The 144,179-nt window shown below is 38.0% G+C and overlaps 1 protein-coding gene across 3 annotated transcripts; it reads left to right on the top strand.

Annotated features, from left to right (window-relative positions):
- Nucleotides 1-77,536: 77,536 nt before the first annotated feature.
- runx2b (RUNX family transcription factor 2b) lies at nt 77,537-138,097 on the top strand. Of its 3 annotated transcripts, none has more exons than XM_065256330.1 (8): nt 77,537-77,839; nt 78,033-78,158; nt 100,520-100,770; nt 101,777-101,933; nt 103,986-104,090; nt 124,408-124,581; nt 128,315-128,504; nt 132,971-133,154. In XM_065256330.1, exons 1-8 carry the CDS (start codon nt 77,791-77,793, stop codon nt 133,005-133,007), a joined length of 1,089 nt encoding a protein of 362 aa, XP_065112402.1. In that variant the 5' UTR covers nt 77,537-77,790; the 3' UTR covers nt 133,008-133,154. The 3 variants fall into 3 exon arrangements, with proteins under 3 accessions (XP_065112402.1, XP_065112400.1, XP_065112401.1); XM_065256328.1 differs by having other exon boundaries at nt 77,538-77,839; nt 128,315-128,476; nt 132,971-138,097; XM_065256329.1 differs by lacking the exons at nt 77,537-77,839; nt 78,033-78,158 and adding an exon at nt 96,335-96,692 and having other exon boundaries at nt 128,315-128,476; nt 132,971-138,097.
- Nucleotides 138,098-144,179: the final 6,082 nt, after the last annotated feature.

The following is a 144,179-nucleotide window of genomic DNA, read 5'->3' as shown; positions in this document are numbered from 1 at the left end:
TTTGCATTCTGCAGAAAAGGAGGACTGGCGTTTGTCGCAGTTAGGAAAAAAAGGGAGAAAAGATGACAAAATAACACAGTGGATATTGGATTTTGCATAAAATTAAGAATTTACTTTTTTAATTCTGATCTGATACAATAATGATTTTGGTGGTAACTCTTTTATTTAAAATGGGATTGATCACGTTTTGGAACCAAACTCTTCATTTGAAATGTATATACCCAATGAAGTCATTCAAATTAAGTGATAGATGGATGTGCTTTTTTAAAGCTTTACACTTTTGAAGTTTAAACAACTTAAATTATCCAAGTCAATTCAACCTACTGTAAGTTTTGATAAGTTGACATAACTTAGAAAAACAAGTTGAACTTAACATGATGCATTGATTTGTTTGTGTTCAAGTAAAGAAAGTCATATAAATGGCATCAAGTTTAGTAAATTATGACAGAAGTTTCATATTTGGGTGAACTATTCCTTTAAATGACTGTAATGTACACCTTATATTTTCTTTATGTGATATATTTCACAGACAGTTAAATATAGTAATGTTCTTTTGCCGGTTCTCCTTTTACTACCTTTTACTAATAAAGATAATTATGACAATTTAACTTTGATTATGTTCATTTTTACTTGTATGTTTTCATAATTGCGCGTTGGATTCAGTTGATGAGTGGAAACTTCAGTAGTGCAGCAGATATCTTTTTCATTTTCCATCCTCAAAAAAAAAAGAAAAGAAAAGGAATGATTAACTTATTTTGTCATACTAATACCCCAGCATTTCCATTTCAAAACCAAATGAATGACTCTTCTTTATCCTAAATTAGCATGAAATGGTTATAAGATATAAAATGTCTTCTGTATTTCCAAAGGCACTTAAAAAATGGGCAAAACTCTGAACTCTGCCAGGACGTGGCTCTTTTACAAGAAAATGCAGTGACCGCAAATTGTTCTCAACAATTCCATTGCTCCTGGAGTTGACCACTTTAAATACGTCGTGCTTCAAGATTATAAATACCGTTTGATGGCTTCGTCATTATGCCCCAGGCAGAGGGGGCGTAGTTGGCAGGCGGGCGTTCGCCATCTTGTGGGGTCATGAAGGGTTGGGGATGTTTTTGATGTGGGGTGGAACTTTAAGCCCCCTCCACCACAAGGTTTTGGGGTCTACAGCAGGAAGTACACAAGGAAGCAGGTCTAATAAAAAGACAAGCAGCGTGTAGTCATACAAGCAGAATCGAAAACATACCTCATAAACCAGGGTTGAGCTGAATTCACCCTACAGCATTACTAAATATTGCCCTATTAAATAAATTAGAGCATTGTGGGAAATGAAGTTGCACCGCCAAAGACCAAAAAAAAAGGAAACATGGTAACACTTTTCAGTAAGGTTGGATTTGTTAACACGGTAAATGCATTAGCTAACATGAACAAACAATAAGCAATAGAAATTAGTTTTTTCAGCACTTTTTAATCTTTGTTAATGTTAGTAAACACAAATAGAGTTGTTCATGTTATGGCAACGTGATCTCATGAGAATATGTGTGTATTTTTACGTTTCAGTGTGGTTGTACAATACGTACATTTACTTACGGTTAAAACACACTGAAACGTACAATATCGATGTTTTGACAGGACTAATACGTAAATTATTTTCGTATTTACAGCTTTACAAACTTACAAATTTGTACGTAAGTTATTCCTATTCATAATTATTAAAATCGCGGGCATTGGCGTTTCTTACTCATAACAATGACATGTTTTCAGTCATATTTTTGACTTATTTATTTAAGACAGTTTACCCATTTACCTAATGAAATGATTATGAAATTCAGAGAATTTCTCAATATTTAACATTTTAAAACTTTAAAATGAATAGCATTTCTGTATTTATATTTAGTTTGTTTGCCATGACACACAAAAACGTGTTCTCATCAGCAACCGTAAAGTCAGATCACGCGTTCGTTAATGTGAATTCAAATATCCCGCCTCAAAAAGCTTTACGACACATTGCTTTACGGCAGTGATATCACAAGCTCATTGGCTCTTTGAGTGCCACGTGACACATTTGCGTAATTTCTATTTCTGTTGGTGTACGTTTGAAATTAAAAAAGTGTGTTGTAACAGAGGGAAGCCGGATTAACGCTGATCAAACTCTTGGATTGATAACTTTAATACTTCTCTTTATTTTACTTCATATACTCCAGAGAGGTCCGCGGCTGCAGCACATTGTCATTTTAACTACTTTTGGTACTGATTTTTATATTCGCAATAAATAAGTCGTTGTGATTACACTTGTCTGTTTGTTATGATTTTTTAAACAGTAACGTTAAATGATTTTAGTAAACTGTTTTGTGTAGGACTGTAGCACCTTAAAATATCTTTTGAATGCTATATTGTTACTAATATGTTCCTAAACACATCTGTGCGTTACGTTGCATAATATAAAAATAATACAATACGTATTTAAACATTTTGTATAAAAAGAGTTTGGGTTAGGGTAAGGTTTAGGTTTAGGGTAGGGTTATGGTGGTAACATATCGCTAAAATGGTTAAAAGGAAATTATACAGCAATCTTTATGGAATGAAAGATACGTAAATGTTTTAAGTTTTTTAGCTGTCAAAATGTAATAATGCTACGTTTACATTTTGTAAATACGTCTACATTGTACGTTTTAGCATCTATTTAAACGTACAAAAAAATAAGTTTTTTGTTTTTTAAAGTTACGTGTAAATACTACGTATTAAAGACCAGGCTGGTTATGATGCATTAACTAATGTTAAAAGTTACAACTTTTTTTTAAATGTATTAGTAAATGCTGAAATTAACATAAGATGAATAAATACTGAATAAACAATGTATTATTCATTGCAGACTGATCTCACAAAAAGTAGTGTTAAAATCACGCAAAATTTTATTAATTTTTCGTGTCCAATTCAGTTTTTCATGCTTTTTCATGTCACTCGCACAAATTTCTATAAATAGTTTTTCGTGTCCATTGCATGACTTTCATTTTCATTTGTATTGTTTTCTCATTGTTTTTTCTATTTTCTTACCATTGTCGCTTGGGGTTGGGGTTACAATCACTTTCTATTACATTTTTAGACATCCTAACCCAAACCCCAAATCTAACTCCAACTCCAGACGAGAATAGTTTTAAAAGCGGAGGAAAAACATGTAGAAACAAAAACATAAAAGTACATCCTAACCCAAACCCCAAATCTAACCCCAAACAACAATGATTTAAAAAAAGGGAAAAAAGAGAAAACAATACATAAAATGACACAAAAAAGAAAGTCGTGCCACGAAATTTGTGCGAGTGACATTCGTGCTCAAGGCACGAAATAAAACAGATTTTCGTGCCATGGACACAAATAAATTAATAAACATTTTTGTGACTATAACACGACTTTTGGTGAGATCATGTTTGTTCATTTTTAATGCATGTTAGCTAATGCAATAACTAACGTAAGAGTTACAACCTTATTGTAAAGTGTTACTGAATCATCTATTTAAAGACAAACATATGAAACTGCCCCATAATTTTGTGAGATGTTATGAACACATAATTCATGCGGACAAACTATTTAATAACTTTATAATTAAATTCCATTAAATATTTTGAAATTGGCACACTGTTTGCAACCTCAAATCAAATTCAAAATTCATTGATATCTGGTGTAAACACACACTTGCTCAAAGCACACGTGACTGGACCAAAACTACAGCGGTCATTTGTTATGCATTGCTCACTGAACATGTTAAACAAAGCGGTCATTGTCTGTACCCCTCATATGAATGTAAACACTCTAAACATAGTGATGTGATGTAGTTAATCTTAGATCTGCTGTCTCGAGCACATGATATAGTATGCATCAGCGTCCGACACGTCACTCTTTTTGTCACACTCGCATACAGTCCGATTTGAAGCTCTGACCTCTGGACCTTTGTCAAGCGAGTGGGACCAGCAGGTCAGAGAAGGTCGTGTGGAAATAACAGTCGCTTCTTAGATTTTTATTGTCTGATGTGAGACATGCTTCCAGTAAACAGGGCTTTTAGTTTGGTAAGTGGGTTATGAGGTCAGCATTGGCCAGCTCAGAACTGAAACCATACAGTTTTCTCTCTCTCTCTCTCCCTTGATTTTAGTTGACTAAGCATTTTTCCATCACTCTCATGTCTAAAATGTAGTTCTGTTGCTTTTCAAACAAAGATTACAGTCATATGCAATTACGTTTAGTCATTTTCCTTTGATGCTGCATGTGTACTTGCTTTAATTGTGCAACTTGCCCGCACTGTAAAAAAGTCTTTGCTGCCTTCATATTTTTTTTTTGATATACAAGTCATTTCAACTTACTATTATTAATCTTGACAAGAAATGAGTTGCTACAACTTATCCACATTATTTATAATGTAAATGTGGGAGGTGCCATATTTGAGCTCCTTTGTATAAGACTTTCGGTGAGCCACTAAAGCTAATGGAAGTTGTATTTGCGAGGCACACGAGTGTGCTGTTTTGACTTGCTTTTTAATGTTTATTAGGAAGAATGGCATAATTTGTGCAGTTAGTGGTTGCCATAATAGCTGGTACAAACGCAGTAAATATCTACAAAACATTTGTTTTAACCCTACGCACAAGAGCTGAATGTGTATGTGGCGCACACGCATCCATTAACTGTATCCAAACATCCATCCGGTTAAACCTTTTATAGACACTGCCAGTGAACAATAAATACAATAATAAAAACAACTAATAATATAGCTGCAAGCAGCAATACCGGGGTCAAGCCGAATGAAGTAAATTTGAGTTTGGATGAGCAGTTTAAAGAACCTAAGGAAACCTTATGATATCGGATGAAATAATAAAAAAGTTATCAGCAAAAAGCTGTTCTCATTCAGTGAAATCTCTACATTTACAGTGTGTCAAAACACAGGTCACAAAGTGTTACAGTGGTGTTTATGAGTCAAAAGAGCCCACCATCATGTCTGTACAGTTTTCTGATGCATAGAAAAGCCTTTGCAAAAAACGGTTGAATCAAAAGAGCCCATCCTCATGCTTCTACGATGTTCTGACGCAGAGAAAAAGTTCTTGCAAAACGGTTGTTAGGATATTCTCATTGGTTGCTAGGGAATAAATTAGTATCCACCAAAGATTATACTTCAAGCTATGAAAAGAACAATCGATGATGTCTCATAATTGTGAATGAAACTTTGCAGTGATTTTTAGCAAAAAAAAGTGGCGCTATGACAAAATCGTTCATGCATCGGTCAGGACTGAGTTACATCTCGCTAATTTCATGACTATACACTTTAGTTTAGTGAAGAAACAGGTTGTATGAACAAAGAGATTGCTTGATATCAAAGGTTTTGTTCAATGATGAGGCCAACTAGTGGTGCAAGTATACAATTTTTTTAAGTGTTTTCGAGTCGATCAGAATAACGCTCGCGGAGATATTCGCGCATGTTTTTAAGTGCTATTTTGCTGTGCAGGCCTAACCGTAAGGCGAATTCTGGCATGTTTGGTATCGTTGGACTTGGCGACTACTCAGGACTCCAAGGAAACAAGTCCAGTCAAAATATGTCAATCACAGCCAAAGTAATAAGTGTGTAAAACATTCGTCTTTCCACTAGGTGGCGCTGTGACAAAACTGGGCATGCCCTCTCAGTTCCTAACTGGCATCACAAGTACCAAGTGTTGTGTTAATAGGCTTAAGTTTGGAGAAGATACAGCCTCAAATCTATTTATAGCACTCTACGTAAAATTTGTTGACGCGGTTTACGGAAACGGATAGACAAATCGACATGAATTCCACAACTTTTTGCCTTGAGGGTCTGAAGATGCTACATACCGATTTTCGTGGCAATCGGGCAAAAGGTCTAGGATGAGTTTGCAAAAGTAGGTATTACGAATAATTAAAAATGGCGGAAAAATTTTCATCACGGAAAAAGACGTCATAGAGTCCAATCGGATCGGCTTGAGTCAAGGAATCAGAGGAAACAGAGAGAATTTTGTTTCTAGGACTTACGGATCAGAAGTTATTAGCGTAAACGTAAGTGCAAATTTGGACTGTTGGTGGCGCTAGAGGGTTTGAGATAGAGACTCCAAGTTTGCTGTGGATATTATTTGGATTGTCCTCTATCACTGTGCCAAATTTCATAACTTTTCTATGTACGGTTCTATGGGCTGTCATAGGCCGCAATGGCGGAAGAAGAAGAAGAAGAAGCCGGAAGAATAATAAGAAAACAAACGGCTAGAGTTGGGTCCGAGTCCACCTTTGTCGAGTACGAGTCAAGACCAAGTCCTTAAACATCAAGTCAAGATTCAAGATTCAAGAACTTTATTTGCCATTTGTGCTTGCACACATAGGAACTCTTGTACGGTTTTTGCTCAGAGAGTCAAATCAAGTTTAAAAAGACACACAAGGAAAACCTAAATCTACAGTATCTATAACACATTATAAATTGCAAAAACCCGTAAAAAAATGTAGATTTTCTTCTGAATTGCACTCGTATATTGCCTATTGCACAGGCCCCAGAGATAACAATAATATTATAATGCAAAAGTTACGTTATAAATAAATAAATCAAATAAATCAAATACACAGGCATATTACACAAGGCCCTATAGACAGTAGTTCATTTTGTTTTGGTCCGAGTCCAAGTCCGAGTCCAAGTCCGAGTCCAAAAGGGTCCGAGTTGGACTCAAGTCCGAGTTCTTAAAGGCCGAGTCGAGTCCATAAAGTAATTAAATTGAAAAAAGATACAAAATTTGTATTGTAAATGGTTACTTTCTATTAATACTTTAACCTTTCAACCCATTTAACCAATGGCAATATAAAAATGTAAATACCTCTTTTGCATCATGTCATTGCCAATTAACATTTTTATTCTATGTCAACTAGTTTCCTATCAAAACTGATTTCAAAGAAAAGAAAGGGATATAGAGGTATCTTCTTTTTACCAGATGTCATGCAAATAAATTATCTATGATTTTCGTAAGCAAAACAAATTATTGCTGACTTTGAGGACATCGTGCTAGCCACGCATTGATGTGTGTGATGTGTTTGTCTGCAAGTATGACGCGAGACTGGCTGCTGCCTGCCAGTGTGTTGCAGTAAAATAACAAGACGGTCCCGTACACACTGCATAGTAATTCTGTTGTCACTTCACCTTTTAATGCTTAATCCTGTTCTGTACACACACACTTCAGTAATTTACGGTATTTACGTACAAAAAAGCCGAGGACCTGGCAACACTGCAAGACCGCGCGCTGTGGAGCAGCCTCACAAAAGAAGCGTACAATACACAACGCCCGACTGAGGTTCATTGTAAAACATCAATGCTGTTATATTATTTTGGTCAAAGCTGTGAGTAGAAAGCACGCGAGATGGCAGAACGTTGCTATGGTTTTTTCTGTGTCAATCATCACATTATCTTGTCTTGTTCTGTACAGACATAAAACGAACATTTAGGGGATTCACTCCCGCATTTAAATGCGGTTGTCACTCTCGAAAGTTTGCAGTGTGTACGAGACGAGACATTAATTAATTTCTCATCTCAAGTTCATGCTGTTTTTAATGTTGCACATGACGTGGACTCGACTGTACTCGGGATATTTTCCGAGTCCAAAATGTCCAAGTCCGTGTCAAGTCCGAGTACAAATTCACCCAAGTGCGTGACAAGTCCGAGTTCATTCAAAATTGGACTCGAGTCCGAGTCCAAGTTCGAGTACCCCAACTCTACAAACGGCTACAATAGGGGTCTATATTAAATAAGCAAATAATTTCATAAGCTCATGTCGTATCTACTAGGGCTGTGCTGATTAATCGTGCAAATGAGCGTTTTCTTAATGAATGAATTTGAATGAATTACGGTGAAATGCAGCCACATCCAAAAGCCAGAGGGCGCTCTCGTGTAGAAACGCCATTTGTGCCACAGAAGAAGTAGCATTACACACGCTATTCCAGGAAATGTCTAATTAATAAATGCACGTTATAAACGACTGAAACGCATAGTGATTTTAGATTGATAAGGACTTCCTACTGATCACAGAGCCGTAGTACATGCACAAGCTGTACATGAAACACAGAATCGGAGCCTTGCGATTAAGAATCGATTTCAGGCAGGTCTTTTTAATGGGGAAGTTGTACCCTAGTATCTACTGCATAATATTTTCATAAAACAAAAACAATACTGAATACATGTAGTAGTTTAATATGTTTATATTATTGTTTGTTCAAATAACTTACAATGTGTTAAATGAGAAAGATGCTGCTGACTGTCGGATCGCTTGAAGCTTGATGTGTCGCCATAAAAACTCAAACAATTTAAAAATTGCCATTTAAAAAACCTCAAACCAAAGGTAAATTTGTGACATTTTAAACCATCGCCTGAAAAGATTAAAAACACGAAGTCTGGGTATATTCCATGTACAAATACTCGATTGACTTTTCCATTGTAAAGGTATGTCTCTGTGCCATTACAGTTTTAGTTTTACATTGAAGACCCGTCAAATCACTTACTTCCACATTCAAAATTAAGGTGGATAAAATGAAGTTGACGTATTTCAGTTCATATATCAACTTCTCCAAGATAAATATTAATAAGTTGAAATGACTTGTAAATCTGAGTTGATTAAACAAAATTGTTTTAAAGCAGCAAAGAATTTTTTACATAAAAAACTTTTAACATCCAAAGAAACTTTGTTGGAAATATTCTTTAAAAATAGACATTTTTAACTGAAGGGTTCTTTAAGGAACAAAAAAAAATGTTTTTATCATCGGGGTCAAAACCTTTGTAGCACTTTTATTTATAAGAAGGTACATATTTACAAAAAGTTTTAGATCAGGTGTAATCCAGCCACATAGTGTTCCTGATAACATTTATTAAAGTTTGCTATATAGTATACAGTATATTGAAAATATATAAGTACATCAAAAATAATTTTTAAAAGATAGGAGCATTAGGAACTCATTGCTAAATTGCACTTATAAATCATAAGATTGATCGAAAGTCCTAAAATTGTTTTGGAAGAAGAGGAAAAGAAGGGGTGGTACCTCATTGCATAACCCTTATGATTTACGGCGAAGGCCAAGAAAAGTCGCTCTGCTATAAATCTGTTAAAATATCTGTGGGTTGGGTCCTTAAATATAGATGATTATCCACTATCCATTGCAAGTGAAAATCCATCCCCCCTCCCTTAAACTTGAGGGACAAAGGGACTTCTTTCCTTTTTTTCCCTGCCTAAATGTTCCCATGTGAACAGGCACACAGAGCCAGTGAGTAAATGAAGGGTTTGCATGAAGATCTGAGAGAACCGAAAGCAGTGATTGATGGGACATAGGAGGGTGGGGAGGTTTTGCTTCTGACAGTGAGAGCTCATCCAGGCTTTGCCTGAGATCACAAGGGCCAGAGCAGCACTCTTAGCCTCGCACGGCCGCAGAGACGGATATCTGCCTCCTATCCATTCATTTATCCAACCCAGAAAAACTAAAAAAAATGACTTCTGGAGAGAGTGCACAGACTGCTGAGCGTTAAATGCAGGAAACACCATGTGGGGATTTAAGGTGCACTACCAGCAAATACCTTTTAGGTACAAAAGTGTACTTTTGGAAAAGGTACCGCCCCGGTGACAACCTTTGTACCTTCATGTACCATTTATTTTTGAGAGTGTGCAATATGAGAGGTGAATTCTGGATAAGAGATAAATCCAGAATTAAACCAATTATTGTGAATACACAGAGATGGTGCCGTGGGGCCCCAGTTTTATGACATTTTATAAAATACATTAATTTATCATACATTCTATGTGAGAACCACTGCAGTACAGTAGGGGCCAAAAGTGATGTCCAACTTTGAACAATTGACATCTTTGCTTTTTATTTAAATATTGCATAACAAATTGTATGCACACATTTTTTGCACTTATGTACCCCTAAGTTGATAAAGACTAAGCTCAGGACAATGACTACAAAATATAACCACAAAAGAGCATCAAGATTGCTAACAGATAAAAATGCTAACAGATAAAATTGTAGTCAATGTGTGCTTTATTACCTGTATGGTTTTTGTTTTACTATGCTTTTATTGCATAATTTGAATAAAACACTGATTCGCCAATACAACGTGGTTTGCCTAATTATTTTGCTCAATAAATACCTTAAAGGTGCAGTGTGTAAATTTTAGCGGCATCTAGTGATGAGGTTGCGAAGTGCAACCAATGGCTCAGTCCACTGCTCACCCCTTGCTTTTGAAACGCATAGAAAAGTAACGGTAACCGCCACCGAAAAAACTTGTCATCGTCGGAGACAACTTCCTGAAAAAGGTTTGTCCGTTTAGGGCTTCTGTAAAAAACATGGCGGCACAAAATGGGACTTCCACGTAAGGGGACCCGGCGTCCTTAATGCTGCATTTACACCAACCGCGGTAAGGGCGTGAAGCGCGAGTGATTTCAATGTTAAGTCAATGTGAAGACGCGTTGACGCGCGTCAGGAGGTCCCGCGGCGCGGAAGAGGCGTTCGGCGTGGCGCGGAAGACACGTTTCCGCCTCATTCGCGCGTGAATTGAGCGTTGTGCGCGGTACGCGCGAATTGTGCTTTTGTGCATTTTGCGGTTCACAAGAATTTGCGGCTGACGCCCGAGTTGAAAATTTTGAACTTTGGCGCAATTTCGCGCCGCGTTAACCAATCAGGAGCCTGCCTGCTGCTGTGGTGGCGGCCCCGCCCGGAGTCACTCACTCAACCAAGGCTTGATATTGTCCGTGCGCAGTCACCCAGAGCTATACGACACAAGTTCTTATTTCTATAGAGGAGACAGGAATAAAAAGGACCTCGCTTGGAAGAGTGTCAGTAAGGACTTTGGGCAACCTGTTAAGTTGTAATACACAGTTCACTTTTGAGTCACGTGACGTTTATCGACCCGCGCCGTTTATTTTCCCCCTATAGTAAGGTTACCAAATACAAACTGGTAACTTTCTCAATAAATGCACAGTCAACATAAGTCATCCTACAAACAGACAACGGCATAGCACTTGCCCCTCCCACAAGAAGCGGAGTTTGCCTCTGACGCGCGTCAAATTCTTGCTTTTTCCGCGCGTCTACTCCGCTCTACACAAATTGTTCAAGCGGCAAACCACGCGAGTTAGACGCGATTTTGACGCCCAAAACGCGTTTGGTGTAAACTCAGCATTAGTCTCGCAAAGTCTCAGATATCGGACGCGTCCTGGCCAGGATTTGGGTGCGTATTCCGGAAGTCATATTTTCGACCGCATACGTCATAGAGGATTATTATTATTATTACAGAAAAGTTACAGTTACATTTGAAGGTAAGAATGAAACTACGATTGCATGTCTTATGTTTTTACCTGAATGGCGTATGCAGTCAACAAATGCGACTTCCGGAAGATGCACCAAAATCCTGGCCAGGACGCGTCCGGGAAGAATGCCACGTATGGTCACCCTATAGATAGATAGATAGATAGATAGATAGATAGATAGATAGATAGATAGATAGATAGATAGATAGATAGATAGATAGATAGATAGATAGATAGATAGATAGATAGATAGATTGATAGATTGATAGATGGATGTAGAAGGATAATATTTGTCTAAAGTTATATTAGGTCTATAAGTCCATCTGGACGAATGATATTTTCCCTTTGCTTGTCTATATTTATTTATTTATTTATTTATAATTATATTAATCTCATGCCCACTCTCCCAAAAAACCAAAACACGAAAGCAGTAGTTTGTCTCGTTCATATCGGTCGTTCACGGTAAAAATACTATTATGCATGACAACAAAATAAAAAATCAGTTGAAAAGGAAATATTACTTACCTAACTTAGATAGACATAACTGGATTGGACATAAGCTGATAAACTGGGTTGTGAGGGTGGAGGGACAACCGTTTGTTTTTACGACAGTGTGTTTGAAAGCATTTACTTCCAGATACTAGGGGGAGCTCTTAGAGAAATAATACTCAGACCTGCCTGGTGTCCCTTTAATGGACTTTAATGGACCCCAACACTTAAAAGTTTTAATGCAGTTTAAAATTGCAGTTTCAAAGGACTCTAAATGATCCCAAACGAGGCCTATAGGTATTTTCTAGCAAAACAATTGTCATTTTTGAAAATAAAAATATGCACTTTTAAACCACAACTTCTCGTCTATCTCCGGTCCTGTGAAGCGCCAGCGCGACCTCTCGTAATTGCGTAATGATGTAGATAGGTCACGTGTTACATATATGAAACGCACATTTGCGGACCATTTTAAACAATAAACTGACACAAAGACATTAATTAGTATCATTCGACATACAACAATGTCAGAACGGTCCTCTTTCTCCACACTTGTAAACACTGGGGCGTAGTTTTGCATACGTCATCCGTGACCTCTTGACATCATGACGTATTGCGCGAGGTCGCGATGGCACATCACAGGACCGGAGATAGACGAGAAGTTGTGGTTTAAAAGTGCAATTTTTTTATTTTTCTTGTCAAAAATGACAATCGTTTCGCTGATCAAATCTTTCAAACATGGAAAGAAGCGTCACATTTCCACCTGATGTCATAGGTATTCAGGCCAATCACAACGTACAGATTAGCTGGCCAATTAGGGACACAGAGTTTTTTAAATCCGTGCGTTTCAAAAAGAGAGTGAAATCTGGAGCTACAAAAATGTACGGTATGTGAGAAATAATGTGTTTTTTAACCATAAACCAGGCGAACACATTGTATTATACCAAATACACAAAATACATTTTTTTAGCAATGAAATAGGTGCTCTTTAAAATAGTAGGGTAAATTGACTTGTTTTAAAGGAGTAGTCCACCATGAAAATGGGGCCCATTGACTTTTCAAAGTTGGAAAAAAATATGGTCAAGTCAATGGGGACCATTTTTGGGTGTACTACACCTTTAACTTCATGACGCTTTTTACAGTGTATATCTCATATCTTGATGGTCTAATCTAACCTGAGAGGGCATTATAAGCAGCTGAAGCAAATATTGTACCAATCTATACAGTATATACAGATTCAATGTATATAGATGGTTTCATCGGACGCACGTGATACACGTCTTGATCCGAGCCTTACTTCCGGTTTTGTTTTTTTAATGGTCTGACTAGTTGCTAAACTGATCTCTTGAACAAATGCCTCGTCGAAAATAACAAATGTTTTGGTTTCCTAGGTAATCTATGTGTTGTTTTGTTTGCTTGTTATATAAATAAACTATGTTTAAAGAATTTGTTGTTATTTATTATTAGCGGAGTTTACCGGAAGTTACGTGCGGACCTCGACAGCGGCTTGTTTATGTTGTTACCGCTGAAACGGTCTATATAGCTTTAACTCTATAAATGGCCTTTATTACCAGTTTTATTACATAAGACAAATGACTGCTTTGATGTGGGTTAAAGGAACTCCCCTGTCTGGTGTGGTCAGGTCACAGAAGGTCAGCTGTTCCTCAGGGTCTCTCTGACCCTCATGGCTGTCGTGATCACACAGGTAGGATCGAGAGAAATCTGTCTCACACAATCACTGGAACTCATCCATAATCATGTGAGGACCAGCTGTGTGTGTGTTCACCTGGACAAAGCCTGCACATGCTGTTAAAACTCCCACACTTCCAGTTCCTGCTTCTGAGGAAATTCCTGGTCTGGTATTACTTACTGCTCTGACAACTTATTTCATTTTCAAAAAGCAAACCCAACATTCCCTGAAAGCGCTGGCATAACACTAAGGTAAGAATTTTAAAATGCTGAATAGTAATGATACATCTAATAATATCATTGTTTGCTTTTTGCTGGGATTCAAAATCCATTAACTTGTTTTGGCATGTTTCTTGTAGGCTATACACATGAATGATCTTCAGATTGTGTGGCTTGTTGAAGAGAAGGCCCCTAAAAGGTACTCCATCTGTAACGTTTGTATGCTGAAGCACACTATAAATGCCTTATACCACTAAAACCATTATAAACACATTAAATATTTTCATTATTTTAAAAAAATCTCAGAATGTGATGCGACTTTAACATACAGTATGGAGACCGACATTACCTTTTACGCATAGTGCATTCTGGGTCGGGGACGTCATGTGGCCACATTACAAAGCCACATTGTGCTATCTTTGGCTATTACTTCCAATCAAAGTGTGCGTTTTCAGTGTTTTCTCATAATATATTAATATACGATAGTGGGGAGCTATAAAACAAAATGCTAGCATTAACTGTAGAAGGTTTAAAAACATAAGTATGTAAAAAAGTTACCACAGTTTACTATAAAAACTTTTTCATGTGGGATATGTAATGGGGAGTACACACCAAACGCAAATTCAAAGATTTGAACGGGTAGACGTATTATCGCACATTGTGATGCCAATGCAGCAAATAGGACAAAACATGCGTTATTCGCCTCAAATGGGCCTTTGCGCAAGTTGAAAATAATGCACTTAAGTGAACAATTTGCATAACACAAAGTTAAATCCTGCAACTAATTTAAAATGAGGAAAACGATGCTTTCGTGTTTGGTGTGTACGCAGCATAATGGGGCACAGGGCAATGTGAATGACACAAATTGGGCGGGGCCATTGCCACCAAAACATGCGTTATTTGCCTTAAAGGGAGAGTTCGGCCAAAAATGATATTAAACCCATGATTTACTCACCCCCAAGCTGTCTGAGTTGCATATGTCCATAGTTTTTCAGACAAACACATTTTCTGATATTTTAGAAAATGTTTTAGATCTTTCAGTTGATTAAATGTGAAGTTACGGGGTCCACGACCTTCAAGTCCAAAAAAGTGTGTTCATCCTTCACAAATTAAATCCAAACGGGTCCAGGATGATAAACAAAGGTCTTCTGAGGGTAATCTGCGCGGTGTTGTTGTAGAAATATCCATATTTAAAACTTTATAAACTAAAATAACTACCTTCCGGTAGCGCCGCCATCTTAGTCGCGTCTGCATTCAGGATGAGAGCTTACGCAGCCTACGGAGGCTACTCTGCTGCTGCTCTGTGCCCCGCCCTCCGAATTTGTCATACGTCACTAAGAAAAGTGCGTACACTACGCTAATACTCTCTCCTGAATACAGAGAAGTCTTAGATGGCGGCGCTACCGAAAGATAGTTATTTACGCTAATAAAGTTTTAAATATGGATAATATGGATTAACAACACCGCGCGGATTACCCTCAGAAGACCTTTGTTTATCATCCTGGAGCCGTTTGGATTTATTTTGTGAAGGATGGACGCACTTTTTTTGGACTTGAAGGTCGTGGACCCCGCAACATTACATTTAATCAACTGAAAGATCTAAAACATTTTCTAAAATATCCGAAAATGTGTTTGTCTGAAAAACGATGGACATATGCAACTCGGACAGCTTGGGGGTGAGTAAATCATGGGTTTAATATAATTTTTGGCCGAACTATCCCTTTAAATGCGTCTTTTGCACAAGTTGAAAATATTAAACTCAACTGGAAAATTTGCACAACACAAAGTTAAATCCTGTGATTAACACAATGCTTAGTGTTTGGTGTGTACGCAGCATAATGGAGCGTACACACCAAACACGAATTCAACGATTTGTGTAAGTAGATTACGCCCCATTATGCTGCAGTAGTTGCAGGGTTTAACTTCCTGTCATGCACATTTTTCACTTAAATTATATATTTTAACTTGTGCAAAGGCACGTTTGAGGCGAATAATGTGTGAATTCAACGATTTGTGTGAGTAGATTACAAACAAAGTTAATGCAAAGATGCTAAATGCAAACTCGCACAGGCCAATGCGAATGACACGAATTGGGGGCGGCACAACTGACACAAAGCACGCATTATTCGCCTCAAATGCACCTTTGCGCAAGTTAAAAATATTCTACTCAAGTTGAAAATTTCGCATAACACGAAGTTTAATCCTGCAACTATTTTAAAGTGAGGAACACGATGCAAAGATGCTAATAAATGCAAAACTGCATTGGGCAATGTGAATGAAGCGAATTGGGTGGTGCAATTGCCACAAAAGCATTTGTTATTCGCCTCAAATGCGTCTTTGCACAAGTTAAAAATATTAAAAAATATTCAACATGAAGTTAAATCCATCCTCCTCCGACGCATCACTCGCGAATATCCGAACATGGGTAAAAAGGCGGGACGTGGGTGAGACTGAGGTGACTGGTTGCTGAAACCACGCCCGCCTAGCTCGACTCTAGTGACAGCAGTGGCTGTTCAACTATCACAAGTAGCCACGCCCCTTAATTATGCAGAACTTTAAGGCTTAATATAATTTAAACTGATGAGTTACAAAAAAATTCCACCACCTCACAATTGTTATGAAGGGAAAAATTAGCTATTCAGACCAAAAACATTTTTTGTACCAGGCTGTAAACATATTATTTTTTACTGTAAAGTAGGGTTGCCGCGGTGACGTAATTTTCCCACCGGTTAATCGGCGCGTCACAAACTCGGTGATCCCGGTGTCACCGAGTGGGAGGGGCTTATAAATGCGCATGCAGACGTGCACATTTTACTTTCACTTTTGAATTACGCAACTGTTTAAATGCAGCGCTTGCATAAGCTGCGTTAAATCGCGTATGAATTTGCGTGCAATTCGAGTGCAACAGCTGGTGTACTTAAGTGCTTAAGTCAATGTGCGCAGGTAATTCTCAAAGAACCCGCCAGTCCCAAGCAGAGCAACCGGCTACTTCTCCATAAAAGCGCTGCTTGAATGATGGGTTTAATATTTTTCTTGATGAAAAACACAACAACAAAACGATCTCGCTTATATTAAACATCATATATGTATATTATAATAAAAACGAGTAAGCACGCAGCTTCTGTCATCATCTGGTCAGTCAGCTCACCTTGCAAACTCTGACAGAAATAAATGAAATCTGACACCTGCTGCTCTGTGACGCGACGCGCGTTCAGCTCCGCTGAATTCAGACAACAAACACATTCAGTTGTAAGTGTTTGCTCTCTCTAACAAAACTAAATGATTTAATTACACGAAAATATCAAAACGACGGTGAAAGACGGTGTCGCGGTGGGCAAGTGATATAACCGGTGAGAGGCTAAAGCACCGGTTATCACCGTTTCACCGAATATCGCGGCAAGCCTACTGTAAAGTTGGCCATTTAAACGTGGAGGTCTGGGAATTGATTCCCTTTTGGAGCCAGCCTCTAGTGGCCCGTTGATGAATTGCAGTTTAAATCACTTCCGTATTGGCTTCATCAGAGAGATCGGAAGGTTGCCCCTCGGTACACACCAAACACAAATTCAATGATTTTTGTGAGTAGATTACAAACAAAGTCAATGCAAAGATGCTAATAGATGCAAACTCGCACAGGGCAATTTGAATGCCGCAAATTGGGTGGTGCGATTGCCGCAAAAACACGCGTTGCTCGCCTTAAACACGCCTTTGCGCAAGTTAAAAATTTGCAAACTGCCACCTGCTGTGCATGTGTATTATTATCGTTCATCTTTTGTTTGACAGCTTATTTAATTGACATATTAACATCTGAAAGAAAACGGGTGTTAAGAGAATGGGTTTGGACTGTTACCATTTGATGTCTAACAGTTTTTGTCTCACATTTATATAGCCAATCTCAGTGTAAATCCATTAAACCATACAGTTGATACAGACAGGGTCCCTTTAAAACCCAGGGTTTCCCGCAGCACTTTTCAGTTCGGGCGGCCCACCTAAACTGGGATACCCTATCACCTTAACAAGGTCGTCCAAAAAAAAATTCGCTGCACAAAAGGCCGTCAAGTGCATCTCGGAGAATAGCGTGGACGCGTTCACACTGCGAGCGGGCACGCGCCACATGGCCGAAATGAGAGAAAGACATGGTCCGTCAATGTCTGGAGGATAACTAGCCTGTTGATAAAACATTTAATTCATTAATAATCTAGTATTTGTTAACTTTCTGTCATAGTTTCTTCAAAATTGAGTTTTATTTGAGTGTTTTAAATAAAAATATTTTCATCATGATGCGTACGCCCCGCCCCTTTGATTGCCACGCCCCCGGCCCGCCCACCTGCACAACCCTACCACCTTAACTAACAAATTTTCTGCTGGAAACCCTGAAACCTCTTCTATGGACACTTAAGCAACCACTCGCTACCACATAGCAACACCCTGGAAACCATCTTGAAGACCAGAGCAATATACATATTGACCAAAATGGAAGGCTGAAGAAAAATCAATTTAAGAAATGTAGCAACTTTGTAAAACTATAAAACTGGCAATGGCATTCAACCACAAACCAAAATATATTATCAGATACTGAGTTCCCAAGCTAAACTGATTCAAAGCCCAAAGGTTACAGGTTCGACTCCAGGAAACACACATGCTGATAAACGTATAGCTTGAATGCACTTTAAATCACTTGGAATAAAAGCATCTGCCAAAAATGCATAAATGTAAATACAGGAGATGATCGATTTTCCACAGAATGTTCATTTGAAGTTCCAACAAGGGTCAGTACTAAATCAAATCATTCAAGAAACGGGCCTGTACCGACACAAACCAATCCGATTGATGCCAAATGTGTCACATTCAGATTTAGATGGTTTGATTGGGCCATAGGCTCAGGGCTTGCTTTGTTTTCACCAGGTCGAAACACAACGCCCTATGTGCGCGCCAGACACAAGCCAATTAACGTGTTAGGTTACCCGTTCCCTTCTTTTCCTTCCCCCAGTGTATTTGGAAGGCCTTGATATAATAAAGTCAAGAGAAGTTTATTCTCTTTGGAATCCCGTCTGGTTCCAGGGAGTTAATTTTAGCGGCGTATTGCACAAGTTCGTCGTGAGGCTGCATGCAGTTTCTTACTTATTATCAAGCGGGCAAACCAAGCGCAGACACACAGGCTCCTGGGCATTAGACGGGTGACGTGCAATTCTCCGAGCTCCACCCTAATCCAGCCGCCATCCTTTAGATGAAACGACCTAGTTGAGTTAACAGCTCATGGAGGTTCTGTTTTGTTTGTATTCCCACCTGCTCCCATTTTTCCAAAGCTCTGTATCAATAATCATTTTTCAACAAAGAATGTCATTTCCAAAAGCATCGCTCTGCATCACTGTAAGTTTTTGTGGTTACCGCGCTAACTGAAAGTGACACACAGAATTACCTGAGGTCATTACGTGTGCCGCCATCATTTAGGGGCACGACTGCGCGGCGAAATCTAACTCGCATGGAAAGTAGTTTTTGTTTCGCCGTGGGATAATTTGTGTAGTCTCGCAACAAAACCCCGTTCTGCAATTTGAGCATCGACAGAGACGTCAGTACATTGTTAGGAGTCAGTCTGACCGTGTAAGAAGGGTTTAGTGTTGTACAGGTATAAAGTGACAGCATGGAAGAACTATTAAAACTGTGCAGGAAGTCAGTGAATGGATCATTTCATGCTAGTGTAGTGCAAATATGTCAAACCGTAACTTTTATGAAGATTTAAAGATTAATGCTTGAGGTGAAAAGAGACATTAGCTCGGGTAGCCAAACTTTTCAAACAAGTTATCGACATTTATTTTTATCTCTACAGCCATAACTTTGTCATAAATCTAAACTTGTGAACCATACTGTATGTGAGCATTTCACATGGAAAACATTACGACCGGTTCACACTTTATGTACTTTATTGTTCGGATAGTTTTCTGACTTTACTTTTGGTGTTCACCCAAAAAAGAAAATTTGGTCGTTATTTATACATTTCTTCGATAGAAAGGAGCACCACTGACAAACAAAATCAATCAAAGTCAATGGTGCCCAAAACTCTTTGGTTACAAACATTGCCCAAAATATCTTTGTGTTTAGCAGAACATAGAAATGTATACAGGTTTGGAACAACTTGATGAGTAAATGGTTAACCGAATTTGCATTTTTGGGTAAAGATCTTTAAGATCTGCCTATTTGAACCATTTTAGTTGTTGCAAACAAGGCTCGCCTGATTTTGCCAAGTGGTTGATGTTCTCAGAGCAACAGTATGTTCAGTACAGTACATTTCAATCAACTAGATTTCAGAAATAAGTTTACAGTTTAGACCACTGTTTTTTACTTACAATTTCCCTCTGATTTTAGGTTTCAGTTATGGTTAGGGTTGGGGTGGGTTTAGGTTTAATTTACAAAAATGTGGTCTTTGGGTCGACACAACATGTTGCCCTGAGGACATATCTCACTTGGCAAAATCAGGTTGAGCTTTCTAAACAATACAATGCATTTTGACTTAAAAATAACAATATAAATGGTCATTAATAGCAGTTTTGTAGTCAAGTCCATCTTAAGTCTGAGTCAAGACCAACACTAGTGATCAAGTTCAGGGTCAAGACTGAGTCCAGACAAAGGGCCAGATTTACTAACAGCGCAAACCATCATTTTGGCGTTAAATAACAACTGTCGGGATTTACTAAAGACGCGCAGTGGATCATTTGCGCTGAAAGAGGAGGAGTTTCTCTTTCAGACGCAAGATGTTTGGGAGGAGATTATTTAAATGATACGTGCAACGTGATTTAGATTTCATATAAAATATATTAGATTAATCCTCATAATTTCTACATAGTAATATTAACATTCATTGAGAACTAGATTTTCCTAAGTAAAATGATAATAAATTCATGTTAATTCATGTAAAAAATTAACTGTGTGGGAATAGTAAGTCATATTATATATTTTCTTGTATTATTTAACTGTTTTATAGTCACTGCACATAATCCTAAAATAATTATAAGTAGGGATGTCCCGATCCGATCACGTGATCGGAAATCGGCCCCGATCACGTGGTTTCAGACTCGATCGGGATCGGACGTTACCTCCCGATCAGGACTCGGATACATATGCAGGGTTTAAAATCCATTAAGTTCTCGCTCTGCTCCGCGCCAGTGTACGCGCTGCGCTGGGGCGTGTGAACTGAAGAGAATAGGCTTGTTCGACTTCATCCGGCTGCCGGTTCTTGTGGTGCTGCATGACGTCAAAGTTCCGCGAGAACGATGTAAAAGCAAACTCCTCCGTATGATTTCGCGGATCACTCTCGCGGTAGTTTGACGTCACCAGGGTGTCGAGTATTGCGGCGCCGCATGAAGTCGAACAAGCCTATTGACGTGCTTTCATTCATAGGCTTCACACTCGTGCGTGCAAGGAACCCACGACAAAACCGCGTTTTTACCGCTCATTTAAACGACGCGTTGATCGTTATTGTCAACATGTGCTCAGACCAGTGGCGGCGTTTCACGAAAACCTAGGGTATGGCAAAAATTCTTCGTACAAGAAGGCCATTCAAATAACGAATCTATGAAACCACATTATATCCATATGTGTACATACTCCACCAACCTGTATAAAATCATACTATGATTGCACGGATGTACACTCACTGACAACAATACGGAAGCAATACAAATGAAAAACAAAAATAGAAATCATGGTTGTTTAAAATGCTTTTCAAATGTTGTCATTCTTAACTAAGTGCAACTCCAGCAACAGATAAACTAAAACAATATAATATCAAAACATACTGTAACATCCCTTCACAAATCTTGTCATGACAGCCGCCAAAAACACTTATAAAATCACAATAAAGACTTAATGTGATATAGAGCAGTGGTTCTTAACGTTATTCCTCGAGGCCCACAGCCCTGCACATTTTGTATGTCTCCCTTATTTAACACACCTGATTCAAATCATCAGCTCATTAGAAGAGATCTCAATGAACTGAACCGAGTCTGTCAGATAAAAGAGACATACAAAATGTGCAGAGCAATGGGCCTCGAGGAATAACGTTAAGAACCACTGATATAGAGCACACATAGTTAACCCAGCCAGCTAACCAACTAAGACTAAAACACTAAATAAAACTCTTAGTAAAACAGGGCTAAATACAAAATCAAGCCTTACCTTTTGTCGTCGTGCAGTTTTTATTCCACAAGTCGCCATATTCAAAAACGCGCGCAAATAATTAATACAATTCACTTCGACTGCGCTACAATTTCCCAGTGTAAGAGAATGTTTATTTATCCACAGATAACAAATCATTTTACTTCTTGAATAATGTATGCAATATGCATTGCGCGAGTGTGGGGGAGAACCGTGAGTCTGTTTGAATGTTAAAACAAAAAAAGGAGTTTACTTGCGAAAATAAAGATTAACAACAGCGGTCATCATGAAACTTCCTGCACAATTCAAGCTGCGCTGCAAGAACGACAAGTTGATGACATCAAAGTACCGCGAGGGTGAGGCGAGAAATCATCGGAAGAGTTTGCTTTTAAACCGCTCTCGCGGCACGTTGATGTCATCCACATGTCGGTTTCTGTATTATAGCATGAAGTCGAGCATACGCGTAAATTAGTGATATACCAATGTTCAGATATGTTCTACTGAAAATATTTAACATTATTTTTAATGAGCTTCATTATAGCCTGTTGATTTCTGGTGTTTTGTCTGAATGCTTGGGTATGGCAACTGCCATACCCTGCCACAGGGCCGGAGTGGGGCCACTTTTCAGCCCGGGAGTTTCAGGCCCAAGACCGGCCCACTTTCCATAGTGTTATTCCAAATTAGCACTTTTTTTAAATTGGATAAATAAAGCAACAGTTCAGCTCTTACTATAGTTTTTATTAATATCATGGTTCAACAAATAAGGTAAAAGTTAAATAATATTTCACTTAAGATAAGAAGTTAACAAAAATATTCCTCTACACTCTAAAAAAGGCTGGGTTACTTTTGACCCATAATGGGTAAATATTGGACAGAACACATACTGGGTTAAAAATAACCCAATGTTGGGTTGTTGTTATGCAACCATGGATTATAATAACCCAACAGTTGGGTTAAAACAACCCAGCACTGGGTCAATTTTAACCCAGCAGCGTGTTCTGTCTAATATATAAAATATATAAATAACCCAGAGTGTATTCCATAAGGAAAGGTTGATAAATTATTAGCATTGCTAATGCTATGAGGCCGATGATTAATGCAAATAGAAATTTTAAAGTCCTTATTAAAAAAGAAAACAATTTGATAAAAATATTGAATACAATATTGGGTAAATGGCATAACAAGTGATTTATAAGCTTTTTTAGGCTGGTCATTTTTTACTGGGAAAACAAAAGGTGTTATAGGGTTGTGAACACAACCTGAGGGTTAAATAACTTTAATTCATGTTGTTTACTCATGGCCTCCTCATTTTCAGCGGGGGACTGCTCAGAAGCTGCTTGCTTAATATTTTTAAAGTCTATGAATCGCCATGTATACACAAAAGGGTAATATTTTAACAAAAAAATTTTTTGGCTTGTAAATAGTTTGACAACGGTATTAGCCAAATAAGTACGTTGCTAATGCTAATCATTACTAGGCTTATTTCTCTTTAAGTTACCTGTTGTCACTTTTGTTTGTCCTCTTGAAAATAAATCTGTAAGTTTGGCACATTTGGCAGCATCCTCCTCCAATGGATTTTTTCTTCAACCTGTGTTTTACGCCCTCCTCCTCTCAGACGCGTATTGTTATGGTAGGGCCGGCCCAGCCTACCGGAGAAAAGTTTTCTTGGACGTGCTATGGACCGAACCAACTCTATCGGAGGGGAGGGGAAAACTCCCTCACATGGTACAACCCATGCAGAGGCTGAGCGCTGCAGTGTCAATGCGAAACGTGTGAAGTGTCATTTAAGAGAAGATAGACTCACTAACGTGACAAATGTAAAAAAAAAAAAAAAAAAAACTCTCGACCGGCCCAAAAGTGAAGCGGCCCACCGGGAATTCTCCCGGTTCTCCCGATTACCCACCCCGGGCCTGCCCTGCCATACGCAAACGCCGCCCCTGGCTCAGACGCAGTTCCGCGTCTCACTCAGAACCTCAAGAACGCGCATTCGCGCAGGATCATTTGACATTACTGTAGAGATGAGAGAAAGAGAGGTAAGAATGGTGCCCATGTCGAAAAAACTTAATAGAAGTCTAGAAACAAAGTATTAAAGTATGTATAGCCATGTCACTCATCTCATTACAAAATGTTAACTAGATAACTGGATACAACTGATTGTATAGTTTAATAAAATAATGTATTTTGATTATACAAATCAATTACGACCTAACTATAGTGATTGTTTAACTAACAGCTGACCAGCTTAGGGAATCTCTATGGCTAATTTATAAGATATATTGCTGAATCAGTATGTTGTTTTTCTTGTTAATTGAGTCTTTTTGGGTAGCCTATCTTATGCCTAGAATGAGTCAAGGAGGTTAAGTCTTATAACTTCATTCAAAGATTGATCAATTGTGCATAATGACATGTGCACCAAATGCATATAGGGTGTCAGACTCATAGATTTGCATAATTTAAAGTTCAGGTTTTAAAGTTTGGGTCAACATGTGGCACAGCTTTAAAACTGAATCTTATAAAATCCTATCAGAGATACAAAATGTCATTGAAACACACCCAGTTGCTTTGCTGTCATCAGGATTAAACATGTTACCCCTCGAACCCTCCCTCCTAACAGAGCATCCCCACAAAACAAACCCCAATTTAACCCCTGAACATATATAGTATATATTCATTATTTTTTAACACATCTGTAGTTATGCGCTGGCACAGAGTTAGACTCTTTTGACTCCACACAGAAACAGCAATGCGTGCGGCATGACATAAGGAACATCCTGGACTGGTTCTGTTTTTTTGCTCTTCTTTATTCTTTTTTTTTAATGTATTATAGAAGTATCGGATCGGGACTCGGTATCGGCAGATACTCAAAATCAAATGACTCGGACTCGGACTCGAGGGCAAAAAAACCTGATCGGGACATCCCTAATTATAAGTACATTTTAATCAAAAACTTTAGCGCGTTCAAGTCAAAAATCTGAGTTCGTTTAACTTAAGAGTATAAAATCCATTAAACTTAAACATTAAAAATTATTTTGCACGTGTTGTAAGGAATACCCACAATCCTTTGCACCTAAATATATGTATTTTTTAAGCTTTTTCAAAGAACTGATAAGAACTTAAACTACTTAAATATTTGTTAATTAAATGTCATAAAGGTTTAAGCTCTTATATTATTGATGTTGTTTTGTTGTAAATTATAATTTTGTGATGTTACACAAAACTGTTCTGCACAGTTTTGTGTGCGTTTCTGATGAGAATCAAGTTAAAGTCAGTCAGTCATGAATTTTTTGTTATGACATTTATAGCACTAAGGTAACTAAGTCCATAGAACTATATGTAAAAGAAAATAACAAGCGCTTTGATAATTAACTTTGAAAGGCACAATATAAAATAAAGATTATTATTATTATATTATTATTATTATTATAAAAAACTGTAAATACAATCTACCATACAACAATAAATACAATTTATTTAATATTTAATAGACTTTAAAACCTAAACAATTTAAAAAAATCTAACTTCTAAAATAAAAAACAATTAAGTAACATTTACTTAATTATTTAACAAATGTTTTTCATGCATTATTAAGTCAATTGTAATTTGATTTTACTAGGTAAGTTGTACTTTAAAAAAGCAGTACATTTTACTTTAAAAAGTTTGTGCAAATTGTTATGAGTATTTTTACAAGTTGGTTTTTCAGTGCTTTTTGCGCTTGAAATAGCTGCAATTATTGCAAAAAAAAGGCATCACAGAGATCAGAAAGCGCATGATACAAGGCAGATGATTGTTTTACCATGTAACAGTTTTTTTGGAATGCCAAAGGAAAATATTATTCAAAAATATTGTTTGCCAAACCATGTTATTTTTTATTTGCTGAAATAAATGAAAGAGGAGTCACCAGGAGAAATCACACAATACCAGGCGTTTTAAAACTTCTTCTAAACCTTAGATTTTTGTCCTCCAGTTATTTTCAGTGTCTTATGGCTTCGTTAGCTGGGATTACACACCCCGAATTTTCCGCTGCAATGTTTGTGGTCCTGAATTGAAATGCACCTCATCAGACCCTGATCTGATTTAGTAGATTCTGTTGGTCATTATGGAAATCAGCTGTTGTGCCATTGCTTTTTTAGTAGATAACCTGCAGATATTACCACTCCCATCTGCACTTTTTTGAAATTGCGCTTTCACGCCAATTTGCCCCGTTTAGTAAATCTTGGCCAAAGTTGGTTGTGGACTCGGTCTTGACTCAGACTTGGCACTTGATCTCTGGTCTTGACTCTACTGACATTCCCTATGAACTATTTTAGTATAGAAAGTTTAACACAAATATTTTTTAAACAAATATTTTGTCACAATCTAAAAAGACCACAAACTCAAGGTATGAACTCACATGCTTTAAAAAAAAAAATCACATCACACCTACTTTAATGCGTGCAAGCTATCCTAATTATTTTAGATGAACAGTTTCTCACAGTTTGTGCACATGCAGGTGGCTTCAGGTCCTATCCCGATCTCTGAAAATCACTAATGTAAAAATGTGTCATTTCCATCTTTACCGCCCTCAAGCAGAGAAGAGCGGTGTGCTTGTTCTCTGCTAGTGTTGCGTTAAACCAGTGGAGAAAACTTTTCATGCACTGCTTCTGTTGCTTGAGAGAACTTATAAGCTCTCAGGGACTCGTGGAGACCAAAGGTGATTCAAACTAGTTAAAATAACATCACCACCCTTAATAAGGACTTTTTGTGCTAATATTTTTTCGCTCGGAGAAAAAAAAGGCCCAGTCAGAGCGCTGATATGTTTTGGTCTCTGTTCAATAATTTATCATTTTTCATTGCACATCTAAATTTTCCACAGCACGATTCCCTGCTGGCAATCAGACGGTCATTTATGGCTGCGCTAATTTGATTTAAAAATATTTTAACATACTCTGAAAATATAAAACGGGTGCAAATTGACACAAATTTATGGGGAATATTTCATGGTAACACAGACAGTCTGATATGAAAATATTTTGCTCCGTCACACTGTAACGGCAGCGATAAAATCACAAACCTATCGCTTAAGTATTAAACAATATTTTGACGCCTCAATGGAATTTTCCATGTTTTGGTTGTTTCAGATTACAAGATGTTTTTTCCACCTAGTAATAACCAAAGTCCCACGAAAGTTTGGGTTTTAAATCACGAGTCCAATTCTGTTTGAATTAATGCAGCAATCATATGGAAGCAATCTTTAGGAGACAAAAAGCAGGAGTTAAATGAGGACCATCTTCCCTCTCAAGACCTCTCATTTGTTTGTATTGCTTATTAACTGAAACACCTCATTTATCAATGTCAGTTTTCGCACAAAATGATAGCTGTCCTCATGCAAATGACTGAATCTGACGAATGGTTCAGAATTAAGTGGCTGTGTTTTCATGAAACGCGCACTCTGTAGATGAACTGACCCCAAGCGAACCACCCACGACCGGCTTTTTTTTCTGTCAGCATTTGGGGTGGAAAACTGCCTGAGATGGGTGTGAAACAGGACTGATCTGGCACAGAACGAACCGGAGAGAATAAAGGTGGTTACCACAGGCTTTCAGTGAAATCTATCGGTTTGTGTTGTTATGTAGTCTAATTATCATCTGCATGGACCGTCCGCTTGCTAAACATATTACCAGAACAACGCTGATGGAGCCAAACCACAACGCTCCACATAATATCTGATGTAATGACTGTGAAGATAAAAACCATCAAAGCATGTTTGGTTGCTATTTAATTAAAAAATAGCAATGCTACTAACTCAGCTGCATTTTCAGTCATGTACGACCAGCTCTTTCCAGTAAAGCGCTTTAAAAAGAGGCGACTTTTTATTATGAATCACAAAATGTTACAATGCCTAGTATACAACTTTTTAAACAATCAATTTTATTTCGATAGTCCACACAGACATAAATATAAGTTTATTTTTCAAGTAACAACAGTCATTTGAGTATTAGTTGTCTGCTTAATATCTAACAATTTATGGCGATGATCACTTAACAGATATTCAACTGAATATAGATGGTTTCAGCAATAACAACATAAACAAACGGCTTTGTAGAACAAACTTAACTTCCGGTAAACTTTGAAAATAATCAATAACAACAGAGTCGTTTATTTCTGATAACAAGCTAAATAAACAACAAGTAGATAACCTTAGTTCAAATCATAGCTAAAGCATATCAAAAACTACACTGAGCTAACGTTACTGTGTAAAATGCAGACTGATCTCACAGAAAGTCATGTTATAGTCACAAAAAATGTGATTAATTTATTCGTGTTCATGGCACAATTCAGTCACTTGCACAAATTTCTATAGATAGTTTTTCGTGTCCGTTGCACGACTTTCTTTTCGTGTCATTTTATGTTTTTTTTCTCTTACCCCAACTCTAACCCCAACTCCAGGCGAGAATAGTTTTAAAAGTGAAAGAAAAACATGTAGAAACCAAACCATAAAAGTACATCCCAACCCAACCCAAACCCCAAATCTAACCCCAACCCCAAGTGATTTAAAAGTAGGGGGGGGGATTAGAAAACAATACATAAAAAGAAACGAAAAACTATTTATAGAAATGTGTGCGGCTGACACGAAAAAGAGATTCATGCTCAAGGCACGAAAAAAGCTGAATTTCGTGCCATGGACACGAATAAATGTATCAAATTTTTCGTGACTATAACACAACTTTCTGTGAGATCGTGTTGGTAAAATGTGTACTATATAATGTATACGATCTTAACTACAGATCGGCTGCCAAACCTTTCTTCATATAGCGGTGATCCATGATCTCCCCTCGTCTTTAGGAAACCAAACATTTATTATTTTCGATTATGTTTTTTGTCCCAGAGTTCAGTTTACCTACTAGTCAGACCATTAAACAAACAGAGACCGGAAGTTAAAGGATTCGTCAATTTTCTTTAAAAAAATCCAGATAATTTACTCACCATCATGTCATCCAAAATGTTGATGTCTTTCTTTGTTCAGTCGAGAAGAAATTATGTTTTTTGAAGAAAACATTCCAGGATTTTATCTCATTTTAATAGACTTTAATGGACCCCAACACTTAACAGTTTTAATGCAGTTTAAATTAGCAGTTTCAAAGGACTTTAAACGTTCTGAAACGAGGCATAAGGGTCTTAATTAGCGAAACAATTGTCATTTTTGGCAAGAAAAATAAAAATATGGACTTTTAAACCACAACTTCTCGTCTTCATCTGGATGTGTGATGCACCAGTGCGACCTCATGTAATTGCGTAATGCCGTGGAAAGGTCACGTGTTACATATATGAAACGCACATTTGCGGACCATTTTAAACAATAAAGTGACACAAAGAAATTAATTCGTATCATTCCTCATACAACAACGTCGGAACGGTCCTCTTTCTCCACACTTGTAAACATTGGGGCGTAGTTTTGCATACGTCATCCATGACCTCTTGACGTGATGACATATTACGTGAGGTCGCGTTGGCGCGTCACAGGACCGGAGGAAGATGAGAAGTTGTGGTTTAAAAGTGCATATTTTTTATTTTTCTTGCCAAAAATGACAATTGTTTCGCTAGATAAGACCCTTATGCCTCAGGATCGTTTGGGATCATTTAGAGTCCTTTAAAACTGCAATTTTAAACTATATTAAAACTGTTATGTGTTGGGGTCCATTAAAGTCCATTAAAATGAGAAAAATCCTGGAATGTTTTCCTCAAAAAACATAATTTCTTCTCCACTGAACAAAGAAAGTCATTAACACTTTGGATGACATGGTAATAAGTAAATTATCTGGATTTTTTAAAGAAAATGTAGTAATCCTTTAAGTTCCGCCCAGACGCGTAACTGCAACAATGCAAATGCATCCGATGAGACCATCTATATATAAATTTCCAACTAAATGTCAACTTATTTAACTAACCCAAACTGCTTCCCTATCCCTATTGGGGTGTACACACCAAACACGAATTCAACGATTTGCGAGAGTATATTACATACAAACAGACACAAACTCGCGCAGGGTGATAAAAAAAGATGGACGGAGTGTCCGTGATGTCACCCATTGGTTTCTGAAGATCGTTTTTGAAGCTTAAAGTAGGGGTTGCCTGTCGTCGCCCATCTTGGCGGAACGTCATCACGCATCACTCGCGGATATTCGAAAATGAGTAAAAAGGCGGGACGTGGGTAAAGCTGAGGTATCTGGTTGCAATTTTCGTGCAATTTAAAAATTTTCAACTCAAGCGGAAAATTTCCACGACACAAAATCTCTGCAAGTAATCTAAAGCAAGGACTGCGATGCTTTGCATTTGGTCTGAACGCACCATAACAATCTACTTATACTCTAATAAGAGTATTAGCTTATAGTATATAACTTATAGTTATGTAGCGTGTTCAAGTGGACATATCAAAATGTGTGTAACCCAATTTCACATAATAATATTTTGTTGAAAAAGCGTCAACATGTTCTCACTCCCAACTCGTCAGATATTGACTTACTTGATAACATGGCCTGTTTAATATGAGAAACGACTGTCCATCTAATTTCTCTACAAAAATGACATTGAATGAATTATTTTAGTAGCATGCACACTCGAGTCATTTTAAACCTTGCAACAATTGTATCATATTATAGCATGATTAACATTTTCTATTAACTAATAAGATTACTGGTAATGAAATACAAGCCACAGGAACAGCAACACACAAAATTTGTTTAGTCCAACAACCTAACAAACAGACCACAAAAACAACACAATAAAGCTGCAAAAGTTGACCCCCTCACATTTTCTGACCTGACATTGTGAACAATAGCGTGATTGTGCCTCTTTCTCTACTGCTACAGGAGGTTTAGATGATTCTCTGCCCGTATTTGTTATTCCCACTAAAGCTTGCAAACTGCATAAGTGGCCTCAGGATCTCAAAACGGGGCCTACAGGGCCAGGAAAAACCCGAAGGAGCCAGACAAATAAAAAGCGCAGAGCTCAGACGCCGGCGCTCGGGTCTGAATCTGGTTCCTGTCAGGGTACATCAAGGGAACACCCGCAACGCAATCTCCAAACTGCTGCCTCCCCGTAACCATACGTGTCTCGCTGACAACATGACTGAACCATTGCCAACCCTCCAAAGATGATGCCTTTTTTCCCCTCCTTCCTCCCCTTTTATTTATTCCTTTTCACCCACCCACTTTTCAATTTTGGATGATCTGATAATTATGCTGTCAGTTCCAATTGCCATGTGATGAAGTGAGAAATCAGGCAAAGGGGAAATACAAAAAGGATCTCAAGTTTTCTCGCTCGACTCGGACAAGATGTGTCTGCACGTGCGCGCGGTCCTGCGTTCAGATGTGAGATCAGAGCTGGATGTTACTTGTTTAAGACCCATTTCATCGGCTGATAAATCACCATATAAGAGATCACATATGCGTGAACATCAGATTTCTCCTGGCCATTTTTGCTTTTGTAAATGGCACATCATTAAAAATGGTTTTGTAAAGGACTAAAACTAAATTAAAAGATCCACCGAGGTAAAAGTCCCAAGAGACGGACATCACTTTGTACTCCAACAGGACACTTGAATTGCATTGAATCGCAATTTGATTATTTATATTTAAATAATTACTCTATAGTTTTGATTTATGCAAATCAAGGAAAGGCAAGAAAAAGTGGAAAACCTTGCATAAAATTAAGAATGTCAATAACTTTATTTAAAACCTAAAAAAGCAATTTCACTGCATTTAATAACTTAAAGTTTATGCATTAAAATAACAAACCCAAAAGTGAGGCAACTGTTTATTGATTTCAACCCGTAACCTCAGGGCACCTCGGCTGAAGCGCTCCTGTTGGGTAGCCTGTAAACATCATACTGTACTTTATGTTCCTTGGAAGAATATGCTGGTAGGAAATGAAACTAACTAAACGAAATCTGTTTCAAGAGAAGCTATTCGGTCCATTGCAGTCATAGCAAAACAGGCAGAGAGGATGTATACAGTAGCCAGTGTGAGCGCACTGGTGTCGGGCTGATCTATGGTCTGTACGCTGGCTGGATTTGTTTAACCCTGAATGTCAACCGGTGCTGTCTAGAGCATGTGTGCAAGGTAATATGTACCAGATGACTGCTGTTGTAGCCAAGGCAGACTGAACACAAAGCGTGTGTGGAGAGATTTTTTGAGAACTGACAGCAGGTCAAATCTCTATTCAGCGAGCATGCAGTAGCAGGTAATAAAACAAAAACAGGTCAAACGATTTAGAAACGGATAACGACTCTTATCGGTAAATACACAATTACAGTAGATGAGTTTTAGGATAGATAGTTTAAGAAGTTTTTACAAAAATGACTTCCACACACTGCGAATAGACAACTATCATACTTTACACAAAACATATAATGTATATAATATATACGTAGCATGCATATAATACACAAGTATAACATGCATTGTAAAATTAGATCTGTGCAATACATTCATAAATAAAGCAGTAAGAACAGACCAAACAGGGTGTACATTTCCTGAATGCTATTACTATAGTAATACCCCGGTATTCTTTGCGTACCAGGGAAATAATTAAAAACATTAATTGAATTGCATTGGTTTATAAACACAAAACCAAATTGCATCTGCAACCAATGATGCTGGACCTTCCAACACAATCTCGTATGTTTTTTATGAGGTGGCTAATTCAAAATAATTCGTACAACCACATTTGCACGTTTTAGTACGATTTGCTCTCACTCCTGTGACTCTGAGAATATGGACGGAGTTTCATTATTGTTTTTCAATAATCGTGCATTTAATAATAATAAGTCTAATAATTTGTAAGATTCACTTTGTACGAATTTGCTATAACTCGCGAAACCACATTCAAACTTTTCATTACGATTCGTTAGGGGTGGAGTTTCATTATTGGTTTTTGATGATCGTGCATTTAAGAATAATACGTCTAATCATTTGTATGATTTACTTTGTACGCATTCGCAATAATTTGCACAAACACATTCAAACATTGTAGAATTATTTGCTTTCGCCCCTGTGACTTTAAGATTAGGGGCGGGGTTTCAGAAAAAGATGTGCGTTTAAGAAAAATATGTCTAATAATTTGTACGATTCACTTGTACGAATTCACAATAATTCATACAACACATCCGCATGTTTTAGTACGATTTGCTTTCACCCTGGTGACTTTGTGATTAGAGGCGGGGTTTCATTATGTTTTTTTTTATAATCATGCATTTAAGAATAAAACGTCTTATAATTTGTACAGTTCACTTGTACGAATTCACAATAATTCGTACAACCACATTCGCATGTTTTAGTACGATTTGCTTTCACCCCTGTGACTTGAAGATTAGAGGCGAAGTTTTATAATAATCTTGCATTAAGAATAATAATTCTAATCATTGGTACGATTAACTTTGTACGAAATTCACAATAATTCGTACAACCACATTCAAATGTTTTAGTACACTTTGCTTTCGCCCCTGTGACTTTGTGAGAAGAGTCGGGGTTTTTTATAATCATGCATTTAAGAATAAAACGTCTAATAATTTGTACAGTTCACTTGTACGAATTCACAAAAATTCGTACAACACATTCGCATGTTTTAGTACAATTTGCTTTCAACCCTGTGACTTTAAGATTAGAGGCGAAGTTTTATCTTACTTTAATAATCTTGCATTAAGAATAATAAGTCTAATCATTGGTACGGTTACCTTTGTACGAATTCACAATAATTCGTACAACCACATTCAAACGTTTTAGTACGATTTGCTTTTGCCCCTGTGACTTTGAGATTGGGACGGGGTTTCATTATTGGTTTTAATAATCGTGCATTAAAAAATAATAAGTCTAATAATTTGCACGATTCACTTTGTACAAATTCGCAATAATTTGTACAGCCACATTGGCACATTTTAGTACGATTTGCTTTTGCACCTGTGACTTTAAGATTAAGGGCGGGGTTTTATTACTGTTTTTAATATTTGTGCGTTTAAGAATAATCTTCTGTGCAACAACACGCTCACACTTACTGATAATGGGGACAATCAAACTGGGTGCTGAATCCCTCAATGTGAATAATGTCATAAAATGTAAGAAAGGGACAGCACTCACAGTTCAAGCTTCAAAAATAGCGTTTAATCGCCCACAACGAACGTTTCGGGCTGAACGCCCTTCTTCAGCGTACTGGCGATTTCACAAATTAATCACAGGTGTTTCCTTAAATAAGGTGTTCACCTCTGACCTGTTTACAATTCCTCTCCAAAAGAGGGAGCTCAAGGTACAAGCAACCATCAAAAGTTTAAGAATAAAACATGTAATAATTTAAACAATTCACTTTGTACAAATTCACAATAATTCGTTCAACCACATTCGTACACTTTAGTATGATTTGCTTTCCCACCTGTGACTTTGGGGTTAGGGGCGGGGTTTCATTGTTGTTCTTTTTTTTGTTTTTAATAATAATACTTCTAATAATTTGTACGATTCACTCGGTACAAATTTATATTAGCCAACTCATGAAATACATACAAATTCCTGTGAGATCAGGTCTAGTCTTTTACACCATTTTTCGTTCTTTGAACATTTCTAAGGGATGTTTTTTATTACGTTTAACCAGCCTGATCTCACGAGAATTTATACATATTTTACGAGTTGGCTAATTCATATGAATAAGTATGAAGTTAATCGTGCAAAAATGTACGATTATCATGAAAAAACAATAACGAAACCCCGCCCCTAACATCACAGGGGTCAAGGCAAATCGTTAAAAAAAGTACAAATGTGGTCGAACAAATTAAGAGGAATCACCCACCTCGTAAAAAATGTTCAAATTGCCATGACATAGTGTTCACTGTAAAACATTTCTGTAGAAATTACAGTATTACTGGGTATTACTGGCAACTAGCTGCCAGTAACTTACTGTAGATTTTACATTTATGTTATTTACTAGCAACAGTTTGTTCAAAGTTAAATAAACATGAAATATTTTTAATCTTTATCTTCTTCAGTAAGTTACTGGCAACCAGCTGCATAATTACAGCAATTTTTTTACAGTGTTGGTTTAACCAACAGTTAATTTACAGTAAGAAGTCAGCACTCAAGTTCACGCAGGTGTCCTAACTTAACCTAACGTTTATCAAATTTGCATATTCTTCCAAAAAGTGTCCAAACATGTATTTATTTTGTATAATATTATTATAATATCATATTATAATATTAATTATTTGGTTATTTAAATTTTCACAAAACTTATTGTCCAAATTATTTTAGGGCTACTGTAGGCCATCTGACATCAGCATATTGCTAGTACTTTTTTATGTTAAGGTAATACGCATATTTATTAGGCCTACACTATTGATATCTTCAACATATTTTTGTGCTGCACTCCAAAAAGACTGATTATACAGTTGGAAAGTCGAATAAATGTTTGCCCACTAAACTGAAAGTGGGTGGGGTGTGTCAACGTAACTCGGTCACTGTGTATGCCAGTGTCTGCGCAGACCAACCACAGTCTGAAGGGATAAATGACCTGCTGTAAGCAGGATGTTCTGAAGAGGATCGCACTTTCCATGTTGCATATTCATCCTGAATACAAATAAATAAATCTCCCAATCCAAATATTCAGGGGCATCTTTGGCAGTCTAGACGACCACCCTGACTGCCACAGGGTTCGGTTTAAAAACTCTCACAAACAAATAACAAACGTGCCCGGTGTAGATGCTTGTGACATTTTGAGCTAATCAAAATGAAAATGCTAATGAAGTACGGGCATGTGTATTAAGCTAATATTTCTAAAGCAATGCATTAAAAGTACAAAAAGTCACGGGTTCAATCGTGTACACACACACACACTGATAAAATATTTAGCTTAAATGCAAGTCGCTTTGGATAAAAGTGTCTGCCAAATGCATCCTTGATTTCAGTGGCATGCTCCTACGATTTCTTTCGTTCTTTGATTGCTTAAAGTTTCCCCGAGTGACCATCGCTGCAGTATCACCCAAAAAATCTGTGCCCGACAAATAAGGGGATTAAGCTCTCCAATTTGCCAAGTATTATTAATTTGAAGAGATACAGTAAAATACAGCTCCTCCAAGCAGTCCTCCTGGAGCACAATCTCTAGCAAGTCAAATAAATACCTACGCCATCCTTTCCACTCAGTAAAACGATTTAACTTTACAGGCAAATGTACCATGCGAAAGAAAAAAACAAGTGGAAAATTCAACTTGCGAGACGAAAAAGCACAGTCTGCAAAGACATTTTACAACCCGACTACTTGTAATCAAAAGGTTCCTTAGCAGCGCATGTTTTACGTGAGAATTCAAATACATTAATCATGTGCAAAGACACGAGGGAGCTCATACCATCACCTGCTGTAGTTTTCAGTGCCGGACCCCCAAGACAGAGGAGAATAAGAAAACACAAACTAGACCCATGGGTTTGATAAAGATGTTAGGTGATGAAAAGTGACTTAAGACGCTTGCCTACGAGAGAGAGAAAGCGAGTCTGGCCAACTTTTGCACCTGGCTCCAAAGGACCAGCTAAGCAAACTTCCTTTTCCCGTTGTGACGTCTTTTGACATCTACGTTTTGGCCTCTAAACGGACAGGACAGCTACAACTGTTCCCAAACACGCTTGGTCAAACCACCAAGACTCGATCAACACGAGCGCAAATTCTGCTGATCTCGAAACTTGGAATAATTGGACGCGCGCTCCTCACCCAAGACATATTGTCCACCATCTGCAAAAGTGCAACGAGTTTGCTTCATTTCATTTGGACTGTAATTTTCTTTTCCTCATAATGCAATCTAATGGAGACAGTGTCTTCGCTGGTCCTAAAAGCGTATCAAGGGAATGCATTTTCCTGTAAAAACTATTTTCTTGCGTTATTCTAATGACTAAAAGACTTATTAGAAAGCACTTCCACAAAGAAAATCTAACTCGAACATAATGAGTTGAATTAGTGCCTCCAACAAGTTCTGCTAAAGCAAAAAAGTATCATAATTAGTTTTTCTTATTATTTCTCCAAGTGTGTTGGTAAAACTACTTGATAACTGCAGGAAGCTTATAAAATAGGCGCATTGGGGCATTAAAGTTCTCTAAACATGGTAATTCATTATTATTTAATTCAGCTTGTATGCATATTAATCAAATTAATCACAAATAATAAGAACATATAATGCATGAATGAAAATAATGACAAAAGCATCGATTTTAAGTTGCTTTAGAAAACAATGCATATAAATCATACTAATACGACTGCATGTGTCCATTGCAAACCCATGCATGCAGGTAGCAACAGTATAGCAGGAAAACGACTTCCCATGAAATTAACGTATAGGTCACAGGTTACGATTAATTGCCTCATTAATTAATTGCACCAAATAAACACGCCGTATTGACGGTGCTTGTTTCTCGCAACCGCTGTGTATTTTGCAAAGTTGATTGCATATCTGCAGAGAACAGCTCTGATCTTCAATAACAGCGCTGGTAATTGCACTGTTGGTTCACATTAATCAAAGTGTCAGCCGCAACGAGCCAAAAGCTTTGTTTTGAAAAGGGCCTCCACCTAACTTCTACCACGGTGCATCTATTAAGGGGTTAAATAAACACTATTTGCTAATACGCCCTTTATTTCAGCTTAGTGCAAGGAAATAGAGTCACAGAGTGTTTGCAATGCAGGTATGGAAGCAATCTCTTAAAGAAACGCAAACATTCAGGACTATCCACAGAGCCACCGTGTGTGTGTGTGTGTGTGTGTGTGTGTGTGTGTGTGTGTGTGTGTGTGTGTGTGTGTGTGTGTGAGAGAGAGAAAGACAGACAGTGAGTTTCAAAAGCTACTGCAGATGCTGCTGTGCACACTGTCAGATTGAGGGCTGAGGATGATTGCCACATCTGGAGTGAATTTATCGTATAATTCAGCGTATTACTGGCGCGGTCGCCATTTAAGTAGCATGACCACGTTTACAGTCCGGTACGCAAGACAGCAATCGGCCCCTGCCCTATGCTAATTTTTACTTGTACAGGGTGGAGCGCACAGAATTCATTATAAAATCTACAATAGCTGGAAAAATTTACTGAAACATGTACAGGTCACATAAAAATACATTATTCTTATACAGATATTGTAAGAAAATTTAATCTACAGAAACACCTTTTGTGTACTGAAATATAATACAGAACGTAAGCAAAATAAAAAATTGGTACTAAAACAAATAATTCTAGTACTCATTATTTGTCTGGTTTGCATTATATACCTCTAGACAATAAACACTTCAACTTCTCATTCTGTGGCCGTAAAGACCGATTATATTTCTGCGTCGAACCTACGCCGTAGCCTCTACGTTGCGTTGTTGTTCGCATCTACTTGCAATTACACATGTAGACCACTAATAGGCAATGTCCACAGGCATGGTAGGCTACTGTGTAAACTAAAGCATTAAGATTTAAGCCAAAGAAGGTAGACAACTTTTGTGGAGTTTCACAGTAATTTCACAGTAGCTGGGTTTCCATCACAGCATTTTGTATTATTGCATACAAAATGAGTGATGGAAACGCCAAATTTAAAATAAAAATGCTGCGCAATGCAGTGCAATGCGTGACACAAGTGTCTTTTGGTAGTTTCAACCTGGAGCAATTATAATTTTCACGTTTAGTGCCACGTTGTTTAAATAACAAATGCATTTGTGCCCAATTTTGCGCCCATGGGCATTCTGGTCTGAAAACAAGGTGTGTGTGTTCAGGCGCATTGTTGGCGCTTTGCTATCTTGAGGCAACTAAAATAGACTAGACCAGCTTTTTGTTGTTTAATGGCATAAAGTCAATGGCGCAGTATTGTTTTTGTTATTTAATGAGCGCGTTAGTAATATGCGCCTATAAACGGGACGACAATGCGCGTTTGCTTATCACATAGATTCGCAGAAACACAACAACTTTAAAATATAAAAAAATCAAAGGATTAATAATGTAAAAGATTGGGTCTCTTGGACATAAATGAGGTCGATTATTAGACGTTAGAAAGCAAAAGAGCAGCTTCACCTGTAGCCTGGTAAGTAATTAGATGTTTTGCTTTAAACAAAAGCAAATATTGCATATATATATATATATATATATATATATATATATATATATTTTTTTTTTTTTTTTTTAAATGATACCCCACAGATTTATTGTATTTGATGACTTTGTACCGGTGAATATGATGAGAACCGTTTTTAAGTAATGCTTTTCAAAACACTCTCTGCGCAGTCCTAGTGCTAAAATGTTTCGACTCTCTACACGTTTGTAAATTCTTTATCTCCTGTTGGCTACAAATAAAGTATTTTTAGAGTACATTTTAACATTTTCTTGCAAATTTATTAATTATTTTTTTAGAGATAACACAGATCATGTAGGCTATCAATTCATTTACAGCAATTAAAAGCCTGCTAATTTGACTTAAAGAAAACGACTTTTTAAAAGGTCTTAAAGGACAAGTTCGGTATTTTACACTTTAAGCCCTGTTTTCAGATTGTTTATGATGAAATAGAACAGTTTTGACTGAAATTTGGATATATCATGCCGGCCTGAGAATTTTCGGTTTCTGTTGTATCAGCCCCCACTTCTACAATGGCTGTATAGTGCACTGGAACAATCCTTCGTAAAATGCATTAAACTTTCGTTTACAAAGACGTGAAACTCACCGAGTGGTCAGGGGTGTTCACTGATATGCTCACACAAAAATCGCTGCAAAAGATGCTTTCCAACAGGTGTTTTACCATTCGTTGTAAACTTGTGGACCTATTTTTCCAAACGCCTCACACCCGTATATTCTTCCGTTGAGAGCTTGAATAATAGACACTCCAGGCCAGTTGGTTGCGATAATCCCCCTTTGCCAATTGCAAGAATAGAAACAAAGTTCCCGGCGGCGGAGTAATACGATACCTCACAGCACATCTAATACAAGTCAATGGAGTTGGACAAAAACTACGATAAAACAGCTGTTGGAAAGCATCTTTTGCAGCAATTTTTGTGTGAGCATATCAGTGAACACCCCTGACCACTCGGTGAGTTTCACGTCTTTGTAAACGAAAGTTTAATGCATTTTAAGAAGGATTGTTCCAGTGCACCTAGTCAGCCATTATAGAGGTGGGAGGTGATACAAGAAACACCCGCAAATTCTCGGGCCAGCATCATATTTCCACATTTCAGTCAAAACCATTCTATTTCATCATAAACAATCTAAAAACAGGGCTTTAAGTGTAAAATACCGAACTTGTCCTTTAATACAAAAAAACAACAAAAATTTAAATACAAATGAAAACAACGCAATTTATTAATATCAATCTTAAACTGGTGGTCTTCTTCCTCGGAATGGTGCCAGCGCAACTGGATTTTAAAGGGGATGAGAGCTGAGACTCTTATTGGTTTATTGCACTTTATGCCCAAAACACACACATTACTCATTACGAGAATAGGAACAACCATTTTAGGCCGTGCGCTTGGCGCACAAACCATTTTTCCCGTCATTGAATTAGCAAAAGTGGAATCGGACACGCCAATTTAGACTGTGCAGCGTGCACTTTAAACAATGCGGTTAGATCGTTAAAATAGGGCCCTAAATACGAACAATGGGAGATGGAAACGCATTTGCCGAATAAATTCTGACGTAGCGAACATTAAACGCACATAACGAATCATCTAGCTGTATCAGCTGACATTGTCTTTCCCATATATGGGGCTCGACATCATCATAATGCACCTGCTGCTAGTGTCTGCATCAAATATTCTGCCTTTCTTTTTCTGTGCACAGCATTCAAGTTTGGCAATTACAAGCTGCACTGCTAGTAATTGAAGTTTGTTTTTCTGTTTTTGCAAACTTCGAGAGTTGCTTAACGTTTGGATGAAAACCCCACTAGTGTGATCGCAAATCATGCTGGAGTGCAAAAGAGTGAGACGTCAGTTGCGCGACACTCATTTAACTTCATCTGCTTTCCTTAAAACCTTCTGATGCGTGCAGCACAGTAACGTTAATGTCCGAGCGACACAAGCGATAGATCAACTAAGCAATAATTCTATTATGCAAATTTTCCTTTAAAAGCAGCACAAAACTGATTTTGTCTGGGCCTGCTGCTTTCTAACCGAGGTTATAGTACTAGACAAAGATTGCTGTATCATCTAATCTATTTCATCCTTACAACAAACAAAAAATGGTGCCTCGGCTTTGCCTGGAGAACTTTAATGAGACACTGTTGTGTCTGGCTGATGAGGTAATAATCACGGTCTTATATCTGTTGATATAATGTATCACAAGTTCATTCCTGCATGAGACGGCTTGTTTCTGCCAACATTTAAATCAAAAAGTAAAGTTATGAGGAGCTTATGAGTCTCTGTGGAACATGGGCGGTACAGATCTGCTTTGTAGATAAGGTGTTATGTTAAAAATATTTTATTTTTTCTTTCCATCTTAATGATTGGATGCTTCTATGTCTTGTTACATATTGGATGTACACTGTAATGCCACACAAGAACGCGATTAATATCATCCTCTCATTTCAGTTAGACATGTTGAAGATGGATTTTCCAGATTATTATTATTATTATGAAATTAATTATTATTAATTATGTCAATTGTACATGCTGCTAATAATCCCATTTGGCATCTTTCATCTTGTCATTTAAAACAAAACTTAATATCAGGTGATTCTGTGATGTTCTGACGAGTCAGACGACAGGAATGTTAACAAAGCCCATGGGCTAATTTGACAGACTAATTTGCCACAGCATAAACACATACTCAGACATAAAAGATTGGAACTGCTTCATAGAATAAAAAAGGCAAAGTCTCGGCTTGCCCAGATGTGTATCTATTGAAGGAAAGATGAAAACAGTTACCTTGCAAGAAACACTCTAAGGATTGACATGAAAACATTCATCTGAGATGATTTTTTACTTGAGAGACCACGGACTTGGGCTCTCATGAAAGCCCAGAGGAAAGATTTTATTGCTCAGATGTTGCGCTTTCATAGCTCAGAATACTTATGGGAGTTTTCAGATATGCTTCATTTGAATGTCAACTTGATCTCAGATGTTTCTCCTAAAAAAACACAAATAAAATACACACTGACACAATATTGACACAAAAGTATCCAGATCATTAATCTTGGATAAATTTTATTTAAACCATTCATGTTAAAATCTCTTTGGGACTTTTAATTAAGTCATACTTTGGTATGCTGGCAAATCTTGGCACAGTTTAAGACTTTGTTGAGATCTGTTGAGGTCTTAGGAGAAAAATCTGAGTAAAGCGGGAAATTAGTTAACATCTCCATTTGGTCTCCACTTATTTGGTCTCGTTTTTCACTGCCATAAGACAACTGAAAGTCAAAGAGATCTCATTTGAGACAGTATTTTAGGTAACACTTTAGGGGAACACATTGTGACCACAAAACCATCCTTTGTGTATTAGTTAAGCATTTACAGATCACCTAAAGAAAACATACAAATAAAGATCATTTTAGATGTTCAATGACCATTATGAGCATTGGATTCGCTAGACATGAGATTAAATGTTCTCATTTTTATGAAAACCTCTGACTCATTTAGACAGCAGGGGTCACATTAACTTTCTTAGTGACACTCAACTTTTTTGGAAAATAGGTTCATTTTCCAGCTCCCCTATGTTGGAGCTGGAAAAATAATACAAATAATATTATTACATTTGATTTTTACAGTTTTGGAATCCGTCCAGCCGATTTCGGGGTCTGGCGGTACCACTTTTAGCATAGCTTAGCATTATTCATTGAATCTTATTAGACCATTAGCATCGCGCTCAAAAATGACCAAAGAGTTTTTTTTTGTACTAATACACACTTACACACCAAAGGAAATTTAAAACCGTGAATCAGATAATTGGTGCTCTTTAAAGGTGCAGTGTGTAATTTTTAGAAGGATCTCTTGAGAGAAATGCTAAATATTATACAAAACTATATGATCAGGGATATACAAAGACCTTTCATTATGAACTGTTATGTTTTTATTACCTTAGAATGAGACGCTGTTATTTACATACACCAAGGGTCCCATTACATGGAAGTCGCCATTTTGTGCCGCCATGTTTCTACAGAAGCCCTTAACGGACACACTTTTTTACCAAGTTTTCTCTGACGATGACATATTTGTCTGGTGCGGCTACCGTATAAGTTTTAAAAGCGAGGGGTGAGCTGTAAACTGAGCTGTTGGTTGCAATTCACAACCTCACCACTAGATGCCGCTAAAATTTACACACTGCACCTTTAAGTGTAAGCTAATAGCCCAGCAAGCAATTTGGGCTAAAACAAGGCTAAATTTGGGCTGTCATTGAAAGTCTAATAGACGTCTACCATAGCCCAAGAATAGACGATACGTATACGTTTAAAACAAATGAAAGCAAACACCTTGAACACCTGTTGACTTTGCCTACATGTTGGAATATCATACATCTTCAAGTTAATTTGGCAAAAATGGCATGTAACCAAATTCAAGGTTATTTAGGGTAGAAGTGGGTTACTCATAGCCGGTCTATATTGGGTCTATAGTTAGAAGTCATTTCAACGTATTGGTTTTTGCTTGCTGGGAGACAACTTGTTTAAAGTAAGAATAGGTCCCAATACTAAAGTGTTACCGTAGAGCTTACCCGGACTTTATAGTCTAGTTTAATTGATGTAACTGTACATTTATCTGTATCTAAAAGTGTTTCCAAACACATGGTTTTGATTGCATAAGGGAAAAATGGTTTTCCAGTATTCCTTAAATAGGAAAATAGTCATTTAACACAATGGCTTACCCACCAGCTAGCAGGTGATGAATTGTTTCCTGACAAACCGAAGATGTAGAAAACCACATGTAAAGATGCTCATATAGAGTTTAATTAGAGACCTTCAAAAACAAGGATGAAAAAAAACAAAAACAAGATGTCATTAAATGGCGGTTTCCAAGTGTGTGACATTTAACAACCATTCCGAAAGACATTTAATGTGAATATATGCACAAATCAGTCAGGATGTGAACCCGCCACCAAAGCACAACTTGAAAGTCTCTTTCTTGCTTTGCATGTTTTGTCGCCTTCGTCTGACTTTGACTTCACAACATGTACTGTAAAAGCACATTGTTCTGATTCTTTTCTTCTCTATTGTAAAAGCAACATGACACATCCAACAAACATGTAAGTGGTTTTAACTTTCCATAAACAAGAGAAACAACAAGAGTTAATTGGGAAAGCTTTGTGACATTAAACTCGAGTTCAGATCTCAGACATTCTTCACGTGCGTCATAAAACAATCTATGTAAAATAATTTCTGCCACTACTTACGGTACTTCCATGTTGTTGTTCCCCCTTTTTCTGTGGGAAAAATACATTTTAAACTAGAACACTTTGCCTTCAATCTTTTACAATCCATACAATAACAACTTAGTGACAGCAGCTGTTACTGTGCGTTCACACCAGAGGCGGAAGAGGCGGCAAGCGCGAGTGATTTACATGTTAAGTCAATGCAAAGACGCAAATAGGCATCCTGTGGTGCAGAGCGGTGCAGTGGGAAAAGCGAGAGTTGAAAAATCTGAACTTTGGCGGATATTCGCAGTGCGTTGACCAATGAGGTGCTTGCTTTAGTAGTGATGTGATTACAGGAAGCGAACAGAGTTGCAGAAGCCCCACCCTTGACACGCATTTCCGCGTGAATGTCTCGGATGACTAGAATTTCACGCGCGGCTTTCTCGCACGAGTGAAGCGAGTAACTGTGGGTTCACACCAGACGTGAGTTTAACGGTTTACAGGAGTAGTTTAGATACAAAGTCAATGCAAAGATGTGATCAGATGCGTTTAAGCGTGGGGCGATGCGAATGACGCCATATGAGCGGCCTGTTTGCCGCGAAAACATGTACTATTCGCCTCAAACGCATCTTTGCCCAAGTTGAAAATATTCAACTCGCATGACACAAAGTTAAATCCCGCAAGTAATCTAGAGCGAGTAACGCGATGCCCCACGCTTGGTGTGTACGTAGCATAAACTCAAGGGGCCCTATTTTAACGATCTGAAACACGAGTGCGAAGCGCAAAGCGCAAGTGACTTTGTGGACGGATCTTGGACGCTGTTGCTATTTTCCCGGCGGGAGCAATAACTCTTGCGGCAGGCGCAAATCAATAAGGGGTTGGTCTGAAGTAGGTTCATTATTCATAGGTGTGGTTTGGGCATAACGTCAAATAAACCGTCATAACGACAAATAAACGTCAGAACGTCATCCAACATTCCCTTTAAACGCAAGTGCGCAAGTTCCATGGCGGGTTGCTATTATTATGACCGGTTTACCAGGCACACGCCAGGAGCGGTTCACAGCTGAGGAGACCGACATTCTTGTAAGAGCAGTCAAAGACAGAGAAGTTGCTTTGTATGGGGATAGGAGAAACCCGCCCAAATCAGCGTCGGTTAAACAGGCGTGGGAGGAAATAGCCACAATTGTCTCATCAGCTGGCATCCCCAGGACGTTCCGCCGCAAGCGCTACAATGATGTCAGGAGACGGGGGAATCCCAAGCTTGCCAACATAAATCGGGCACGCCGTGTAACGGGAGGTGGATCTGCCTCTACACAGGACCTGACGCCAGCAGAGGACATCGCTGCGTCCACCCTCACCGCTGAAAGGCAAGAAACGCAAGCAGTCCAACCCCAAAGTACACTTACAAAACATCTGGTGTGAACGCACAGTTATGCTCTAAAATTAACAAAAGCACCATAGAAACACCAAATACAGTAGGGGAAATAAGAATCAGGAACATATCAAAAAAAATTTCAGTACATATACTTCCAATGAGGTTGTTCACATTAAATTTTCACAAGACATTAGTATTAACTCAAGAAATCCACAAATATTGAGAATTCACAACATTAAAGTCCATAAATAAAGTTATGTGCAACAAAGTTGAATGACACAGGAAAGTATTGAACCTGTTAAGAAGAAGCTAGTCACCAAGGCAAGGAACCAGCTGAAATCCATAAGTATTTAGAAAGTAATAATATTTCCTATCTGTGCAAATTATTATCAGCTGGGTTAGTAAATTGATGAGCTATAAAAAGGCTTTTCATTACAAATGTGTCACACAAGAACCATCTCATGATGGGTAAAAGCAAATAGCACTCCCAAGACATTTGCAATCTTCTTGTTGCAAAAAACATATTAATGGAATCGGATACAGATGTATTTCAAAACTTCTGAATCTTCCTGTAAGCACCATTGGGGCCATCATCCGGAGGTGGAAGCAACATCACTCCATTATCAACCGGCCATGCACAGGAGCACCTCGCAAGATTTCTGACAAGGGATTCTCAAGAATTGTCAGAAGAGTAGCCCAAGGGCCACTCGGAAAGAGCTCCAGAAAGACTTGGAGGTCTTGGACCGTCATGGCCTCTATGCACGCTAACACCACAAGACTCCATTACTGAAGTAGAGGCGTGTTAAAGCTTGTTTAAAGTTTGTTGCAACTCATTTGGACGAGCCTATGAAATACTGGGAGAATGTAGTCTGGTCAGATGAGAGCAAAATTGAACTTTTTGGCTGTCATGTTTGGAGAAGAAATGGTTCCGCACATCACACTAAAATCACTATAGCAACAGTGATGTTTGAAAGTGGAAGCATCATGGTGTGGGGCTGTTTTTCATCGCATGGTACTGGCAGACTTAATGTAATTAAAGGAACGATGAATGGAGCCCTTTACCAGGAGATTCTTGACTGAGAAGAATCTGCTGCCATCCACCAGGATGATGAAGATGAGACGTGGTTGGACCATCCAGCAGGACAATGATCCAAAGCATACAGCAAAGGAAACTCTCAATTGGTTTCAGAGAAAGAAAACCAAGCTGTTAGAATGGCTCTGACAAAATATTACATACACCATGATAGTCACTAATAATGACATTTTGTCATTGTTTTAACCCATGGTTTGGTCAAATATGAACAAACCCAGCTGTTGGGTTATAAATAACCCTATTCTGGGTTGTTGATACCCACATATGGCTTGACATTATAATCCAACTGTTGGGTTTGTCAATATTTGACCCAACTTTGGGATAAAACAACCCAACATTTTATGGTGGCAAGAGCAAAAGTGATATATATCTAGTAAATATATTCTGAGCTGAAATTAATTCGTAAAATCAAAACGCAAGTTATCCTTGTGCTTAACTTTAGAGCTGGTTTTATTCAATGTGTCTGGTAAAGGGCATATACCCACACACACAGGTGTGGAAATTAACCATGCATGCCACCCACATGCCACCCTCGCATGCGGCCCACACTGGTGTCGGATACACGGTTTGGTGTGTTATGGAAGTGGCACAGATGTGTTTATCCTCTGTATCCAGTGTTTTTCAGTTATATACACATGACTCTTTCCTCCCCACTCAAAACGCTCTTAATATTACAGCCCTTCAGACAATTTTACACAGTGAAACATCACAAGATTTGTCTTTCAAGACCCAGGAGAGACTCGATACGAGCCAATGCAGATAAACACAGAAACGGTGACTACGCAGAAACGCTGGAAAACCGTAGAAATGGTCTGAGTCACTTCTCTTGAAGGTGAACTGTTTCAGGAAAAAGAGAATCAAAATATACATGGCTGCTTTAAAATGAACACTAAGCCCTTCTAGGGCTATAACTCTTCTACCAGCTTAGCTGGTGGTCATGTTAAAGCTCAACAAGGTGTGTCTGGAACATCTGAACATGCCATAAATCTGAGTATGTGTTCCGAGACTCCAAACACAGTTAAATAAAACGGGATTGAGTCGACGTCTATTTTTATAACAAAGAAACTTATTCTTATCAAGCACCATTTTTTTTAAGTTGGATATATGGTTCCTATGGGTTACATTATAGGTTCTTCATAACTTCATAAGTCTTTGTGGGACTTAAAGGGATAGTTTGCAAAAAAACAAAAATTACGCCATGATTTACTTACTCTCAAGCCGTCCTCAATGTGTATGATTATCTTTTTCAAAGAATCACAATCAGAGTTATATTAGAAAATTTCCTGGCTGATAAAAGCTTTATAATGGTAGTAAATGGTGCTTATGATTTGAAGGTCGAAAAGTCTTTGTTTAAGTGCTTAATTGGGTTCCCAGTGCTTCTATCAACCTAGAAAGTGTGACAAAAAACAACCCAGTAACTTAGTTTTGGTAAACCATTCTCTGCAAGCATGTGAAAAAATAAGTAATTGAAATTTGGCTCCCCTTGTGATGTCAGAGAGGGAAAATACCGCCAATTAATCTGCAACCACCGCACTGCAATTTAGTGCTGGGATCAACTCATTTGCATTTAACAGGACACACCCAAAAACGGCACATTTCGCACACCTACAAAGTGGCAATTTTAACATGTTATAATAAATTATCTGTGGGGTATTTTGAGCTAAAACGTCACATACGTACTCTGGTGCAACCCAGTATCACGAAATTGCGTGACTATTTCACGCATGGACCAGCGTGAAAATGTCACGCTTTGCCGCGTTTGAGCAGGAGCATGTCACGCTTTCTGTTTGTGTCACTGTCACGTATTGGTTACTCAACTTTTTTGTCATAATTTCTTACCATTGTCGCTTCGGTTTAGGGTTAGATTTACATAAGATGACATTCTTACCTAAACAAACTCTAACCCCAACGTCAGGTGACATCTGGTTAAAGTTTAGAAAATATAAAAGAATAAGTCTTGTATCTTTTTTTTAATAAACCAATACTTAAAGTGACAAATACTTAAAGTGACATATAACACAAGCACCAAATCTAACCCTAAACCGAAGCGACAATGGTTTGAAAATAGGACAAAAAAGTTGAGTAACCAATACGTGACAGTGACACAAACAGAAAAGCGTGACATGCTCACGCTCAAACGCGGCAAAGCGTGACATTTTCACGCTGGTCCATGCGTGAAATAGTCACGCAATTTCGTGATATAGGGTTGTCTGGGGACACCAAAGATTTATTTGACATCTTGAAATGTCCCATTTAAAGTACCGAGCCCCTAAGGTAACATTGGAGTAAAAAAAACAAAAGTTTAGTTTCGTGTGCTCAGAATTTTTTTTAAAGTTTAGTCCCCTTATGGGCTCCGTATTAAACTGATAGTTCGGCCAAAAGTGAAAATAAACCCATGATTTACCATGCACCTTCAAGCCATCCGAGATTAATATGTCCATGATTTTTCAGAAAATCACATTTTTTTATTTTTTAGAAATTGTCCTAGCTCTTCCAATTTTTATAATGTATAAATATGGTGTCCATCTTCTTCAAGCCCCAAGATTGTGTATCTTTTACAAAAGTAATCCAAACGGCTCAAGGGGAGGGTATCAGTGTAGTTTACGTAGTATACGTGGCGGCGTTACCGGAAGCTAGTTATTTTCGTTTATTAAGTTTTAAATATGGATATTTTGACAACAAAACCGCATGGATTACCATCAGACGGCCTTTGTTTACCCCCCTGGAGTTTGGATTACTTTTGTGAAAGATGGATGCACAATCTTTGGGCTTGAAGGAGGTGGACCCCATATTCATACATTATAAAAATTGGAAGAGCTTGGACATTTTCACTTTAATATAACTCGGATTGTTTTCTACTACTAAATAACGACAATCATATACATCGAGGATGGCTTGAGGGTGAGGGTAATTTTCATTTTTAGATGAGCTATCCCTTTAAGAAGGATGGACTCAAACCTGTATTTTTCGAATTAGCAACCAAACTAATTCACATTGTAGAATGAACTTATTTGAAATGCATAATTGAAATGCAACAATTTAAACTAAAATACAATACAATTTAAAATATTTTTCCTGAAGAAATTCCACATATTGCAGTCTCTGACTGTTCACACATGACATTGGGCGTTTTACACTGTGTACATATGGTGTTCAAAGACCAAGTTTCTTTTGATGTTGCATATAAACAAACCCTCCCACTCTGGTTTATAGATTTGGATCAAATTGTTAACATTGGATGAGTTACATTGCTGAGCAACAGAGATGTTTTTATCAATAGAATGTATCAATAGAAATGACCAGATCGATTCTTGTTGATGGTAAATGTCTAGAGTGCCAAGAACCCAGTGAAAAACACATGTATGCAATGAGCTGTGTTCATAAACCATACAGTATTAATCATTGGCCAAGTACACTGTTATTTTTGTGCCTGCAATGCAATACTACAGAAAGGCTTTGTATCAATAAATGGTTTTGTTTAGCAGATTTCTGTAGTAGCCACCGAGTGGTAAAAACCCCACAGAGCTTTGTAGACCCTGCCAGTGTTTTGTCTATGGAGGAAACCCCCGTAATTTATAACAGTTTTTGTGAATTTCTCCGTTTGTTAGTCTGTGTGGCTTTTGATCTGGCACAGCTATGCACAAACAGGCTTTGACTACAATCATTCGTTTGTCTTGTAGTGAAACACAAGAAGCAGAGAACAGAACAGAAAATGCATTGGCCTGTTTACAGTCTGTACTGTATTTATGAGAGCACACTTACTACATGATAATTCACATTTGATTTACAAGGTGGACCACCTAAGGAATTATGGGAATTAAAAATTACATTTAACATACATGGTAACATGATGTATTATTTTATTTTATTTTATTATACAGTGGCGGCCGGTGACTTCTTTATTAGAGGGCGCTCGATGTGAAGTTCGTCACAAGATGCATGTAGCCCATCGTGTGTGTGGTTCGTAATTTCAAAATATGTGTTTGGCGCGTCGAGTTAACCTAAGTGCATCACGTGTCTTGTCAAAATAAGTGCCTGCTGCAGACGCGTCTAAAGGGTTTATGATAAAAGAAACCCTTGTGTTTGCCAGATAATCGCATAATCTCATGCGTAATCAGAGTATACTAGGGAGTGTCTTGCGTGTATTTTGTGAATGAGAGTGTCTCTTTTATCATAAATGATTTTGACGCGTGTGCAGCAGGCACTTATTTTGACAAAACACATAAAGCACATGGTTCACATGATGCAACAAACACATATTTTGAAAACACTCCCAACACATATTTTGAAATAGCTCCCCTCGGAAGAGCAGTCACGAGCCACCACTGATTTTTTTTTATTTTATTTTTTTTTTCAATTTAATTTAATTTTATTTTATTTTAAATTCATTTTAACAAAAAATACTATATCATGCCCAAATACATAAGTTTACAACCCTCTTGCAAAATCTGCAACATGTTAGGACAGAAGATCTGTGATCAGTGTTAGTTGTTATTATTTTGTAATTTTTTTAAATGTAGTAATGTGGTTTAGAAGCTATAAAGGTTTATAAGTTATAAAGGTACAGAAGCTATATATATTTACATGTTTCCCTGAAAACAAAATAATGGTATTTATACTGATCATTATGTTTATGGCTTTTTTTTTGGTTTTTGATAAATGCATGAAAAACTATTAAACTATATAAAACTATTTCAACAATATGTATTTATTGATTAGAATGTTAATTTAGATATTAGTAAAATGTATAATTAAATATTAAAAATGCAAATTCATATAGACATATATTTTAAAATTAATTATAAAATATATATATACCAGTGGTACCAATGCATTCCTTCGCAAAACCCCCCTCCCAAAGACAATTTATGACAAAAAACTGTTCTAAAATGTAACATTGGTGCTGTTGGTTAGTAGCTTTTTTTATTACACAGAATTCCTGATAAATTAATGTATTTTATAAAATGTCATAAAACTGGGGCCCCTGGCACAATCTCACGGCCCCCAGTTTGAGAACCACTGATATATACTATTTGCTTTAGTCTATTTGTCTTTATCTTTAAAATTACATGATTAACATCCATATAAGTAACCAGCTAAAATGTAATTTAGTAATTTTAAGTTATGAAATAATAGCAATTAAATCTGTGATAATAAATGCACTGTATTTTTTTAGTAGGATATTCACTCATTCCTTCTCTATGGTTATTGTAAAGTATTTCTCCACTAACATAATCAGACAAAAGCACGTGGTCTCCTGGGATTAACTTCCAATGCTTTTCGTAATTATTCTCCAGATTGCATGCAGTCATCATGATGGGCTGAAAAATCTAAACTGTAACCAATAGGAAAAATTGCACGAGTATCATCTGAAACAGAGTATTGTATGCCTGCCCAATATTACTTACAAATCACTGGCTGCCTTCTGCGTTGCTGTTTTACATCTTCTGGTGATTTATCGGTTCAAACGTCAGCTATCTATTGAAAACATATGTCTCATATTAAAGTCTTCCCCTCCACTTCAAATAAATCAACCATACTTGACACTCAACTTTATTGAAGCCACATTACTCAGAGCCAAGCAGAGACTGCTGCCTCCTAAACATTTACATATTTGAGATGACAGATATTTCAAAAATACAAAATTATACACATTTAGCCAGATAGATTTGGTGGTAAATAAAGTGACAGCGATCTCGTCAAATATGACGATGCACAAACGAACAAAACATTTCTGCAGAAAATCGACAACGAATTGAATAATGGCCTTTTTGATCTGGCACACTCTTACTTTGCGCCGTACCACTTACGGGACTAATGCAATTATGGGGCTTTCAACGTTTGAACGGCACACCTCATTAAACAGCTTCCTGTGCAAATATCTACGGTCCGAATCAAAGTCTGTCAACACCGAACGATCGTTTGTTATACTCGCCCCATTTTAAAGATCAGATGGATGAAAGGGCGTGGATTTCAAAAGGTTACGTTCACTGAAAGCTTGCAATAAACAATTACAGACAGACGAATTTTACAACTTTCCCTTCTTTAAGTTGAAATGATTGATATAAGCTAACAGCTTGACAATTGTAATATAGGTTAGCATTAGCGATGATGGAGGTCTTTTCAACTTTCTTCTGTTTGGTGCCATTCCAATAAATATTTTGAAGGCTGTCAGTTAATGCTGAAATAGCATCGATACGTTCTGTCCAGATAAATAAACAGCAAAAGCTCGTAGCGGTCGAAGAGAACGGGTTATTTTGTTCGTTTCATTGGCAGGCTTCGGTTATATAAAAATACTGCTTATTTTGGTATGTTTCAAAATATCAAACTCATGTCTGTTAATATTAAAAACAGACTGTCAAGTGTTGCACGGCAGGGCAGGCTGTTTTTTCTTTGGCACCGCATGTGAACGTGGTGGGGGAAAACACAGCAAAAAATGTATTTAAAATTCCGGCTTGATTTATATTTTACACCGGACTTGAAACAATATTGAAGTCCAAAAGGCTTTGGATTGGGATCGACTTTATGCTGAAGAACTAGGCCTAGATACATACTTCAAAACCCAACTGTGAGTAGGCCCACACAAAAATAGACCGGTACATTCCAAACCAATATAACAGTGGCAATACACCATCACAAGACCACAGTAAATGGTAAAATTATTACGCGCCCATTCTAAAAAAGACCGCTGTGTCCACACGCTGTACCGCAAGCATCAGACAGCACTTAAGCATCCCTTTTTTAATGTATGACTAAACATTCTGCCTGGTTTCCAACAGGACATGGCGAGAACTGTTTCCGTTTACCCCGTCACAATGCAATAAAGCTGCCATCTCTTCAACAACAGGATATGGTCACATTTTGCAATGCCTAAAATGCACATAAGCAGCGTTTTATTGTTTTTGCCGCCCACTTCCAATTGCATTTGGAAATCCAAACGTGTTTTTACTCTTTAGCCAAGTACCCTATGCCAGTCCATTCAGCAAGGCCAAAATGCGATTAAGAAAGGACGAGATTACAAGCTGCCATTTGATTACTTTCAAGCAACAGGAAAAGGACAGACCTCAGCAGGTCATGGTGTAATGCTGTTCATCATCCACTCTATAGCTTGGCCTTGATCTGCATAGTTCTGGTGAGGATCTTGGGAGTGTCTTACCCACAGCTAAACCAGAAATATAGCTACACCACAGTTGGTCTTCAAACCACCCACTTAAAACTTCCTCTAAAGGACAAACTGAACCCGAATGACATTCGCACACATTGTCTGCCTGTGTTTTTAGATATTTAGGTTTTGTTTGGTTCTGTTCTGTTTCATTTATCATTACCTAATTTTAGTGTTGGGGAAAGTTACTTTTAAAAGTAATGCATTACAATATTAAGTTACTCCCCAAAAAAGTAACTAATTGCGTTACTTAGTTACTTTTCATGGAAAGTAATGCTTACGTTACTTTTGCGTGACTTTTTCTTACTTGGCTGAGGCTTGATCTCTTTCAGGCCTTGCAAGTGGCTTTTACGACTGAGAAGTTCTGCATTCAGAAATTGCATATTTCAATTGCAAAAATGGTCTGCCATCTCCGTTTCTGACTGAAACTGTTCCCGCTCAGGCGCTCATGCATAGATTGTGTAAATCTATGGCTGCGTTCACATGACAAAATTTCGGGAGTGACAACCGTATTTGCTTTGAAGTGTGCTGTTCAGACAGAACATTACGACACAAATAGAACCCTGCCTGTATGAACAAGTAACCGACCTCAAACCAGTATGCTATTCGCACGCGGTGCCTGTAACCATAGTGACGGACGTAAATATACGAAAAGTATTATACAATGGACAAAACTTTAATTATGTCATTAACAAAAACAGCTGGCGTGTGTAACGCTTACAATTGTGCAGAGAAAAATAAACAAGGGTGGTTCCATATTTAAAGTTTTAATCTGCAAAATGAATGAAGCAACTGCACGTTTGACCAAAGCAGATATATCCAGTACAAAAGTAATCCCAATGACTGGTGATATATTGACGTCTTGTGAAGCAAATCGATCCGTTTTTGTAAGAAAGTGAACTTTATTTAAAGCATTAATAACGCAGTCACATAGGAAGTGCGCTTACGCTCCCGCTCTGTAGGTGGCACTGAGAATATGGTTTACCACGTTCATAAACCACGCCTCAAATGCGAGAAAATGAGCATATGATTCCCAGACCAAGTCTCATTCTCTATGAGACTGGTCTGGTGTTAGCCATGATAAGCGTTACCCCCAACTCTGCCTTATTTTCATCTTTAAACTGTCGATATCTTCTAAATGTCAAAACAAAAAAACTCACAGCTAGGGTTGCCAACAGTCCCATATTTTAAGCCAAATTGATTTTTGAGAATGAACACCTGTCATCCAATCACAAACGAATCAGTATACGTAAGGGGTCATATGATAGGATTTTATATTTTCTTTGTTATATATTGGTTTAGTTAGCTATTTGTGCCTGTATAAGGGGCGGGTCACATATTGTGCGAAAACACGACCGTCTGTTGGTTCCTGTCACATGAGCTGTGGTGCGCTTGCAGTATTCTAGAAAGTTGCAATGTTTTTAACTCGATGCGGTGCGGCTGGAAAAAACTGGCGCGTCGCATCGCGTGCGCGTCACTTTTATTACGAGCGTGCATACCGTGCCCCTATTTGAAATAACGCACTTGAGCGCGCCAAAGATGCGAAATGAGAATCGCCCCTAAAATTGGTATAAAGCTGGGTTTCCCAAATTTCTTATCACATACGAAACGAGTGATGGAAACACCAAATTTAGAATAAAAATCCCTTAACTCGCAAAAACGTTTTTATGCTTCTTGAGGTGGTTTTTGACTTATGCGATAAAGAGTAAACAAAAATAATGGGAGATGGAAACACATTTGCCGAATAAATTCTGACGTAGCGAACATTAAACCCACGTGACTGATCGTCTAGCTGTAGCAGCTGATGTTGTCTTTCCAATTAACTAATTCCCCGCCAGCCTTTTTTTTTTGAGAAGTTGCCCGCCAGCATTTTTTGTGATTTTCACAAAAATTTTACAAAATGCCTTCCAGGAAAAATTTATTCTCAAAATATATAAACATACAAATATATCGAATGAAAGAACAGACCCTCTGCTTTCAAACAAGCAATAAACAAACAAAATGGGAAAAAACGTCTCATCTTATCTATATTTTTTTTAATTCTTAAATATGGGTATTTTCTTTACATTTTTTGCCAAAAAGCTGAAATAATTGCATTTTTGTTAAGAAATTTTGTTAGAAATCAGATTCAGAACGATTATCAAAACATACACGAAATGTAAAAAAATAAATACATTTTGGCTTCAGTTTTTTTTATAAATTGCCATTTAGTGGATAATCACGGTATAGCAGATAACCATAAAAACTCATCAGGAACACGTTTTTTTTTCATGCAAAGGTCTTTGAATTGCCAAGGTAACTCGTCAACGAATGAATTAATGGGGTTCGACGTCGTCGTAATTCTCCTATGCACATCATTCAGTTTGGCAATTACAAGCTGCACTGCTAGTAAATTTATAACTAGAAAAAAAATACTACAGACGTTGGTGGGTGCCTTCAACTGTGTGGTTACCATCATTTATTAAAGCTCCACTGTGTAAGATCTACTCCCATCTAGCGGTGAAAGTCTATATGACAAGCAACTGAATAATACTTTCTAGCCCCCCCCATTCGGAACGCGTTTTAACTCGTACGGTGGCCCGGCCGTGTCATGCCAAGGTTAACATGGCTTCCAGTAGCTACAAAGCAAAAGCAATGAGAAAAAAATGAACAATTTGCAATGTCCTTTGCCTGTGATCCATCAAAGCACACCGATTTATGTTTAACATGAAAAAAGTCTGATTGTCATGATATGTCCGCTTAAAATCACATACAAAAAGCAACCATGACGGGTTTAAATGGACGCGAATTAATATTATGTCAGAGTACAATGCTTATGTTTTAAGTAAACGTTACATGTCCGTGTATATGTAAGAGCTTTCTCTCATATTGGTGAAAAAAGATCGCGCAACTTTCACACGCTTGTAAAATGAAACGAAAGACGCGCAGATCAGACGCTTTTATCAATGAAAGGCTAAAAATAGCGCTGTCACCGTGTGTTTGTGCTAGAGGTCAGAAAAGATGAAAAACATTTATCTCAGTACCTCAGATTACATAAATGGGCGGAGAGACGGCGTGTGTCTGTTCGGACACATTAAACCACATGCATGTTTACACTAACAAGTGTTATGCATAATCATGCTAAAGTTAGCCAAGGAACTATAAAACTTCAAGTTTACAACATGGACTGTATAGATGTAAACGAATATGCTGAATTACCTGTGGAGAATATAGAAAGTGCAACTTCAGTGTCCCTTGAGCCCCCTCTTGGAAAACTAACTCCAATAGTGACTTTGGTCTTGATGTTTTTCCTGTCGCGTTGTCGTTTAAAATCCCCGTTTCGCTTCCTTGGCGATTTGTTTTAATGTCCTCGAGAATATGTCTTCAACAGGCTTTCAAATCAAAGCATTAGATCGCAGGTTCATCACGGTGTGCGGTTGTTGTAAAATCCGAAGGATTCAGCTACGCAGGTCACAGGCTGGATACGATACGTCATCAAGCCTGGTTTATTTAAATCAACTGAGCATTACATTCGCAAGTCATACGCATATTACATCAATTTACAATTAACTAAAAATAATTGTCAGCTTTATAATTGTTAATATTCTGAAATAAGACTGTCTTGATGACGTATACCGCCTACACATGCAACCTCCGGAGGCTTCAGCTATCGGCCAGCATGAGTGTAGAGTGAAAGCGCGAAAGGCGGAGCTTGAATTTCAAGAATGTCCCTCGTCGGCGAATGTATTTCAAAGATGGAGGCACAACATGGATTCAGCCAGAGAGCGCTTCGACGGTATGCATTTTAAATAGCAGATTCTACACTTACGAGAATACTTTCATTAGTGGGTGGGAAGTAATTACACATGAATGAGCACATACTTTTGAAAGAAAACATGGGTTTTTGTTAAGAATTAACTCAATAAAGTACACAGTAGAGCTTTAAAATATCTTATTTTGTTCAACAGAAGAATGAAGCCTCAGGAATGAGGTTAAGTAAATGATGACATAATTTAAATTTTCGGGTGAACTATCCCTTTAATAAACATCTCTGTATAAAACTGAATCAAAATAACTAATGTAACCAAACAAAAGAGTTAAAAAATAACGTTTATTCCTCCTCCTGAGGCATAACAATCACATCTTTCCTCTGGCAGAAAAAGTGCACGTGTAAAGTCTGTGACATCAGTCTAGCTTATTTCTGATTGGAGTAATTGGGTGCGTTACAACTGCCCTGTGTATAACTGCCTCTAGTCTCCTTTACACACATTACAGTGTCAAAACGTGCGGTGAGCCAACAGCCCGTGTCCTTAAACAACAGAGCTGACGCTGGATTTATTTCACAGTAGTGATTAACTGCACAGGAAAACTTGGATAGTCAAAAACACATTCAGTGACTAAATCTCGAAATGGGCATTTTCAACGCTCAACAGTGAAGAATTGGGCCACAGAGTATTATCCTCGCTGTATTTCATAGTAATACATGTTCCATTCAGCAATTCTTCATTAGACTCATGCCAACATTAATTACACTGTCTGCTTTTAACTTGAGTAATATACTTTTAGTCTGTGCCATTAAACACACATCTATAAATCACATCCATGTCGAGTGAGGACCTTGGACCTTGGCTTGTGAGATACGGTCCAGAGCCACGTGGATGATGGACCAGGATTTGCTCCCCTCATCGTCTGGACTTGATTACTCAGATTTGCCAATGACTGTGTGGGTTTACTGAGACTCTTAGATACCGCTCGGTCTCATCAGCTCTGGCTACAGCATTCAAACCATATGTGAGCTCGGAGACATAGGTGGGGTGTCAATTACTGACGAATCATCTACCATCGCAGCAGTGGTAAGTCTTGAGCATTAGGACAAAGTCTAACGGCCCACCTCGAAGCTTACCATCATGTCTTCAAACTAAGAGCTATGTGATAAAGCGATAAAAGAGAGTAGAGGAATAAGCTTCCTCCACGTTTCCGTTCAATCGCTCCATCTCTCTTTATTCCACAGCCACAGCATTAACCAAAGTGTTTACTGATCAATTTGAGATTTGATTCACCGCAAAACCAACGCATCAGAGTCACGTAAATGTCATTAGTGAGTGTCATTTGTTTTCATTCATCCTCGATTAGATTTGAGAGTAGCTGGGTTACTCCATTAACACTGCATAAACAAAACAAGGACTTTGAAGTGCAAGCATGCCTTTCCCAGAAACAAATCCAGCCTTAAAGTTTTATTATCAATGGCCTCGGTCTGTAAAGAGCTGCAATTACTGTTGAAGAGCATAAATGCTGTCAATGTGAAATCGAAAAATGCTGTGTTAAACAGATTAAGGTAACGACAAAAAAAGTGCGAGACATTGCCAAGTACAAATCCAATGAAGCGCATGATTTTACGGCTGTACATTACAAGTGTAACTGCCCTCTTAACTTTACTACAAACTTGAGTTCAGAATGACCCAATGCCTGAGACCTGCAGTAAAACCATAGGGGGAAATTACTAATCTTCATCTAACAGAAATTAAAACAGGAAAACCATATGTAATAAGTTGTCATGCATACAGATATTAAAAGTCGAGCGGCTCTCATTATGACCACCCAAGACCTAGGTGTCACTTCATCTTACCTCGGTCCAAACTGAAGAGTTCTGCCTTATTGACCACACACGTAAGTGTAATAGTAAAACAGGGAAGATATTAAAAGGAATAAAATAACACATTTCCTTTAAAGGATTGCAATAATGGAAGGTTCTTTTGAAATGAACACTGTTTCCGGAGTCTGCAGCCCTCCAAGGTTCGCCGTCATGGTTCCAAAGCAAGCAATCCAAGAATATCGGATCACAACTCAAATCTTTCCCAACAAAAAGAACAATTTCGGCAAAATTAAATATGACACAAACGCAAAGTGAAATGAGTGAATAAAGGCGCTTTGGTTCGGTGTCTGTATTGTTATTGTTGTATGTATTGTTGTTTGACCAGACCACTGAGTTTTACGCAGACGTTCGACCCCCACGTAAGCCTAATAGTTACAAAGTTTTAATTCGACATATTGTATTAGGACTAAAAAATTATAGTTCTACAAAAATTATATATAATAGTTTTCTTATTATAACTTTCTTATTGTATTTATTGCATCATATTGTGTTTTTTTCTGAATATTTATTGTATTGTGATGTAATAATTATTGAAGACAGTTAGAGCCAGATTTACTATACGGGGCAAATAACGTGAAGGCAATTTAATAAAAAAGCACGAATGTAAGTGAAATTCGCGTGTAAAAATGTCTAAGCACGTTAAAGAACACAGGCGCAAAAATTCTTATTTCCACAGCGACCAAGAGCAGCACAAATTAGCATTTGTTTTATATTAATAATTGGCGCACATTCCAGTAAAATGACGACTGCAAACCTTAAATTTTGTTGCGTGATTCATTTAAATACTCTTCAGCCATAGATTTTGCATCTGAAAGGGAAACACTTAAAAATGCATTATAAGGTCAGTCGCAAAAACAACTGTTTTCACGCCATTTTAGCGCTAATGTTTTACTGCGTTTCTTTAGTAAATCCTGACAGTAGTTTATTATCGGCAAAAGAGACAAAGGTTTGTGCTAGCGCAAGGTGTTAGTAAATCTAATAAATCTCTGCACTCAGAAAAAACTTATTTATTTAGCAATGTAAATAAAATAAAAAAACAATTCTTCAGGAAAAAATTATGATTACATGTTTCGGGTAATAATTGTATTAGTTAAATTGAATTTAATAAAAAATATCCCATGCCTCCACTCTCACCTATACCTGCCTTTCTGCACTTCACTTTCACATTAAAAGCAAAAAATAAAATACATAAATACCATAATATTAAAACCTGTTAACTGACACTGTCCCGTGAGCGGGACACCCAAATTTACTTCAATATTTTTCATGTAAATGTTAATTTATCACGACAAACTATATATTGTTGGAAAGGTCTAAGAATGTAGTTTTCATATTTCAAAACCTTTTAGCAGTAATAATAATGCAGTTACTATAATTTATTAATTTGTGACGAGAGTATGCAGAAAATCTCACAGCAAACCAAACCAACATTTTTTTGATAATTTTATGTTAAAATAATACTATACTTCATTATTTTTATTTATTACAATACATTTAGACTGCTATAACAATTTTTTTATATTAATATTATTCAGAATAAGGCTTCTACACCAAAAAATGACATCACCTTTTCACCCCCCACTCAAAAAGGGCTGTGCCAGGTAAAGGGTTAAAAAAGCTGACCCCTCAAAGTCACTGTACACGTCATACACTGGTCATATGTACAGTAAATATTTCTATATTTATAGAAGGCAAGTTGTATCTTCGCCAGTTGTTTTCCTACCAACATATATTCTAGTAATACCAACAAAAATGATGAAATTATACTTGAAATGGTGAACTGTGTCTCATTACAGGATTTTTTTTTTTTTTTTTGAGACATGAACGCATAAGATTCAGCAGCTAGCTTGAGGTCAAGAAGAATTAACCAAACCAAGAACTTCCCCTAAGCTTATTTTTAGAATATCTTGGTTCGTTTTGCATGCCTAAACAAAAACACAATTTTTCCACTTGGCATGCTTTTTTAAATGTCAAAATGAGGAAAATACATACGGTCTGTAGTTAAAATTGAGTTTGGAAATGTCCTGCGTATGGTCATCAGGGTCAGTCATTTGAAGTATGGTCAGCAAATATATGTGTTGGATTCAGTCTTAGCTTTCGGCTTCAGATGAAATGAATACGCAGCTAAATCCCTGTTGTCATTGATTTAACAAAACACCAAAACCATCAATTACATTTTTTAAAAGTCGTATATTCATAAAACATAGTGAGTTTTATGAATATACGACTTTTGAAAAAAATGGCATCCAAACCAATTAAAGTTTCAATGAATTTCAGTACTAAAATCCCAAATCCAGTCATCTGTGATCCTCATCAAGTTTAAGTACGACGGTAAACATCACTCTCCACAGGCTGACTTCCTTACCCAACTATCCAACACTAGCTGAAGGGGTGTCAAGGATACTATTGAATCATGATCTCTCTGGGCGATAAAACCGACCGTAAGTGTCTGAAGTCTGACGACTGAACAGACCACCAAAATGGAGAATTGTTGGCACCGAGGCAGACGCTTTGGTGAGCCCATTAAATCATCTTTGCCTGGTTCCATCTCAATATAGCAGCAGAGTAAATATTTGAGTAATACTTACTGAAGGTAAGGTTCTGGGCTTAGGCCAAAATCACCACTACAGGCTAAATGAGTGAATAGAGAGTATTCACTAGCCACAGATCATCAGAAGAATTCTACATCTCTCTATCCCTGGAGCAAATGGGAATAAAAAGTCGCTGGTCCGAAAGGATAGACCTGACTTTGGACAAACAAACAAACTAATCAGGAAAAGGCCGTAAGCTCTTCTTTAATGAAGGGGAGTGGGATTTTCCAGTAACAATTCTCAGTCTGTACTGGTTCACAGGTGTGTAATAAAGATGGGTGGTGTTTGCCTCAACCTAGACAAATTGTGCAAAAGCTTTTAAAGCGTTACTATGCTTTTATTAGGCTACTGTATTATACAAAAACCCTAGATGAAAATTGTTTATTTACTTATGCTAAGCAGTTGGTTTAGACTAATCGTTCATTCAGACCTTTTCATTGAACTGGTTTAGCTATTATTCAACACATGCAGGTATGTGACCCTGTCTGTGAAAACCAGGCTAAAGTCTCAAAGTTAAAAAAAACTTTTTTGAGATAATGAACATCAAAGTTTGATTTCAAGCATTCATTTTACATTGTTTTCCATTTTTGACATGACCTTACTCAGTCAACATTAAAGATATCAAGGTTATATTTTCACCTATTAGACGGTTTCATTGGACGCACGGGTGTTGTTGTGGTTACACGCCTGAACCAAAGTGAACTTTCGGTATGTATTTATTTATCGGTCTGGCTAGTGGCTGAAACTGATCTCTGAAACAAATAACTTGTTGAAAACAAAATGTTTTGGTTTGCTAAAGACGAGGGGAGATGATAGGATCACAACTGTGTGAAGAGGTTTTGCAGCCAAGCAAGAATTCAAGGACCTGTAGCTAACATTGTATACATTAATTTTACACAGGAATGTTAGTTCAGTTTAATAGTTGACGTGACATCTCCGTTCCTTTCCCTTTCAAGTGTGTCACTATGACATCACATCGAGAACGACAAATTGGTCCTGCGAAGCGCGTTTCCAATTCATTGGTTACGACGTGACATCTCCGTTCCTTTCCCTTTCAGTTGGTCACTACGATGTCACATCGAGAACAACAAATAGGTCCCGCGAAGTGCGTTTCCAATTCGTCGGTCACGATGTGACGTCTCTATTCCTTTCCCTTTCAGTCGGTCACTACAATGTCACATCGTGAACGCGAATTGGTCCCGCGGAGCACGTTTCCTATTCGTTGATCACGACGTGACATTTCCGTTCTTTTCAGTCGGTCACTACGACGTCACATCGAGAACGACAAATTGGTCCTGCGAAGCGCGTTTCCAATTCGTCTTCACGACGTGACATCTCCGTTTCTTTCCCTTTCAGTCGGTCCCTACCACGTCACATCGAGAATGACAAATTGGTCACGCGAAGCGCGTTTTCCAGTTTGTCGATCACGACGTGACATCTCCGTTCCTTTTCCTATTAGTCGGTCACTAGGATGTCACGTTGTGAACAACGAATTGGTCCCGCAAATCACATTTCCAATTCATTGTTCACAACATGACATCTCTGTTCCCTTCCCGTTCCTTTCACGTTCACGACGTGACATCTCCGTTCCCTTTCATTCGGTCACTACGATATCACGTCGTGAATGACAAATTGGTCCCGCAAATCGCGTTTCCAATTCATTTGTCACGACATGACGTCTCCGTTCCCGTCCTTCCTTCCGAGGGTTACATACTGTAAGTAACTGAGACGTTTTCAGAAATAAACAACTGTAAAGGTTGTTATTGCTTCTATGTGGAAGTCTAACGGAAGTTGTGTTTAGTCCACAAAAGCCATTTGTTTATGTTGTTGCTGCTGAAATTGTCTATACATTCTTTACATGGACAATGATTTTATGTAGAAAAGAGTCAACCACAAAAATAACTTTAGCTGGGTTTTCACAGGCAGGGTAACATTAGCCTGGTCCAACCAGACTCTCATACATTCATTTCATTTGTACAGAGAGTCTGGCCACGCTCCATTGCAAAGCGTTACTTCCGTTAAGGAGAGTCCTCTGTTGAAGTTGAACACTATTGGATCTGCCCAGAGTCACTCTGAATCTATGACTCATATGTCATGCGCCGAAATCGGCCGGAAACAACAAGTCTGAATGATCAGGCCAACAAAACTTAGCAAACTTTGTTCTTGCTTTTGCTTTAACTTCTGTATATTCGGCAGTTTTGCAACAACGGACCGAATAGCTTTTCTCACGTCTTTCTCCGCTGCCATTACTGAACTACAATTGAAACTGACGCACAACCTCAACTTCATCATTCTTAGCCACCCCCCTCTGTTCGCTAATTGGATCTGCAGATTTTTGCAGGAGAAAACGAAACTCTACACAGCAGTCCCAGACGTAGTACTGAAGCAAAATAAAAAAAGTAAGCGGAAGCACTTAGGAGGGTGAAGCCAGGCTAGGGTAACATATAAAATGGTGAATATTTTTTTTTATTGCTTTAATCATTTTAAAATATTATCCAACAAAGGTTTAGTTTGCTTACTGTACAGGTGGTTGAAAAAATCTCCCAAAATAACATTGGTGTTAAAAGTTGTATTGAGTTACCCCACAAGGATACTTATTGGTCATTTAGTTGATGCCTTTATTGAAAGTAATTTTACATGCTCCTATTACAGGGAAATTCCCCCTGGAGTAACCCAAAGTACCTTTAAAGCAAGTCAGTTCATCAGAGGAGATTTGTACCACCTCCAGGCAGCTATTTCAAGTTGGTACACCTCCTATTGTATCTACTTTTACTGTATGGGCAAAGACCGAAATCTCAAATACTGCTGCAAAAACACATTTCAAATCAACAATAAATGTGAAAACAATAGTACCACAATTTATGATCCACTCTGTGAAAATCCAGCTAAAGTAATTTTTGATGATTTACTGTTTTCTACACAAAATCATCCTACATAATGTAAAGGACTGTCTGTGAAAATATAACATTGATCTGTAGTATTGAGCAAGGCCATGATTTAAAATCAATGTGAAACTTTCATGCTCTAAATCTTAAAATTAGATTATGAGACTTTAGGTTGGATTTCAAGGACAGTGTCAAGTTTGTTGAATTATAAAATAGATTAGAAACTTGTTTTCTACACAAAATCTCTATAGGTCTGTTCCAAATCGCATTATTTAAAGCTAATTTTTTGAATTAGAATAGTGTGGTAACATTAAAGTTTCCAACAAAAATATATACAATTCAAGTATGTGGATGATGTACGCTGGACACTTTATCCACTCAACGGTCAGTTTTGCTTATGTAGCATAATATAGAATTAAAAGTACAATGTACAGATTGTGTATCATTGACTCGTATTGTGTTATGCGTTTGACGTCATTTGCCCTCATCTCGGAAACCGCTTATTTGCGGTTAGTAAAAAGCAGTTAAGTGTTCCATCTAAGACTATACTACCCTTTTAAAACTTATGAACTAGATGTTAGAGTACATAGTGCATAATGTTAAGTGCTTGGTGTACAGTACATCATTTGAAAGTTTAAAGTGAAAGTGATATAATGACCAATGTATGGTAACCGATACTTAGAATGTGACCTCTGCATTTAACTCATCCAATGAGTCGTGAACACACACACAGCAAGTGGTGAACACACACATACTGTATGGAGCAATGGTCAGCTAACCCTGCAGCGCCTGGGGAGCAACGTGGGACAAGTGTCTTGCTTAAGTCCCAACCTGCCAGCCGTGAGACTCAAACCGGCAACTCTCGGGGTTACAAGCCTCTCTAACCATTACTTAAAAATGTTACAAATCTTGATCATTTTCTGGCGTTAATCAACAACAGGCAGAACCAATATGTACAATACGCTCATGACTCCTCAGAAAGCCTCCAGTTAGAATGATGCTTCCTCTTTTCTCGCTGCTTTTAATTGTACTGCAATGTACGAGGAAATTAGGAATCATAATTTTGAGTATTGAGAGGCACCCATGCCTTTTCTCAACATGCGTTCTTGTCTGTACTTGTATTCTTGCGGACTTGTGAAACGCCATCAGTTGCGGCCCAAGTACTGTTCCAAGTTCACATCAAGCCAAGTTCCCATAAAATCCCCCAATGTGTTTTTGCTTCTTTCTTTCTATTGAAGATGCATTGGGAGGTGACTTGTGTGGACTTATGACAGCAAGTTTCCCAGAATCCATTTTGGGCAAATGGCTATGAAGCAGAAATCGGAGTGATACGTCCGCAATATTGCCCAGCTTGTCAGTGAACTACGGCTTTGTGTAGTAAATGGCACTCCAACTGAAAGCAGGTGATGGCGATTTATTACTCAAGTAAATCAAGGAACCTCCTTTACGGCGCATTCACACGGGGCGTAAGCGTTGACGCTTCCCATTCACTTTTAATGGGTGACGTCAAGCGTTGGCGAACTGAATTGTGGATCCGTCTGTGCCGCATCACTGTCGTTGCTCGCGGCAGAAGTTGAACGTTTCTCAACTTTCCAAGCAGCAACGCGAGCGTCCGCCAATCAGATTGCCTTATGCAAATAACCTAGGCAGAGCCAGCCAATTACGTTTATGGAAGACCGGAGCATGTGCTGCGGCCACTGTGACTGGCTGTTGGCCACGCTTCAGACAAGCCTTCCGTCAAGCATTAACGCTTTCGCCCCGTGTGAATGCAGCTTTACTGATGGGATTCAAATGACAATCGCATATCATTTATCGTGCTAAGACAAGACTGTATAGGGAGTTCGCACTCTATTGGAAGTCATCATGAAATTTCTGTTTAATCGCAAATCCATGCCAACATGGCAAAGAAGCTCATTCCAGCGCAAGAGCCTTCAATTTATGAATATTCATTATAGTGGAATAAAATAAATGAATTCAAATTAATGAAACAATAAACAGCTATGCATTATGACAAAGACCACAAATATTTTTGGAGAGAACATATTGAGACAAGATTAAAAATAATAACGTGTAAATATTAAATTAATAATGTATTACTTATCAGTAATAAATCTTTTTGAAGTGTTAGTGATAAAGTTAAAAAATAATTAATCATTTTCACCTCACACACAGTTTTTGATTGGAATACACTGAAATACATCACTTCCGGTCGGCATATCCCATGCTGTGTAGTCGCACAAGTTTTTATGGACCTTAGGCAGCCCCTTTGCGACTCTCCATAGGGAATGATGACTTCTGGCTTATTGGCCGTCATTTGTCGGGTAGAGTGGAAAGGCGGCTTAATTCTTTGCATTCTTGGAATTGAGAAATGACCAGAGTGAGCATCAATGTTTCCTGATTTTGGGTTGCATTGGCCCTGTCCCAAATGGCACACTCCAGATTTGTGGTCCTCCTCAGAGTCCACACTTTGATGACATCATGTAATGCAGACTTTACGGACCCTTGATGCGAGTCCACGTAGTTGCACTGGAGTCGGAGGGCTGACTGTGACGCCTCTTTAGCCATTTTCCGTTATTTAGTAATGGATGCCGGTGACGCGCGGGGGGCCAAGATGGCGACGACAGGGTCCACCAACTATTGGCTTCACAAAAAGCTCTTCACAAACATATGGGTGATGTCACGACACTACGTCCATATTTTTAACAGTCTATGGACGCATACGCCTGGTTGTTTTATGGTGTAATTATAATACCCCTGTATTTTTATTTATTTATTTATTTATATTTGTCTGTGTGTTCATTTTATTTATTTTTGTTTCTTGTTTTTTGTCTTGTGATTTTGTTGTTAATATACGGTTGTATACTTTTGTATACTTGTTGATATTCTCAATAAAAATTAATAAATAAATAAATATTTAGGCATCAAGCTAGTAAGTGCAAATAATTGTCAAGGCCAGCTAAAAGTGTCACAACACAAAAACAATTTTTTGTACACAAAAAGGTAAACAAAATAAAATCAATGATAAAGTGAAATAAATATTAATAAATACATAATAAATAACTAAAATAAAGGCTTTTTAAAAATATGTTAACAAATGAACTAATTAATGAGCGAAAGAAGCAACAGAAATGTTGCATTGTCTCACCAAAACGCTGGATCACAGTTGGGATGCTGGTTAACGTCACCTTCAACACAATCACGGTGGGAACGCTCTTCAGAGGAAGATCCAGAAGCTACATTTGCAAGGTTTGTGATTTTTTTTCATCCGATATGCGTGCATTTGACCATGTATACTGTATGGCAGAGATTTCGTTGATATTTGCCTCATTATCATTAGTCAATATAGTTTTAGAAGTTAAAGAAATACTGAGGAGAAATCGTTATGAAACGCGACCTCGCGCGTGTCCGAGGCGCGTTTAATACGAGACTTTTGTTGCCCCTCGGTCTGATAATGTGGTTACACAATGATACCTTACACCTAAAGGAGCTAAAAACTTCCGCAGCGTTGGAGAAAGCACAACGTTAAATTCGTCACATATGTCAATACATCTCTTTTACATACATGGGCGCTGCATTGAACGATTTTTGGGCTTGGGCGTTGCTACGATACGTCAATGAAGGGATGGAAGAGTCAGTCACCCACTGAAGTGAGTTTGAAACTCCGTTTTAAAAACTTTTGTCAAAACATTTTATTATAATGTTATGCTTTGTTTGTTAGGATTTAACATTATAATATATATTATAAAATTATATTATATATATATTTTATTATATTATATATATATTATAATATATATTATTTAAATATTTATTAAAAGATTTTTAATCAACAAATAGTAATGATAAATTCTACTTTTACATATATAATGAGTAAATTTCCAGGATGTCCTCTTCACCCTACAAAGCAATTCTGCCAAACTGTCACTCAAAGCCAAATTAGCATCCAAGTATATTTATATTTTAGTAGGTTTACTACATGTACTACTACTACAAAGCCATAAGACGGATGGACTGAAATGTCCCTACAATGTAGCCCTCCAATCTTGTTCCCCTTAAGACTCCGTATATATATAATTAAAATCAAACAACTAGGGTCTAAATATTAACTCCATATATGCCTCATTAAATGACAGAATGAAAGTGTATGGTCTTTCATAATCAAGTCAAGGAGAAGTTTGTGTTTTCAGTCTTTCCTGGGACTAATCCAAACAAACTATATGCCCCCATCTATCTTGGTACACCCAGTTCTTTTAAACAGTGTCAGAGGTCTGTCTTGACGCCTGTCACGTTAGGGGAATCATTGTTTAACTATACATCTGGAAATGGAGTCACTCTACACCCAATGCTTTGTCATTCAGTCTCTGCCAAAAGACTTTTTGAGCAGACAGACATTTTTTTGTCCACGTTATTGTTTACTGCACTTTGTGGACTGCCGTGTCATAAGTCTTGTTTCTCTTTTGATGTGATCTCTGTCAATGGAAATATTGTGTAACACGCTACTCGCATAACAACTAACTGTCCCCAGCTATGTGACCAACTGACTCATGATCTATTTTCCTGTCCATCTATCGTCCCTCTCTCTCTCTGCCTTCACCATTGTTTAATGCAGTTAATTAAAGAGTTTAAAAAAATATTAAATGTTAATGTTATCACTATTAGTTGAACAGCCCTTACCTGTTGCTTTATTAGTCGTATTAGTAGTGTTTCTCAACCTTTGTAAACGAAGCCCGGGCGCACCAGATAACACGTCAGCCACGTCATACATCATCCACGTCACTGCAGTCACGTGACTTAGTCTCGCGTATTCACTTCACAACAGAAGAGTAGACAATGTCTTAATTTTTGTTATTTTTGGGCCAAAATGTATTTTCGATGCTTCAACACATTCGGCTTTCGGACTAAATGTAAAACATCTTAAACTGTGTTCTGAAGATGACCGAAGGTCTTACGAGTTTGGAACGACATGAGGGTGAGTCATTAATGACATTACTTTCATTTTTTGGTAAACTATCCTTTTAATCTCTGTATGGCTCAAATTGTGTGTAAAATATAGAATAAAATGTATGCTGAGCATTTCCATAGGTAGCCCCTTACACCCTCGAATATGTAATTAAACTTGTAAAGGAAACCTTGGAAATCATCACTTCGGTTCCCCTGAGACGCTGGCGTTTTGAACTGCTGTGTAGATAGATTTGTGTTTGTACTGGACGGCATTCTTGATTAAAATGGCAGAGCGGAAGAAATTGCCTGAGCTTGCAGTGGTTTAGGCCACCGAACTAAAATATCTTCTTTAGCAATAATGTTGTTGCGCTGTCTCTAGACTTTATTCTCAAAAAAGTCATTTAATTTTAACTCCAGGAGTTATTTTTAATGCATGTTGTAATTGTAAGAGAGCCATTCGATATTAAACATCCCCTCTGCCCCCCTCCTTCCAATTCTTATTTTCCTTCCAAGCTGCAACTCCAAAAACAGTCGACCAGACGCCACAAGAAAGGCCCTTTAGGTCACTGGAAGATGTAGACTCACCATTGGACGGCAAAAGAAAAATATCTACTTTCATTTAAATTATACCTTACAAACCATACTGAACAATTCACATCAAATATAAACATCCTTTTGGAAATATTACTTTGAATATTACATTTCTCTTTCCTTGAGTATGCCATGGACCTAAAAGATGAATAGTATTTCAGACTCCATCTCCTTTTTAATACGGTGGAGTTTTTAAAACTATTTCTTAATATAGTTATATCTCCACCTTCAGCGATGCTGAATATTTGTATTTGTAGCCAGCAGGAACCGTTTGCAAGTGGTGTTTGTTTCCTATAAAAGCATGTTAATTCAGAGGCGGCCACAGTGTAAACTAGCCTGGCATTTTACAGATGTAGCCTGTTAAACTAAATCACTGTACCTGCCTGTTCGTTTCGTAATGCGATGGGCAGGATATCAAACCAAATCTGAACATGTATATATATATATGCATGAGCTCTGTTATTTCAACTATATTTTTAACATTTAGAAAACATTCTGCCAGCCAAATTGGTCCATCATTATGTGTGGTGCACATACTTTAAATATTACCTCTAAAATTAACTGCTTTAAATGATGTGGGGAAAATAAACTTGACAAAAAAAAATCATATTCATACAAATATACCACAAAATGAAGCAAACTTTACTGATATTTTTATTGTATTTCACCTGCAATGTAAATAAAATTAGGAATGAATAAACAATGTTTTAAAATAAAATATAGGACATCTTGATAGAAATTGCCTACGTTATATTCATATTGCTTTATTAATGGATCATTGACATCGGGTGAAAATTATGGGGCTAGTCACCACAAAACCACAGACCATCATCTCTGGTCAAGTTTAAGTATTTTTTATCTTAGATGTTAAAAAGAATAACATAGCTAGCGCAGTAGTGCATGTGTTTCTGAGCGTGTAGCTGAGATGTTAATGTGGAGGATACGGCTTGAATTTAGCCAGCAGCCCTTCTTAATTCCCTTTTTTTACTCTTTCCACCATAATTTCCCAACAGCTTTTAAAAGTAGCTAGAGCTTGAAAATTAAATAATATGGGGCAGTTTCCTGGACAGGGTTTAGATTAAACCAGGGCATTAGTTTTTTCAGGGCATTTAGGTGCAAACCTTTTTAGAAGCAAACCTTACAAAAAACATGGTGTGCATCTGAGACAAAATAATGGCATTGATATATTTTAACCCTTGTGCCTTGTTCCAATTCACTACCCTTTCGTGTTGTTAGCGGCCAAAAAAGGCCACTAAATAAAACGGCTGTAAAAATGTATCAGATTAATATTTTTATCAATTTTTTTTGCATAAATCTGTTAATCAACCTCAGAACTGATCAAAACTACCAAATGTTTCCAAAAATTTCATGATTTTAACTCTTTAATTGCCAAGCTCATAAGTGATGCCACTGATTTGAGAAAAAAAACACACAAAATCACTGATTTTCAATATAAAAAGTGATTGTGGACTGAATTTTTTTTCACCCTTTTCACAGTCTTGGGCATGCCAAAAATTGGTAAAAACATTGGCTTTGATGCATTTTTAGTTTTTGTGCAGCATCAGATTTAATTTTTTTCTCCCTCATTTATTGTTTGTGGCCATTTTTTCCCCATTGACTTCCATTATAACAACATTTTTTGATTGCAGAGCCATGACACCTTATTACCATGAATTTTTGATTCTTTGTGGTTTTACCTTTTGCAAAGAGGTAAAATTTGTCATTTTTACTGTTGATCACCATGTGGCACCATTAACCCTTTAGTGGCCTGTGCAAAAAAAGAGAGCTTGAATTCTGGATTGTACATTGAGTTATATGGACTATAACAGCATATTAGAGAGAGAGAGAGAGAGAGAGAGAGAGAGAGAGAGAGAGAGAGTGTGTGTGTGTGTGTCTGCGTGCGTGCTTGCTTGCATGTGTGTGCGTCTGTGTGGAAAATCTGTAAAAAATCTTCTCTGCATCAGATTTATGAACAACATTTATTATGAACCAAAATGCAAAAACAACTTCAAATAAACTGAACAATGAAGCAAGAGTAGAGGATGGATGGAGAACTAAACAATCAAACTAATTTTTTGGTGTGTATATGTGTTCGTGTGTGTGTTCAGTCTTTTCAGCAGGACTTGCAGCATATTACTTGGTGCTCTCTGCAAGTGTGTCTACCACAATGGATACAAGTGCTGACTGTTCTTTTTTTGGTTCTGTACACCACTTGCATGTTCCCCTCTTCACTCCTGAGCTGCTGGTGCCTGCTGGTGTCTGTGGATTTGTGTCTAGAGGGACAGCTACAGGAGACTAAATCCCTCTCACCATTGCAGCACTAACTGGTGCGCAAGGGAGGTGCTCTCTCCTCAATACTAACACTAACCCTACACACACACACACACACACACACACTCGTACACACACACACTCGTACACACACAATGGTTTTATATTCCATATAACTCAATGTACAAACCAGAATTTATGCTCTGTTTTTTTGCACAGGCTACTAAAGGGTTAATGGTGCCACATGGTGATCAACAGTAAAAATGACAAATCTTACCTCTTTGCAAAAGGAAAAGGCACAAAGAATCAAGAATGCATGGTAATAAGGTGTCATGGCTCAGCAATCAAAAAATGTTGTTATAATGGAAGTCAATGGGGAAAAAATGGCCACAAACAATAAATGAGGGAGAAAAAAATTTAATCTGATGCTGCACAAAAACTAAAAATGCATCAAAGCCAATGTTTTTACCAATCTTTGGCATGCCCAAGACTGTAAAAAAGGTAAAAGAAAATCCAGTCCACAGTCACGTTTTATATTGAAAATCTGTCATTTTGTGTGTTTTTTTCCCCCAAATCAGTGACACTACTTATAAACTTGGCAATGAAAGAGTTAAAATCATGGAATTTTTGCAAACATTTGGTAGTTTTGATCAGTACTGAGGTTGATTAACAGATTTATGCAAAAAAAATGTGAAAAAAATTTCATCCGATAAATTTTTATAGCAGTTTAATTTAGTGGCCTTTTTTGGCCGCTAACAACACGTAAGGGTAGTAAATTTGCCCACGGTATATTGTTAAGTTTTTGAAAAATTTCAAAGCATTTTCTTAAAATATGTGTAAATATAAGATTTGTCACCAAAAATCATTCCATTTGCTGAAACACAGAGAAAGTTGTGGCCAAATTAAGACAAAAAAATTGCAAAAATGGCCAAAAATGGCCCCAACAACACATAAGGGTTAAGATATGTCAGTGGTTATTTAGGACAGCTCAAATAATGATTTTTTAGTCTTATACTAGCATTAAGTCCTGTCTGGGAGACTGACTCTTTAACATTACAGTTTAAGTCATACTAAGTTTATCTGTAATTCCGAAAAGGGCATATAGACCTTCATTTAATGGTTTTATTTATGCATTCATATATAATGAGTATACATGATGTATATACAATGCATATTGTATACGAAAGTTTATATTGAAATTCGTCTGGTATATTTGTAAATTTTGGTGTGAAACAAAATTAGACAGACTTTTAAAACTACCTATCTAGCCCAAAGACAAATGATTGCATCAACTATTTTGCCAAAAATGTGTTGCTGCATTAAATACTTAAAAGAGACATTTCTTGTAAAGATGTAAAATAAATCCTTGGTCTCCCCAATATGCACATATGTGAAGTTTTAGCTCAAAATACCATATAGATAATTTATTATAACATGTTAAAATTGCCACTTTGTACAGTAGGTGTGGCAAAAATGTGTCGTTTTTGAGTGTGTCCTTTTAAATGCAAATGAGCTGATCTCTGCACTAAATGGCAGTGCCGTGGTTGGATAGTGCAGATTAAGGGGCGGTATTATCACCTTGTGACATCACAAGGGCAGCCAAATTTCAATTACCTATTTTTTCACATGCTTGCAGAGAATGGTTTACAAAAAATAAGTTACTAGGTTGATCTTTTTCACATTTTCTAGGTTGATCGAAGCACTGGAGACTCAATTGTAGCACTTAAACATGGAAAAGTCAGATGTTCATGCTATGATTATGCTTTAAGTTTAATTATGTTCAATTTTGACTATTGATAAGTTAATAAGCTATAACTTATTTCAATTTACAAGTTTAATTCATGTACAAAAGGTCATGGGTTCGAACCGGGTGTGCCTCATACATCTTGAAAAGTGAAGCTGCTGGCTCTTTGATCGCCCCCTGGTGGCTGGCTGCAGTACAAGTCATAAACCCCACCCTCTCCATGCAAACGAACGAGACTCGGCTCAAAAATCACGGTTATATGTGTTCGATTTGTTAATTTATGTGATGAGTTACATTTTAGCTTGTAATTTAAAGCTACAGAAACGGGGCATGTTGTTAGGATTGGCATGGTTGAATTGGGCGTGCGAGTGTTTGGGCGGAAGTTTGAAACCCTGGCTTTGCCTCTGCCATTGATGATTTCTTTCTGCGGATGTCCTGGCTCCAAACTGGCGTTTTTACGTAACATGGCAGCGCTCATGTTCGGACATTTTAGCTTCAATTCATTACAATGGAAGGAAGCGACGTCGCGTCGTCCATCTTTTTTTACAGTCTATGGTTCGAACACAGGGAACACACATACTGATATAAGATGTATAACTTACAATGCACTGTAAGTCGCTTTGGATCTACATCTGCAAAAAGAGTGAATGTAATTTAATTTTAAAAGTTTAAGTGTCAAAAAGTAATATAGTAAGTTGAAATGACTTGTAAAGCCATTTGGTTACATCAAAAATGTAAGGCAGCAAAATCATTTTTACTGCATAGGAACTCAAAGTTGGTAGCAAATATAGTCACCCCCCAACACTAATGTCTGTGCTCTAAGAGTCAGAAAAGAGAAAATACCTGAGGCATTCCATACATTCCAGACCTTCAATACGTTCCTACTTTATCTGTTTAAACAAATAGCTAAAAGTGTAATCACAAAGCAGCCCTGATCCGCTTCCAGTCAAAAGGCTGCGCGTCGTATAAAACCTGTGAGTCAGCGAGCATGATAGCAGTTTGTCACATGTTTGGGAGGCCTCTTTTATTCTCACAGCCAGCTGACAGGTATGGCATAATATATTGCCACTTACAGGAATCAGTCACTTCGGTTCCAACCAATTACAGAACAGAAAAACCGACTCAATCACACATGCATACTGGAATTAAAACTCTTTGAATGCTTTGTGTGCTGTGTACTTACTCTACGGGATGGTTTCCAGACAGGGATTAGCTTAAGCCAGGACTAGGCCTTAGTTTAATTAGGAAATATAACTAGTTTTAACAAACATGCCTTACTAAAAACATTACTTGTGTGCAAAACAAATGGCACTGGTATATTTTAAGATATGTCAGTGCAAGTTGTTTTCAGTTTGGACAGCTCATACATTTTTTTTGTCTAATCCCTGTCTGGGAAATCACCCCAAAGTGTTTATATTCACTTAAAGGGGACATTTTTTTCATGTTTAAGTGCTTTAATTGGGTCGCCAGTGCTTCTATCAACCTAGAAAATGTGAATAAGATCAACCCAGTAAGTTAGTTTTGGTAAACCATTCTCTGCAAGCATGTGAAAAAATTGCTCATTGAAATTTGTCTCCCCTTGTGATGTCGGAAGGGGATAAAACCGCCCCTTAATCTGCACTATCCAACCACGGCAGTCTAATTTAGTGCAGAGATCAGCTCATTTGCATTTAAAAGTACACACCCAAAAACAGCACCTTTTTGCTCACATCTACAAAGTGGCAATTTTAACATGTTATAATAAATGATCCATATGTTTTTTTAAGCTAAAACTTCACATACGTACTCTGAGGACACCAAAGATTTATTTTACATTCACTGAAAAAAATGATTAATTAAATTTACCCACATTTTTAAGGTAAGTGGTCGCAATCAATTTTTTTAAGCTACAAATAAACAAAAAAAATTTGAAAAACAAAACAAAAAACTTTTGTTTAAAGTAGCTTGAATAAATTCTGTGCAACCACTTAGGCTACCTTAAAAAAATTTAGTAAATTGAATGAATATTTTTTCAGTGTTGTTTAAAAGTCTTGTGAAATGTCCCTTTTAAAGCTTCTCACCACTTATTTTGAAGAAGTATTGCAATTGTGTGATTGTGTGCTTTGAAAATACAACTGTAATCTGAATGAGTAAACTAAAGAGTATACAGTAGCCTACAATTCCCCACACGTCTTATAGGTTAGTTGGCCAAACATGCATACGATTGATATTTGATCAGTAAATGTTTCCCCCATGAATATCTTTTATGTTAAAAAAAACCAACATAAACTCATCCGATAACATGCAATGCATGCTAGGAGCTATAAAATCCCCTGGCCAATCTCAGTTATGCTAAAATAATAATAATTATTATTAAGAATTTTTTGCCAAATTCAAGTTGAATTGAATGTGAAAACCCAGCTAAAGTATTTTTTGTAATTTACTGCTTCCTACATAAATTCATCCTATACATAATTTTAAGAAAAATAAAATCTTGATATCTTTAATATTGACTGAGTAAGGTCATGTCAAAGATTGAAATCAATGGAAAATCGATGATTGAAATCAAACTTGACAGGGTCACACATAGTGAACATGATAGTGATTAAATTGCCATTCTGAATTCAGTTTACTTGCACTTTCAGTTAACTCTATTGAAATTTTACAGTTCACCTTTCACAAACAGCTTAATTTCCCATTGTAAACACATTAGTTATTTGCTTTGAGGCAATGAGCTTACCCGCACTCGCAAGTTTATTCAGTAAAAGGTTTGCTGACAGACTCATGAATATGTTGTCTCTTTACAGTATGAAGAAAACAGACGCACACCTCCACATCATAACCAGCTATCCTCACATCACCTCAGGGTCAGTCTTTGACATGACAGCCAAGACAGGCTCCAGCACGCCAACCCGGCAAGCTCTGAGAGCAGTGCGGTGCGGTGCGAGAGGGAGACGTACAGTGAAGATGGAGATGTAGACGAAGTCCACCCCTACTTTGAGGAAGACGGAGGCTGCTTAGCATTCACACCCCCCCTCATGACTCACGAGCGGTGTGAGTAGCATCACACCCACCCATTCCCTCCCCGTGGCCCCTCCTGAATGCCAGGAAGAGCCGAACCACGCGTCCCCAGCAGAAGGAAAACAGAGGAAGGCGGCGGAGGATGAAAAAAGGAGCCAAAAGCCACAGCAGCAAGTTGGCCCACACATCTCTGTTACTCCCGTGATGTCACAAGCATGTGACCCCGCTTCTCCAGTGACAGTTTTCTGAGGGAATGAGAAAAGAGATTTTTAAAGGCTCTTGCCTCTTTTGGGTTTGTGTGAAGCCTTCGCTCACCTCACGAGCAACCACAGAACCGCAGAAGTTCGGCTCAGGATTTTTGCATGGGGTGTAAATGGTTAATTGTCGCCGGTCAACTTCAGGTTTAAGGACGGCACCAACCAGTAAGTACGCTTCAACCGCACTATACTCAGCAGCGAGCTTGGCTCCGTCCAGTTCAATAAGGTGGCGTTTTTGTAAACCAGACCTGGTCATTACTTGTGGTCATGAAAATAGTTGATACAAAAGCGCATTTCTAGCGGATGTTTTTTCCTTTTTTGCATCTTCCTCTGGCATGCCGCATCTTCCTAACCTAAGAAGCATCAAGGGTCGGCGAAACCGCAGAGAAACGAAAATTTGTATGCCAAGTGACCGACTGTGGCGACATGGCATCCAATAGCCTCTTCAGTTCGGTGACCCCGTGTCAGCAGAGCTTCTTTTGGGGTAAGTGCCCTCTCTGCATTTTGAGAAACAGTCATGTGTTGATGTTTACAAACATTCACTGAGAGGTCAACCAGCTGAAGTTTTAAGGAGATTTCCAATAAACGTATTCTGAATTTTGTTGGATATGCTTGGAAAGGCAGGCTATGAAATACTGATGATATAATGTAAAAGCAAATAAGTAAACGTTTGACATGGACTATTAGATTAGTGGGTGTGTACATGCTTAAAGTCAGTTCGTTGGATATAACTGCCCTCACAAATTAAAAGGAGATTTTAGTTGAGTTGTATTTTTTTATGAATCTATTTTTATTGTCAGCTTCAGATTTGGATCAAGAACAAATTCAAAAAGAGCTAAAAAAAATTGTTTTTGTTTTTTTACAAGGGAATGTCTTTAAACGGCTTTTTAAACTTCAAATTGATATAAGAAAAAAATATTTATTCAATGCACAAACGTAACAGGCAGCCACAAGCACAAATCCATATTGTGCATAAAGAAATATGACTTTCCCATGTCACACAGAGGAATAGTGAGAGAGCCCATTCATTCGGGTGATCTATGGGTTTCGACGATTCCTCCAAGAGAAATGTTGTAAAGCAGTTTTCAGGTCTGAATGTCTGCTTTCCAAACACAGCTGTGCGAGGCCTGTTCCCCGAGCACGCGTGCTTAGCTCTGTCATATGCATGCGGAGAACCAGAGAGCCACTCGCAGCAATCAGCGGCCTCTTTTAGCATGTTAACCTCTGACCCTCGGCAGGCTCTCTGGGGTGCGACTAGACTGGGATGAGAGGAGAACAGGATGAAGCTTAGCGCTTGCTACTGAAGAATATATTTTTATTGTGGCTAACACAGATATGTGCAGATGTTGTACCACTGGGTGAGATAATCATAAGCCCACCTTAGACAACCAGATTTATTTATTTGTAATGGTAGGTGTACAGGAGTTTTGTAAAATGTATTTACCAGATGATGTACATTTTGCATTAAATTTATTAGTTTTATTTTTTAGAATAGTGTAGTATTTTAGGTATGATTCAAGAATCTTCACATATTATCTTACCTTTTCCATGAAAAAGTTCATTAACTTTTAGCTTTACCAGATAATAAACAAGTGCACGTGTAACTACTCGGTATGTTTAAATTGTAAATGATGTCAGGCTATTTGGTTTTGATATCCCAGAGGAACTCAACTTGAAAGTTAAAATAGTAAGATAATATTTAAAATTATTATTTATATTATTATTTTAGCATTCTGGTAGAGGTTATCAGTTTGAACACACATACACTTTTAAAACTTTTAAGGTGCTTAAAAGGTTCTTCACAGGAATGCCATATAAGAACCATTTTTTGGTTCCTCAAAGAACCATTCAGTCAAAGGTTTTTAGAAAGGTTTTCATATCGTTTTATAATCTAAAGAACCTTTTATCACTACAAAAAACATTTTGTGAAACAGAAAGGTTCTTCAGATGTTAAAGGTTCTTTATGGAACCATTCAGCCAAAAAGAGTTCTTCTATGGCATTGTGAAGCATCTTTATTTTTAGGAGTGTTTTGACAAAAATGTAGACCTTGTAAAGTCACTCTGAATTAAAGCATCTGCCACTGTAAAAAAAACCCGTAGAAATTACAGTATAACTGGCAGCTGGTTGCCAGCAACTTACTGTAGATTTAAATTTGTGTTATTTGGTGGCAAGAGTTTGTTCAAAGTTAAATAAATATTAAATATTAACAAGTTAATCTTTACAGAATAAATCTATACAATAACAGCCTCATTCAAAGCAATCTGGGAACCAGAAATCCTCATAGACCTTTTCCCGTTTATTGCTTCAGATTTTGTTTCCCAGAATCTCATGCTTGATGCTGTTATTTTAGTTTTACTCTGTAAAGACAAAGACTTGTTAATGTTTAATGTTCATTTAACTTTGAACAAAATGTTGCCAGTAAATAACATACATTTAAATCTACAGTAAGTTACTGTCAACTAGCTGCAAGTAACACTATAATTTCTACTGAAATTTTTTAAAGTTACTGTATTAACAGTTATTACATTATTAGCAGAATATGAGACTTTGTTTGTTTTAAGGAGCACATGGCAATGCGCACTATTAAAAATAAAGAGGCTTCAAGATGCCATACACTGTTAAAATTTCTGTAGAAATTACAGTATTATTGGCGGTTGTTTGCCAGTAACTTACTGTAGATTTAAATTTTTGTTATTTACTGGCAACAGCTTGTTTAAAGTTAAATAAACATTAAACATTAATAAGTCTTTTTATTTTTACAGAGTAAAACTAAAATAACAGCCTCATGCAAAGCATTCTGGGAACAAAAATCTGAAGGAAAAAATGTTGATGAGGATTTCTGGGTCCCACAATTCTTTGCATGAGGCTGTTATTATATAGTTTTATTCTGTAAATATTTAATGTTCAATTAACTTTGAACAAAATGTTGCCAGTAAATAACATAAATTTAAATCTACAGGAAGTTACTGGCAACCAGCTGCCAGTAACACTGTAATTTCTAGTTATTTACTGTATTTACAGTTATAACAATATTAGCAAAATATGAGAGTTCAAATTGTTTTTAGGAGCACATGGCAACATACACTATTAAAAATAAAGAGGCTTCAAGATGCCATACACTGTTAAAAATGTCTGTAGAAATTACAGTATTATTGGCGGCTATTTGCCAGTAACTTACTGTAGATTTAAATTGTTGTTATTTACTGGCAACAGTTTGTTTAAAGTTAAATGAACATTAAACATTAACAAGTCTTTATCTTTACAGAGTAAAACTAAAATAACAGCCTCATGCAAAGCATTCTGGGAACAAAAATCTGAAGGAAAAATGTTGATGAGGATTTCTGGGTCCCACAATGCTTTGCGTGAGGCTGTTATTTTATAGTTTTATTCTGTAAATGTTTAATGTTCATTTAACTTTGAACAAACTGTTGCCAGTAAATAACATAAATGTAAATCTACAGTAAGTTACTGGCAAACACCTGCATAACTACAGCATTTTTTTACAGTGTAGAAGAACCTGGTTCTATAAAGAAAAAAGTTTTTTAGATTATAAAAAGGACATTTGCATGAATGTTCTTTAAGCAACCAAAAATGGTTCTTCTATGGCATCGCTGTGAAGAACCTATTAATCACCTTTAGTTTTACATTTTTAAGGATTTGAATTATCTGAATCAATTTAGAAATTTTCCTGCATTGTTCATCTTTAAATGATTTCTGATAGTCTAACTCTCCACAGCTTTTTTAAACTGTTGTATAATGTTCTCTACATTTTCAACATAACTAAAAAAAATAAGAAACAGACCCAGACACATTATATTTCATTCAGGCTCCACTATTGAGAGATTTGGATTTAATTAAGTAGAAAACATTCTCTGTAACTCTGCCTAATGGCAGATGGGTGTGGAGTAATTGTCTACATGTGTGGCATAAGACAGACTCGCTCGCTCGCTTTCTCCGGGGCATATTTTGTTGCTCATTATCAAAACTGAGCTACAGTATTGACTATTATCCCATGGTAGCAATTATCATTTAGTGAGAATGCCAGGGAGATAGAAACCAAAAAAATAAAACTAAACTAAACCTAAGATCTAAAAAAAAGAAAATACAGTACAGTAAGATTGTTTAGTTACTCCATAAGCATTCCAAAGAATCCAAGAATCCCAAATAATTCGACCAGATTAGTATTAAAAGGCAGCTTCTGTTGCCCACTTATAGATTTTGGAGGCATCTTAAAAGTGAACCAGACAACGTTTTTCCAGAGCTGTGCCAGAGGAGGGAAACCTTCTCATCAATAGGTAATTGAAGCAAGGGGAAAATCTCTAAGAACTGAGTGCAGCTTCTGTGAAGGGAAGGACCATCTAAAAATATCATCAAAGGCATATTCATTTAAAGCTATTTAATTGTAGCTGGCATGCAAACATGTTATTTCAACAGCAATTTTTAGATATTGAATGCTCCCTGGACTGTATTCATTTTCTAATAGTCAGGTAGATATTATATGTGTGTGTGCGTGTGCACTCTTAAAATAAAGGTGCTTCACAGCGATGGCATATAAGAACCATTCTTGGTTCTTCAAGAACCATTCTTCAGATGAAGAACCATTTCTTACCTTTTTATATTCGCTTTATTGTGTGTGTGTGTTCACATGCATGCATGAGTGCACGAGCTAAACCCCAAAGGAAAGACTTGTTGCTCGGTTGTCGCTTTTTTGTAGCTCATTAGACTTCATTCAAATATCACTTTTGTATATCAGGTGGTTTTTCAAAAATGTCCTTTGGATTGACTTCTGATTGTCCTATTGGTGAGATCTCTAAATGTGTGAAGCTGGATACAAGCAAAATCGCAATTTGCTTTCCATGTAATCTTAATATTGTCTTGAAAAAAACAATAGAGATATAACAGAGATATTGTTTTTTTTTTTTTTTTGCTATTGAACATCTGTGAAAGTTTATATATTTATATTTTCTTCCTTAATTATACTTGTTAACTAATTAACACTAAAGTTAACAAATTTTATATTAAATTCCTAAATATATTCAGATATTATTTAGACAGCTTGCACAGAAATATTTTTTCACTATACTGTAAATGGTCAGTTCTTACCTTAAATAAAGGTAATATTTTCCAGAAATGTACTCCAGACAAGTTCACAGTCTGGGCTCAGATCTGACAAATCTGTAACTTGAAGAACTTTTCACAGATGACAAAAATAAATCTTTGGTGTCCCCAGAGTACATATGTGAAGTTTTAGCTCAAAATATCATATAGATAATTTATTATAACATGTTAAAATTGCCACTTTGTAGGTGTATGCAAAAATGTGCCGTTTTTTGGTTTGTTCTTTTAAATGCAAATGAGTGCCAGTGCTGCGGTTGGATAGTGCAGATTAGGGGGCGGTATTATCCCCTTCTGACAGCACAAGGGGAGCCAAATTCCAATAACCTATTTTTTACATGCTTGCAGAGAATGGTTTACCAAAACTAAGTTACTGGGTTGTTCTTATTCACATTTTTTAGGTTGATAAAGCGCTATGGACCCAATTATAGCACTTAAACATGGAAAAAGTCAGATTTTCATGATATGTCCCTCTTAAATATTTCTCATAAAATATATATTTTATATATCTTAGCTATAAAACTTTTATTTATTTATATGGTTTTATAAACAGGAAAGACTTACAAACAAGCTCTAACAAATAATGCAGTCATATATGCATACTGTATCTTAATAGGCACATTTTCATTTGGTTTGTTTTATCCCAGGCTTATGTGTTTGAACTCGAAACGGTCTCCAAATAATAACACAATTCTTATTATATATAACTAAAATGTTACAATTTGAATGGGCATACTTACGTAATCCTGGAAGTTATTCTCCACTTTGGGTAGGATGTATTTTACTGCTTATTCAAAGCAGGCTTTGATCTTGATGGAGAAACTGATAGGAAGAGATGAATGAGAAAAGGAAGAAGCAATTTGATTAATGCACTTAGTCATACTGCAGAAGAACATGAAACTAATCTCTTTTGTCACAGTCCGAACATATGCACAGTCTGCCGGAAATGACGCTCCAAAAAAGGATGGACTTTCAGTCACGATTCAACTAGTACCATCTCCTAACTTGGCTCAATTACCAGCCCACACACTCCCTGGAGGATAGAGGTGTTAAATAGATGGCTTAGATCAATTGCACACCTGAAAATTAGTTTGTTGGCACTGAAACGGCCAGAACAAGCTCGATGTTGTAATCTGAGTGGACCGGTGACAAGAACAGGAAGTTGTTAAAAAAGGCAGGGATCACCTTGCGCCTCAGAGCTGCTCCTGTAGTATGTCACAAGAGATGAACCGGTAGATCAGACGACACCCGCCTGCTTTGTTAAAGGTGGGCGACATGCGGCCTTTGTCCCGTCTTCATCGCCCTCGTCTTGTTTAAACGCGATAGCTCAATCAGGCTCGACACAAAAGCCACTACCTGTTGCAAAAAAGCACCTTAAATCTCTGACATACCACCTGCGCTGCTGAAATCGGACACAAAGGATTCTGGGAGGCGCTCACGCCCACAGCGGCCCACACACATTTACTTTCACAAAGGCCGAAATGAAATATGCATGGGGCACAAAGCTGAGTCAGAGAGGGAGAGCGCACACCTTGGCACTGCGTTCGGTAATTGCCTTTGATGTCGCTTTAACAATGTTTGAGGTGTCCTGAGGGATGCTGGGAAATCCATTCATGGGGAAAAATATCTTTTTTTAGCTCCCGATTCAGTTTTACTCAACACGCATTCAGAGGGGATTCAAAGAGAAAGGCCTTTAAAGTCTCCAAAAACAAATCTTTCGACAGCACTTTGAACTTTAGTCATAAGTTTCAGATTGTGTTTGTACAGTATGTACGGAGAGAGGTTCGCATTTGACTAAATAGTGCATTGGATCTATCTCTGGAGTGTTATTTTGGATGCTCTTTAATGTTCTTTGAATAGTATGGACAAATATGCACAAGCAGCACTTCAAAGCATCAATGTATAATTATAGCACATTAGTTGATTTGCTGGTGGCATGCATGTCTCTGCAATGTTTTCATGTGTATGTGGGAAAAGGAATGTCTGTTCTCTTAGGCGAGAAAATGGCACCGAACAACAAAACACGGATTTAACAAGAAAGTTCCCAGAGGTTCTGAAACAATATTGTGAATTTTTTTTCATTGGCTCTGTTCCTAAACCTAGTAAGCTGCCTTGCTGTTTACGGCATTAATTGACCCTTCTGGGGCCGCATCATAACCATAATCGTCATTAATGAGATATTGAAAAAAAAGTTTTTAAAGTTTAAAAAAAATGGTCCCTAGCTGTCACTGGTGTGGTACCCTTTCAAAAAGTACATTCATATAAGTATTTCACATGTTCATGTTGGTTCCAAAGAGTGCATATTAATACATTAAAGATATATAATGGTACCAAACGTATTCATATCTCTACCTAAATGGTACATATTGGTGCATACTGCCCCAGGGATCATTTCTGACCATTTTTTCTGACAGTGTGCATGGGAAGCAACTAAATATGTGTTGTACAAATAGCACACAGGACCAGTGTTCAAATTGAGGGGGGCTGGGGTGGTCTCGGACCTCCTAAGCATTGAGGGACCCACTATAAGGCACAAAAATATACATTTTTAGGAGTGTCATGATTCTCCAAATCCTCGATTCAATTACATTTTCGATTCTAAGGTCACGATTTGATTCGATTCTCAATTTAAATTTTTTTTTTTTAAAGACAAAAAAATGCTATGCCATTATTATTTATTATTATTATTTATATAGTTTCACATTAACATGCACATTGCGTGCTTTTCCTCGCATGGGGGTTTGTGTGCTTCACTAGAGAGAGGATTCCTTCTTGTACACACATGGACTTAATGCGGGCGCTTCTTGGACTCCAAGCATTTGAAATAAATCCAGCGCGTCATATGCAGCTGCACTTCTCCCTGTCTCACGTGCACTCTCACATCTGTCCGAAGTCTAAACATAAACTAAAGTAGTAATCCTTACGTATTTGTTCAGTTTTATGCGTTTCATGCGAGCTGAGGCAAACTATCCCTTTTGTTTAAAATATAACCCGCTGCATCTTGGCGCCTCTCTCACTCTCGAACACATACACAGAGCTGCGCTCTGTCCGAAGTCAGATCACTAGGTAATAATTCTGTTTATGATATGCATGTCAAGGAGTTGTAGCAATACATCCCTCGTGTTTAAAATATCAATCGTGTTCCGCTGGACATATGTTTTTAAAGGCACCTCTTGATAGGTTATTTTTCCCGCTTGGCAAGCCGACCGGACGTGACATGGGGGCGTGGCAGCATCGACGATCCCATTTTTTAATTCGAAGTTCGAGATTGTGACTTAATTTCGATCGATTTCCATTTAAAATGACACTCTTATGAATTTTATTCAAATTAAAATACTACATGAAATTAAAATTCTCATGCAGCGCTGCCCCAAAGCGATACTGTCTATTATTTGTCCCAATATTGCAATAAGCTCAGCTAAAAGATTTTTGTCTAAAATAAATGTAAACTCTCAAGTGCGCATTACACTGTTTTCTGGAGGAATTGACAATTTAATAATCTTTAAAAAAAATTATCAAACTATTATTTCACACTAATTTGAGGGGTAAAAATGGTTAGGGTTTGAGTTAAGGGTAATGTGATGTTTCTTTGATTAAAATGTTGATCAAGGACCACCAAAATTTTTTGATACAGGATCACATCTTATAGGCTACTTTGTGAAATCTCTGCAACCCTATGATGGGGGGCTTGGCCAAGGGTTGGACTTAGCTTAACTGTGGGTTCACACCAGGCATGTTTAAGGCATCAAATTCGCGTCTACCATGCGTAGTTGGACACTTGAACATGAGTGTATTTGTTTCATTCGTGCGTGAAAGCCGCACATGAAATTCTAGTCATCGAGACATTCAAGAGAAATTCGAGAAATTCGCGTAATGGGAGGGGCTTCTGCGACTCCGCTCACTTCCTGCAATCACGTCACTTCTAGAGCAAGCTCCTGATTGGTTAACGCGGCTTATTTTTCCGGCAAAGTCCAGATTTTTCAACTTGCGTGTTTCCCGCAGCAACACTAAATTCACGTCATTCATGCGAACTAGACACGCAAATGAGGCGGAATCGCCTCTACCGTGCCGCGCTAAATGCCTCATTCGTGCAGCGAGACCTCCAGATGCACGTCAGCTCTTCTTCACATTGACTTAACATTGAAATGACCTCTACCGCAGCTGGTGTGAACGCAGCATTAGTAGTACATTTTTATTACTTGAACAACCAAAAACCTTCGGGAATTGAACTGGAAGAATATTTATATCAGACTTTTGTTATGTATGTTTTTACTAAGCTCTTTGCAGTGCATTATGGGATTATCTTTTCCATTAAAAAATGAATGTAATGAAGTTTAAGAAGTTGGTCAGTTTCTTACAAAAAAGGATAATGTTGTTGGCTACATTTTGTGCCAGCCTCCCATGATTCCTAATAATGCTGCCTATGTAGGCATCTCCCTAAAATTTGGTACACAGTCATTATCTCATAATTTTGTGTGGGGGTGACCACAGACACTGTGAGAAAATGAACTTCAAAGAATGACAGCTTTTAAAAGATGACAGAATTTTGAGACTTGGCATATTTCTTTTTAACGTCATTTGTTTTTTAAAGACAGACTGTTTGGGTGAATTATTCCTGACTCGTAAGCATGTTTTATCCTTTTCTCAATTTTGTGTTTGTCACACGCTATAGTTTACATAAATCAAAACTTAAAAAGCATTAGTAATCTGAGAAATCTTTGTTTCTTGTTTGTACTAAGCACATCTTTATATAGATTTATGATATAAATATCTCACTAAAGATTGCCCCTCCCTATAACTTTATTTGTTTGATCGTACTGTTTTTCACCGGAGTAACAACGCCGCCTTTTCTCATCAAAAATGAAATGGTTCTTAAAATATTTCCACATATATTGTATGTGAACATGTTTTAGCCATATGTTCATACCAACCTACACAACCACGGGGATACACAGTCAGCCTACACGCTGCCCATATTCTTCCCCTTTAGGGACAGAGGAATTTATTTCTATGGTAAACAACACCCAAATGGCTGCTACTTCTCAAGGCCTAAAAATTACAGTATAGTTTACTGCTGTTTGCTTTAGCTGACCCTGCCTCGTGGAGGTATCAAAGTATCACAAAAGTCAAATAAGTGATGATGATGATAATGATGACAGTGTTAAGAGTGTTTAGCCCTTGGTTACTTTAGGTCTTAAAGGGGACATATCATGATGTTTAGGTGCTGTATTTGGTTCCCCAGTGCTTTTATAAACCTAGAAAATGTGAATGAGAGCAACCCAGTAACTTAGTTTTGGTAAACCATTTTCTGCAAGCATGTGAAAAAATATGTGACCCGTCACGGAAACCAGGGACTCAAGTCGGCAGCACAAGTTTCGAGAAAATGAGAAACAAAGTTTTTTTTTCGAAATTTGTGATTTTCGTTTTATTGCAGAATCTGTTAGTTAAGATCACGAAGAAGCCTCTCCATGTTTGAGATAGCAGTTTTTGTATATTTAAAAGCGTACATTTTGCGGTTAAAATAGGCTTGTTTTTCCGGAGATTCTAGCGTGCAGCGGGGGGCGTCATTGTCTGTGTGTATATTTACATACTGTATAAGCTTGTGTTTTCGCCTCCGCCCCCAAAGGGAACAGCGTGACTACTAAATAAGGATAGTTCGCCCAAAAATGAAAATAATGTAATTAATGACTCACCCTTATGTCGTTCTAAACTCGGAAGACCTCCCTTCATCTTCGGAACACAGTTTAAGATGTTTTATCGTTAGATTTAGTCCGAGAGCTTTCCCCTTCATTGAAAATCTATGTACGGTTTCCATGTCCAGAAAAAACATCATCAAAGTAGTCCATGTGACAACAGTGGGTCAGTAAGATTGTGTTGATGCATCGAAAATACAGTTTGGTCCAAAAATAGCAGAATTACGACTTTATTCAGCATTGTCTTCTCTTCCGGCTCGAGCGTGAAGTCACGTGACTGTAGTGACGCGCTGCCCTGTTCCTCAGACATGTTTGCTAAGTTTTTTTTTTTTTTCAAACTTATAGCCTGCGTCTCCCCAGACTGTAAAGCTCGGGCGCACAAAACAAAAGAAAAATAAAAGAAGCTGGGGCGGAACAAATAACAGTCAGCCGCATCGTACGTCAGCCGCGTCACTGACTTTATGCGGCGCCGCAGTCGGAAGACGTCAAAGTACCGCGAGAGCTCTTCAAGAAATCTTACGGAGTAGTTTAATTTCGACTCGCTCTCGTGGTACTTTGACGTAATCTGTATGTCAGTTCTTGCAGCGCAGCATGAGTCCAAACACACAGAAGTTACACAGATATCGTTGTATTCTTCATATAATTGGCTACATGTTTTGTCTATCAATATTTTCCATGAAGTCATTGGCTGATGGAGGAACGAGCGAGCCATTGGTAACCTCTCTAAAGGATGTCACGTTTTCGACGGCGCTGTTTGGATGATCTATTATACTACTTCCCTATTTTAAATACAAACTTTGAAGGCGGGTTCATGTGTTTAACGGAGTGTAAGCTCATATACCCTTACATGTTACGATTTAAATAGTCTTCAGATTATATATTATATTGTATTACCAGACATTCATGCGAAATCTGATGTAAACAATCTATATTTCACGGATTATACGCATTTGTGGACAAATAATGGTCATTGGATAATCTGAAACAGACTGGATTCGACTTGTGATCCCCACAAAGGTAAAAGAGTCATGTTTATTTTTGCGGGTTGTCATTTGGTCATAAAATACTACATATGATGCTAGAACATCTCAAAAAGGGTTTTACAGGGGGCATGGCTTAGCTAAATGAGATGTAAATGAGCCCTATTGTCTCCCCCAGCTGAAAAGAAGAGTCCCTTTCCTCTCGATTTTCTCGGTTTGAGTATTTCTGAGTTCCTATATTCAAATGGCCACAACTTCTCCAAATCTTATCAGATTTCCATGTGTTACACATCGTTGGAAAGCTTAGAAACTGCACTTTCAGAATCTGTGAATAACTCAAAATGCCCAGATCCGACTTGTGTCCCTACTTTCCATGACTGGTCACATATGTCATTGAAATTTGGCTCCCCTTGTGATGTCAGAAGGGGATCATGAAATTTGAATGAAATATGAATAAAAACCTGTATAAATGTCTTTGTTCTGATGATAGGCTGGCCATTCGTGCCAGTTCCGCTGTCCCGAGCATGTTTTCGGGTTTGTTCTCCAGAAGTCGCGTTGGTCGACCGCATACGTCATCAAGGTTTAATATTTCGGGTTTAATTTCATAAAAGCAACCGTTACATTTCAAGGTAAGAATGAAACTACAATGATTGTATGTCTTAAAAGAAATAAATCTTAATTTTCTAATGTATTTTAACTGAAATGTAAGAACCTCGATGACGTATGCGGTCGAGCAATGCGACTTCCGGAGACCGAACATGTTCGGGACGTGTCCGGCGGAACTGGCACGAATGGCCACCCTATCTGATGACCACAAAGAAAGATATTTTAAGGAATGTTTGAAACCAAACCGTTCATGAGCCCCAGTGACTTCCATAGTAGGAAAAATATTACAGTTTGGTTTTAAACATTCTTCAAAATATCTTTCTTTGTGGTCATTAGAACATAGAAATTTTCTTGTTTTTTAACGATTTGAATGAAAAAAAATTCCTGTTGGGACAAAGTAAACACTTGTTACTTTTGTCCCGCTGCTAATACTGTTGTATTATGTTGAAAATTTATATTATTCTAATTTGATTTAATTGAATTGTTTCTTTTCTCAACAAATCAAGTTTGTACTGTCGGGTTGCTTTTAAAACATTGATGAAACTCAATTGAAAATGTTATTTAATATTTGTTTGCAAAGATAAACACTTTTAGTTAAAATTTACTAAAAACAAGTGTAAAACAAAATCTATCTTGTTCTGTTGTGTTACTTTTGACCTATCTGTGTGTTACTTTCATTTCAGCTGACAGGGTCAAAAGTAACAATTACAGTTACTTATGTTCAAAGTGAAATTATACTAAAGTCGTTTTACATTTGTTCAATATTTCACCTGGTATTGATAGACAAAACTTGTGAGTTATTGACTATAGCAAAAATATATCTCTTTCTAAAGCATTATCCTTTAAAATCAAGTTTTTCTGGTACTTACAGCCCTGCTCTCCCCTAGATCTGTTTGTATATTGTGTGACTAGTCTGTGTGTAAATCTGTCTAATTGTAAAAATTTTGGGAAACACAGACCTATCAGAACAGACATGTATATGACAATAGTATTTTTTCCATTATTCCTGTTCATTATATGATTCATTTTAAAGGGGACATTTCACAAGACTTTTTTAAGATGTCAAATAAACCTTTGGTGTCCCCAGAGTACATATGTGAAGATTTAGCTCAAAATATCATATAGATAATTGATTATAACATGTTAAAATTGCCACTTTGTAGGCGTGAGCAAAAATGTGCCATTTTGGGTGTGTCCTTTTAAATGCAAATGAGCTGATCTCTGCACTAAATAGGAGTGCACTGGTTGGATAGTGCAGATTAAGTGGCTGTATTATCCCCTTCTGACATCACAGGGGGAGCCAAATTTTTTCACGTATTTGCAGATAATTGTTTACCAAAACTAAGTTACTGGGTTGATCTTTTTTACATTTGCTAAGTTGATAGAAGCACCGGGGGCCCAACTATAGCACTTAAACATGGAAAAAGTCAGATTTTTGTGATGTGTCCCCTTTAATTAAAAATATGTAAATTATGTTTTGTAAAGATGAGATATTGACCCTGTGGCCTAGTTAAAAAATAACATAACATTTAATGAGTGAGCATTAAACTGCCTTCAGAATCATTTGAGTAAATTAAGTTGATTGACTTATTAACTTATATGTGGTGCATTATCTCATTATCATAATTAAGATTTAATCGTTTCTCAATTCGTCTTTTATGCCAAAACATTTAAAAATGATTTATTTCCGAAATTTAAATATTTTATATTTTAAATGAGATATTTCATTACTCATAACTAAACTTTGGCTGTGCCATTTGCTAAACGTCAGAATTGTTGTTTAACTCTCACAGTTTAAGAGTTAAATAAAGTGAGGAATACAACACAGTTAATCTGAGACATCTGAGATCCCCAGAGTCGAATGCCAAACAGTCATTTTGTTCAATTCTGAAAATGTCTAGATTGCATTGGTATGTCACAAGCAAACCACAGGCGTATCACTCCTAAAGTGCTGCGATTACCAATAATATAAATTCTCCCAATGGGATTTGGGAAGTCAGTCAAATCTTCCTTCATGAGCCGAAATTCTTCAGCGTTTGCTTCAGTATCCTAAATTAGATCTCATTTAGATTTCAAAATGTGGCACAAACAGGCTGCCTCAAAAAAATTACTGCTTCTCAAGGTACGTTTGCTGGAGTTTCAACGCAGAGTCATTAATCATTTCAAGCTTTACAACCTGTTCCAATTGCGTACCGTCCGTGTATTTAGTATTTCCCCAGAATATCTGGCTGTCGCTATTTTACGGTCCGAGCATGGACAGCTAATGGCTTGCATGCAAAACCTGGTCCCATCCCGATTATGCATTATCAGAATGAGACGTCTGCCTGACGTGCGCCAGTAATTTTTTTTGGAACTGTACAGGACCATTAAATTCATACAATCACACGAGAAGTGGATGTTGTAACGGTGAGAGAGTTCAGAGAGGTTGGATATAATCCGTGCAGGCTGGAGTCGGTTCCTAAAGAAAATACTCCCAAACCCTAAAGACATTGTGGTGGTATCATTACCCTATACTTGTAGTAGTAGCGATTTCTCCCAATTACACCTCCTCCGCCCCCCCATCCATCCGTTACCGTCTTGAGAATGGGAGACTAAACTATTTCTGAAACGTTTTTGGGTTGTATTACCATTTCCCCTTAAGCGTTGGGAATGAGCGGCTCTGGTTGAAATGTCCTAAAAGAATAGAGCGCCGGACAGATTTGCTCCCCATGAGAATGGTTGGATTTCGAGGCAAACAATGGCAGCCTTATTTTTATGCAAGAGAAATATCAGACTAGTAGCCAAGCAAATCACCTGGTTCCACGGATTTTTTCGAAGTGCTGGAATAATTCATTTAAACCACCGCTGTGCACATATGGGCAGGTTATATTTTACCCCTTTTTCTAAGTGTTTGAGTTCAAGAAAAGTGAGCAATATTCCAGGTTTTTTCTTTATTCAGACTTTCTTTAAACACCTGAGGAGCCCTTATGCATCCAAACAGAGATATAAAGCCAAAACTGTGTGAAGCAGTAAGGTGATAGGTGATAGCTCCCTCGCGAGTCACTTTTTGGATACATGCCTATAGGGTGTCCTTCACTTACTCAATCCATCAGTGGTTCGCATTATACAGTCAATAAATCATCCCCAATCTACTGCGGGACAAGGTGAAATCCCCCAACATAAATCTGCTATAAGTTTTACCTTCCACACAAAATAAAGCTAACTGGCTGTGGATACATGAGAACGGAGTAATAACTGTAAATATTTTTCAACTAACCAGGCCGTTTCAGAAAGGAAGTAGAGCAACGCAACCCGCAGCGGAAGGGAAAAGTGTGAGGTCGGATTCTGAAGGTCAATCTGGTCCAAAATAAGCACGCTCTTATGAAGAGTTGATACCCGACTCTGGTCCAGGAGTGACTTGTGTGAAGGTCTGGTTTAGACTGATCCTTTGATTATTCCTCAGACTCGACTCGAATAAATCACTTATCCACAATCGCTCAATTACACGGCAGATATCCAGTGGAAATGCACCTTAGCATTTGCATTTACAGTATAAAGTAGACCGTCTATAAAATTATAATTGGTGTATAAATTACACATTGACTTTCATGGGGCGGTGTTTTTATAAGGAATTTTTATAAAATGGCCATAAAAAAATATTCAGACACTTAAAGCCCTGCACCATAGTGGCAGCAAGCGGAATTGCAAAAACGTATTTATTTATTTTTTTTGGGGGGGGGGGATGTCCCCAAATAGGAGAAAAGAAGATTTTTGCATTTTATATAAATTTGCATTTTACATGTTTTTGTGTTTATGTAACGAAGTTATACATTTTTAAGTGCTGGAAGTGTTTACATTAATGGTGCTTTTCCATAGTACCCTATGGTTTGGTTTGGTTTGGGGTCAGGTCAGCTTACTTCTGGGGGCTTTTCCACTGGGTGCAGTATGTAGTACCCGATACTTTTTTAGTACCACCTCGGTTGGGGTTCCAAGCGACCTGAGCTGATACCACAGCTGACGTGAAAACGTGATCACTGATTGGTCTGAGAGAATCGTCACTACCAGAGTCATTGCTATAATGTAAAAAATTACCTTTACCTTCATGCTAGCTTGCGCTGTCTCGAGTAAACCTGTTGTCATCCGTGCTTTTCTGTAAGTTCCCAAACTCCCTTTCAGCGATGAAAAACATCCACAGGTTGAGAATCAGGAACACCATAAAAAATTTTTTCCAAACTTGCGGTTTGTCGCTGCACATTCGCGACGCGGACATCCACATACTGTGTATATAGCGACCGGGTGTGCCTCATATGTCTTGAAAACTGAAGCCTCTGGCTCTTTGATCGCACCCTGGTGGCTGGCTGCAGTACAAGTCATAAGCCCCGCCCTCTCCATTCAAACGAATGGGACTCTGCTCTAAATAAAAAAATTATTTACACTTCAAATAAAAATTTCCGAAATATGGTTTTGGTCCTTTAAGGTAGTTGTTATCATGCTGATATATGTTCAATTGTTCATTTTTTTGATAATTTGACGCTATAGAAGCAGGGCGTGTCGTTATGATTGGCGTGGTTGAATTGGGCGCGAGCGTTTAGGCGGACGTTTTACGTAACATGGCGCCGACCATGGTCGGACATTTTTTGCTTCAATTCATTACAATGGAGGAAGGCGACGTCGCATCGTCCAACTTTTTTTACAGTCTATGATAACGATACGCCTATAATCCCTTCCACTCCGAAGTGTTACTAAACTCGATGGAAAAGCTAACCAAGCTAAAGTGTGGTGAGCTGACCCGACCTGACCCAAAGCAAACCGTGGGGTAGTATGCATGGAAAAGCGCCATTACATGCATGCATTTGGCAGACACTTTTATCCGAAGTGACTAAGCGGCGGATCACACAGAAAGCGTTTATTGCAGTGGCAGGCTCCTTTTTTTATATAGTTTTCTATGGCAGTGAGCGTTATGTGCACTGTTTTTGCTGGAGCGCTCTGAGCGGCTGAAGTTGAAAAAAGTCTACAAAAGTAATTTACGTTTTTTCCATTGTCCAATCAAATGAGGGGAGAGGCCGGCCTTCCATTGTGCTGACAGAAGTTTATAGTTGCTTGCACTTACTGGCCCTCGATCAAGGTCAGAGCAAGTGTCCTCTTTTTAATATTTCTGCTAATGTGACAGTTAACAGCAAACCAAAGTTTCAAGAGTGCTCACGCTTCAATATTTGATTGACAGGACAGCTGCCTTGGTGGCTATATAAAAACCGCAACGCACTGCTCTTTTCTAAAGTCAATTAAATGTAAGCAGTGCTGTCCGCCTCATGTTTTCAAACTTTAAAAAACGCATTTGGGTTTGATCGTCTGCTTAAAGTGCATTACCAGGTATACATTTTTACCCGTATGTATATTCCCTGGGATTGAACCCATGACCTTTTGCGCTGTTAATGCAATGCTCTACCTCTGAGATACATGACACAATACTTGAAGTCAAGCAGGATGACGAAACTCCTTGTCATCGCCATGGCAACCGAGTTCAAACGTCCCTCCGTCTCCATATTCAACTACACTGTTAAAAGTAATTTATTGGGAGCCTTCGTCACATATTACCACTCGTTTTCCCCCTCGCAAACCACAGAAGTTCCTTTTTCGGTTCCTATTTTTATGTACAAGTGATCTCAATTAAAGACCTCCGTGAAGGCTACAGGCGGCAGACGGTTATGCCAATGAGAGCAAAAAGGAAATTGTCTTTGTAGTGCGCCCCCCACTCCTCCATCACCACCACAGCCCCCCACTACACACTTTCCCCAGCGAACTGCCATAACGAACACAGCACTCGTCCAAAAACTCTCCAAGAGCCCCGGCGAGTATGGAGCCCAATTTTCTCCTGGTTTGTCACAAGCTCTCGCCAGATCTTGTACCTCTCCCCCTCACCATTTCATGACAAAACAGCAGTTATGGGCTCAGATTAAATCTAAGGGGTTGAGAAGGTCTTCCTGATGTGCGAATCGGGTGTTTGAATCCCCATCAGCCTCTCTCACTACGGCTCAGAGCGTGCCAAGGATGGAAAGCAACTATTTCAAATTGGAAGCCTCTACAGCCCCATCAAATTGCTCCCCATATAAAGCCATAATTAAGTGTCTCCAAAAATGCACCACTGTGAAATGGAGCCGAGATCCAGGGATTTAAGTGGCTGTACTTTTCCTCTCAACCGACGAAAGAATGCAAGAGCGCGCACAAAAAAACAGACATGCATGTAGCACGTTACATAATCCCAAGGCTTTATGAATCTGAATTGGAGTCATTTGGATATCATTAAAGCCCCAGAGCTCAATGTCTCTTCGTGTTTACATTACCAGCCAACAATGGTGCCTTTGTCTTGTGTCATCACTTATAATACGCCGTGGATCACTGTGTATGTGTGGGGGGTGTACTGATTGTTGCATGACTCCTTGTCTGGTTGTGTCGAAACCGTCGCGGCAGTACCGTCTGTTTCTGTAAACTGCACTCTGATGTGCTAGCCACGCTGGATTACGCTGTCAACTCCGTTACGAGCTCGCCGGATCATGCCATCAGCAGATAAGGGCTCCGTTACATCTGGCTTATCACATCATCAGTGCGTGAACCGGTTCTGAGTGTCTGGTGACAGAAAGCTCACGGTAATCCCAGGTTCTTGCCTGGTGGACGACTTCTAACCCCTCATCTTTGTAGCACATCATAGCCAGCTGTGTGGGCTCCCCTCGGCTCATTAGGAGATCAAACGAGACGCCCGAAAAGAAGTAGGCAGAGTCCCGTTCTGGAGGCGCAGTGAGCGGCTGAAATTACGTGCTCCACGCTGATATTGCTGGCAGATGGCGGCCATATACCGTGGGGCAAAGTGGATTCAGATGTGACACATGCTTTTTGATATCTTCGCGTGTATATGATTTTCTGTTTAGACATGTTTGACAAGCGCTTTATTTTGTCTTATTAAATTTTATTCGCATCATTGTCTTGTTGATAGCTACGATTCTCACATATAACGTAGGCCTATATAGTTTGCCGTCCATCTGCGAGGAATTATCACGAAGATAAACATCAATCATTCAATTTTCTGTCATGATTTATATTCTTCCCCAAGCAAATCGTTTTTTGAAAATTGGAGCAAACTGTGAAAAATGACTGTTTGAATAATACGCAGAGCAATTTTAGTTCGAATCTTCGTGACTTTAATTGCAGCTACTCTGATTTATCTTTTTGTAAATTGGAAATTGATATTTAATATTGTCGGCCAAAATTAAACATATTTTCTGTGCCCGGGGCAAGCGGGGAGGGAGTGTAATTCAATCGCAATATGAATAACTCAAACTACATATTTTCCTTCATAACAGTGTGCCAGACGGATGTCAGTGCAACGTTTTCTATTTCTACCACGTACAAGACAAACACATCACACACATGCGTGCCCAAAAGACCCGGCCAGTGCCACCCCATCTCCAGCTGTACAAAGCTATACTTTAGTCATTTTTAAGCTTCACCTGAGAGGAAGGGGAATGTTTTCTTAGTTATGAATCTGTGTTCATGAACAAGCAGTCGGGTACTAATGATTATTTTTATTATATTTAGCTAATTTTGCACTTCATTTTTCTTCAGGAAAAACTTTTTTAAGCATCTTTCGTTCCATTTCTGCCCTACTGAGAGTAGAAAATGTACCAAAAGAATGTGACAGAAATTTGACTGACAGCCGTCAGTAAGAGAACAAGTTTTGACCTCCACTAGTTTGTTAATATTCTATTTTGATTATTGGCTATGCACTTGTACCCATTAAAATGATGGACCTTTTCTTTTTGAAATGTGTGAAGTCTACTGCAAAAGTTCTGGCTCGAGTTAAAAAGTCTCTGAGCTGTGAGTTAGAGGCAGAGATTGCCATCTACAGTATTACTGAAAGACGGAGAGCTAGTGTACTTTTACACGATATGCATTTTAGTTTAATTGGCACGTTCACTGTTTGGATAGCCAAAGTAACTTTATCCAAAATGTGTAATAATGCTGTGGGTTAATTCTGCACATGATGGAGTAGATTAATAATATATGTACAGTTTGTGCAAAAGTCTTAGGCCACCATGCTACCATTAGATTTGTTGATTTTGCAATTGTATAGTGATCATATATAATTATTTCTCAGGTTTTTTAATAGAATAAAACCAGAAAATACAGGAAATGTGTATGTAGTCCCCTTCCACTTAAACAATAGCAGGCAGCTGCAGGATCTCTTAATCCTAAATGAAATTAAATCCTAATTTCTAATTCTAATCGAATGACTTCAAGACTTCAGTCTCCTCAAAAAAGTTCAAGATGTGTTTCGTGCCAAGAGAGGTCACACTAAATACCGACTGATGCCTGAAGAAGACATTCGTTTTGGGAAAAAAAAATATTTTGTGTACATATTTCCTGTATTTTCTGTTTGTATCTTAAAAAAGAGTAAAAAATTAATATGGATGGACTTTAAAGCTTTGCTGAAACAACAAAGCTGGTGGTGGTGGCCTAAGACTTTTGCACAATATGTACAGAATGTGCAAAAGTCTTATGGCCACCACCACCAGCTTTGTTGTTTAAGCAAAGTCTTAATGTCCATCCATATTTTTTTTTCACTCTTTTTTAAGATACAAACAAAAAATAGGTACACAAAATTTAAAACAATAAAATTTTCAGAACTACTGTAAATGTCTTCTTCAGTCATCAGTCACTATTTAATGTGACCTCTCTTGGCACGAAACACATATTGAGCTTTTTTTAAGTCATTCGATTAGAAATAAGGATTTAATTTTATTTAGGTCTAAGAGATCCTAGTTTCCTGCTATTGCTCAAGTGGAAGGGGAGTTTACCCTAATATGCTCTTAAAAAATTTGCTAAATAGCAGTAAAAGTGGTTCCCTGGCTTGTAATCATTGGGGAACCATTTGTAGTGCTAAACATCATCTATGTAGCACCTGTGTATCCATATTGTGCTATGTTGAACCATAAGTGGTGCTTTAGTCATGTTTTAAAACCACTTACTGTATAGTACAAGTTTTTCATACTTTTATACTGTTTTTAATAGTACATACAATTTCCTGTATTTTCTGGTTGTATTCTAATAAAAAGACTGAGAAATAATTCTATATGATCACTTGCAAAAACAACAATTCTAATGGTGGGTGGCCTAAGACTTTTGCACTACTGTATGTATGTGTGAAGTGTTTAATAAGATTATGGCTCACTCACTTCGTCACTCACTTTTTACTCCTTTACTCACACTCATCTCATGCAGAGATAGGGGAGATTTTTGTTAAACTACACTCATGCTCTTTCAACTTAGTCCTTTTTTGGATAAAGATCTATTAAAAATCATTATATATTTAGCAGTATTTAATAGTTATTGTCTGGGTTGCCTTGGCAGATTATATTTAGATATGATGTATGAAGTAAAATGATTTACTTTATGATTTCCAAATATTCCCTTTCTGATCTTTAATGCATGTATGACCAATATCCCAAAACACATATTCGGTTCAATTTGGTTTTTGCATCAAGTCAGCATATATGTCTTTAATTTCTGAGCGTGCATATAACTGTTCATTGAAAAAATAATGAAGTAATAATAACCTTATTGTAACTGATTTGAAGAAAAACATACATTTTCTCATTATACGGTAATTGAATCTATCCTGAAATTGGAAAATCCTTTTGACACGAAACACACATTGGCAATCTGTCCTGTTTTCAATCAAACGAGATATAATAGCCATGCAGTTTTAAATGTTCTCATGCCAGATATAAAATAGCTCATCTTTGTGATGTGAGTGAGGCAGCACGTGTATGAGTGCCATCGGTCTAATGAGTGTATGGATCTGTAAGAAACCACAAAAGAGAAAGAAATCTCTGTCTTCAAAGACCAACCACACTGGAAGCAACAAACATTTCGCCTCCTTAGCTCCTTTCATCCTTCCCACCGCAACTGTCTGAATTACAGAAGCTTTAATATGATCCTGCGCGCTCTCGATTACAGAGCACTCCATAGACACACTAGAGGCAAATAGCTAGTCAAATATTACGTTTTATATATCATTAACGGTATTGATATAACAGATATTGTTTATATGGACTAAATTCCTTATGTGTTTAATTCAGACTAAGCATTGAGCTACTAAGCTTTCCACATTTTATTTCACGCACAATCTACTGTGATAGGGTATAATCTTAAAAACCTATTGGGTCTGAACAAATCGTTCATTTGTCTTGTGGGGTGAATTAAGCACCTTTTGATACAGGAAAACGTAGTTAATGACGACGGCGCACAAAGCGCCAATTGAAGTCCGGCTGCTTGTGCGTAACCCGCAGCACTTCCGAAACTCATCGCAGACCGGCTGCGCAGCGCGCGCGGAGAGGAACCGACTGCAAGCACACACAGCAGAGGAGAGACGCTTGTCTTTGGCTAATTCAGACTGTTGTGATGCGCATTCCCGTAGATCCCAGCGCCGGCCGGAGGTTTAGTCCACCGGTATCGGTGAAGATGAACGATGCGAACTCGAATCCAGCACAACAGCAGCAGCAGGACAGCGCGGTGGTGCCGAGACTCCGTGCGCAAGAGAACCGCTCCATGGCCGAGATCATCGCCGACCACCCCGCCGAACTGGTGCGGACCGACAGCCCGAACTTTCTCTGCTCGGTTCTGCCTTCGCATTGGAGGTGTAACAAAACCCTACCGGTTGCCTTTAAGGTAAGAACTTAATTTTTCAGTACGAGGGTTGTTTGATAATTGCGTTAGACTTTGTGAGTGCGCGCAAAGACGCATTGGTGAATCTTTATATTGGAGATTATGGTATTAGAGTAACTTGATTTGTGGGGCTATACATCGTTATTGTTATTAGGTAATCATTAACTAAAACATTACATTTATCTAAGAAGCTTATAAGTACATTATTTGCATAATACTGCCTGACAAAAATGAAAAGTATCAAGCAATAATCTTAATAAAACTATTAAAGTATTTGCTAAAGGCAACAAGATCATTATTATTTTTAACTTTCAACATGTTTTAAATGACACCAGCATTAATGTATCTAAAAAAGTAATTTTATACATTTTAGTACATTCTCTCGAATGTGTTTGACATGCAAAAGGTTTTTTTTGGTTTATCATGCTTTTACTGTGTCAGTGGAGGGAACTGAAGCATTTAAGTGTCAACAGCAGTTTTTCCCTTTAATAGCAAACAGCTTTTCATTTTTATTGAGCAACACATAAATTGTTCTCATATTTTCACTGTTTGATGAGCAAACTTTGATGGCAGTTTGATAGCTCTTGGCTTGTGTGTTTATAGTCGGGTCTGTGCAGGTGTGGTTAAAAGTATTAAGTAATTGACAGATTAGTCATGTTGAAATAGAAAGAGTTGCAAGAACAAATGCACTCTGTGTCATAAATGAGCTATACATTAATGACTCAGAGACTTTCCCATAATTTGCAAATAGGATAAATATCAACATGTGTGATGCAACCGAGCATATAGCCTACTGTAGCACTGACATGCATGCTTGTTTTTGATGGATTGTTCAATCACAGCATTTATTTTGCAAGTCAAATTTTTCTAGGATTTTTAGACAAAATGAAGTCACTGTTACGTTGGACGTTTTTGAATGTGCAGTTGAATATTTTGTGCTCAAACACAGTTCAATAAATTATTCATTCAAAGCGCTGTGTCATTGCTGTGATCGTTGCTCTCTGTGCAGGTGGTCGCTCTGGGTGATGTTTCCGACGGGACGGTGGTCACAGTGATGGCAGGGAATGATGAGAATTATTCGGCTGAGCTCAGGAATGCCTCAGGTGTTATGAAGAACCAGGTGGCCCGCTTCAATGACCTACGATTTGTTGGCCGGAGTGGAAGAGGTCAGTACACATCATCTAAAATATTTAAGGAAAAACACACTTTTGAAATTCCTTATAATGTTTCTTTCAACATGGGATCATTTACACAGGCTGTTGAGGGCTTTTCTTTCACATTTATCAGTATTACATTTGTCTTGTTTGGCAGGTTCATTGTTTTCCCTCATTGCATGTTTATGCTTGGTGGTACATTACCAATCAAAGGTTTTGAGTATGATTTTAGCATATTACGTTCCAATGTTTAAAAAATAAATTGCAATAAGCCAAAAACTCAAAATTGTAACTATACAAAAATATATTTTGTTTTAGATTATGTAAAGTCCCTATCCTTTGCTTAAATTTCTAGCACTGCATGCTCTCTTTAATATTTTTTTAACGTACATCATTGGATGGTTTTTAATCAGTAGTTTTCAGGTATACTGAATTGTGCAGCTCATCTATTCCCAAAATAAATGCACCGATGTATCGGCCCATAATCTGTATTGGCACAAAAAGCAATATCGTCCGATTGTTTTAAAAATCAGAATTTATCAGTATCAGCAGATACAATTTAAAGTAATCAAATATCGATATCGGTAAATACATTTTGTATCATTGCATCCCTAAAAATAAGTCTTTGTTTTGTATGAAAAAATATATTTGTAACCCATATGCATTACAGTTATCTATAAAACTATCTGTGTAATTGAATAATTGTGTCCAAACCTTTTAAGTTGGTTAAGGTAGTTTCAAGGAAAGCACCATGCGCTTTTCTTATGAAACTTTGTAATATTTATCTACGCTTATACAATGTGATGTAGAGAAATCCTGCCGGTAGATCTAGTAACAGTCATGAGGTCACATAGGGACACATGACATTGCTAGAATAATTATAGTCTGTCTGTGTAATCAGCTATCAGTTACGAGTCAACACCGACGTGAAACCACATCACCACAATTCCAGTAATAATGCACTCATTAAATTACAGGTCTGAGAGCGTGCTTTACTTGGGTTACGCCAATGGTGCCTGCCTAACACTGAGCAAAGAAGAGTGTATGATGCACTTTTATCAAATAAATTTTGCTTATTGCCAGAATCAGTTTCATTAAAGTGAAGTGTTGGCATATAGAATCCGAAATAGACTTTCCAAGCAGTCCCCAATCTCTGATTAGGCAGACAAATAGATAGGATTGTTTTGATAGTGCCACAAACCACACTGTTTACACCGAAAGTATTGCATTGTTTATAGATCGTACATTTTATTAAAAAATGTAATGCAATAGTGATATTTTTGATTCATTAAAATATTTTACTCATAAAGCTTCAGGATATTGAATACTTTAAATACTTATTTTGTCATAGTAATCTCTTCAAATTCTTTTTACATTATTTGGTGGTTTTTAATATTTTATAAAATTGATGCTTTTATGAAATCAGCGTTTTGGTGCCGAGATTCCGAGCGTCCTGCCAGCTGTTTCCCAGTGTTGCCAGAAATTTCCACCCACTACTTCCTGTCTCCCCAGCAAACCAGGGGCATTCATGAGTAGCAACCATTGGAGCGTCATGTTAATCCCTTGTTCCCCGTATTAAACCACCAGAGAGCACAAATTGTCTGGAATCTTTGTTTAGGGAAGTGAGCTGTCTGACAAAGGCCAAGATCGCAGATGCCACGCTGTAGTGTTGCGCAATCCTTAGCTAAAGTTTCCCAGAAACCCACCGCCTTGTTTATGGGCAGTCTTCATTCAAACATAAACAAATGCGACCCTGTCTGAAAAAAAAACACAGCCGGTAATTTACTCTTTTTATAATGTAAAATAAATTCTGTAAAAATAAAACCTTGATATTGAAATCAATGATTGATTAATCATTAGATTATGAGACTTCATCTTGGATTTCACAGACATGTTCACATACAATATATAATAGACATAATCTGGGTATCGATGTATGCTTTTCAATCTCTCTGCTGATTTCCACTTTAGTAAAACTTTGATAACTAATACCTATTTGTTGAAATCTTTAAATGTCCATTGAGTTACTATCTGAAGTGCGGTGTGTTAACTGTGTTTACACAGGGAAGAGCTTCACTTTGACGATTACAGTATTCACAAACCCACCACAAGTGGCCACTTACCACAGGGCCATTAAGGTGACGGTGGACGGACCACGAGAGCCCAGGAGTGAGTAGTACATGTTATATTATATACTGCTGTGACTAATCACATTCATTGCCACCGCATCACATTCACCTCTCTTGCTGGGACACAGTCAAAGGCTTGCGGCTGTTTGACTCATGGGCTGTTGATCGATTTATAGTCTTGCTAAACCGGATTTCATGTTTTCGTTGCCAAAGCATTCAGAATAATCCCTGTAATTTACCTTTTGATCAGATAGAGACAACGTTTTCCAGTTAGTGAGAGTTTGTTTGCAGTGACTTCATATGTTTTAAAATATATATATATATATTTGTTTAAGCAATTTTGACTTTTTATATGAACAATTGAGATGACAGGAGACAGGTAGTTGGAGAGTAGTGGTCGACCGATATGTTTTTTTTATAGCTGATCTAGGGTTGCATAACGATTAATCGCGATTAATCTATTGCAGAATAAAGGTTTTTGTTTACATCATATATGTGTGTGTGTACTGTGTAATAACATTGTAAAAATAAATATAATGAAGAAATGTTTACATTTGTATATTTATGTATAATTTATATTATATATAAATACGATATATATATTTGAAGAGTTTGGTTCCAAAACGCAATAAATCCATTTTGACAAATTTCGGTAAAAACGTGTTTTCTATACCAAGAAAGTGACAAGATGAAAACCACTATTTTCTGTTACAAACTTTCACATAGCATCTTTAGGTTATAAAAACATAAGAAATTCAAATCCATAACTTGATTTTCAAAGATTTATTATAAAAACTAATTATTTTTTCCACAAAATGCAATAAATCCATGACAGTTTTTTTTTTCAAAATGCTATAAATCTATTAAATCAATGTATAAATGTGCATTCATCTTTACCATTTTATATTTATTTAGTTGACTAGTGGTATACAATGATTAAAAAATAAACATTAATGGCATTAACCAAAACACTTACTTTGTTATATTAAGAACACATTGCTGCGGTTATATTTGACGTCGTCTCTTTACATTTTCACAGCGATCAGCTGTAAAATGTTTTGGTCCCGCTCGATTTTCGTTGACTTTGAGTAAAATAATGTAAAGTTTTCATAAGATCCTCTGGGGTCAATGTTTTAGCATGAGAAGCTTGATGCTGTTTGGAGAACAAGCAGCCGAGTGCCTCTCGCGGAAATTATTAGATGTTGATGGCTTACGTTTCTTTCCCGTCACAGAAAACCATCACAGGTTTAGCAATGCTATTAAAGTATTATTTTGTTTTGTTTGTTGATCACGAAGTACAAAGTAGATGAGGAAAATTAGGATTCCGTGTACTCAGCGCGCCGCCATGTTTGTTTACATTGCGTGAATGGTCCGCTGTAATATCAGGAATGGATTTATTGCGTTCTGTAAAAAAGGAGGAGTGGCGTTTGTCGCATTTTGGGAACAAAGGGAGAAAAGATGACAGAATATCACGGCGGGTATTGGATTTTGCGTAAAATTAATTATTTACTTTTAACTACTGACCTGATATAATACTGATTTTGGCAGTAACTCATTTTTTTCAAAAATGGCGTTTATTGCGTTTTGGAACCAAACTCTTCATTTATTTATTTATTTATTTATATTATACACACACATGTGTGCATATTTATATAAACATAATTATTTTTCACAGTTCACACAAATATATGATGTAAACAAAAACCTTTATGCTGCAATAGATTAATCGTGATTAATCGTTATGCAACCCTAGCCGATGCCAATATTAAGAAAGCTGTATGTTATTACAGTAAATAAAAGACAAACAGAAAATTGGTGAAACTAAATAAACATTTGTTATGCATAACATTTATAAATATACCCTTTTAGAGTACTTAAAAATTATTTACAAGACATAATCATTTTGGATCTGACATTTCACGGTACTGTTTGAATAATTATGTTGAGCTAGTGTAGTGTTGTGTATGACAAAACATAACGTGATGTTAAAAAGTGAATAATTATTGGTCATTTTACTATCTGTCAGATTTTGGCTTTACATTGAGTGACACTGAGTGTCTTTTAATTACAAACAACAAATTTAAGTAATAAAGAAATTTACTGACCGATTGAAAACATTTTTCAGCCGATAATTACAAAAAAATCCAAATATCGGCCGATATATCGGCCTCTACAATATATTGGCTTATTACGGAGCCCCTAAGGGGACATGGAGCAAAAATTAAAACTTTCATGTGAGCACGCGAAACTAAACTTATAAAAAATATGCCCATGAAGGTTTCGCGTGAGCACAAGAAACTAAACTTTAGATTTTTTTACTCCAATGTCACCTTAGGGGCTCGGTAGCTTATCACTATTGGAGAGGTTAGTGACTGTCTGATTCCTAGTACAAAAACTAAATCCTTGGACGCATTGTGGTAAATCTTGTACAATAAGACCCGACACGATTTCACTTTGAATCCATAATTGTTTAAGTTGTCATCATAGCCGGCTGGTCCGTCCAGTAAGTGTTATCTTAAGCTGGCTGTCAGGTTAGTCTGCACAGAAGTTTCACCACAGTATGTGCTTGCATCAGCTTGTTTTTAAGGCCCTTATAAAAGAGTAAAAAATATACTGCATCTGTCCGTGCCAACCGGTCTGGCAAGCAGCTGTTTTACTTTATTACGAACGAAATCCATACTTTCATCTTGCCGTCGAATTCGAGCCATCACGCCATCCCGAACAACATTTCTGCCTCTCTCTTTATTTCTCTTTCTCTCACACTTTCAGAGCGTTCTCCCTGAGCACATATGGTACCAGGCACTTAGATACAACAGCGTGTATATGGTCTTGATTCTTCATTGTATTACAATGGCCTCTAGCGACTGCAGGCCTCGGCTTTGATGTTGAAGACTTCCTCTCGTTCTGCCTTATCTATACGTGAAGTTTTGAAAGGCTTGCAGACAGTGTTATTGTGTGTAGATGAAAGCTTCAGAGTACCGGAGGTCTTTAAAAGGCTGTTTTTTGTTTAGCGCTGATCTGATTTTGTAAAGCTCCTGGCTGGCCTGCGTCCTAACTTATTTTCTATGCTTGCATTACCCTTGCAAATAAGAATTAAGTATTTTTTAGATACGTCAAAGAGGTGAACTGACCACCTACTGTATACTGTACAGTGTGCATGCAATGTTTTCAAACAGTTGTATGCTACATTGTTGTTCGAAGCACCAAGATATTGTCTCTGTATTTATCTGGTTTTGTGCAAAAAAACACTTTTAGCGACTTGATCAATAAAGAGTCATATTGCAAATTGCTACTTATATTTCTTTCGGTTTTTCAAACTGGAAATGGAAGATTACATCATTGTTGCATGCAGTGGTTAGACGTCTATTGTGGTTTTATTCTGCATGGCTGTGTTTGGAATACCATGCTACCACAACGCCTTTCATTATTGCTGGAGTATTTAGTATGCATACTTTGTAGTCATATAATTTGAGCTTTTCCACTGTTATGAATTTACCTCAAATAAAATCAAATGGAATTTAACACCTCTTTCTGGCATCATCATGTAAACTGCCAAATATTAAAGGGATGGTTGACTTCAAAATGAAAATTCTGTCATCATTTACTCATCCTCCTAAACCTGTATGAATTTCTTTTTTCTGATGAACACAACAGAAGATATTTATAGAAATGATGGTAAACACACAGCAGATAGTGACCATAGACTTCTATAGTAGGAATAAAAAAATATGGAATTCAATAGGTACCGTCAACTGTGTGCTAACCATCATTTATCAAAATATTTTCTACATCATTTATCACAATGCTTCCAAAATATTTTTTCCTACTATGGAAGTCAATGGTACGGAGCTCCTAAGGGGATATGGAGCAAAAAATTTAATAAAGTTTAGTTTCGCGTGCGCATGTAAAAACTATCGCGTTTAGTTTTGCGTGCGCACGTGAAAATATCGCACGCGCATGTGAAAGCGAAAGTTTCACGTGCGAACACGAAACTATACTTTTTAAAAAATGTTAGCACACGAAAGTTTTATGTGGGGAGCTGGAAATTTTTTTTTAAAAGAAAATATTTTGATGGGAAGCACACAGCTGATTGTAACCATTGACTTCCATAGTAGGAAAACAAATACTATGGAAGTATTGTGATAAATGATGAAGATATTTTGATAAATGATGGTATGCACACAGATGACGGTACCCATTGAATTCCATCGTATTTGTTTTTGTTACTATAGAAATCAATGGTTACAATCAGCTGTGTGCTTCCCATCAAAATATTTTCTTTTTGTTCATCATAAAAAAGAAATTCATACAGGTTTAGAACAACACGATGACAAAATTATAATTTTGGGGTGAACTATCCTTTAAACCCATTGTTGAGTCAACTACAAACATTTTCTGGGTTGGGCTTGTCCCTTTTTGATCCAACGCTGGGTTGAAAATAACCCAGCATTTTTTTTAGTTTACAGTAGCCTATATACTGTACTGCCCAGTATTCAGTACAATAGTAAGCCTTTCAGAATACAGCTCATATTTTTCCAAATAGTAGGTAATGTAAAAAGTATGCATACTGAGTACACAGCATACTTATTTTTGCTTTCAAATGGTAATATGCCATTCCATGCATATCTTAAATGTGTCAGTCAAGTACGAAAATCACCTGCGATTTGAACACATGCAGATCTGAATGCGAACGCTGATGCTGATTGTTATAACTGATCACATGTGCGCACTTATTATTACTTTTCTTACTTTGTATTGAGACCGTCTCAGTTACCAATCTGCCTCATTAAACCTCAAGTTGGTGTAAATGATCAGATCATTAAGTAAAAGTCCAACAATGCAAACAGTGTTTGCTTCTCTGATAAATCTTCTCTTCTGTCCGTTCAGCTATATTTGTTAAGAATGGTGGAAATAAGTGGAACATGCTTTCGTACATAACATTATTATTATTTCAGTGCAAATAGCCCACTCTCATTATGCTCTGTACGGGTGGCTCTAATGTTCAATTAGGCTGTGTTTTTCCTCGTCCGCCACACAGACCTCATTTTGAGGCTAATATCCAGCGCAGGAAGTGTATTAATGTGTTTGTGTATTTAATAGATCTTGATGGGTGCCATATGAATTCTGCTGGAGGACGAACCTCAGAGCTCGCGAGACAATGAGACTGTTGAGTATTTCGCTATGACAGACCTCCCTTCTTGATTGGCTCACACTCGGGGTCGTTCAGTTAGCCAGAAACGCTCAGCAAGTCTCCACACCTGTTTTTTATTGTAAGTCTATCACAGCACTGCAGGCCTGTCGTCGTAATACCTGAATAAAATTATGCTGAATTTGTTGCAGTACGTTTTTGCTATCCTCTAAACAGCAACCGTTCGTTGAATTATTGTACCACCACAGAAAGCGTGATGAGGATTGTAATGATGGTTGTTAATACTGTAATAACTCAAATACAAAACTAACTGTCTATGAAAAGCATCAGCATGCTTATATTGGGTTGCTACTTTGCCAAAACAACTTGTAGTGCTTTAAATGCTAATTTATAATAGGCTAAATTACAACCCAACGCGTTGGGTTAATTCCTTTTTGACAATTTGAAAATTGAGAAAGTGATTTACACTCCAAAAAATGTAGATCTAGATTTTTAATCTAGCGTTGGGTCAAAAGGGGGCAAAACCCAGTCGTTGGATTAAATGAACCCTGAATTTTTTTATATTTGAAGCAATATTGGGTTAAAACAACCCAGCATTTTGGGTTGAAACAACATATCATAAGTTAAACCCAACACATTGGGTTAATTTCTATTTGACCAAAAGCTGGGTTCAGTTCTGCGTATGTACACAGCAACAAAATTTAGAAATGTGATTTACACTCCAAAAAATGCTGGGTTGTTTTCAACCTAGCATTGGGTCAAAAAGGGAAAAACCCAGTTGTTGGATTAAATTAACCCAGAAAATGTTTATATTTGACCCAATATTGGGTTAAAACAACCCAGCATTTTGGATTGAAACAACCTATCATAGGTTAAATTACAACCCAACGCATTGGGTTAATTCCTTTTTGACCCAAAGCTGGGTTAAAAATAACCCAGCATTTTTGTGTAAGTTTGAAACTTCTACAACCTGTTATTGGTTTAATCATTTATTATTTAATATTGTGTTTATTTTATAAAATATTGTATTTTAATGCTTTGTTAAAGTTCTGCGTATGTATCTTCATACAGCAACAAAATTTAGAAATGTGATTTACACTCAAAAAATGCTGGGTTATTTTCAACCTAGCATTGGGTCAGAAAGGGCAAAACCCAGTCGTTGGGTTAAATTAACCCAGAAAACGTTTATATTTGATGTAATATTGGGTTAAAACAACCCAGCATTTTGGGTTGAAACAACCCATCATCGGTTAAATAACAATCCAACGCATTGGGTTAATCCCACAGCAATTTTTAGGGTGTAGAAAAAAATGAAAAAAGAAAGTGCTTACAGAAATTGAATCAAATGAAATGCAGACTGCATTTTAGTGCTTATTTTTGAAGACTTCCAAATTATTAATTGTATACACTAAAAATGAAGGAATGTATGTGAAATTTGAAATTTGAACCTAAGTGTTGCAAGTATGAAATGCCGTTGATATTGTCATATGCCTTTCCGGCTTACACTGTGCTAATAGGAGTCGACTTCTTCAAAACACCAAGTGCTGTGCTATTGCATCCATCAAGCATGTCTGTGTGTGTATATATGAGTACACACTAACTCTAATAGCGCTCATTAAACATCATTTGATCTAATAGTCGGGTGGGGTTGGTTAAACTAACATAGCTGCACTATGGGGCCCTGTGTAATTATGGATTCTGTGTTAGACTGTCAACCTTTGTAACACTTTTAGGAAGTGCTGTATGCATCTTTGTCTCTTTAGCTCAATCACAGCAGTCGAACGGCATGCTCGAAGTGACCACAAATAAATTCTCTTTTTGAGCAGATTTGCTCGAAGCTAAAATTTCAAATCCGACGCATAAGTCTTATTGTTTTGACAATTTCACACACGATCGAGTTGAAAGGGGGATAATAATTTAGACTCGGCAATAACAACGGCTGATATTAAAGTGAAAAACGGCTTCGCGTGGCGTTTCTTTCAAAGCAGACCACACAAGACCGATAGACGTTATTTAACCCCGCGATAAAAAAAAGTAAAAAAATCGGTTGCGTTCAGCAAAGGCGTCACTTTGGGGCGAGTTAAGTTTACAATGGGAACTGCTCACATAAAACCAACCCAAACAAGAACGAAGTCTAGAAAAACAGAGCCGCGAGTCTCCGTCCAGTCGGAGCGCGGGGGGAAAGCGCCGGGCCCTCGAGTGAAGGTGCCAGCCGCCCGTGTGTCTGTTTGTGTCTGGTTTGGATAGTTGCTTCGTACATCAGTCCTGCATCATTAGAAGCTGAGAAATACTGATGGGGTTGTGTTCCGACTCTTGCTGCTTTCATATCCGCGTGGAGGTGATGAAGACGTGTGCCTGCGGTTTGAAAAGGGCCGAGGGCTTTTGGTGTGTGTGTGTGTGTGTGTGTGTGTGTGTGTGTGTGTGTGTGTGTGTGTACCCCATCCTCGCTTGGCTTGTTTCCTAAATGCTGAAATGTACAGACCACACAGACACCTGGCAGCGCTCCACCACAGCCTGGCTTTTTTCTTCTCACTTTCTTTTTCGATCTCTTTCTCTCTTTAACTTTTCCAGTTTATTTCATTTTTCCTTTGACTTTCTCAAAAAGCCTGTTGATGATGGGCGGTGATAAATTTCCATAAATTCCGCCCTGACCCCGTTAGCACACATGCATTGTCCACCCATCGGTTCATTGCATGCAATTTTATACAAAACATTACCTGTCGGATGTTACGTTGATGTTACGCAGAATGTTAATGGTTATGTTTTGAACCAATCGGTTCACATTTGACCGTGATGTAAATGAGATGAGCAAACGTTCCAGTACTAAAATCTTTCCTTTTGATCACAGGGAAGCAGTCAACCTTGCCAAATCTTTAAACTGATGACACTGTAATGCCTTCAGAGTCTGATTTTTTGTCTGCTGTACATTCAAATTAAAAACTAACATTTAAACATTTTATATTTTTGCAAACGCATGGTATATTTGCAGCTCAGCTGCTATATAAAAATAGACAAATTTAACCTAGATATAATTAGATGTGGTCAGGGGCGCCTGCACCGCAGGTTACAGGAGTCCCATACATCGGTGTATGCCTATGAATGTATGCGAATCTGCGCTCAACATGTTTATTATTTGTTTTTTGTCATATAATAATACAAATGTGATGGTTCCAGATGAGCTTCGCTTTAAACAGACATCTCGGCGACGCGTGTGTGCTTAATGGGCACCAATTCCCAGCATTTCATTAACAACATTGTGCATGTGTTCTGGTCTGATACTAGGTGGTTAACTTTAAAAAAAAAGTAAAGGTCCTGTATGCTAAAATACACGGCACCCATAGACGAAAAGTCACACACTGTATAAGTGCTCTAAATTGATCCATTACCGCGTTCGTTCATCTGCCGTCGGAAGCACACAGCTGCTTTCCTAATTCCTCTGATTTGCTATCGGATCGTCTGCGTTTGTTTAGACTCGCTTGTCCAAACAGTCCCTCGCGCCGATCTACGAACTGTCCAAGAAAGCTCAGATCATATATTTCACACTCGTTTTCGTTTTTTTCATTGTTCCTGGATCAGTTAATCTGGATAAACAGACTCCCCAGTCATCCCAGAACTCCTGAAAACAGGAATTACTTCATTATGCCGTGATCTCCGCTCTCTGATTCTCAACCTGAGATAAGATCTGTGTCAGCAGAGGACTGGATCACATCCCAAGGGGCCATTTAAACATCTGGAATGAATGTGTTAGCGCTTCCGCTCCGTGATTGGACAGGGAAGTGCTAGCTATCAAAAATCTCACTCCTTTGGCTGGGGGATGATGGGAATTTTTGGGACTTTCCCTCCAGCAGTGATATCATCTGGTTTCCTGGCCCTTATAAATACGTTTCCTCAAACAAATGATGGCCCTCTGCTAATGTCTTCACTGCAGATCACTGGGATCATGCTAATATGCTAAGATTTTTTCTTTGGTCAATAAATTTTCTTTTTTTCCAGGGGTTTTATTTGTAATATATAGGATAGCATTCAGGAATGTCACAAGACAGGCTCAAAGTACTTTAGCTAGGCAAAATGTGAAATGTTTCCGCATTTATAGGTCACTTTGGATATAAGTGTCTGCTAAATGAATGAAACTAAATGTTAATGTGAGCTACGACCACAGCTTGATGTGCCAAAATGTGTGACAACTGCTAAGGGTAGGAAGAAGCTTATACACTGTAAAAAATAACTTGTTGGCTCAATGAATTATTTTTTAGTAACTAGTTCCACAGAAATTTTTACGTTCACTCAATTTCTGACTCCAAAGTGTTACCTGGATTGATGTTTTTTAGTTGGCCCAAACTTGACTCAAATATAAAAAAGTATGTTTGCTCAACTAGCTTTATAGCTCATTCAACTAAAATATTTTAATCCGTTGAATCTTTAAAAACTTACAGTAAATACTCTGTCAATTAAAATTTAAGTATTTACTCAATGTTTTATGTGTTACTTCAATTAATATTTATTATTTGGACATTTTAAATAAACTTTTTAAAATTATTTATCAAATAATTTATGCTGGTGTTGTTAAGTCAGAACATCTGAAGGGCCATTTTGAAGAACTTCTTTCGCCATGCATCCCTCTGGTCTGCCTCTCTCCACATCATCACCGCCCTGGTTTGATAAACAGAGGAATATAAATACACACACACACATACATAAATACATGTTTAATATAATAAAGCTTGACGGTGAAAGACTTTATACCCTAAAATTGCCAAATTTCCCTCAGACATCACACCTAATTGAATGAAACACTATTGGGCGGTTTTCTCGGACAGGACTTATCACTGACTAAAATATTGACATCTCTTAACATATGAGTGCTATTGTTTTGTCTGAAAATGCACACCAGTATTGTATTTTATAAGGTTTGTTTGTAAAAATGTCCCAATTAAGACGGAGTAATAAACCCTGTCCGGTAACGTTAACTAAAATAGCTCCACTTTAACTCGGACACATAACATAACACACCTTTATATAACTTATATCTTTACAAAAACGTCGCGTATTTGCGTCTTTGCCAATTAATATAGTCTAAAATTAACATTTATTTACAAACACTTACCTGACGTGAACTTGAGGAAACGGCTGATGACTTGTGTCCTTTTGTAAAACAGTGAGTGATTCCTGCTGTTAGGTGCGGATTAATCTCAGATGAAATGACCTGTGATCCAGATCCTTCCGAGTTAAGACATTTTAAATTAAAAACTCACGCACATACTGTACATACACAAACGCACGCGAGCGGGTCGCGCGCACGCGCGTACACACACGGGTATATTTAGAAGTTTTATTTAAGATTGCTGTCACGGGTGAGACCGGGTGAAACAGGATGAGGCAAAAGGTACGGATCCAAGTGCAGTTTATTCCAAATAAAGTGAAAAACAAAAACCATGGGACACAAGGGACTGCGACATCTAACAACAAACCACAAACACAGAATGAACAAGCAGGGTATATATGAATGACCAAGACCAATGACAGAGCAGAAACAATCAGTAACTAGGACAACACACAAGGGGAGAAGCATGATCACAATGAATATCCATGGTTACAAACAAGGGGGCGGAGACACTAATTAACACAGGGAGCTACACTAGGAACAAGGGTATACATGCACACAAGTAAACACAGGTACACAGAGACATGAGTATAAATCAAAACACAAGTATCACAAAACACAGGGACACAGGGAACACGTTACATAGCCCCCCCTCTAAAGGGCGGCTTCCAGACGCCCACCAGAAAGAAAACCCCCCAAAGTACATAAGTCCAGGTGGGCGGTGGTAAGGAGGTGGACCCGGGGGAGGGATGGTGGGCCAAGGCCATGAAAGTCCAAGGGCCAGGGCGGAGCCGCGGGCGGAGGCAGGGACCAAGGCGGAGCCGCGGGCGGAGACAGGGACCAAGGCGGAGCCGCGGGCGGAGACAGGGACCAAGGCGGAGCCGCGGGCGGAGCAGGCAGCCAGGGCGAAGACTGGGACCAGGGTGGAGCCGCGGGCGGAGCAAGAACCCAGGGCGGAGCCGGCAGAGCAGGAACCCAGGGCGGAGCCGGCAGAGCGGGAACCCAGGGCGGAGCCGGCAGAGCGGGAACCCAGGGCGGAGCCGGCAGAGCGGGAACCCAGGGCGGAGCCGGCAGAGCGGGAACCCAGGGCGGAGCCGGCAGAGCGGGAACCCAGGGCGGAGCCGGCAGGGCCCAGAGAGGGACTGGATACCAGGGTGGTGCTGGTGGTATCGGAAACCTGGGCAGAAGAGAACAGAGAGAGGCCCTCTGGGCCTGGTTAGACAGGGCAGTGAGTTCACATATTGTCATCATGGACCAGGCAGTGAGGGCAAGGAGCTTGGGGACAGCCATCGTGGGATAGGCAGAGAGTTCTGTACTGGCCATAGTTCTGGTGAAAATAGAAAGTCTCTGGAGCTTCGGGGTGGCCACACTAGCTGACCAAAGAGGCACAAGGGACTCACTCGGCACAGATGACTCACTCGGCACAGACGACTCACTCGTCTCAGGGGCATCAGAAGACTCACTCGTCTCAGGGGCATCAGAAGACTCACTCGTCTCAGGGGCATCAGAAGACTCACTCGTCTCAGGGGCATCAGAAGACTCACTCGTCTCAGGGGCATCAGAAGACTCACTCGTCTCAGGGGCATCAGAAGACTCACTCGTCTCAGGGGCATCAGAAGACTCACTCGTCTCAGGGGCATCAGAAGACTCACTCGTCTCAGGGGCATCAGAAGACTCACTCGTCTCAGGGGCATCAGAAGACTCACTCGTCTCAGGGGCATCAGAAGACTCACTCGTCTCAGGGGCATCAGAAGACTCACTCGTCTCAGGGGCATCAGAAGACTCACTCGTCTCAGGGGCATCAGAAGACTCACTCGGCTCAGGGGCATCAGAAGACTCACTCGGCTCAGGGGCATCAGAAGACTCACTCGGCTCAGGAGGATCAGAAGACTCAGGGAACTCAGAAGATTCATGGGAATCGGGGAACTCAGAAGATTCACTCGGCTCGGAGAATTCAGAAGATTCACTCGGCTCGGAGGACTCGGGAGATTCACTCGGCTCGGAGGACTCGGGAGATTCACTCGGCTCGGAGGACTCGGGAGATTCACTCGGCTCAGAGGACTCGGGAGATTCACTCGGCTCAGAGGACTCAATGGGCTCAGATGACTCAATGGATACCTGGAAAGCATCATAGAAGACAGAGGAGCAGTACGCGGACCACACACTCCACAAAGCCATGCCAAATATGGAAATTATTGAGTGCAGAGAACATACCTCAGACTTAGTATGCACCACGGAGCTGGAAACCACAGGACGGGGCACCCCGGCCACCCGTACAGATACCAATGGTACATCCATCAGGCTGGTGATTAACTGTCGGATTTTTGGCAGTGCTGGAGAGTTCATCAAAGCAGTTTGGTGAAGTGGAGTGGGTGTTGCAGTCTCCGCGGGTCTTTCGGCGGGGAACTCCCATAAATTCCATCGGCCACGGTTATGCATATATCCCACGAAGCCCCAGAAATCGAGTATTTGTAGCCCGTCGACCTCTTGCTGCGGTACGGGTTCATCGAGACATTCATTAAAATAATTTTTAAGCTCAGAGTCACTAAGGTCCAGGCCAAGCGAAAATGACCAGAACGTTTGGGCGAAACATCGCACAGATTGCCCCTGTTGCCGGAGGGAAGTCAGGTCGGCGAGCGCGTTCCACCATTCTTCCTCCGTGGTGGGGGGTGAAACTTGCACTCGGATACTGCCGACACGGAGCATGAGGACACAGAGAACACACCAGGGAACTTGGGAAATCACGGGAACGAGGAATTGCTGCTGGATCCTGAGTGGTGGTTTGTTCTGTCACGGGTGAGACCGGGTGAAACAGGATGAGGCAAAAGGTACGGATCCAAGTGCAGTTTATTCCAAATAAAGTGAAAAACAAAAACCATGGGACACAAGGGACTGCGACATCTAACAACAAACCACAAACACAGAATGAACAAGCAGGGTATATATGAATGACCAAGACCAATGACAGAGCAGAAACAATCAGTAACTAGGACAACACACAAGGGGAGAAGCATGATCACAATGAATATCCATGGTTACAAACAAGGGGGCGGAGACACTAATTAACACAGGGAGCTACACTAGGAACAAGGGTATACATGCACACAAGTAAACACAGGTACACAGAGACAGAGTATAAATCAAAACACAAGTATCACAAAACACAGGGACACAGGGAACACGTTACAATTGTTATGATATTGGGACTATTTCTCCATCCGCTCCTTCAGCTCTGAAGTTCAAATTCGCATGCAGTCCGGTTATAACAAATGTAAAAGATATGAAACATCACTCAACAGCCATATCAATTAAGTGCAATCCTAAAATATGATTTAAAACATAACCCTTTCATTGTTAAGTATGAGAAATTAAAATGAATTAAATCACGTTTAAACGCCACAGAGATATCAGAGCCAGCAGTCGATTTCTGATGCGCTTGCCGAGGCGAGGCTGCGCTGGGCGGGGTGTGAGCGCTTAAGGGCCGGTGATTTTCTGGAGCTCATATGGAGCTCATCTCCGTCCGAAAGTGTCCGAGCACACTTTTAAATAGACGTTATCTTTATTAACCGACCGCATATTTAAACCTTAAGCACATACATTCACGCCTGAACAACTCTTACAATTACATTTTGTGACCAAATAACAGTAATATTATGAGCATTTTGCTGTCAGGAAACATAGCTGTCATAACTCCACATATTTACCTGATTTGTCTTCATTAGTTCAGTCAACATTAGCCATTCTGAATGTTGACTGGATTTGAAGATAACCATTCATTTAATGTTTTAAACACAGATTTATCTAGACTTAAAATAATATGTCTTCTCAACTAGCTCAAAGAAAAAAATAGGTTTAACTTATATATTGTTGCCCGTCCAACATTTCATTAATTGGATTTTTTACAGTGTATGCTTATATCTGGGTCAAAAAAACAAACATTTTAGGATTCCTTGTGTTTAGTGTACACTGACAGAAGAAATGTTCCCTAGCTGTGACTTGGGCTGTACCCTTTCAAATAGTACACCTAAAGAGGTCATATTATGGCGATTTTCCATTGCATAGTATGGAGCTTTTCCACTAGGTGCAGTACGTGATACCTGATACTTTTTTTTTAGTACCACCTCGTTCGGGGTTCCAAGCGACCCAAGCTGATACAAAAAGTGATGCGAAAACACTGTAGATCACTGATTGGGCTGAGAGAATCGTCACAACCAGCATCATTGGACGGAATCGTGGAATTGGCAAATTAACACGGAATCTAGTGTTAACGCGGAATTTCGCGGAATTTTACATATTTTGAATAAAATTCTGTTTTTGTGTGGGAGAAGAAAGTATGTCTGGAGGACTGGGAAGTAAATCTGGGCGAAACACCCCCTCCCGTCGTTTCAGACCCCCTCCAAAACACTGAAATCATGATGAAGCGGCTTTCCACGACTCGTCAGCGAAAAAATTCATAAATGCGACGCTAGGCACTTAGTTCCGAGCAGTTCCCACATGACTTTCATGTGACCGGAGAACTGTTAATTTGTAAGTTTTGTCAACATTCCGTTCGCTGTGAGTACAAAGATACATGCACTCTCTCATCCACATCTGTCTAACTGCACCCATCTCACGTGCACGCGCTCTCGCATCCCTCCGAAGTCCGAACACAAATCCTCATGTATTTGTTCAGTTTTATGCATTTCAAGCGAGCTGAGGCAAACTTAACTATACCTTGCATTTAAAATATAATCATCTGCATCATGGCGCCGCTCTCTGTTTCTTTTTCGCTCGCACGTGCAACGAGCTGCGTGCTCATGCTGTCAGATCACTAACCTGTGTATGTTTGTACAGTAAAGTTATTTGCATTTCAAGCGATTGTGTTTAAACTATGATCGCGTTCCGCTGGACCGATGTGTTTAAGGCACTTCTGAAGGCACCACTGCTTTGACACCTTGTTGTAGCATTCTGCAACAACAATAAACAATGCATTGAATTGAGTTGTGTTTATGTGTGTGCGTGCGTGCGCACGCACACGCGCGTGTGTAAATGAATGTTTTACAGTCATTAAGTAATCGTGTTATCCCGTTTTCCCCCCAAATCATTTACATTTTAATCATTAACATTAAAGGCACACTCTTTTTGTGACTAAAATAACAGTAAAGGGTAAAATAAAAATTCAAAAAATTAAAACGGATAAAACGGAATTTGGGAAAAAATGAAAGTGAATTTGGGAAAAAATAAAACAGATTTTATAGGGCCCAATGAGTGAAACCGGCTTCTGAAATTAAATAAGGCATGTTTGGATTTGAATTTGTCCATCAAGATTTGATTGGATCATTTGAAGTTGGGTCGTGTTTAGGGATGCATAATGATTAATTGCGATTAATCTATAGCAGAATAAAAGTTTTTGTTTACATCATATATGTGTGTGAACTGTGTATAATAATCATGTATATATAAATATGCACACACGCATGTATTATTTTTAAGAAAAAATATGTATATATTAAGTATTTATATATAATATAAATTATACATAAATATACAAATGTATATACACATGTAAACATTTCTTAAATATATACATGCATGTGTGTGCTTTTATCTATACAAAGGTATTATACACAGTTCACACACATATATGATGTAAACAAAAACTTGTATTCTGCTATAGATTAATCGTTAATCGTTCCTAGTCCTGTTGCTAATTGCTAATCGCAGTGATCTTCTCCCGGACCCCACCCACCTGCCATACCATATGACCGGAAGTAAAGAGAGATCGTTTTGAGGAGGGGAGGAGATTTGCATTTTTGATTAAGATTATGAGGGTATATGAATTTTTTTTAAATGATGAAGCTCACATATAAGTCATTTGTAAAAAAAAATTAAATAAAAATATTCTAAAATAAATTCCAGTTTTTCATTTTATTTTCATGGCGACTTTAATGTGTATTAGACTTTTTATAAAATATTAAAATTAACCATACAAATTTATACTGTATTGTGAAGTACTGGTACAGAAACATTTAATATTTTGAGAGAGGAAGTGAATTTTATTATTCTTGTTTATTTTATTTTGGGGTCTTTATTTGAATAAAATGATAGGACTTTCAGCAACAGCTGTCTTGAGACAACTTTGGGTTTTTATGCTGTGACAGTATAAAGATTGTGATGTAAGTGAGACTTGTTACTCGGTTTGCATTTTATCCCCACCTCTGGGATTGAACTTAAAACCTTTGTGTTAGCAGGCCAGATTTTTGAGCACTTGGCAGGCCTCATCTCACCCATGAGATGCTTTTCGGGAGAAGAGTGTAACCAGATGCATTATCCAAATTGAGATGACTACAGTACATACAATATTTCAAAATCCGAAAAAAAAGCCACTGAACATTCTGTAATTCCCATTGTAATGTCTGACTCTGCGATTTTGAGTGTCTCGGGCTCAACACCTCCAGTAGAAAAAACATTAAGAATCACTTCACACAAATCTGCCTTTAAAGGGATTTAGCAGACTCTGAACTCTTTGCCATCAGGATGGAAGCACGTCGAACTCTTGAAATGTAATGGAGACTGGCGTCCACTGTCTCTCCTAACACATAACATCATTTTTAATATGAATCTCTAGGACATAAATCCACACAAGCACATCTTTGTCCGTTTCATTTCCCCACCAAAAATATATGTTAGTATCACTGTCTGGCAGTTTGTCATGAAAAATTACAGTTATACAAATCTACTGTACTTCACAATGGGTTGAGATATGTTAGCGTCTACATACGTCATGTTGCTTGCTGTCTTTATTTACACGTTCAACAAAATAATTCAGTGTAAATGTGCACTCTGATTTCATTCCTGTATAGCTACAGTAAATAATATTTATGTGCAGCAGAGAAAAAATCGTTACCTGTGAAATGATGACTGAAAGAGGAGTCGGCTGTTGTGATTTATTATTGCAATTCGTACGCGTTTTACTAAGTGGCGAATTCGTATTAATTCATATAATTCAATTTTTATGATTTGCCTTGACCCCTGTGATGTTGGGGTTAGGGGCGGGGTATTGTTTTTTTTATGATAATTGTAAATTTTTGCACAATTACCTTCGTACAAATTCATACGAATTAGCCACCGCGTAAAATATGTTCAAATTCTCGTAAGATCAGGCTGGTATAGGGCCCTATTTTAACGATCTAAGCGCATCATCTAAAGGGCACGGTGCACGGTCTAAATGGGCGTGTCTGATGCCACTTTTGCTAATTTAACGACAGGAAAAAATTTTATGCGCGAGCGGACGGTCGAAAAGGATTGTACATTATTTTCCTAACGAGTAATGGGTGTGTTTTGGGCGTAAAGTGCAATAAACCAATGAGAGTCTTATCTCTAATCCCCTTTAAAAGCCAGTTGCGCTGGCGCTGTGCGTAGTCCCTATTTAGATGACGGACCTTGTAAACTGAAAAACTAAGCGGAGGAAGTAGACCACCAGTTTAAGTAAAATGTAAAAAAATTGTTGTTTTCATTTTTATTGATTTTTTTTTATTAAAACCTTTAAAAGCCTTTTTCTTTCAGTCATAGAAGTACAAATAGCAGGCTTTGAATTGCTGTAAATGTATTGATATCCTACATTATCATTGTAATTTCATAAAATAATTTCAAATATGCAAGAAAAGGTTTGAACTCTAAAAATACAAACGAGACATAAAGGATTTACAAACGTGCAGAGAGCCGAAGCGTTTCAGCACTAGAACAGTGCCATGGGATTTTTTACAAAGCATTACTTAAAATGTTTCTCATCTTACCATATCCACAGGTACAGTGTCATCATGTACAATAAATCCGTAAGATAGCATTTAAAAACATTTTAAAATAGATGCATTTGTTTAAAGCAACGCATGTATTTACTTACCAGGCTACAGGTGAAGCAGCTCTTTGCGCCTTCTAACGTCTCATAATTAGTCCTCATTTATGTCCAAGAGACTCAATAATAATCTTTTACATTCAATACTTTAATCTTATATATTTAGAAGCCTTTTTGTGCTGCGCATTCATGTATGTGATAAGCAAACCCGCGTTGTCGTCTGAACACACCTCGTTTTCAGACCATAACGCCCATGGGCGCAAAAGGGGGCGCAAATGCATTTGCTATTTAAACAACGTGGCGCTAAACGTGAAAATAATAATTGCGCAGGGTGGAAACTAGCAAGAGACACTTGCGTCACGCATTGCGCTGCATTGCGCCGGGTGTAAGATAGAGCCCTTAAACTACAAATCAAAGTTCATTCTTGAAATCTTTGATCTTTTGAAGGATTACTATTTTGTCTATTAAGTGGTGCATGTTTTTAACGTAAGTCAATTATGTCATTAATTTAACTCTACAGTAACACCCTTTTTTCCCACAGCTTTTTTCTACATACACCACAGGTACGCTTACATGGAAGTCACATAATTATAGTCACGTAATTTTTTGATTCTTGTGACACAGTCATGTTGCGCGTTTTTACATGACCGTATCACGCATTTCTGTTTACGTGTCATTGTCACGTATTGGTTACTCAACTGTTTTGTCCTATTTTCTTACCATTGTCGCTTCGGTTTAGGGTTAGATTTTGGTGTTTGCATTAGGATGTCTCTTTAAGTATTGGTTTATACTATTTTTCCTGATTTATTTTTTACATTTTCAGATTTTTAAACCATTGTCGCCTGGAGTTAGAGTTGGGTTTGTGTAAGGATGTCATTTTATGTAAATCTAACCCTAAACCGAAGCGACAATGGTAAGAAAATAGGACAAAACAGTTGAGTAACCAATACGTGATAATGACACTTAAACAGAAATGCGTGATACGGTCACGTAAAATTTACATGACTTACGTGATTTATAGGTACGCAATTTGCGTGATACTTGCTACAGAGCACGTTATGTTACTACGTTGTTTCAGATGATGACGTGTTTGTCCTGTGGTGGCTACCGTAGCTTCTTTATGCGTTTCGAAAGGGAGGTGTAAACTGTGCACGTTGGTTGCAATTCACAATCTCACAGGTAGATGCATCAAAAAATCTACAGAGTGAAGCTTTATGGCTATTTCTGGTTTTACTCGCAAAGGAAATAAATAGCGACGTTTCAGTTTAGCTTTGCGGACAGACTTAATGCAGGAGAATGTTTCAAATTTATATTTAAAAAATACCACGTCTAAAGTTGTATTCTAGCATTACTAATGTACTTAAAAAATGTCATCATGAAGCATCTCCCTTTCTTTGTTCTTCTAGTGCAGCCCGGTTCCTCCAGATCTAAAGGTAGCTCGTTCTTTCGCTGCCAACTGGAGAGCAGCCAAATTCAGCAGCAGCGGTAGTTTTTTTTCTCTCTCCTGTTTAATATTTTCTTTACTGCGTTTTCAGAAAAACTGGTACAGGCTGACACAGGGCCATTTTAATGTGGAAAAAGGGACCAATTGTGTATTAGGTTTATCCCTCTTCTAATTTGCCGAGAATAGACTTCAGGCTATAGACTCTTGTAATGGCTTTCCAGAAAGACGCTAGTCAGTGTCAGGATGCATCCTACAGACGGGAAGTGTATGCGGTCTTGTATTATATGAGTTTAGTTTGGTCTGGGTTGAGCATTTAGTGCGTGTGCCAACGTCGTTTTATGCCAAGCATGGCACTTAATTGATCAAGTAAATGCTCAAGCGATGGGGCAGATTAATAGATGATATTTGTGGGATATGGAAGACGTAATGCGTGTAGCTTTTTCGATGGAAATGAATTTGGATGTGGTTTTATTCCATAAAGGGAAGTCACGGTGGATTGTGGCTTAAAACACCGAAATGCCTTGGGGTAAAAGAACGCTCTTATGAAAGGGGAAATGGAACACCTGTTTCAAACCTGTGCCATGCATATACATCATAGATCTGGGCTGGTGTGGCCTAGTGGTTAATGTTCACATGAAATAGCATTCACAAACCATTTCTACTATGTCCCTGCATATTTCTGTCGTGAAAAAGGCTGTTACAGCAAAATGAGTAAAGTTGATTCTCAGGGGGTTTTTAGATGCAGTGCCTTGATAGTTTTAACCATTAAATTATCTGTATTTCTGAACATCATGTTAGTCTTTAGCTCACAGTGTTATCTTTATTGCAGGACACAGACCAAAACTGGATGACTCGCCGAAAGCCGGACTGTTCTCGGACCGGCTGAGTGAACTGGAACGGATACGACAGAGCACGATGCGGGTTACTGTGCCAACGCAAACGGCACGGCCATCGCTTAGCAGTCCGAATTCCTTCACACCGCAAGGACAGACGCAGATAACAGGTACAAGATCAACAGCACTGCATCTAATGACAACTACAAAACCTGTTTTTATGTCAGATCATAAAAGTCGTAATATGCTATAAACCATCAGGTATATTTTATTAAAAAAAATAATGTTTGTTGTCCAGAAAAACTTGATTTTATGCAATCGCATGATTTAATGCATAATCAGCCAAAGTCCACATATTTATGAGGGGGCCGCATTTTTTAAAAACGCCGCACTTTCGCCACATAAATAGCAGATTTCTGCTCGCAAAATATGCGGGCTGCATGATTTTATAATCCCGCATTTTCGTAGCAAAAAGTCTTAGCATATCTTAGCAGAAAGCTGAAAATTTAGCAAAACACATGCGCAGCCATGTCCCCTGTTGTCATGAAAACGTTAGGAAGTGACGGAATTATGTGACATGAACATCAATAAAAAAGTGCAAAAGCTGCAAACAGTTTTTCTGTTTTCAAACAGTTTTTGAAAGTTCCCGCAATTTTTAATAAAATTGCATAAATATCCTGCATATTCCATCGCATTTTTACGAAAATGTCCCGCCAGATCAAGGATTTTTGCATGCAACAATCATAAAAAATCTGCGTTTTTCTACAACAAGCTTTCCGTTGAAACGTTACCTTGATCTCTTTTTCAGAAAGAAAATCTTTTGATCAATAACTTTTGTAACTCTTTATTTTTAACCTAAAAGCTTGTGTGCTTCATTAACTCTTTCCCCGCCATTGACTAGTAAACATGCCAATTGTTAAGAGAAAATGCTTCCCTGCCAATGACGAGTTTTTCCGACAATCCATGTTTCAGCTATTATCCACCAGATGGTGCTCTTACCCAACCTATAAAACCTGGAAGCAACCCCTTAGGTCAAACAGTTCAAACTATGTGCATGTTTTCATCATCGTTCTGAATCGGAATCTCTATCAAAAGTCCTTCACAAAAACGCAATTTACTGAGCTTTTTGTTCAAAATTTGAGAGGTGATAAAAAGAGAACCAATGAAGGATAGATTAAAGGGTATGTTCTTCGATTTGATATATTGTATCAAACAAAAATTAAGTTTTTTAGCCAGTCCTTCCAGAAAAACACGTTTTCTTAAAAAATGCAATGGAATATGCGGGATATTTATGCAATTTTATGCGATGAAATTGCGTGAACTTGCAAAAATTGTGTGAACTTGCAATAACTGTTTGCAGCTTTTGCAACTTTTCAATAATGAATATGCGAGATATTTATGCAATTTTAAGCGATGAAATTGAGTGAACTTGCAAAAATTGTGGGAACTTGCAAAAACTGCGGGAACTTGCAAAAACTGCGGGAACTTGCAATAACTGTTTGCAGCTTTTGCAACTTTTCAATAATGAATATGCGGGATATTTATGCAATTTTAAGCGATGAAATTGAGTGAACTTGCAAAAACTGTGTGAACTTGCAATAACTGTTTGCAGCTTTTGCAACTTTTCAATAATGAATATGCGGGATATTTATGCAATTTTAAGCGATGAAATTGAGTGAACTTGCAAAAATTGTGGGAACTTGCAAAAACTGCGGGAACTTGCAATAACTGTTTGCAGCTTTTGCAACTTTTCAATAATGAATATGCGGGATATTTATGCAATTTTAAGCGATGAAATTGAGTGAACTTGCAAAAATTGTGGGAACTTGCAAAAACTGCGGGAACTTGCAAAACTCTATTAGCAGCTTTTGCAGCTTTTCAATGATGAATATGCGGGATATTTATGCAATTTTAAGCGATGAAATTGAGTGAACTTGCAAAAATTGTGGGAACTTGCAAAAACTGCGGGAACTTGCAAAAACTGTTTGCAGCTTTTGCAACTTTTCAATTATGAATATGCGGGATATTTATGCAATTTTAAGCAATGAAATTCTGTGAACTTGCAAAAATTGTGGGAACTTGCAAAAATTGTTTGCAGCTTTTGCAGCCCTTTAATGATGAATATGCGGGATATTTATGCAATTTTAACCTATGAAATTGCGTGAACTTGCAAAAATTGTGGGAACTTGCAAAAACTGCGGGAACAAGCAAAAACTGTTTGCAGCTTTTCAATTATGAACATGCGGGATATTTATGCAATTTTAATGATGAATATGCGGGATATTTATGCAATTTTAAGCAATGAAATTGTGTGAACTTGCAAAAATTGTGGGAACTTGCAAAAACTGCGGGAACAAGCAAAAACTGTTTGCAGCTTTTCAATTATGAACATGCGGGATATTTATGCAATTTTAATGATGAACATGCGGGATATTTATGCAATTTTAATGATGAATATGCGGGATATTTATGCAATTTTAAGCGATGAAATTGCGTGAATTTGCAAAAATTGTGGGAACCTGCAAAAACTGGAGGAAATTGCAAAAACTGTTTGCAGCTTTTGCAGCTTTTCAATGATGAATATGCAGGATATTTATGCAATTTTAAGCAATGAAATTGTGTGAACTTATGCAATTTTAAGCGATGAAATTAGGTGAACTTGCAAAAATTGTGGGAACTTGCAAAAACTGTGGGAACTAGCAAAAACTGTTTGCAGCTTTTCAATTATGAATATGCGGGATATTTATGCAATGAAACTGTTTGCAGCTTTTGCAGCTTTTCAGTGATGAATATGCAGGATATTTATGCAATTTTAAGCGATGAAATTGCGTGAACTTGCAAAAATTGTGGGAACTTGCAAAAACTGCGAGAACTAGCAAAAACTGTTTGCAGCTTTTCAATGATGAATATGCGGGATATTTATGCAATTTTAAGCGATGCAATTGCGTGAACTTGCAAAAATTGTGGGAACTTGCAAAACCTGCGGGAACTTGCAAAAACTGTTTGCGTCACATAATCACGTCACTTCATAATGTTCCAATGGCAACAGGGGACATGGCTGCGCTTGTGCGAAATAAATGCAACATTATTTAACTTTCTGCTAAGATATATGTGATTTTTGCTACGAAAATGTGGGGATTATGAAGTCATGCAAGCCCTGCATTTATGCGCACGGAAATCTGTAATTTATGCTGCAAAAGTGCGGCGTATTTGAAAAAATGCGGCCCCGACATAAATATGCAGACTTTGGCTGATTATGCATTGAATCATGCGATCGCATAATCACGTTTTTCTGGAGGGACAGTTTAGCAATGAAACTGGTGTTCTTTAAAAAAAATCCTAATTTAAAACTTTAATTCACTCTATAATGCAAATTAAAATTACACAATCTTTTTTATATTTTGGAATCTCAGCATGCATAAATCACATGAAACAAATGATGATTTGTATAACAAAAAACACTAAGAACTGTTCTCCTAAGTCAGGTTATCATTTACAGCGATCATGTATACACATCCAACCAAGCATTTCAATTTATCCAGTGTGCGTAACTCTAAAAGTGTCTGTTGGTCTAAGCTCAAAGTGGTTTATCCACTCTGAAATCGCACACCGCGACATGATGGACACATGGAAGCCGAGTTCAGACACCCCGAGGCAGTGCTTTCTGTCACGGTGAGAGCGCAAGATATCACCTGTCCTTAATTAGTGATCTGAGAGCGTATGTCCCGAGTTACCAAGCTGTGTGTAAGACCTAAATCTGAGAAGCTGATGTGCCGTGTACCTCTTATTTTCCAGCATGACAGGTTAAATGATGAGTCATAAATGATGTCAGCATTCATTTGGGTTTTCCCAAACCACACTTTGTACATAACTGTAATGCAAATGTATTTATCTTGGTCTTAGATCCACGTCAGGCTCAGTCTTCACCACCATGGTCATACGACCAGACCTATTCGTCGTACCTTAGTCCAATGGCCTCTCCGTCCGTGCACTCCACCACCCCGCTCTCGTCCAGCCGAGCCACGGGTCTGCCCTCCATCAGCGATGTGCCCAGACGTCTCCCAGGTAACCTTCAGCCTCAGACCTCCAGCAGGTGCGCCCCATACCCCTCCCCTAAAACACTGAAGTGGGCGGGGGGAAGGGTTGGGCCCGTGTTTTATTGTGATTTAGGGTATGGGTTTAATTAAATGCTTCTCGTTTCGTAATGTATTTTTTGGTATACTAACAGCCTGATTTGCTTTATTATTGATGTAAATGGCTGCATTAACATATTTTGTATTTTTAAACTACAGATTTAGAAAATTCAAATATATTTATGTATGATTTTTTTCACTTTCCATCTTTTACATGCAATATTGTACTTTTATTAGGGCATTAACCAGAAACACACGACTTAAAGAAAAACACATAAGGCTATTTTTTTAAATGATCGCTTTTCTGTAATGGCCTGTCAATCATCTTAAAAACAACATAGACTTAAACATTCATGTCATAATTCATTAGAAACACAATCTCACATCAGTTTTTATTAGCTTATAGTGCTGTGGATACGTAAACGGAGACGCTTTAAAAATTGGACTAGGCCGAGAGTGTATTTTTAAAACTCTGGGAAGAAAAAAAAACGTTTTCTTCTCGTTCCACGGCTTTGATCCTGTGTAGGATATCGTTAATAACAGACCAAGACATAATAAGAGGCCGGTGGCGGGCAAATAAAGTGGCTTTATAGCACAGAAATGTTCTGAAAGAACCTTCTGGAAACTAAAGGCCACTCGGTGCCCGAGCTGCACGCACCCCTTAAACTAATTTGTCCTTGTGTGCCCTGCACACACACACAAACACAGAAACGTACCCTGTAAAGAATAAATGTAGGCAGACGAGTTTCCAAACACCTGTTTGAAACGGTGCCAGGTAAGCATTTTCTCTCCCTCATCTACCGGTATTTGACACCCTTTTCATTTCTCAGAACCTCTGTAGATTTAAAGTGATTAAATAAGAATCTCTCTCACCTTGGAGATGGTTGGCAGCTTTTGGACACCTGCCACACGCCCCGTCATGTTTAATTAATTTGGGGATATCATCCTTTCATTCCACGCTGGCACGCTTTGTGCTTTTGTTAATAATAGGTTTGATGTAAGATAGGGACACGCTTCTTTGATGTGTTTTGCTGTGGGTGCTTAACCGTAAAGAGTAACAGTGAAAATATGCATTGTTGATATGGAGCGCAGAAACAAAAGATACAGATACTCCCAGAGTATTCGCCTTGGGCCAGAAACTCCGTGCAAAAACACAAACGCACACTTGCAGAGACAAATTTAGCCATTTGTAAGTGAACTCGTCTGAAAATCTTAAAGGGATGTTACGTCAAGGTGTTACAAACCTGTAAAAATCTCTTTGGAAGATATTTTAAGGAATGTTTGTGACAAAATTGTTCATGAGCCTTATTCACTTCCATAGTGTTGGGTTTAGGTGTAGAATTAGGATGAAAACAGCGGTTCTGGCTAGATGGGTTACAGCTACGGCCTAAATCCAGTAAAATGTTGGGTTTGGATGTAGAAATAGAATAAAACAGCACTCATCCAGCGAGATTTCATGAGATTTTGGCCGTTGTTGTATCCCTTCTAGCCACAACCAAGTTTGTGATCTGTAGACAAGACAATCCATAACTTTTGTGTCTCTATCGCCATCTCTGTTTTTAAATACTTATCTCTGTTTTTATATACTTATCTTTATGCGGGTCGAAAATGTAATAATGTCAAACTGATATCTCTTGAAAAATTCTACCAAATCTTAAGTCAGCTTATCACTGTGAATCTTGGTAAGGTAAAGAGAACACTGATTTTTTATGTTGGGGTGAGCGGGGCAGAAACTAACGCGGGGTTAATTGTAACGCAGCTACTTAACATATTTAAACAGGGCCAAGCAATCTGTGCTTGTGGTCTTTTTCTCTTACTGTCATGTGCGTTCACACCAGCCGCGGTAGAGGCGGCAAAAACGTGCTAAACGCGTGTAGTTGGACGCTTGAACATTTTAAGTTTACTCGCTTCATTCGCACGTGAAATTCTAGTCATTTCGAGACATTCACACGAAAATATGCGTCATGGGAGGACTCCGCTCGCTTCCTGTAATCACGTCACTACTACAGCAAGGTCCTGATTGGTTAACGCAGTGCGGAAATCCGCCAAAGTTCTGATTTTTCAACTCGTGTGTTTCCCGCGGCCATGCTCAATTGGCCCTCCGCGCGCAGGATGCCTAATCGCGTCTTTGCATTGACTTACATGTAAATCACCTACGCTTGCCGTTTTACCGCGTTTGGTGTGAACACCCAGTCAGAAGATGAATTTGTGAAAAGTTTTGATGTGTTTCCGATAAGATATTTAACAAAAAGTGTTTTGGAGGCATGGAAGTAAATTTCTTCATCTTATGTTTTATTTGATTTCTGAGTTGGGTGTGTAAGTCACCAAATCCAACCTTATATTATTTTAATCACTTTCTTGTTACTAAAACATAACACCATTTTGAAACATGTCAGCAACTCCTAGTAACTGATAGCTGGGATTGAAAAATTTTTACACAGCGGGGTCAGTTGTCACACAGTGTTACAATTAAGCCTCGGGTATACAATGATAATGAAAACAATGTAAATACTATTCATCGAAATAATAACTGTTAATACAATATCAGGGGAAATAACTCACAATTATGATTTTTTTGGTCTTAATTGTGCAGCCCCTTCAAAAAAAATATTTATATGAATTAATGTATAATACAAGGATGGTTAGATGAAGGATCATGGATGGATGAATGTGTGGATATCTATCTATTGTAGGCAGATATAGAAACAATATTCACCTTAGTATATAGACAGATTTTTTTTTTCAGAATATTTATATAATTATTTGTGTTTTTAAAAAAATCTAGCAGATGTTACAACAAACCCTCTGTTTGTTATGAACCCCACCTATGGGGTAAGTTGTCACATTTGCACTCCTGTCACTTTCGGTGTAATTGTACGATAACCGTGGGTCCCACAAACAAACTTTAAGTGTTAATTTGTAGCAAAGATGTGTGTTTTGATTGTGTAAAAAAATTATTCATCTAACGTAAATATTTTTTTGAATGACAGAGCCAAAGTCAAAAAGCATTAGATTGTGTCGCGCTCTCCCCTATCTTGAGATACAAATACAGATTGCAAGTTTAAAAAAATGCATTTTATGAAACAAATCCTTACTTATTTAAAGTGTTGTCTAGCATAGCTGTTGCAATAACAAACAGCTGATAATATTACGTTCAGGTAATGTTTATATTCAGGTATCTGCTATAAACATGTCAGCATTAACCAACCTGCTCAGCGAGATTTTCTTTGACGTAATAGTAGCTTCTCTGAAAATTCATTCGAAAGCCCTTCATTCTTGTGATGCATAATGAATTGTGGCCTGACACATTTCGTAATACAATGACACTAAAGTAGCTAACATGCATAATTACCGTATAAGCATTTGTGTTTAAACGTTTGCATGCCTGCCAAATACAAATAAAAGTAGTTTTAAAAACTAAAATTTTGTTAAAATAAGAGATTAAAATGTATGTTCTGTGTTACTTGTCTTGTAAATAACCTATAATTGTTTGATTCCCGTAAAACGAGTCATTCTGCCAAATACTACCAATACAATTTTTTACGTTCGCAGCATCTGTTCTCCGTTCAAAGTCGTCTCCTGTCTGGCTTTGTGGTGTCTAGCACCAGTAAATGTTTTAGTGCAGTATGTAAAGAAAAAAAACATTCAGGGCCTTTTATTCAGCGCGCACACTCTGTGTAGCCCGGGGCGAGAAAGCCATTATTGTCAGCGGCTCAAACCAAAGTTTTTGAATATAAAAGAAAAAGCCGAGACGGGGGCTCAGGCGACAACCCATGCCCCCGCAAATCGCCTACGTTTAAACGCGCCACCCAGTAGGACTACAGATGCAAACACGATGACAGAAAAGACGTGCTGTGATTTATGAGGGTTATGTTTGTTCCTTCGAACTTTGGCTTTAGGTACAGACCATTAGTGGTTTCTGATTTTTGGAGGCAAATAAAGGATATGTTAAGGACAGAAGGGCAGATGGGCAGTTTAGCATGAGCCCACATCAGTGCAGACGGGTCTGTCTGTCTGTCTCTACCGGGCTGCTTTGCGCCCCTTAAAATGTTTCCAAATGTGTGACCGATTATGCATCCTAACTGCGTTTTACGTGCTGCAGGCAGGCAAATACAGACACACACATGCACTTTTTGTATTTACAAAAACAATTTAAGCATGCAAGCATACACATGCATATGAAAAAGCCCTAGAGACACAGATGAAGTGAGACGTATAACCGCATACATGAATACACATACACATGCACTTGTCTGTGATGAAAGACAAACCGCAGCAAAGTTAAAACAACCAATCGATAAACTATTCTCCTTTGCATGTCTGTCATTTTAAGTTAACGTCATTTACATGTTTTTATGCAAATAAAACCCCTACTAGAATCGACCCTGTTTGTACTGCTCACTAACGCCAACGTTTCTCTCGACAGGTACGACGGATTTGAGTCCTTTTCCTGGCCAATTTGAACGTCAGTTTCCCGGATTTTCCTCACTCACAGAAAGCCGATTTTCCAGTCCGAGGATGCACTACCCGGCCACATTCACGTACACACCGACCCCCGTCACCAGCGGAATGTCGCTCGGCAGCGCCCACTACCACACCTATCTACCCCCACCGTACCCCGGCTCCAACCAGAGCCAAACTGGACCCTTTCAGAGCAGCAGCACACCGTATCTCTACTACGGTGCCTCATCCGGTTCCTACCAATTCTCCATGGTCCCGGGGGGAGATCGCTCGCCAAGCCGGATGATGCCGCCGTGTACGAGTGCCTCCACGGGAACGAGCCTCGTCAACCCAAATCTCCCCGTCCAGGCTGACGGAAGTGGGGGGGTGGAAGGAGACGGTAGTCATAGTAACTCCCCCACTTTGCTTAATCCTGCTGGTAGAATGGACGAAGTTGTTTGGCGGCCATATTGACGGGACAGCGACAAGCCTTTATTAAACAAGCGGCATGGTTTTAAAGCACAACGTTACTAGGATTTCCATCCTGTCTTGCTGAGCGACTTTCTCTGCCTATGTTTTCGTATCATTTTTTTAGAGTATTTATAAACCCGTTTAATGGGGAGTATTTTTACATTGAACTGTTTTGGCTGTATAACGTTACTCTGGACTTTCTGACCTCTGGGAATTCCTGTTTTTGATGGGGTTATTTGGAATTGAAGAAACAGAGACGGTTTAAGTATTGCATTAGCATCGTTGTATTATTTATATGGCACGTCTTTAATTAAAGCTGCAATCTGTAATTTTTACGGGTTAAAAATCAACAAGAATCGGTACATAAACAGTCAGTCTCTCTTTACCTTGCAACGGTTCAAAACGTTAAGCTTATAATAATTCAAAAGTCGGATTGTGTGGGAAACGTCAACTTGTAACGTCAAAAGTATCCTGCAGTTTTATGTTTCGAACAGAGATGGCGACAAAGAAAAAACGTTACAGATTTCAGCTTTAACAAATCATTCAAAGCACTGAACAGCAAGCGGTTTTAATTCATCTGCATAAGACATTTAGTAAAAGCAGATGGTGATCAAAATCGATTTTTTTGTGCTTCCTTTAAATTAAGCTTTTAAGTTATGTGTTTGATAAAAGGTATAAAGTAACTTATAAAGCCATAGACGAATTAATGTATTTGGAACATAGAGGGGATATTTTTGTAAAGTGTCTATGTTCAAGTTTATGCAAGTAATTTAACTTTCAGTGCCTTACCGATTTTAGCATATTGGCATTTAGGCTCTCTGTGTACACTAGAGGTCTTTCGGGTTCAAAAAAATGTACCTGACCCGAAATGATCCAAATTACTTTTTATCCATAAATAATGCATAAATATTTATTTCAAAAGAAAAACCCGACCCAAGACAAACCCGAGAACATTACACCAGAGTCCGAACCGAACCAGTGGCAATTTTTTTTAACCCGACTGGGCCCGAATGTAAACGGCACCAACGTGTGTGCAGTCTGCATCCCGCACACACCAGTCAGACAGAAAGAAACCCCATTGGTCTCGCATCCAATTTGGCCCACTGCTCCATTGGTTTTAATCTGTTATTTGACGATGACACCAAGGTAATGCAAAAATTGCAAGGGGGGGGGGGGGTGTTGGAAAAGGACTTGATGGACACACACGCAAAATAGTTCGGGTCGTCTCGGGTCCGTTTGGCAAAAACAAATTCATTTTAAATCATTTTCATTTTTACTTAGATCTGAAAACCCGAGACATGATGCCGCTATTCTTATACCCGACCCGTGCCCGAGGCAAACATTAAACTTTTAAACCCGAACCCGCTCGGGTTGGACCTCGGGTTTTTGGATCTAAGTGGATTTGGCCCCTGCTTCATTTGTTATCTGACGATGACACCAAGGTAACCGCTTACAGTGTGTATTCAAAATTGATTGACAGGTCTGTCTCAACGAAAATTAACCTACCGACAGCCACACGATGTTACAAGCGCTCTTGGCAAACAGAGGGGGGGTTGGAAAAGGACTTGATGCACACAAGCAAAATAGTTTGGGTCGTCTCCGGTACGTTTGGCAAAAACAAATTCATTTTAAATAATTTTCATTTCTACTTAGATCCGAAAACCCGAGACATGATATCGCTATTCTTATAACCAACCCGTGCCCGAGGCAAACATGAAACTTTTAAACCCGAACCCGCTCGGGTTGGACCTCGGGTTTTTGGATCTAAGTGGATTTGGCCCCTGCTCCATTTGTTATCTGACAATGACACCAAGGTAACCGCTTACAGTGTGTATTCAAAATTGATTGACAGGTCTGTCTCAACGAAAATTACCCTTCTGACAGCCACACGATGACACAAGCACTATTGGCAAACAGGGGGGTTGGAAAAGGACTTGATGCACACAAGCAAAATAGTTTGGGTTGTCTCAGGTCGGTTTGGAAAAAAATTCATTTTAAATCATTTTCATTTCACTTAGATCCGAAAACCTGAGACATGATGCCGCTATTCTTATACCCGACACGTGTCCGAGGCACACATGAAACTTTTAGACCTGAACCCGCTCGGGTCGGACCTCGGGTTTTTGGATCTGAGTGGATTTGGCCTCTGCTCCATTTGTTATCCGACGATGACACCAAGGTAACCGCTTACAGTGTGTATTCAAAATTGATTGACAGGTCTGTCTCAACGAAAATTAACCTACCGACAGCCACGTAACAAGCGCTCTTGGCAAACAGATGGGGGGTTGGAAAAGGACTTGATGCACACAAGCAAAATAGTTTGGGTCGTCTCGGGTCCATTTGGCAAAAACAAATTCATTTTAAATCATTTTCATTTCACTTAGATCCGAAAACCCGAGACATGATGCCGCTATTCTTATACCCGACCCTTGCCCGAGGCAAACATGAAACTTTTAAACCCGACCCCGCTCGGGTTGGACCTCGGGTTTTTGGATCTAAGTGGATTTGGCCCCTGCTTCATTTGTTATCTGACGATGACACCAAGTTAACCACTTACAGTGTGTATTCAAAATTGATTGACAGGTCTGTCTCGATGAAAATTAACCTACAGACAGCCACACGATGTCACAAGCGCTCTTGGCAAACAGATGGGGGGGTTGGAAAAGGACTTGATGCACACACGCAAAATAGTTTGGGTCGTCTCGGGTCCGATTGGCAAAAACTAATTCATTTTAAATAATTTTCATTTTTACTTAGATCCGAAAACCCGAGACATGATGCCGCTATTCTTATACCCGACCTGGTCTGAGGAACACATGAAACTTTTAGACCCGAACCCGCTCGGGTTGGACCTCGGGTTTTCAGATCTAAGTGGATTTGGCCCCTGCTCCATTTGTTATCTGACGATGACACCAAGGTAACCGCTTACAGTGTGTATTCAAAATTGATTGACAGGTCTGTCTCGATGAAAATTAACCTACCGCCAGCCACACAATGTCACAAGCGCTCTTGGCAAACAGATGAGGGGTTGGAAAAGGACTTGATGCACACACGCAAAATAGTTCGGGTCTTCTCGGGTCCGTTTGGCAAAAAACAAATTAATTTTAAATAATTTTCATTTCACTTAGATCCGAAACCTGAGACATGATGCCGCTATTCTTATACCTGACCCATGTCCGAGGCACACATGAAACTTTTAGACCCGAACCCGCTCGGGTCAGACCTCGGGTTTTCAGATCTAAGTGGATTTGGCTCTTGCTCCATTTGTTATCTGACGATGACACCAAGGTAAACGCTTACAGTGTGTATTCAAAATTGATTGACAGGTCTGTCTCAACGAAAATTACCCTACCGACAGCCACACGATGTCACAAGCGCTCTTGGCAAACAGAGGGGGGGTTGAAAAAGGACTTGATGCACACAAGCAAAATAGTTTGGGTCGTCTCGGGTCCGTTTGCAAAATCAAATTCATGGGGGGGTAGGAAAGAACCCGCTTGGGTCGGACCTCAGGTTTCCGGTTGAAGTGGACATGTGAAGACCTCTAGTGTACACTATGTTGTAAAAATGGGCTGTTCTTTATAGCAGTCAATGGTACCAAATGCTCTTTTACTTTTAAAAGCTTTCTATCAAAGAAATTGTCACAAATGCTCAAAAGTGTTTGCCGATGTGCTAGATCAAGTTTTCTTTAAGTAGCATGCATGTTCTGGGATAATCTATTTAGCACTTATATTTCTTAACTAGAATCAGCTGGGACAGGTTTCCGATGTCTTTCCTGATAACTGGAGAGGTTAATAATACCAAAGACTTACGTGGTACATGGCACTATATTTACCCAATGCAGCTGGAATAAGCTCCGATAATTGTTTATTTGGGATATAATGTAGTCATATTACAATTTTTCAAACATGCATTGGACCTGTTGGTAATGTAAGCTTCCAGATTGATGACTTTTTTTCAAAAACCATCCACTACAGAATCATTTACCCATCTGCGATTGTGTAACTTGGTTATGTTCCTCTAGTGCCTTATACACAAACTATACAAACCTCACTGAACTGAAAGCTTTAATTTAAACTCTGCTTATAAAGCCTTTATTTAAGCAATCGAATGAGAAGACCAAAGCTCTTAGCCATTTTTATTACCTGTTTGTTTACCTGTACATTGGTCCAGTATTGCATCTCTTGTAGGGATTGTCCGGTAGGGGTAAGGCGTCTCCGAGTGACCCCACCAATGCCGGCCCTGTTTCACACGCTCAGGGTGTTACAAGTCTTACAAATCTGAATAGCTGTGAGTGTGTGCGAATTGTTTACAACATTCTGAGCGTATGTTGTATATCACAGGAGGAAAATACACACCCCTGTTTACGTATTATTATGTTATTTCTTTTGTAAATGAGTATTTATCTGACAGGTTAACCGAGCGAATTTGTCTCTGGTTCTTGCATGCTTTGATTTCTTTGCACAACTGTGTTTAAATTATCTGGCTTTTCCTCCCTGTCAAGCCTGTTCGCTTTTATCCACGGATGGAATAAAGGTTTGAGGGAAAATCGATCATGACAACAGTGAAAGAAATTGGCTTTTTTGATTGCTGTATGTTGACATAATAGTTTTCTTTGTAAGGAAAATAAAAGATTTTGCAATGATCCTGTCCGTTCGTAGTATTTATCATAGTTTCCTGGCTGTACCACCCTATTCCTTTTTCAATATATCATCTCCTTCATTAAACTTTCACCTCTCTTTTTCCTATCCTTGACGTTGATTTAAAGTCACAACGGGACTTTGGTGAAAACTAATGGCTGAAGGTACGCGCATCAGGTTGTTCCATTTACAAGGCGTTTCATTGCCTTATCATTGAACCTTGGATATACCTGGCCGGAGATTAAAGCTGGGAAGCGACCGCACTACTGTAGAACGTACAGACTTGGACCGCAGATTGGATCAACATTTGCTTTGGAGAGTCCTGCGAGTGCACGGCCCACTTCGTGTGCCGTCTCTTACTGATCTCTGTTAAATCAAGCATTGAAACCAGGGCTGTTACACATTATTTTAAGACGTAACAGGCATAATCAGAGAGCGCTCCATCTCCATTTGAACCGGGAGCCATCCTGGGATTTTCCTGAATATGAAAATGCACATGCTGGAAATTGGGTTTCAGGTTCACGTTCTAGACGTTCTGATCTGCATTCAGCAATTAAAGTGATCCAGAGAGGATGAAAAACAGCCATGTGATGTTCTTTAATCTGGGTGGATAACTAAATATCTCCATTATACATCTTTAATGATACAGTGGAGTCTAAATGTCTGAGACCGCTAGTCAATATGTATTATTTTGCATGTTTATGATTTAAATATAATGTTTTTCATTTTTCAGAAATTGTATATAACAGAGTCAAAAGTTGAATGAAGTGAGTCTGAGTGTTATGAGAACAAAAGCGACCTTTTGTAGAAATGAGTTAATATGCTCAGTGTCACAAATGTGCTTATTTGATTTGAACATTTCTTTGTTTTAAATCCTTAAAGTTTCAGGTTTTTTTTCAGGTTTAAATTAGATTTTGACTCCTGGATTTTAACTCTGTACTGTCAGACTTTTGGACGCCGCAGTATTATTAAATACAGTGTATAGGGAAATTAAATGTAATATTGGATTTGTTGAGGTTTTAAGAAGTTAATGTACCTACTAGTGTATTGTTCTTGGTCAAAGAAAAAGATTTTCCCTTTTGATATCAATCTTTTAAGTATACTGTGTTACAAAGTGCACGTGTTTGTGAGAGAGATCCATGAGTTACAGTGTACACTCAACATTTGCTTAATAGTATTTAAAGGGGACATTTCACAAGATTTTTTTAAGATGTCAAATAAATCTTTGATGTTCTCACAGTACGTTTGTGAAGTTTTAGCTCAAAATACCATATAGGTAATTTATTATAACGTGTTAAAATTGCCACTTTGTATGTGTGAGCAAAAATCTGGGTGTGTCCTTTAAGAAGCAAATGAGTTGATCTCTGCACGAAATGCCAGTGCCGTGGTTGGATAGTGCAGATTAAGGGGCGGTATTATCCCCTTCTGACATCACAAGAGAAGCCAAATTTCAATGACCTTATTTTTTACATGCTTGCAGAGAATGGTTTACCAAAACTAAGTTACTGGGTTGATTTATTTCACATTTTCTAGGTTGATAGAAGCCCCGGGGGCGGGGACCCAATTATAGCACTTAAACATGGAAAAAGTCAGATTTTTGTGATATGTCCCATTTATTTTTAGGGCTACAGAGCACCTATATTGCACCTCTGTATAACTATAAGTGGTGCTAAAGCATGACAATATCACCACTTATGATTCAACATAGCATAATATGGTTCTACACAGGTTCACTCTAAAAAAACAAACGGTGCTATATAGCACCAAAACTGTTGATTTGAATTGTAACCATAGAAGAACCGTTTTTAGTGCCATATAGCACCGGTGAAGCACCTGTGTAGAACCATATAGGGGCCATATAGCACCACTATAGCACCACATTTGGTTCTACATAGCACTATATGGTTCTACACAGGTGCTTCACCGGTGCTATATGGCACTAAAAACGGTTCTTCTATGATTACGAGCAAAGAACCACTTTTGGTGCTATATAGCACCGTTTGTTTTTAGAGTGTTGGCACCTTTAGGTTAAGCACTAAAAATGGTTCCCCTAGTGCTATTTAGCACCATTTTTTTTTTAAGTGTACACTCAGAAACTTTCTGGAGGCATGGTTATGGTTATGTTATATTTATGTTCAAATAATAACATTACTTTTTTACATTAGGTGATACCAAGTTATCATCTTAAAAACAGCAGTAAAGTAATGATTTATTCCATGCTTTTATCCAAGTATACATTTACAAGCACACGTGACATAAGGGTCTTTTTTTATTGAGATGTATACGGGTCAGTGCCAAACACGGTTTGGAAAGATGAGAAATTCAAAAATCTCTTTTAAAAAGTTGTTTTAAAAGCATGCATCAGGTTTATTTCAATGCACATAGTGTATTTATGTTAATTTTATGCAAAAAAAATTACATTTGCACAATTTTTATAAAAGTTAAGACTGAATGGACCTGAAAATGTCAAATGGCGTAATTGCGCAATTGCGCCAAAGAATGAGAAATATTTATTTTTTATTCATCTTGATGGCATGTAAGCATAATCATCAAAAAAAAAACATTTTAAATTATCATTTTATTATTTATTTCTAAATGTAAATTTTAATGGGTTTTTGTAATATTTGTCCTGACAAATGCGGAAAACAGCTCTGTTTCTAAATCATCTTTGACAAATGATGTAAAAATGTATGTAAAAAATCATACTAAACTAAACTAGATTTTTTTTAAATATATTTATATTTTCATTTAAAAAAAATATTAGTTACACCAATTGAAACAGACTGGTTGCACCACATTGACATTTTTGCAATTATCCCCCAAATATTCTTTCAAAATGAAATAAAACCAGAAATTTTAGATTTGGTCCTCAAAAAAGAGAATGTATGCAAGTAATCTGCAAATTTATTCTGAAATTTTAAGAAATTTTACATTTATTTGAACCATACGGACACAAAACTATTACCGTCACATCATTGACCCATACATTATCTGAAGTCTGAATAAATACAGAAAGCTTTCCATTAATGTATGGTTTGTTAGGATAGTACAATATTTGGCAGAGATACAACTTGCCTATTTGAAAAGGGTGCAAAAAAATCTAAATATTGAAGTCCTTAACAACACATATTACTAATGATAAATACATGTTTGTTATATTTACTGTAGGAAATGTACAAAATATCTTCATGGAACATGAATTAGATTTTTGGCATAAAAAACTCAATAATTTTGACCAATACACTGTATTGTTGGCTATTAAATAAACCTGTGCTACTCCTGACTTATGGTTTTCTGGTCCAGGGTCACAATTATCTATTGATCAATCTGTGATGGTGATGTTTTGCTCCTCGTGGGTATTGAGGCAGCACTTTCACAATTACTAGATTTGATCTCCAAACTCCTCACCGTTTTTGAAGAAAATTCTAACGTTTTTTTACGATGTAAAACGTGTATTTGAAACTTACCAATGTTTGGAAAGGTAATAAAAGAGCTAAACAAAGTTGTGTGTAGTTTTTGCTCACTTTTGGCATGCGGTGCCATACGGTGCAACAGAAGAATCATTTTTGGTTCTCCAAAAAACCTTTTGAATCTTTTGAACCAATTCTTTATTACCATTTGTTGGTCTGTAGAATCTTTTCCTGTTACAAAGTTTGTGGATGGTGATGGTTGTTTATGGAAAGAACATTTCTGGAACTTTTATTTTTAAGATATCATATCTGAGGCAAGCAGAATATGTCTATTTATTTCTAATGATGACTATAGGTGAGTGAAAATGCCACTATACTCTTAAAAATGAAGATGTCTTAGAAGAACCATTTTTTTGGCTGCACGGTTCTATTAAGAACCTTTAACAGAACTTTAAAGTCCTGTAGATTATAAAACAATATGAAAGAAATGGTTCTTCTAAGAATGGTTCTTTGGGGAACCAAAAATGGTTCTTCTATGGCATCAATGTGAAGAACCTTTTAAGCACCTTTATTTAGCTCCATTACGCCATCTAGTGCTTTACTGCACTGCTGTATTTAGGATTCTTTGTAGAGATACCGATCCATTACTCAACACAAGGTTTTTGCTGTGCCTGCAATTATTAACTCATATAACCGTATAAACATTTCAACGACTCCGAACTGAAATAATGAAGCATGAAAAGCTACAGGGCCTTGTTATTTATTAACCATTTTGATGATCTGTAAAACTTTTGGCAAGACTTTTGAACACTAGTGTCTTTAAACACATACACGTGTGATACATTTGGGCATAAATGACTTTCAAACCCACAAGAAGACACCGATTGAGGTCCAGCGCTTTTAGATGAAACACATTGACATCAGTACCATGGACAGCTACCCGATGAACAATAGATCTCATTGTTAATATTCTGCCAGCAGTCTGGAGTTATCTACCATCTAACCTGTCAAAGGTCCTTCGATACAACTGAGCGTTTCAGCTAAGATCGACTTGCGAGTGATGGACAGGATCCTGCAGCTTGCCAAATATTCATGCAAAACAGTGCTTTTCCATAGGACCGAGCCAAACGCTAAAATGTGAAATATTTGGAAAGAAACTTCATCTCGAGCCAAAGCCAGTAACAGACATGTTTCTCGTCAAAGAAACGGCCCTATAAACCCTTTGAGGTGACGGAGTGTTAATTGAGAATTAATGAACTCAAAATACAAAACAGTCAAATAACGTCTCCAAAGATCTCTCGCACGATGAGTGACATAAAGTAGCAGTGACATTATACCCATTATTTCTGATACTCTATTTTGGAAACCATTGCCCGCCAAGAGCTTTTATCGATGCCCAGGTCTGGTCCTCATTTAGTTTTGTCTCCAAACATCCCAACGCATGTTATTATATTAATGACAGATTTTATGGTTTATGACTGGAAAGTCAAACTTTCTCGATTTCCTGTGGAGCTTGCAATGATTTATATGGCTGAATGATAAAACGAATTTTCTTGACAGCTGAGGACTTCTGTGGGTAAAGCCGGGCTCGGGAACAACATATTGTGCTCTTATGTGGAGAGATATATTGTATGATGGAGGAACCTCGATCCTTACACATGCAGGCATCGACTCAATGTCTTAAATGAATTAAAGGCCTCCCAACACAACTGTCTGTGTGTAGCCACATCCTGATCCTACAGAAAGAGCAACCGTTTCGTACTTCATTTTAAAACTCAGCTTTTACCGAAGCCATAATCACACTTTCTGATTTCATGTTAAAGCTAATGAAGGAAATCACTTTTACAGCACTGGCTTTAATTTAATCGATCCATTTTATGGAAAAGAATAATACTGCAGACTCCATTACTCAAAATGAAATATATCACAGTAATACATTTCTGATCTGAAGGACAAAAAGCAGTGCATTTTCTTCATTGAGTTCTGTCAGAATCCTGTTTGTGTTCCTGTAGCTCAATTGAGTTATCATTCACATTTATGCAGACATTTGTGACTCTGTCTGTAAATCCGGGCTAAAGTCTCGTAATCTAATGATGAGATCAGGAGCATCAAAGTTTGATTTCAATCTTTGACACATGACCTTACTCGGTCAATATTAAAGATATCAAGGTTACAGAATGTTCTTTACATTATGATTTTTTACATGCATTTTTATTTTTATTCGTAGCAACAAATATACATTGTATCAGTATGTGCGTTCCCTTTCCTGAAAAATGAACCCATGGCCTTGCTCCAACAGTTGAGCCATGTTAATACAACGTGTTTGTGTGGTTTATGGTTCAAAAAACACATTATTTTCCACATACATTACATTTTTGTAGCTCCAGATATCCCTGTCTTCCTTAAACGCGCTGATTTTCATCAATCTGAAAAGCGCTGTGTCCCTGATTGGCCAGCTAATCTGTACGTTGTGATTGGCCTGAATACCTGTGGTGTCGGCCGGAAATGTGACGCTTCTTACCGTGTTTGAAAGATTCACTCACAATGCAATGCTGACAGACGTTAACTTACAGGATGAGTCCGAAGCCTTTACTACATCACCGATCCCAGGAAGGAAACTGTTGCCTACAATCCGTTTGTTTGTTGTAAAAAACTGATTTATGTTGGAAACGATAAC

The sequence above is a fragment of the Paramisgurnus dabryanus genome, chromosome 12 (assembly GCF_030506205.2).
Source record: "Paramisgurnus dabryanus chromosome 12, PD_genome_1.1, whole genome shotgun sequence".
Taxonomy (NCBI): Eukaryota; Metazoa; Chordata; class Actinopteri; order Cypriniformes; family Cobitidae; genus Paramisgurnus; species Paramisgurnus dabryanus.
The sequence above is the reverse complement of the archived record's forward strand: the minus strand, read 5'-3'. Positions and strand labels throughout refer to the sequence as shown.

Excerpts from the sequence above, each read along its gene's own strand:
- runx2b (XM_065256328.1), top strand. The coding sequence starts at position 77,791 with ATGGTTAATTGTCGCCGGTCAACTTCAGGTTTAAGGACGGCACCAACC. Across the intron at positions 101,934-103,985 it reads TGTTGGCCGGAGTGGAAGAG|GGAAGAGCTTCACTTTGACG; the intron begins GTCAGTACACAT and ends GTGTTTACACAG. Across the intron at positions 124,582-128,314 it reads AGGACAGACGCAGATAACAG|ATCCACGTCAGGCTCAGTCT; the intron begins GTACAAGATCAA and ends TCTTGGTCTTAG.